The sequence below is a fragment of the Antedon mediterranea genome, chromosome 8, assembly GCF_964355755.1.
Source record: "Antedon mediterranea chromosome 8, ecAntMedi1.1, whole genome shotgun sequence".
In the NCBI taxonomy this organism is placed as follows: Eukaryota; Metazoa; Echinodermata; class Crinoidea; order Comatulida; family Antedonidae; genus Antedon; species Antedon mediterranea.
In genome coordinates, this window is record NC_092677.1 from 5,754,342 (window position 1) to 5,865,926 (window position 111,585).

The 111,585-nt window shown below is 32.6% G+C and overlaps 9 protein-coding genes across 10 annotated transcripts; 8 read left to right on the top strand and 1 right to left on the bottom strand.

The window, feature by feature from the left end:
- Positions 1-44,687: 44,687 nt before the first annotated feature.
- LOC140056808 (neural cell adhesion molecule 2-like) lies at positions 44,688-51,856 on the top strand. The gene is made up of 7 exons (XM_072102297.1): positions 44,688-44,757; positions 45,581-45,892; positions 46,436-46,771; positions 47,739-48,014; positions 48,700-48,936; positions 49,629-49,741; positions 50,298-51,856. Exons 1-7 carry the CDS (start codon positions 44,718-44,720, stop codon positions 50,502-50,504), a joined length of 1,521 nt encoding a protein of 506 aa, XP_071958398.1. The 5' UTR covers positions 44,688-44,717; the 3' UTR covers positions 50,505-51,856.
- A 114-nt stretch (positions 51,857-51,970) lies between these two features.
- On the top strand, positions 51,971-54,673 carry LOC140057561 (cell adhesion molecule CEACAM6-like). The gene is made up of 3 exons (XM_072103275.1): positions 51,971-52,001; positions 53,509-53,802; positions 54,405-54,673. Exons 1-3 carry the CDS (start codon positions 51,971-51,973, stop codon positions 54,671-54,673), a joined length of 594 nt encoding a protein of 197 aa, XP_071959376.1.
- On the top strand, positions 54,629-59,422 carry LOC140056562 (cell adhesion molecule CEACAM7-like). Of its 2 annotated transcripts, XM_072101974.1 has the most exons (8): positions 54,629-54,701; positions 54,831-54,937; positions 55,144-55,198; positions 56,003-56,290; positions 56,975-57,271; positions 57,380-57,496; positions 57,626-57,741; positions 58,720-59,422. In XM_072101974.1, exons 3-8 carry the CDS (start codon positions 55,147-55,149, stop codon positions 58,816-58,818), a joined length of 969 nt encoding a protein of 322 aa, XP_071958075.1. In that variant the 5' UTR covers positions 54,629-54,701; positions 54,831-54,937; positions 55,144-55,146; the 3' UTR covers positions 58,819-59,422. The 2 variants fall into 2 exon arrangements, with proteins under 2 accessions (XP_071958075.1, XP_071958076.1); XM_072101975.1 differs by lacking the exon at positions 54,629-54,701 and having other exon boundaries at positions 54,725-54,937.
- A 1,378-nt stretch (positions 59,423-60,800) lies between these two features.
- Positions 60,801-64,773, top strand: LOC140056938 (uncharacterized). The gene is made up of 4 exons (XM_072102466.1): positions 60,801-60,878; positions 62,031-62,085; positions 62,698-62,994; positions 63,882-64,773. Coding segments are annotated over exons 1-4 (366 nt in total). The 5' UTR covers positions 60,801-60,866; the 3' UTR covers positions 63,884-64,773.
- Positions 64,774-65,681: 908 nt separating this feature from the next.
- Positions 65,682-79,707, top strand: LOC140056747 (uncharacterized). Its single transcript, XM_072102221.1, has 6 exons — positions 65,682-65,743; positions 74,964-75,115; positions 75,538-75,843; positions 76,504-76,830; positions 76,946-77,080; positions 78,522-79,707. Exons 2-6 carry the CDS (start codon positions 75,070-75,072, stop codon positions 78,737-78,739), a joined length of 1,032 nt encoding a protein of 343 aa, XP_071958322.1. The 5' UTR covers positions 65,682-65,743; positions 74,964-75,069; the 3' UTR covers positions 78,740-79,707.
- Positions 65,806-69,848, top strand: LOC140057562 (uncharacterized). Its single transcript, XM_072103276.1, has 6 exons — positions 65,806-65,830; positions 67,317-67,616; positions 67,895-68,209; positions 68,637-68,948; positions 69,254-69,568; positions 69,679-69,848. Exons 1-6 carry the CDS (start codon positions 65,806-65,808, stop codon positions 69,846-69,848), a joined length of 1,437 nt encoding a protein of 478 aa, XP_071959377.1.
- A 10,122-nt stretch (positions 79,708-89,829) lies between the features above and the next one.
- On the top strand, positions 89,830-97,517 carry LOC140057563 (fasciclin-2-like). The gene is made up of 7 exons (XM_072103277.1): positions 89,830-89,914; positions 91,197-91,496; positions 91,724-92,041; positions 92,608-92,907; positions 93,426-93,662; positions 93,905-94,020; positions 97,431-97,517. The coding sequence occupies exons 1-7, from the start codon at positions 89,830-89,832 to the stop codon at positions 97,515-97,517; spliced, it is 1,443 nt and encodes a 480-aa protein (XP_071959378.1).
- Positions 97,518-98,781: 1,264 nt separating this feature from the next.
- LOC140057564 (uncharacterized) lies at positions 98,782-103,415 on the top strand. Its single transcript, XM_072103278.1, has 5 exons — positions 98,782-98,830; positions 99,260-99,553; positions 100,402-100,698; positions 101,376-101,501; positions 102,280-103,415. The coding sequence occupies exons 1-5, from the start codon at positions 98,782-98,784 to the stop codon at positions 102,477-102,479; spliced, it is 966 nt and encodes a 321-aa protein (XP_071959379.1). The 3' UTR covers positions 102,480-103,415.
- Positions 103,416-103,742: 327 nt separating this feature from the next.
- On the bottom strand, positions 103,743-110,726 carry LOC140057565 (lysosomal acid glucosylceramidase-like). Its single transcript, XM_072103279.1, has 10 exons — positions 110,639-110,726; positions 109,250-109,447; positions 108,627-108,776; positions 108,155-108,288; positions 107,649-107,821; positions 107,005-107,242; positions 106,063-106,284; positions 105,642-105,805; positions 105,275-105,412; positions 103,743-104,840 (listed from the first exon to the last, which is right to left on the bottom strand). Exons 1-10 carry the CDS (start codon positions 110,724-110,726, stop codon positions 104,633-104,635), a joined length of 1,713 nt encoding a protein of 570 aa, XP_071959380.1. The 3' UTR covers positions 103,743-104,632.
- Positions 110,727-111,585: the final 859 nt, after the last annotated feature.

A 111,585-nucleotide genomic window follows, 5' to 3' on the forward strand; every position in this document is an offset into this window, starting at 1 on the left:
GTCAAAGGTCAAAAGAGTAGTTTCCGGTCATTTTTTGTAAAAAGTTTTATTAGAGGGAATATAAATAAGGGTCTTCTGAATTGATTAACACAAAAATTACGAAGTTACGACTATTGGTCACCGAGATACAAAAAATTTAATTAGTGAAATAATATAAAATAATGAATATATGTCTAAGGTCAAAATGATGTCGTGTAGTCATAATACACAAAACGTTTCATTAGAGTGAATATAAACATAGACCTTCTGGGTATTTTGACACCAAAAACGCTTGTTTACGCCCAGTGGTTACCGAGATATGAATATGCCAAAATAATAGGTCAAAGGTCAAAAACATGGATTCCGGTCATTTTTGATAAAAAACTTTCATTAGAGTGAATAAAAATATGGGTCTTCTGAATTGTTTGACACCAAAATTACCAAGTTCGGCCAAGCGGTTACTGAGATATACAAATATATAATTTGACCCTCATGACCTCTTGACCCCTTAAAAAAGTATGTTTCACTTAACCGATTTTGGTAGATTTTGGACATTTTTCTTCCAGGAACATATAGAATCAAATAAAAAAGGTTCGGAAACTATTGCAATTTGTTTTGGGTCTATCGGTAGATTGACTGGACTATAACTGCAATTACTTTTTGATCTCTCCCGATGTTTATAATAACACGTTATGTTTATGTAAGTGGCCTTTATGTGTATGATATGACTTTCGTTGAAACTTAATAAGTTTGTAATAAATCATAGTATGGATTTTTACTGATAATTAACTGTTCTTACCGGTATTCTTTTAAGGAAAAACGAATGCAAAATATATTTTCCAAATTTAAAAGTCTTAAACAATATCAAACATTGCAATTTTCTTCAAATTCTGCTTACAAAGATTATGGAAGTTCACTCTGGAATGGCCTACCTTATGAATTAAGAAAACAAAACAATTAAAACCGTTTTAAATCACTTCTTAAGATTCATTTATTGTTGCCGGTGGTCTAGGATGGTTCCAGTAAAATATATTTAAATATGGTATAAAAGTTATAATAATAATGAGAACATGCATTGAAGTTTAGTTTTAGTTTAAGTTTTAGTTTAAGTTTAGTTTAAGTTGTTTTCAAATTTTGTTTAAATGTGCCGTAGGGCCCCTCGGAAGAGCAGTTTATTTTATTACTGAGAGGGCTACCCTACTGAAAGAATACGAAATAAAATAAAATAAAATAAACAAAGGTGCTACGGTGGTGGCTGGTGTTACCAAGACGTCAAATAAAGCAAGATCTATAATAACAATACAAGTAAGCAATTTGCAGCAACTTAACGTTCCAATGAGTATATTCAGTTTCGGCAACTAAACAAGGCACGGAATTTCTAATAAAATGGGATCAAAAGCAATGTGAATAAAAGTGCCCAGTTATGCCAATATTTTCCCTCAAAATCTGAAAACCGATTTAATTTGCAGCATGGAGTAATTTAACCTCAAATGGTAGCAGCATGATTGTGAAAAAAGAAGCTATCATCTGGTAATTTCAAAACTAAATAAACAATCGGACAACAAGTTTACTTACAAACACCTTCTATTGTTTAACAGAGAGAAGTAGGAGAAATCGAACGTCAACAGCATTACTACCAAGGACTGCAAGTTTCAGCAAGCTGTGATGTCGACATCTGATGACGAGGGATATGTCAAGCCTACGTCTAATAAAGTAGTATCCATTGCCAAAGTTTAAGTAAACATTAATACAAATCTTGCTGACGTCACTATTAAACTGTTATTTTGCATCACTAGGCCATCCAAGACATAAAACAACACCTATTCAACTAATATTATTTTTATTTATCTTGTTTAGGTTTAGGAAAAAATAGAAATAGAAATCGAATGCAAAATTCTTCAGTACCAAGGAATACAAGTATCTTCATTTGATGAAAAGGGCGACACCAGATGTGCTTCTAATGCCACAAATAATGAATGAGTACTTGTGTCTCAAAACCTAAGGTAACTAGTATGTACTGACGTACTGTAGGTAGCTAATAATAGCAACAATAACAATAATAAAATAATAATGGAAAATTGTGTTTTACGGTGGTGTAGGCCTATGCTTTTGATTGATTGCTTATTCGATAATTACAGTACTGTCACGCGGCTCCTTCTTCGGCGACATGCATGTCCCACCTATTGATTCAATTAAAATATACTTAATGATGATTATATCTAATATTGATATTTGTACAGGAAAGACCGATGTCAAAATCCAGTACCAAGGTCTGCAAGTTTTAGTATAGTAGTGATATCTATCACATACTACAAAATTAACAAATAAAAATAGAAGTACTGTAGACGGAAAGAAAGAATAATTTTACAGTAGGTCCACAGCTTACATAAAGTTCTATATTAATACTCCAATGGCCGACGAACTGTTAATATAAACATATAACAAGTAATTAATGTGAAACCGTAACACAAACACAGCAATCTGTTGGTTGAATGACCTGAAAAAAATGTTTTAAAAGAAATAATATTTTGGTAACCTCTATAATCCATGTATAAAATAAGTATTTCTTATTCTGATTCTGTAATCATTTAAAATAAGATAAATTTGACAAAAAGAAATGAATCTGAATGAATCATTTATGTGTAATTTAAATTTAACAACAATCTTAATTACTGTAAGATACAGTGTGTTCGTAAAATTACTCTAGAGAATAAGTTGTAGGATTTTTCAAATGTAGTTTAAAACATTCTCAGATAATTCTGGTTATTTTGATACTCCATTAGGCATTAGTCATAACCACTTTCTTGTGATTTACATAGTTTAATACTTTCATAGTACAATTCTGGTTAATTTGTTAATAAAATTCCCCTAGAATGATTTTGCATCAACGCAAACTTAAACTTAGAAGAAATCAAATGTCTATCCTATTTGCTAATAAATGCCTTTTTGTTAAACAGTCTTACTGTTTATAATAACACAACATATAATATAAACATTTATAAGTGTTTCAATATATAACATAACAATGTCATTGAACAACAATATAACGATCACAAGATATACTATAATATAGTCACTTCTTGACTATAATTATTAGGCCTAATTAGTATTAGTGCTTCATTAATGAGCTAGCTTAATAACGGGATTCATAAAACAAAATTCATACTAATAACACAGAGCTGTATATTAATAGATTAATAATTTCACTGTTAACCACACATATACCTTAATAGAGCAGCAGATTAAGAGATTTATCAAACGGTACTTTCATTATCGTGGTTATTTTTTTTAATTATTTGAAAAACAATGTTATGTATAGAATATTTAATATGTTATAGTTATCTATACATTTTAAAATTGTAAGCAATCTTTAAGTTTTGTATATACACGGTACGGTAGTCTTGTGATTTTTAATGGTTTGTATTTTATATTTTGAATTTCATTTCTGAGACGGAGTAACCGACTTGAGTCTTTTTTTTAAAACTGTGGTGATTTTTAGAAATCTCAGACTTTGTATTATTTTTACTTTTTGAATAAAATAAACGAAGTCTAACTAAAGTGATAGAATCGTGTTTCTAAGAATATTTTTTAAAATGGAAACGTAACTATCAACTGAAGATAATTTGCAATCAAACAGTTCGTTTAGAAAATATGGTCACCCATCTCTAGTTTTTGTTTCAACTGAATGTCTTTTTTTTCTTGCATAATCTCTTTGACAGAAATCAACTGCATTCCAATGCTATTCCCCTTTGTTTCTGAACAATATCCATAAACACACACTATTCCATTTGCTTCTTCTTTCCCTTCTTTTACACTGTAGTAAGCTAGGTCAGATTCTTCTGCATTCAGTTTTTCAAGAGTACATGACTCATACCAGGATTTACTACCATCTTCACTTAAGTGAAGTGTAAGATCCTTATCTGGTTCAGTTCTACGACTTGCTATTGCTATTTGATAGTGGAATCGATCTTTCATTGTTGGTAGGCGTGCAACACCACCCTAGATAATGATATAATTTAGGTAATAATAATAAACAATTAAAGTTTTATACACTTTAAAGGCAATTTAGCATCCAAAAAATGGTAAAAATAAAATAAATTGATTCCGTAAGATCACCGTAGGTTAAAAATGATATGCTGCTTGTTTTAATTAAATAATTATCAACCTTCACAATTGTTCTTATTCAAACAGTCTTAAAGGTTGAGAACCTGTATTGTTGCAACAGTTTATGGACATGAAATTAAAAAAAAACACGTTACATATGACATTTTCATGAAAAGTAATGGAAAATAACTATAATAATGATTGGAAAATAACTATAATAATGAGTAGAATATAAAATGATACAATTATTTAAATAAATTAAATATTAAATATGCATAATGTAAATGTAAATTTTTAATTTTTATGAGTTTATAACAACTAAATGTGGCAAAAATCAGTGGAACGGTTCTTTTTACACCGAATTGTCATACCATTATATTTTTTATTTACTTATAGAGTATTGAATTAAATAAGATAAAAAAAATGGTTATTTTCTTCATTAGCTTCTTTGACAATGGACTTTACGAAACACGACGGGAAGCCACAGGACGGTGCTCATAAATAAGTTTTGCATGAGCTTTTGAAGACGATAAAGTTGCCATTTTCCTGTTTACGGAGAACGACTAGAAATAATATACATATAACCTTAAATACAGTTCAAATTACACTTAAACGTGAACATTTCAGAACTCTAATTATATTTGAACTTATAATTTGATTGTTAAACGACATTTGTAATAAAATTCTGCGCGGCGTTTGAATGCGAGGCTCCTAGGCTTGGAAGGCTAGGCCTATGCTGTATCACCAGAGCCAAGCGATTCAGAAGGGCCCCACGTCGCGAGACAGGGGAGGGGAGAGAGAGATACTGTCGGTCATCGTCGTCCTTGCGCAAGGATTCGTAACTAATAAAACGGCTATGTTGACTGTAGCGAACACGGGTTATTCGTCGTCCTCCCCTTACCGTTGTGTTTTGTAAAGTTCCTATTACCTGGAGGTCGAATACATTACTAAAATAGAAAATGTTGGTACTAAGGCACCAGGTAGGCCTATCTATATAATAAATCCTATTCCTAACACAAAGTAGTTACAAGTAGGTCTATGGTTATTATTATGGTAAAAATGTATTTGTAACAAGATATTTTATGGCACCTGACATTCCATGTTTGCCTCTAACGATGCAAGCCGAATTGTCAAACTTTCACTATCAAATCCATCACCGTAAACTTTGAAAAAAAGTATACTGTTCTCCAATGAACAGATGATGCAAACTCGATTCGTTGCATATTCAACAACCTTATTAAACAAATAACACAGAAACTTTAAAACAATACATGGGATCGGAATGCGTGTAAACAAAAACGTGCTATTTATTCAATAATAATTTAATTTGAAATGAAACTGTTTAAATCTAACCTGTAAGTGCTTTCCTAAGGTAGCATTTGAAGGTTTAAAAAGAGGTATCATTTTCCAGGTGTGACCACCATCAGTACTTGTTATTACCAATATTTTATCTGTCAAAAAAAATATACCACTAAATACAGTAAAACATTTTCGATTTAATATTTTACTTTAATACTGTCACTGTCATAGTTGATTGAAATAGTAAAGTACATGTAACGATACACCACTAAGACGTTTATATTTTTTAAAATTATACGTTGAGAAGCAACTGTCAGTAATAAAGTTTATTCTAATATAGGTTTATATATCTAACAGTACCCACACTTACAGTAAGAAATTTGCGATTCAAATGTCGACCAGAATTGGTTAATACTGTACGTATTTACAGTATTGTCAAAGTATTGCAATACTATATCTAAAGGTTTTAAGTTTATCCCCCAAGGGCCCATAAATTGTTTTATACCAAATAATTATACTGGGAGTCCATTCATCGTAAATCAATACATTTGTATAAACGTATATTAAATCTACCAAAACAGTATTTTTTTAAAAAGAAAAATCGGCCCGTCTTTAACATTATGATGCTGTACTCGAGCTGTTCAACCGGTTTTCAGCTAATAAAAACAATTATCGTAGAAGGAGAAAGGTAAATTCGAAGCATCCTCGTATTATGTGCGGGTATTTTTAAAAAAGGACATCCATTAGTCAGTGTATACCACAATCGGAAAACACCCCTATTTGCGGAAAATCGTTGAACTTAAATTCGTTTTAATTGTCAATAACTAATTATCTAACTCATAATAAATAGGGTTACTTCAGCTGGTAAAAATCAGTACCGAAAGTACGAACCAACTTTATACCATCGAGTGACATTCTAGAAGTAACGCACGATTTACCGAATTTTGCCCATGCGTAAATTTATATTATATATTAGTAGCAGCAGATATATATTTTTTTTTGTGAAAGAAGTATTGGTTTTTGTTTGTTTTCATAAATAAAATATACTTTCAATTTGTGGCCTGATTAAAATAAAGTTTTTAAACGGACAGTCTAATTTATTTTTAATTATTATACACATTCTAAGACAAATGATAATCATTTTCACAAGTTGCATTGGAAAACATGTTATAGATTTTGCCTTTCAATTCATGTTCATCTTCCCTCTTTGTTTTCGAGATCTTAAATTATTTATCTTGAATTATTTATTCATTTTTAAATTAAAAATGTTGTATATTCATATAAAGTTAGAGGAAATTTAAATCCTCGATAAGAGTTTGCCTTTCAATAACATTTAGACGTAATCTAATCTTCGAGTCTACATGCTGTGACATTCAAACATAATTATTCTATTTAGCATTTTATTTTAAAGTGGCTAATATCTATACTACTGTTTTTTTTGTGTCTTGTGTGAGTTCATCTCACGTTTATTTAAATTCTCATTGGTGATATATTATATATACATATAAGTACATTTGTGACAATTAAAAGTAAGTGTTTAGAGTAGTTTAAAATCTATACTAATTGTTAAAGAAATCAACAACTAATAATATATGTATACTAGACCTACGCGGTCGTATGTGCCAAAGTGCCCGAATGATATGTAGGTAGGTATGTATAGGCCTAATGTTTGAGAACCTCTATTAATTTACGAGTTACTTTCTTACGGTCATCAGTTTTCAGTTTCACAATTCCCGCAATAACCACTTTTCCTGAATCTAAACATACACCATTACCAAGGCCTGAAACAAGTTCATTTAAAAAAGGTAATTTCATTAATAAACAATAGCAATAATAAAACAATAATTAGTTATCACCTTTTCATAATTACAAACCAAATTTACGTTTTAGAATTTCTACTTGAAAGCGTGCCAAATCAAGTTGTACTTCAAATGGTCCTTTCCAATTCACTCCATTATCATCGGTTTTCATCCTTATTATCTTCCACTCTTTGGTTTCAATATTTTGTCTAACACATATTAGAATCATCTTTCCCTTCGTCTTATCTGTCACAATTGGTACTAGGTTCTTAAAGCTGTAAATTAAATAAAGTCAAACAAATATGTTTCATTTAAATGTGAAGAACCATCAATAAAATTCCAAAATCTAAAGGTTGCGGTTTTCCTTCAATCAATACCAAATTTAAGGTATTGTGACACTTTTGACGGTTTTTTTCTTTCAATTGCAGAAATACTGTAGGCAAGTAAAATAAAACATGCGAAATACATTTCTATTACTTCAATAATTAACTCCCAATTAAATCTCTTAACAAAAGTAACTTATTTACTGCCTATAATTATATATCCCTAATAATTACTTTGTATCGTTTTCCTGTAAAATCACCCGTGTTTTTTCCCATACAATCAAACAATTTCCGTTCATCTTTCCTCTTCTCATTATTACATCTGAGTTGTTTTTCTCACAAAAGACGATAAAATGAGAATTTATGAAGACTACTGCCGAGTGTCTAAAAACAAGAGAAAAATTATTGGCCTATATTAATGATACAACAAAATAAGATAAAAAGAAAGTTGAAAAATAGTTTCAAAAGTGTATATAACCAGACAAACCTATAAACCACTAAACAAAAAAATACACCTATACACCCATACACCTATAAAAGTGACAACAAAATGCATGGATCAAATCTTAATACTTAATAAAAGAATCTATAATTTTGTTCAGTACTTGTGTCAAAAAAAATGTGAAATAGTAAATTTTTAAGCTACACGACAAATCCTAAAAGCTACGAAAAATTATAAAAGCTACAACAAATTATAAAAGCTACGACAAATGTTTATAGTTTTGCTGTGATGCTTGAACGTGTTATTGGCACTAATTACAGGCTACTATATTTAATCGATTGTGCAGTTTTGAAGGATTTATTATTTTATATTATATATTATTAAAACATATTTAGGCAGGATAACAAAATTCAGAAAAGAAAAGATCACAAAATTTCAACTACAACAACATTAAACAAATACATGAAATAAAAACAAAACAAAAACAATCTGGGACTATAGAACATTAGTGATAAAACGTGTGGAAATACAATTATTTTTTTAATAAATGCTTTTTATAATTAATTTTAGAACTATTCACAGACACACTATCTATTTTACAGGGATCTTATTCCTAGTAATTTGGCATAGGTGGTATAACATTCAGAGAAAGGGAATATCCCGTAGAGTATCCATGTTGGTCGTAGACCATTTCAATATCGTTGTACAGACGTGGAGGTGCAATACCATGTGTACATAATACAAGCTACAGCGTAGCACTACGTTCATCTACCTTTACCTTTACCTTTATAATATCAATCCCACGATAGTTCTTGAAGTCAAACTTATTTTTTACAACTCGAGCGGCACGTTTTTGTAACCTTAAAAGAATATTTCTATTTTTTTGAAACGTAGTTCCCCACACAGAGATAGCATAGTCCATACAGAGCTGGATTACACTGATATATAGCATATTTAAAAGAGATTCACTAAGCGTTACAGACAAATTATTTAGGATGTTGATTTTGTATCATATAGTTTTATTTAATTGCCGGATATGAGCATTCTAATTTAGATTCTCATCAATTTGAAGTCCAAAATAACGGATATTCTTCACGACATCAAAGGTTTCACTACCAACATGAATATGAATATTCAGAGAGAACTGAGGGTGAACATTACGATTCATAATTAACATAAATTTAGTTTTACCAGAATTTACTCGTAATTTATTATGATTATACCAATTTCCAACATCTATATATAAATTTACGTAAGGGCAAAATTCGGTAAATCGCGCGTTATTTCTAGAATGTTTACTCGATGGTATATAAAGTTGGTTCGTACTTTTGGTACTGATTTTAACCGCCTGATGTAACCCTGTTTACTAATTAAATTGAGTTCGATAATTAGTTATTGACGATTAAAACGAATTTAGGTTCAACGATTTGCCCCAAATAGGGGTGTTTTTCGATCGTGGTATACACTGTCTAATGGATGTCCGTCTTGAAAAATACCCGCAGACGATAATACGAGGATGCTTCGCATTTTCCTATCTCCTCCTACGATAATTGTTTTTAATGGCTGAAAACCGGTTGAACAGCTCGAGTACAGCATCATAATGTTGAAGACAGGCCGATTTTCTTTAAAAAATACTATTTTGATAGATTTAATATACGTGCAATGCCAACTCCATCTATTCCACCAGCAACTGACTACTCCTGGCAACTAGAAGATGGTCAGTTGAAGCCGGTATTTTGCAACAATCCACCAGCACCAAAGCTCTTCTAGAAATTCGTCGATGTACCTGCAATGGTTCATGTTCAACAAATCGCTGTAGTTGTAAGAAAAACAACTTGCTCTGTACTGATGCATGTGAGTGCGGTGATGGATGTGAGAATACAAAGGACTCGAATGTAGAGCTAGTAGACGATATCGATGAACTTTATTGACTGGAGAGGGTAATCTGACTATATTCAATTTTTATGGTATGTATTTATTTATTATAACAGTTCCATTGGTGATTTGAAATATTGATTTTGGAACAAGGAATATCATCAACACAACCACAAGTACCGGTACAAGTTATAAACAATACTAGACAAATCTATAGTCTCTCAGTTGTGGATATTACATGCATTAGGGCAAGAGGTCAGATATGGCATTTATGTTTGCTTTAAAACAAAACATTTAATTACAGTAAATATAAAAAGGCATACTGCAAACAATTTGAAACAAATTTCAAGTCTGTGTGACCATTAGTTACCGAGATATGATGATAGAAGGTCAAAGGTCAAATGGTCAGAAATGGCATTTTCAGTCATTTCTGGTCAAAATATTCCATTAGAGTAAATAGAAATATGTACCTTACAAACATTTTAAGATTAAAACCAAGTCTCTACGATTAGTGGTTGCCAAGATATAAGTACTTGATAGCATAAGCGGCCATTTTGAAAAAGCGCCCCCAGCGAATGAAAAACGCGTTTAGAATTTGGACAACAAGTTGGAAGTTGTTCGTTGTGATGTCCTTGATCACTTAAAAGTGAAAAATCAAACTTGGCTAAATATATGAAGTAAAATACAAATGCTGCCTGACTAGTACGTACATTTGAAATCGCCAGTTTTTTAACGCTGAAATTATTTATGTATTCGAGAACCATCTGTGGGCACGACCTAGATGGTACGCGAGCGAAGCGAGCGTACCATCTAGTTATTCATAATTGTTTGCAGTTTGACGTTGATATTTTCCACTGCATTTCCAGTAGTGTAGATGACAAAATTATCTGCAAAAATACTACATGATCCTGGGTATACATATTGAGGAAGGTCATTTATTAATAGTAGAAATAGAATTGGTCCAAAGACACTACCTTGTGGTATGCCAACTTTGACTTTTGCTTTTTTAGATAATTTATAATGACATTTAACTTTTTGTTTACGCTGGGAAAGATAACTTTTGAACCATTTAATTTCATTACCTTTTAGCCCATAATTCTCCAATTTAGTAAGTAGAATTGTGTGATCAATGGAGTCAAAGCATTGAGATATATCGAGAAAACAGGCTCCAATCAATTCACGGTCATTTACATTTTCCATCCATAACACGATGGAGGCAAGTAACAATGGAGTGGTTCTTTCTGAACACATATTGATCCACGCTTATGAAATCATTTTCATTTAAATAATTAACTAACTGGTTTTGTATTAATCTTTCAACAATTCTTGAAATATGGCATACCACAGATATCGGTCTATAGTTACTCGTAGTTTGCTTACATCCCTTTCCTTTATATATAGGTGTTGTTTTAGCCAGTTTCCAGTCATCTGGCACAGTACCTGAATCAATAGATAAGTCTATTAACGAGGAAAGGGATTTTGCACTAATTGAATTTTGTAAGGGAATTGGGAAATACATGAATTAAACTGGTAATTACAAAATTTACCTGTATGTGTTACTATCATCAATTAAAGGGAACACCTCATCTAAAAAAAAAACGGTTTGATAACAATGTAATGTACCATAACATAAATAAAGGATACTGTGAGTGAAAATAAATATATAAAAAATAGCTTTGTTTTAAAATTTACACTGTATACACGATTTAATAAAAATGATGATAATAATAATACGACGACGACAATAACAATAACAATAATAAACACTAATAATAATAATAATAATAATAATAATAATAATAATAATATTGTGGACGTATCGTGCAAACAAACAAAAGTTGAACGTAAACATTAAGTATACCTTAGATGCATTTTACCTAGTATTAATAACAACACAAAGTGTTACTAGAGAGGACACTATTACAAATTGAAAAAAAAACGCAAAAACGATACTATATTTTATAATATAATTTAAGTATAAAAAAAAAAAAAAAAAAAAAAAAAATAATTTAAGTATTATAAATTAGTATTTTTTATACAGAATACAGAAATGTATTGGTACAGGATTTTGCATAACATTTGTCAAGAATGTTGTTTTGTCTGGTAGGCTTGTCAACAAACTGATATTGAAACATGAGTTTAGGTCTCCGATAATAAAAACAGGTGCATCTGGGGATTCATTTTCGATTTCACGTACCCTCATCGAAATCCCCTTTGCAGAATCCTTGTTGTTTGCTTTGTCATGAACGTATGTCACTATAACATATATCTTATTAAATTATCGGGGAAGATAAAACGGTCTTAGACCGATTGTAATTAGCTCCATATCCTTATGGAGACAAAAGGAATTAAAAGAAATACTTACATCGAAAACGTAAGTGCCCTGATGGCTTATGTTTCATATCTAAAAGTAATGAATATATCCTTTTAAATTACAGATTAATTAATAGAAAAGAATAACTTTTAAAACAATAATGCATTTTTTCTTTTCATTTTAACATTCTTTTAAATGTAAAATTGCAAAATTTCACTAGCCTAGTATACTTACATGTTTCACAAACTTGTAGTTGGCATTTTGCGGAATGAATCACATTTTCCTCTCCTTCTATTACGCATTGGCAAAGGTAGTCACCGGCATCAGAAGTTGCAACTTCAGGAATTTTAAGGACACCACTTTGCTTATCTGTATTACATTCAACTTTGAATTTGTAAAATTTATTAACATCGATTTTTTCCCATTTTTTACATTCCAATTTATAAAAAATAAATTCTTTAATTTGTTGTTGTATTGGTGACATATCAAAATACATTTTAGCAGTTTTTCCAGCAACATATGAGTTCACGTTATTTCGAACAGGAGCTGTAAACAATTGTAAAATAAAGAACTGAAATAAGTTAAATATATACAACTAGATTATAATTCCAATTATAATATATTATATTCAGTGATTAAATGAGATGTTTAAATACAATAAATCAAGCACATGTGACGCTGTAGTATGTACATTTTCGAGTATAATTATAGGCCTAACTACTAGCCGTATTTCATATTAATAACGATTATGACTGAGAATAAATATAAAGTACCATCACATCACTACGACGTTTATATTTTTTTGTAACTATTAATTATATTAATTAATACAAACGTAGAGAAGGAACTGTGTAATCAAGTTTATTTGTATATTATTTATTTATAATCTAATAGTAGTGCCTACCCACACTCACAGTAATACAGTTTATTTTTGTATATGTTTATATATCTAACGGTACCCACACTCTCAGCAAGAAATTTGCGATTCAAATGGCGATCAAAAGTGGTTAATACGTATTTGCAGTATTGTCAAAGTATTGCAATACTATATCTAAATATTTTAAGTTTATCCCAAAAGGACTCTCATAAATTTACCTGTTTGAGTGTTGTGCGAAATAATTTTACTGGGAGACTGAGAGATTGGAATGTTCCATCTCAAATCAATACATTTGTATAAATCTATAAAAATAGTATTTTTTAAAGAAAACGTGTTCAACAATATGATTCTGTACTCGAGCTGTTCAAATAGGTTTCAGCTATTAAAACAATTATCTTAGAAGGTAAATGCGAAGCATCCTCGTATTATTGTGTGTGGGTATTTTTTTTAGATGGACATCCATTAGACAGTGACCATGATTGTAAAACACTCCTATTTGAGGAAAATTGTTGAACATAAATTCGTTTTAATTGTAACTAATCAATTATCTAACTATATTTAATTAGTAAAAAAGGTTACATCAGATGAAAGGGTAACATCTGATGTAACCTTGTTTACTAATTAAATTGAGTTACAGAACTCTTTTCATGGTTAGGGAAAAGTGATCATAATATAATTCTACAAGAAACGCATAGTGACGTAAACTGTGAAAATCACTGGGTGTCTAAAAGAGTGGGGGTCTAAAATCATTTTTAATCATGGTAAAACAAATAGTGCAGGGATTGCCGTATTGTTTAAACATAATTAAGATCTTGTTGTAGATACAATTGTGGGCGATGAACATGGTAGATTTGTTATTATAGATATACATATTGAAAGCAAGAATTATACGCTGGTTAATGTATATGCCCCAAATAAGGATGACCCTAATTTTTTTATTCATTTGGCAGATCAAATTAAAGAATTTAAAACCGAAACTATCATCATTGGAGGAGATTTTAATTGTGTTTCGAATATAATGTTGGATAAAGAGGGAGGCAGAAAAAGTACAAATAAAAAAGCTCGTCTTGAAATTTTAAATAATATGGATGAATTTAATTTAACTGATATATGGAGAAATCAAAATAAAAATACAAAGAAATTTACATGGCGATCTACCGGGCTCCCTCCTATTCAATGTAGATTAGATTTTTTTCCTTATCTCAAAACACCTGTTAAATGTCGTGGAGCATACTGATATAAAACCGGGTTATAAAACTGACCACTCTAAAATCACTTTATCTTTCAATCTTACAAAACAAGGTAGGGAACCTGGGTTCTGGAAATTTAATTTTTCACTACTGAATGACCAGCAATATGCTACCGAAGCGAAATTACTAATTTCCAAAAACTATCAAAGAAAATGAAAATATGAATCCTGGTCTGTTATGGGATTTTATAAAGTTCCAATTGAGAGAGTTAACAATACGCCACGCAAGTAGAATAAAAAGACAGAGAAATGAAAGGGAGAAACAATTAAATGAAGACATAGAGAAACTAGTTAGAAATGAAAAAGGAACAATTAGAAAAAATAAATGAGGTCAACACAAAAAGCGCAATGATTAGATCTCGTGCCAGATGGATAGAGGAGGGAGGAAAAAACTCAACATTTTTTATCAATCTAGAAAAGAATAATTTTAACAAAAAACATATCACAGAACTGATAGATAAAAACAATGGAAGAAAAGTAAAACCACATGACATTCTAGAAGAAGAAAAACAATTTTATGCTGATCTATATAAATCTAGATAAAACGAGGACATTTTGGACAATAACTTCTTCCCTGAAGAAAAAAAGGTTGTTCTCAGTGGAGAAAAAAGTCTAGTTTTTGAAGGAGAGCTAAGCTTAGAAGAATGTTGACAAGCACTGGACGCTATGCCAAATAATAAATCGTCTGGATCAGATGGTTTTCCTGCGGATTTCTATACATTTTTTTGGCAAGAAATCAAATCTGTTGTTGTTAACGCAATTAATTGGGCATTTATAAAAGGAAAAATTAGCTGTTCACAAAATAGAGGTATTATTACCCTGCTCCCAAAAAAAGATAAAAACTATCACTGCTAAAAAATTGGAGGCCTATTTCCCTTTTAAATACGGATTACAAAATTGCTACAAAAGCGATAGCTACAAGGCTTAAGAAAGTTCTCCCCTTAATAATAGATCCCGATCAGACCGGCTTTATGAAAGGGAGATACATCGGTAACATCCGATTAGTTTTGGCTACATTACACAGATTGTGAAAAAATAACATGTATGATTCTTGCTTTGGATTTTGAAAAAGCCTTCGATAAAATTGAATGGAAATATTTAGATAAGGTTTTATCGTATTATAATTTTGGGAAGGATTTTAGAAAATGGATAAATGTGTTTTATACCGGCGCCTGTAGCTGTGTGATTAATAATGGTTATTTGTCTATTTTTTTAAATCTATCAAGAGGTCTCCGACAAGGATGCCCTCTCTCTCCATACTTATTTATTTTGTGTGCCAAAATATTGTCTTCTTATATTCGCCACAATCCAACAATTAAAGGTGTTACAATTAATAATCAAGAAATTAAACTAATGCAATATGCCGACGATACTGTTGCCATTCTCGATGGTTCTAAAGAGTCTATTTTGGGTACTATGAAGTTCTTGAAAATTTTTGCTAATATTTCTGGATTAAAAATAAATCAAGATAAAACACAAGTGATGTGTATAGGATCGGATAAACATATACTAAATACTAAATAAATTTGAAGAGGATAACAAACTAAAAAAACTTACTTGGACAAAAGGTCCGATATGGTTACTCGGAGTAAAATTTACACGCGATCCTTCGGATCTGTTTACTCTGAACCTATTACCTCAGCTTGACAAAATTAAAACGCTTACTAACATTTGGTCAGCAAGAAATCTCACCCCAATTGGCAAGATAACGATAATTAAGACTCTAATAGTGCCCATGCTTACTTTCTTGTTTACTGTTATAACCAATCCACCTATATCATTTTTTAAAACATTAGATAAAATTCTGTACTCTTTATTTACCGAATGTTGCCCTTAGGTATATTTATATATAGATACTTTATTTATTTATTTATTTATTTATTCTGGTTTATTAAAAACAAAGACATGGCAGTACAAAACTGAATTGCGTCCAGGATACATACTTAATATATAATATGCCATTTACATTTTCAATTTCTGAATATGGTTTTGTTTACATTGAAGTACAATTTTTGCAAAATATTAGGGTTAGATTATGCTATACTAGGTTATATTCAGTTACATACGAATACGTATTGTGTTAAAAATTAATTTCTACATACCTTTAACTGTTAACTTTTTACAACAGCTGTATATGTTCTGTCTTCCTTCAATTTCCACTTCACATAAATATGTTCCTTCATCTTCAGGTACAACATTCATGATTTCAAGGTTTACCTTGTCCTTATCCACAAATTGATAGCGTGACGTTGGATCAGGTGATTGTGATGATGTCAGCAGCTTCTTTTCTTCCCCTTCAACATTTTTATACCAATTGATATTGGATATTTTTGCAGAATCATCAAACCATTCTATATTTAGTAACAATTTGACCCAATTCACATTCGCTTTAACAGTGAGATGTATTTGGATAGCATCTATAAAACAATTTTGGAGAAACAAAACATCAGATTAGCAATTTTATTTTTCGTACTACTAGGCAACATAAACGAGACCAACAGATATAAGTCGCGTGCTAAAACGCATAGTGATACCGGACCGACAGACCGACCGACCGACCGACATAGTGAACTATAGAGTCGCGTTCACGCGACTAAAAAGGAATAATTGCAATAGGCTTACATTATTACCAATATATTTTCATTAATTAATAAAACAATTGTAAAATTGTAAAACATAATAAAATAAAAAGGTTCATCCTCTTGACTGCATGCTCTATTAAGTGTAAATAAAATTTAAAGTAAAATCACCTTTCTTAACTGTCAGCGGTGTAGTATGCGTCAGTTCTTTTTCTCCATCAACTGGCTTCACTTCACATTGATACTTGCCACTATCACCAAGTACAACATTCTTTATCTTCAAAGACAGAGTGCTATTTTGGCAGCTTTTTACTTCAAATCTAGGATCTTTAGAACAATCCTCAATCTCTGTTGTGCCATCTTCCTTAATCTTCTTCCACTTGTAACCTGTTAATGGCATATCTGAAGGTCCATATCTGCACTTCATTTCAAAATTACTTACACCACGTTCTGTTGAGTACTGTGGATTTACCACTTTAATCCCTTAACAAAATGTGAATATTTTACAATTTCAGTCCCTTAAACATAAAATTACAGATACACATTTGCAATGGAATTTGCTGTTTACACATTTTTATTATAAGAATCTTGGTTACTAAACTATTTTAAAGCTAGCATGAATGAAAAAACTACCATATTGATTTTGTGTTATTTACAGATTGATTAAAATCAATAAAACTCACAATAAACAGATAAATTGGCGACACCTTGGCGATGATGCTTTCTACTGGGTTTTATTTTGCAGTTGTACTTCCCCGAATCGGATTTCAATTGATTTGAAAGTGTTAATTTGATGCTTCCTCTACCATTTGTAAACACTTCAAAGAAAATATCTCAATTTTAAAGCAGGACCTACAATCAATTAATTTGTTATCTTTGTTTGCTATTCAACAGAGAAAAATATTATTTTCTAGTGTATTACTATATTATAATTTTTCTTTATTTTTCGAGACAATTTTTCAGTATCAATGTAGAACTGCTGGTTTTAAAAATGGATTGCAGAAATACATGAAATAAAAGGAAACAAACAGTGAAATAATACGTTTTAATAGACCAGTGATTCACAGTAAGCAAAAACACATGGGTCAAATAAATTCACTTAATGAGTATACACAATTTGTACTAATATGTATACTTTGATATTCAAGAACATACATAACCAACCCAATACTTCAGAAACTAATTCACTTCACCTTTTCTGACATAAATATAAATTGGCTAAAATAACATTGGTGTTTGTAAATGTCATATTGGATGAAGATGGTTATTACTTACTTGAGTAAGAAGCTTCTGATCTGTAAACAAAAAAGTAAATCTTAAAACTTCACATGATCTTTAATTATTTATAATAAGTTTAAAACATACTGTATTTGCAAAGGGCTTTAATAAGAAAAAAAGCTTTGTTTACATGCTACACACAACTAATAAAGTATAAAGTATATAACTATAAAGTAGAAATGGTATAATAAAATATTAAAATGATATGTCTATGCAGTGACTGGATAGGCATACTATTATATAATTATTAATAATTAACTATTATAAGTTTTATTTCCTCTACATAGAACGTTGTTTAATGCAATTATAAACCAAAGAGTTATGATAATAAGCAGGCTAAAATCAATAGTTGTTGAGATAATAAGATAAACTGTTAATATGGTATGAATGGCATGGAATGATATATAATATAATTGTTCACAAAATAATATCTAACGAATATAGCATAGATTAATTGTGTTTTAAATAAATTAATGAAAGAATATAATAAAGCATTTACTAAATGGAAAACACAAAGCCGGTGTTATTGTCTGTAGAAAGTGTTATAGAATCTTTGAACAAAACTGATTTCATTGAGAGAAAAAACGATTTTAGGTACAATTACTTATGATAGAATCAGTGGTATGATGATGACTAAATTTCAATATTAATATTATCATTTACTTGTTATGATAATTAATATAGTGAAAATGATGTACATAGTATAGTAGTGTAATAATGAATAGTATAACGAATTTAGGACAACAGCAAAGATTATTAGCATTAACTTATGAATATCAGAATATAGAATACATACATAGTAAAGATGGTGATGGTAAAATGCAATAAAATCATTAGGCCTAAACCATAAAGATTTTGCTACAAGTTTGGTTTTGCTAGTTTGTTTTAATTATTATTTTTACACCACAGACAGATTCTTTAAGATTGTATAAAAGCAAAGTGAATCATACGAATCATTGTATGATTTTTGTGAGATCTAGTGGAATTGCAAAACCACTCAATTTTACAAGCTTTGAGTTATATATCTTTGTTGTACTGGTCTCACAAAGTTATAGTACAGAAAATAGAGATTTGATGTGAATATGTAAAGTTTCGTGTTTGTAAAGATGAAACGACATTTACCTAAAACTAGCTTTAGTGTATATGTAATTTTGCTTAAATTCTTTTAAAGCTCTATCAGAAAAATAAAAATTAAACAATCTAAACAAAATAAAATTTGCTGCACTATTAACAAAATAAAATAACATTACCTTTCATATGAGTCTGTTGCTAGAACAATAAATAAAAAAATCTTTATCTTTAAATATGTTATGGTTAGCTGTGGAGAGGACAGACTCTGTTTTTTGATTAACTGTAATTTTTGTATGGTGTAAGTTTGAAAATTCTTTTTCTAATTATTGACAATTAGCTTTATGATAAAAAATTATGCAATATTAGTGATAATAACATTTGAGAGTAACATTTATCCTTGATTTGCTATAATCATAGTATAAATACCAATTTTTTTTGCATATTTGAATCAATCAATCAACCAATCAATCGATCAGTAAATAAATTTGAATAGATAGTAGTTAAGTACTATTTCATACAACACAATAATCACAATAAAAATTCCATATATGTAATATAAATAATAAGAATTACAATCATTTATATTAAATTTTATATTTCCTGCTGTTTCTCTTTTTTGACTGTTATCCATTTCCCTTGTATGTCAGACCTGCCTTGCTTTTGTTTCATTTTCATCGTTTTGAGCTTTGCCCTTTATTTGACATTTTTATGTGGTTTTAATAAATATACTATTATGAATTAATGAATATTATATATTTTAAACTGAACAGACAAAAATAGCCATTGAGGTCATATTTCAAATTACTCACGATTACTCTTTGATTTTTCAAGATTTAGTTATGTATAGTACAGTTGCATAGTTTTTCGTAAATAGGCTACTAGAAAGTTTTTCTACTTTACAAATTACCTAGGATGACGAATAGTAAAATTATACATCTAAATAAATTACTTTATAATACTATGGATAACAGGAGGACCTGATTTTATATTTACTATTTCAAAAACATTTATTTTTGTTATTATCTAATACACCTGTATTACCTTTCTTTACAAGCCTTCCCGTGGATACTTCCATATATGGTGTTTGTTGTCCATTATGTATAATCTTTCCTGAAGTACAAGCTTGTAAATCAAGATCTGCATATTGAATCTCTTTATTCTATAAATCATCAAAACTAATCAATACATTAATACATATTCTTAAAAAACAGTTAATACAATTATTGAACCAGAAATAAAGCAATTAGATAAATAACTATGATTTAACGTATCAGTTTCTAAAGAGTTTGTAATTCATTTTTTTATATATGTATTTTCTACAGCATATTTAGCAAGATTGCCTAAACATTAGAAATACCTTGTATTTATCTTCTTCAAGTTTAACCTTTGATGTTCCTATTGTACCATAAAAACAATCAATTAAGAATAACAAACATTATGGATAGGAAATTGCAATTGAGATTTAAATCAAAGATGTTGGGTTGTGTGACAGAGTTTGTTATTAACTAATGCAAAATTCATTTAAAATAGCTTTGGATATGTTCTTCTGATAAATTGAAAGTAACCCAATAATTATCAACCTTGCAAAGAAAGAAAGAGTATTTTTAAATAATGATATAGGCCTAGATTATACCTTTCTTGATCAGCCTTCCCTTGGATAATTCCATATATGGTGTTTTTCTGTCATTGCTTATTATCTTTCCTGAGGAACTGGCTTGTAAATGAAGATCTGCATATTGAATCACTTTCTAATAATAATCATAATCTAATCAATACATGTTACCAACATATTTTAAAAGAAAATTAGCATTCATTCAATTCTAATAAAAAAATCCATACTTAGGGCCAACATAGGGAAGGACCTCTGAATAAAAAAAAAGTCACAATTGGTAGTACCCTGTTTGTTAAACTTGCTCAAAAATATTATTTTAGGTTAATCGATTTTTATTAACATTTGTTTTCCTTAAAATTTAAAAATACCTTTCTTTTATCTTCTTTATGTTTAATTTTTGACGTTTCTATAGTACAATAAACAAGCTAATACATTAAACGATTACAAATTATTATTATATATATTATTAATATGGTAAACTTTAGAAATACTTTTGAGATGTTTGAGAATATGACATGTTATTAAATAATGCAAAATGCATTTTAACGCAGATTTATATTCTCTATGTTTACATTCATTTTAAAAGAAACAAAATATGTTGCTTTTCAATTATGCACTTTAAAACAAAAAAGAGGGTTTCTTGTAAAATGAAACAATAAAATAAAACTTAAATAAAACATAAATAAAATATAATTTAGATTTATCTGTACTACAAACGTATATAAAGTACACAAATATATAAAACATAGATAATTAATTATAAATGTGTTATCTAAAACACATGTCAAATTAAACTAAAAAATATTAACTAAAAATATGTACTAAACAAAATTAATAAATCTACTAAAACGTACTATCGTTAACAAATAGAGCATGCATTTCTGAGAAATAAATGACAATTAATTCTTGGTTGAGTTCAACATTGTTTCAGGCATGCATTCTGAAATGTACTGTTATTCAGAATGATAGAAATAAAAAGGTTAGAAGAACTAATAACATAAAATTAATTTATTTGCAACACAAGCTTTACTTTAAAAATACGATGTAAAATCGTTTTTAGGAAAGGTATAGCATAAATGCTAAATTAAAACAGGTTTATTGCTGGTGTTCTTCCTATTTTATATAATTTGGCGTTTGGTAAAAGGAACTCAATTGAATTAAAAAAAAAATCCATATTTGAACTTTTATAATATCAAATAATCTTACACTACATTGTAGACACAGGACTTTTTAAATGCAATCTGAGTAAAATTCCATCAACTAATTTTACTAGGTTTCGTAGCCTGGTTCTATCGGTTTATACTAGGTCAAGTTTTTTTTCCACAACAAACTCGTATTACAAAAACATTTTAACAACGATGAGGTGTAAATTAATAATAAATAAATAACTAAATAATGAATAATCACAATTGAACATACTCTCCATAAGTACGTGGGGGGCGTAACGCATACTATTATTGTTAGTGAATGAAAGCTGTTATGAAAATTGTATAATTAAATGATATCACCAATGAATTTTCTTCCTCTTTTATTAACTTTTGCGTAAATAACAGGATCTTCCGTAACACATGACATAGGTGTACTACATTTTACACTTGCATAGACTATTTCCCGCTGTGAAAATATTGTTATCATTTAACTAAATATGTTATATAATTAGCCCACGGCGCTTTATTCAAGAAAAAGATTAATTACAAAATTTGATTGATTTATAATTTGATTTATTCGATTTTATATATTCAATTCTGGTGATATCTAATTGATTCAAAGATTTTAATTGTTATTTAATAATTGTTAAAAAAAATTGTAGTAGAAAAGTACTAGTTACAAAACAACAACAACAAATGTAATTTTATTTTTATAGCAATTCAAATAAAGATAAATTCTTACTGTGTGACTGATGCTGAAGTGTCCTCCTTAATTTAACCAAGAATAAGATAATTACTTCTAATAATAAAATACGGTTTCGATCCAAGTCGGCCCTAAACCGTCTCGGCCAAAGTCAAGTCGGCCCCAAGTCAACTCGGCCCCAAGTCAACTCGGCCTCAAGTCAACTCGGCCTCAAGTCAACTCGGCCTCACGTCAACTCGGCCAAAAAATAATCGGTCAACTCGGCCCCGTTAAAGTATGGAACGCAAAAAGTGCAAATGAAGGGGATTGATAAAATAATATTTCTTCACAATTTTTTAACTATGAATAATTCTGACTTTTAATGAATATTATTATTTAGACAATAATATATTTAGCAAAAAAAATAGGAAGGATTTCACCAACTTTCCTTTATTTACGTTTAATCAAATTTCGTAGCTGAGCCTCCCTGCGCGTTTGCCAGCTTTTTCGATATCTACAACTGCTACGTGTTTTCGCTGACCAGGGGATTCCTCTTTTTTAAAAACGCAAATCATGCACAAAAACGATGTACGATCATTTTTTCTATGGGGTGGAACGTACTAGGCCTCCGTCTTCGATTTCCTAAAATACGGTACCTGCACGTGTTTTTTGTAACACGCGGGTACTTCTATTCATCGGCAATGAGTTCATTTTTTTATATGATATTATATTTTTTATTCATTTTTTTTAAAACGTGGATAGTAAGAATCGTAATAATATTAAGCACTTTTTGCGTTCCATACTTTATTGTGGCCGAGTTGACCGATTAGTTTTTGGCCGAGTTGACGTGAGGCCGAGTTGACTTGAGGCCGAGTTGACTTGAGGCCGAGTTGACTTGGGGCCGACTTGACGTGGGGCCGACTTGACTTTGGCCGAGACGGTTTGGGGCCGACTTGACCTGCACCCTAAAATACATCTAATAATAGCATTATTTGCTCAATAGAAAAAGGTTCAAGGGAACCTAAGAATAAAACTGCACTTGCTTGTTTCATGTAATTAACATTAATACAAACACTAAATTAAATTTTGTGATAATATATTGTTTTTTTTTTTGTTTCATATATTATTTCCCAATACATAAACTGTTTATTGATTAATTGATCGATTGATTGATTGGTGATATGAGGTTTAAATGCAATAATTAATAAATTATTAAAAGAATGGAAACTTTACCTTTGTCTTTAGATGTTTTTTGTTCTGATAAAAGTTGCCTCTCTTCAACATAAGCAGAGCTTGTCTTTGAAAAAAAGCAAAGAATATTAAAGAATGATTCAAATAATGTATACTCTACATAAAAAAAAAACCTATTATATAATAAAATACCTATGGAAGGTTCATTATTAGATGCAGTTGATTGATTAGCATTTACCTTTCAATCTTTTAGTATAACTGTATTGTGAAAATATAATGTTGGGTTTCCTTACCAACACATTTAATATGGTCGAACTTAAAGGTGTATACAACCATTTAGAACTGTTTAGTTTTACATTTTAAAAGTTGTAGTGTAATCTGTTCATTGAAAGTGTATCTGATTTTAGTGAAGAATAATTCATGTCTCAAAACATAAATTGAAATAATGTTCTAAATCAATGAAATCTATGAAAAACCCAGCTGAAAGAAAATTGATTGGGGTCTTGTTTAAAATATTGAGGTTTTCTTCTTTTGTCTTTGTAATTTAAACCAGAAAAACTAATAGAAGAAACAAGAACTTGTTCATAACAAACCTGAACTTCTTGTGCAGTAGCTGCTGCTTCAGTTGCTTCAGCCTGGTTAGTAGGTGAACTTGATTTAGTTACAACAGGGCCCTCTGCACCATCAGGAACATCTCTTTCATTCGCCATCATTAATTGATACTCTTCTCCAGTTGTATTACCATTTCTGTTAAGACAATAAAAACTATTACACTATTCAAAGTATTGCTAAGATACTACCATTTGTAACACCACTACCTTAATAGCAATTTTTAACCATGCATGTTTAACAATATTTATCATGTATTACAAAATGAAAACGTTTGTATTAAACTCACCTGGAGCTTTCATGTTTCTTTTTATCTATATCATTGTAAACAACTGTTTAAATAAAACAAGAAACAAAATGTAATGAAGACAAATTGGTATTAAATTTAACATTTGAGGCATTGACTGACATACAATGATGTATTCTTCATGCAAAATTCACACTATGAAGTAAAATAGTTCAATCTGTATCTATAAAATACATAAAAGAAACGAAAAAAAAACAATGTATATATAAAGGACCCTTGGAAACAAGCTTTTGGGCTTTTATGTGTATGCTTTTGGTTTTATTTGTGTAAATGACCAACAAATGTTTCTTTACCACATTTGAATTATTGCATTTTATTGACTATTTAATAAAAATAAATATCATCAAATACAGAGTGCAGAATAATGATAGTTCTTAGACAATCAATATAACTTACCCGATTTGTATTCAATACAAAAGAATCCACAAAAGTAAAGACAGCAATAACAGACAAACTGACAGACTGATTTCCAACTACTGAATTGCTGTTGATTTGAACCAAGCACTTTGTCTTCTTTCTTTATTTCAAATGTCTTGAACCTTGCAATACTTGGACGGTATTTAAAACTCATCACAACTGGTTTACCACCTTCAACTGTCACTGTATTAATACCTTTATTGCTCCACTCAATATTCTTGTAATACATGAAATCTAAAAATTAAATAAACAAAACTAAACTGGTAAAACTAGTATTTTTTTATTTTATTAATTTAGTCCCCGAAATATTTATTTACATGAAATATTCAATAAAACCTACAGAAAAAGGAAATTCAGAAAAATAGAAATGTTTGAAACATAACTCAGAACATAATAGTATAACATTGAAGCGTTATTATGAATATGGCATGTAAAATATAAAGGCACTATTAGCTTAATAAAATAATTATCTTTACGCCATGGTTTCCTCGATATTTCCGTAATTCAATAAGAATTTTACTTACAAACAAGAAGCAGTAACCATAAGAACAAACCAACAATCAAAACAATCAGGATGATGTGCAATGAACCCGAACCTGTTTAAAAAAATACTATTTCCAATATTACAGTGTAAAAACAAATGGATACAGAATTACAAATATAATTTTACAGATATTTAAACCAGAGAAAAGTAAAATTACTGTAATTATTTCACTTTCTCTGATTTTAAACTAATATTATAATATTATTGTTTAAAAACGCTGGCTAAAATCGTTTCATCTTTTTTTTAAATAACACAAAGCAAATGTAATAATATAAATTAATGCTGCTATTATGCATTCTTATTAAACGCAAGCAAGTGTAAGAAGATTGGGCTGAAATCAAATTAATTTACATATTTCAACATTTATTGGCCCCTTTTGAAAATAAAGCAAGGCAGAAAACCCCTATTAATAATAATAATAAATGTCGTTACAGTTTTAAAAATTAATGGCGTTTGACGGACTATAAAGCATCATTTTCTAATTATGCAGTTACAATTTGTTATAAACACAAATCATAAAATACATGATGGTATTGCAGGTTCAGTAACATCAAAGTTCATTATTGAGCAACGTCATGCTACAGCTACTCTGTACGACTGAGAGCTGTCTGTGTTACGATGGTTTAGACGGTAATCTTGTTTACATAAATTCTGTTTTGTTCGATAAAGGAATTAGTACATGGTATGCACTGCAATGTAGTACAAGACGAGGTTTGTCCAAATATGTTTTCAGTTAAACTGAAGTTAATTAAATACCGCGTTAAAGATGTATTGTCCCCCAAAAGAATGAAAAATGAAGATTAATTAAATCAGACTTTGAATAGGTTTTTTTGCAGTTTCAATAAAGTTCATCACTTCCGTAGAAAAAAAATGAAAATAAATTATGTTTTCCGTTATAAAATGACAAAATAAATGGTAAAATTTAGCCAAAAATTCATTGGCTGGCAGCCAATTTGACTATTTTTTTGCAGGTAAGAAATTTTTTTTAAAATCTAATTTTTGGTCAAAGTGGATAACTATTATGTGAAATTATAATGGTATATTCAACAAAAACATTTTACATAATTATTTTTTTCAGGGGACAATACATTTTAAATAAAAAAACACCTCCTTAAAATAAACGCCTCTATTTAACATACATAGGCCTAAACATTTAAACTGCATAATGCAATTGGTATAATTACCTGGGACACAGTTACCTAGTGTTGTTGTACCATTTAGCTTTTCATTCTCTGCATAACATGTAAGACTTGTTTGACATGTCTCATCATTAATTACTATAGTTGCTGTATTTTCTCCTTTCTTAACCACTTCTCCATCTTGTAATATCAATACTGATGATAGCTTGGGATAGCCCTCTGCTGTACATGTTGCAATACCATCTTCAGATGTAAAAGTAACAACAATAACTGAAGCGACAAAATCAGTTAATTTAGCAAAATGTATATAGATTGTGTAGGTAAATGTCTGTAATAGTATTACATTTTTTCTTAAATGAATTATAGATAACATACATTACATCATGTTATAATACATTTACAAAATCAGCAGAAGTGCATATGATGGTCCTCTCTTTACTATGAATATACATTTTAACAACTAGGATATGGAAAACTTGACTTGCAAGAAATTTAGCTCACACTGGGAGTTGACCAGTTAGGTATGTACATTTTAATTTAAAAATTACAAAACCTGGTGATAATGTTGCAAAAAACTTCACGATTTGTCAATAAAAAATGCATGTACAAGCTATTAATTGTCATGTACTGTTAATTGTTAAGTAAAGTAATGTTTACCTACAATATACTATCAACTGTATTTCAACACTTGTTTTAGCATCCTCTCCTTTAAACTGATCACTTTCTGCTTTACATGTATATATCCCACCATCTTCTTCAGTAGCAGATTTAATCTTAAGAACTGACTCTGTACTGTTATTGGTAATCTTATATCTAGAAGAATTGTTGGTGTTGACTGTCTGTCCATCTTCATACCAAGTAATGTGAGGAATAGGATCACCATCAGGTTTACTACAAGTAAAGGTCACTGGTTGACCTTCGTAAACTGTTCTATGTGAGGCAGAAAGAAGTGGATGATCCAAATCTGAAAAACATAGTTTTTGAATTTAGTATCTGTTGTGTAATGTAGGGATTTCTGAAAAAAATCATTTATTTGTATTATAATCTACTTATAGAGGAACAGTAATAATATTATATGATTGAATAAAGTGTGAATATAATACATTAAATTGTCTTGTCAATGTTTATTAATTTTAAATAAATAAATACCATAATTGATTTAACGAGAGCATTTTACCTATTTACTAATTATTTTTTTATGTACATTACGTGACTACTGTAATTCTGAATAAATTGAAATTCAAAATAAATTAATAAACCACTTATACCAATTAAACAAACTGTATTTAAAATTAAATATAACTAGAGGGTGAGCGTGCTTCGCTCGCTTCCCGTCTAGGAAGTGTAGACGATGGTTCTCGGAATGATAATGACTCTGGTAAAAAGTTTTAGAAGGACATTCTGGCTTGGACGATTTCGATCGGTTACCATTATTTAAATGCGTTTGATATTGGTAAAACTAAACCTACTCACTCACAGTGTCTTAGATGATTAATAGCGTTTTACGTATAGTGTTTATTGTAGATATGAAAAGTGGTAAAAAAGAATAACAAATGCTTGGTAAATTGTAGATAACAGTCCGATGAAATCTACTAAAAAATAGTATAATTGTGTAATAAATATAATACAATATTGTGTGTATAAATGTGGATGGGCGTTAATTAGATGGCATTTGGATATGGGTGGGGGGGGGGGGGAGTGGCGATAATTATTTTAATTGATGTTTTAATGGGGAAGTGTTCCGGGCGTTTATTCAAATCAATACCATCCTAATCGGTATAATTAATACATTATTCCGCGACACAGTGAGCCGTTTTGGCCTAAGAAGGAAGACATTTTAGACGGCTTGCAATATGGGCAGAAGTATCTATGGTTCTGACGGGACACAGATAGCGCATAGTATACATGAGTCCTGGCAGCTTACTTGTTTTAAAACTCCCTGGTTGAAACCAACTATAGTTGAGGGCGCATCATGAGTTAGCAACCGTATAAACAGTGCTCCGTCTTCATTAAAAATAAAGTAAAGTTTTGCCAAAAATAGCCATAAGACAACTGTGCTACATAAGTGAGTATTACAATTTGGTTAATGCTGTCATCGTCTTTTGATCTAAAACTAAGAAAATGGTCAGAAAAAAGGACCAAACTGAACGTACCCCTCCGGACACCTCAACGACCCAGGCGACACCCACCGAAGAAACCAGCTAAATCCAGTTATTAAGGCGGGAGATTAAAACGCTAACAACTGAAATGCAAACAAAACTGGACTCCATACTTAAAAATCAAACCTCAATTATGAATAGAATTGACTCAATGGAGGCAAAACAATTAGATATGGAGAAATCCATTACTTTTACCTCCGATTCAATCAACGATCTTGAAAAGAAAGTAACAACGTATGATAGCGAAATGAAAGATATTTCAACAACACTTGAAACAGAAAAGAAAAAAATTACCAGTATACAAAATGATATTCTGAATCTTGAACGGTATTCAAGGAGTTTTAACCTGAGATTTGGTGGGATAACTGAGGAACCAAACGAAGATGCAACAAAAAAGATTAAGGAATTACTAAATAAAACACTCAACCTAAACGACATCGTCATTGAAACGGCTCATCGCACAGGAAAACCATCAACAATAAGTGGTAAGCCAAGACATATCATTGTTAAATTTATATATCGACCACAGAGATTTGAAGTACTCAGAAGAGCTAAGTCGATATTGAAAAATTCCGAGATGTTTGTACTAGAAGATAAGCCAGTAGCAGATATTATCAAAAGGCGAGGCCTGCGAGAAGTTATGAAGAAAGCGTATGAAGAAGGTAAAAAGACTGTCTTTAGAAATGGCAACCTTTACATTAACGGTAAAATGTATACATAACTTCTTTATTTTCGTTCGTTTGTTTTTAATTGAATTCAATTTGTGACTATATCCTGCCTAACTATAACAGCATTAAACCATATGCAGAAAATGGGTACCACTTATTGTATCCACTAGGAGAATTCAAACTGTACGGAATTGAAACATCAACACGATCGCGATTATGTGTTTACATAACCTAAACATTAGCAGGTGAAAGAATTGGCACACTGACTTAAATACCATGTTACGTAATCTGTTGCTGTGTTGTGTGTCACATACTTTGCCTATTGGTTTTGTAGACCGACAAACATAAATACATCTAAATATACAAACTATAGAAACGTACTTACCAATATTATTAGAAAACGAAAAAAGGATTACTATTTTAATAAATTTGAAAAAAATAAAAATAATATGAAAGAAACGTGGAATGCCATTAATCAACTTTTAGGTAGGAAGACAAAATCCCAACTGCCATCAAACCTAAAATATGGGACAGAGACATACACTAACCCAGAAACAAAATCCGATGCATTCAATTCTTACTTTATTAATATTGGGAAACAATTAGCTGACAAAATTAACCATGATAACAACCCTGCCATTGATCCAACGTCATATTTGACTGGTAACTACCTTAATTCTATGTATTTCAGACCCACAACAGAATACGAAATAATGACATACATTAATAAATTAGAAACAGATAAAACACCAGGTCACGATGATATCAGTGCTCACTATATCAAGTACAATCCCGTCTACCTTACAAAACCTAATTCACACTTAATAAACGTTTCACTCGCCACTGGCCGATTCCCTGATGAACTAAAATGTGCCAAAACTATACCTGTTTTTAAAAGTGGCGATAGGCAAAACCTTAATAATTATCGACCCATATCAATCTTACCATATATAATAATATATATATTTTTTTTATTATTCAACTGTCATTTATGATTATTGATTATTGTCTCTATTGTTTACATATATATTTACTAATTGTTATTGTTTTTATTGTAATTTATTTATTTATTAATTTTTTCCAATTTTTAATTGTTACATAGGACATCACATTTTAAAGCTTTGCTTATAATGTCATGCCCGATTCAATCAATCAATATATAACTTTTGCTTAAAACCATGTTCAACTGTAGGCCGTTGCCAATATACTGTAATCTCCCTAAACACTGCTACTTTTAATACTTACAATATTATATGTTTTCATCTTTTCCATTGATTGTAAACCTCTAATTAAACTTTCCAGTATTTTATTATTCAACTTCTGTTTCCAATAATATTCAATATAAACAATTAATTTTTATTTTTATCATTACTGTAAATAATCATTGTATATATTTTATAATTAATATTTATATTGGTCTTGTTTTTTTGTAAAAATGTACTGTAATATTATACCTTATTATGGTTACCATTTTAACAAATGTACGATTGATTGAATAAAGTTCACATATATAAAAACCATGCAGGGAACTTGCAAGGTGATTGACACACCTTACCGTGAACCCGGAAATTACTTACCGCGCGTAGAGTTAAAATTTACCAATTGAAATTAGAAAATTTCTTATAAAACCCTTTATAATATCTTCCTAAGATAGAAATATGGAACAATATCGTAATAGTGGAAACTAATGTTATAAAATCTACGTTTCGCGGTACATCTGAGATAGATAGGGTAGGTATCCAAGGCGGAGTTTAGTACCGAAGTTTTCCACCGCCTACGTCAGAATTAACCATAATTTATATATAGAAGCTTAAATATTAAATATACTGTATAAAGATAGAAGATGCTGCTACTGTGAAATACATTAAATGGTAACAAATAGGGTGATCCCTCCGCTTGAACACTGAACTCACTTAGTATAAATTGAACTGAACGTTTTGCAACATGTGTATACCCAGTACTACCAAGGAACTAAATCTGAAAATCCCAAAATAGATTTTCTTTGATCGTTTCTGCCTTGTATAATGTACTTTTTAAAATTATACTTTAAAATCGAATTTTGTTTTAGTAATATTCTGAATGTAATGTTAGTATTTGAATAAAATGTCAACAGGAATTTTATATTGTTTTATACTGTACGCCTTATTCTTTTAATCACTAGAAATGGCCTATATATATTAGTGAAGCCTATAAGGCTTATAAATTACCAGGTATAGGACATTCTGATCGTAATTGTATTAATCTTATTCCGAAATATAAACAGAAACTTAAACAGCAGAAACCTATTGTTATAGAAAGATTAGTGTGGTCTGAGGATAAGGTTAATGAGTTAAAAGGGTGTTATGAAGCCACTGATTGGAATATGTTTATGGACTCTTCGGAAACTTTAAATGAGGCTACAGTAGCAATTGTTGAATACATAAAATTCTGTCAAAATCTGATCTTACCCAAAAAGAAAATTAGAATATCTAATAATAATAAGCCTTGGCTCACAAAAGATGTAAGAAAGGAATTACTTAAGAAATATATTGCATCCAAAAACAAATGCAACGAGATGGAAAAGAAAAAGATTCAAAAATGTGTAAATAAGAAAATCAAATCATGTAAAAAAGAATAGGCCTATGGAGAAAAAAATGAGAACAAATTCAAGTGCCGGGACACCCGTCAGGCCTGGAATGGAGTTAGGAAAATTACAGGTATGGGGAAGAAAAATAATGAAATGGAACACAGTTTTAAACCAAATGATTTTAATATTTTTTATTCTAGATTTGATGAAATAAATTTTAAATGTGAAATGACTGCATCTGCTGAAGGGTTTAAAAATGAAATGAATGATAAAAGTGCAATAAAAATTGATGTAGATGATGTTAAGAAATATATGGAAAGGGTAAATGTTAGTAAAGCAAAGGGTCCGGACGGTGTATCAGAGCGTTTGATTAGATCATGTGCCTCTCAGCTTTCACCAATAATAAGCCAGCTTTTCCAGTGTTCACTGAAAACGGGGGTGTTACCTGATCTATGGAAGGTCTCTGAGATTATACCTGTTCCGAAAATGTGTAACCCTAAAATCATTAACGACTTCAGACCAGTGGCATTAACATCTATTCTAATGAAGATCCTTGAGAAAATTGTTAGAAGTCAACTAATGTCTGAATGTAGTGATTTTATGGATAATAACCAATTTGCATATCAATGTAATAGAGGGGTCGATAATGCTATTATAACCTTGTTAGACCTGGTGGTTTCACATTTAGATAAGAAGGGGACCTATGCTCGAGGGCTATTCATAGACTTTTCATCTGCATTCAATTTGATGCAGCCTCATATTTTAATGAATAAAATGTCTGAAAGCAGTACCTTCATCTAGTTCAGTGTCGTGTCGTCATTAATCATTCGTAAAAATATAGGTAAAAACCCCGATAATAATAATAACTGAGGAAGCATTGTGTCGACGGATCGTTAATCAGTACTCGAAAAAAGAGAAGGTGGTAGAATGGGTGCGTATACACACAAGGAATAGCCCACAATAAAGTGCCCTAACCTGTTCAACTGTACTTCCTGTTTGTGTCGGCGGGGTCGCGAGCACGTGATGCTTAAGATATCTCGCCATAACATGAGCCGTCGAACGCAATTTAATGAATTTAATCGAATTACCGCTCTCGTAAAATTTAACTAGATCAGTACTTATCTCGCCCTAAGTTCGATATGAACCCAACTTATGGGTTGGTGATTTTCTTACAAATCGGCTACAGTATGTTAACGTTGGTAAATCTATCTCAGAGATTAGAAGGATCAACAGTGGTGCACCCCAGGGGTGTTTTCTGTCACCAAGTTTATTTACAATATAATACTAGTGAATGTCGATCTTCATGTAGCATGTGTCATATAATCAAATACGCAGATGACATGGTACTGATTGGTCTATTGAAAAATGCTGACGATCATGTGTATAAGGCTGAATATGTTAAATTAATGTCATGGTGCAATGGCAATTACCTTAAGATTAATTTTAATAAAACTAAAGAAATTATATGGGATTTTAGGAAAAAGAAAAATGAAAAAAGTTATCTGATAGTTAATGATCAGACAATTGAACGTGTTCATGAAACCAAATATCTTGGTACACATATTGATGATCAACTTAGTTTTGAAAAAAATACGGCCAAGATAATTAAGAAAGGTCACCAAAGGTTATATTTCCTAAGAAAGCTAAATACATTTAATGTTAGCTGTGGTACTTTAAAATTATTCTATGAAACAGTTATTCAATCAGTACTAGTTATCTCTTTTATTGCTTGGTTCGGTAATTTAAATGAAACACACAAGAAAAGTCTCATTAGAATTACTAAGATAGCATCAAATATAATTGGTTGTACGGTTAATGATTTAAAATATCTTTATGAAAAACAGGTCTTAAGTAAATTAAGTAAAATTTTAGAAGATAAGAAACATCCATTACATATGAGATTTTTTAAGAACAAGTCTGGCCGGTTACGGGCTCCTAGAGCTGATACGTCAAGAAACCGACTGTCTTTTGTACCAAATTCAACTCATATTTTTAACTCAAAGATTGTTAGATCATAATAGCGCACATGCAATATATATTTTAAAGTTTTACTGTTGATGGATGTTTTAATTAATGTTTTTAAATTGTAAATTTGTTCTATGTATGATGTAATTATGAATGTTTTACCATATTTTTCTGTCGAGGAAAACAATTTTTCCATGTAAAATTTATTTTATATGGAACGAATAAAGATTTGATTTGATTTGATTTGATTATACATTTATACGTTTTATATTAGAATGTGACGCAATTCATATATTTTTGCGATGCCACTTCTTTTTAATAAAACATAATTGAATTGAATAGAACTCAGAGTATGTTCTATTGTAGTATAATAGTACTTATACTTCCAATATTTTATTTATTTTTATTTTGCTTTAATCCAGTGGCTATGAATTAAAGTTTGGCTCAAACATTCAGATTGCTACTCACAATATACAGTTAGAATAGATGGATTTGATCTTTCAATAGCTCCATTTGTTGTTATCAGACACTGAAATCTTCGTAGAGAATCATTTCTCATTGGCTGTGACATCACCAAGTCAGCTTTCCCAGGTTTTATGTTTAATTTAAAACGTACATTTGCTACAAGTTTTGTTGTAGATCCATCTTCATTTACTTCATCCCATTGTATTACATCAGGTGTAGTAGAAGTAAATTGTGAATAATCACAAGTTATCACCACATCAGCATCACCTTCCTTGGTTGTCTGGTCAGATGTTGTCAGCAACTGACAGTCTGCATCTAAACAAATTAAGTAGATAATCAGTATATATCAGTATATAGCTTGTATGAATACTACAAGTAACTCTAACAACTAAGCTATAGATATTGCTAAGAAAATATAAACAAAAATGCACCTGAAATGGCAATGCATTGATGGTGAAACATGGTATAAAAACATTCTCTAAAAACATATGTTTTAAATAATGATTTTAGAAACACATTTATATATTTTATGTATGAAAAGAAACTTACCCTTTTTAATAACCAGTAATATTACAATAAAATACACAGCTACAAATAACTGGAAAGAACAGAAAATAAATGTATGTCATTAAATAAGAGACAATATTAATCTACAAACAAATTATATAATTTCTCTGAAATACTTTATTCAAAAATGATAATCTAATAATGCAGTCAAAACTGTGAAATATGAAGAAACAGTGTGTCTATATAGTTATTCTGTTGTTCATGAGCATATTATCCACATTCATTTACAAATTTCGAATGTTTTTTCTCTTTGGTATAGACTATGTGATACTTGCTGATTGTGTCATGTGCTTAACGTTATTACGTTTCAAAATGTCATGGGTAAGTATGCTCTGGCCTTAATCTAACCATCCACTTTAAATATACGAGTTTCATGGTACTGAGTGTGAAATCTTAAAACGCAAGCAATAAGCCAAATCCAAGCGTTAAACAAACACAAGAAAAGAAAATTGTAACTACTGTTACTTCTATGAATTTTTTTTGAAACTGGAATATTTTCTTTCACCACAGCTAGATTAAAAACAAGTACCGGTATAGTGCATAGACATACATACTGGTATGTAAACACTCGTAACTGACTGTTATAGTAATCAAATATTTGTTAAAAGATTAACGGGAATTTTTAAACTGTCGAAAATATTGAGAACAGTGTCAATGAATTTTTTATAGCGCATTGTAATTCCCCCACCCTTTTTTTTCTTATTGTTACAGGGCACCTACATTATCACTATGAATGGTTATGAAACTACACATTTCTTCTTCATATTGAGTAGACCTACATAGTTAATCCTCACGAGCGCTTTACTATATCGGTCGCGTTTAAAATACATACGTGTTATGTTGATTGCGATAAAATAAATGCTGTTGACAAGACGGGTGAAAATCAATCGCGTTTTATTTTAGTTGCGAAAAAACGTCAACTATTGTATAGAGTGCGCCGCTAGGTACGGTTTTTACTCACCGTCGCTATCGTTTTTTCTCACCGTCGCTCTTTGGTGTACTCACCATATTCTTTACTTACTATTTGCCATTTGGAGGAATATGTTTATTTAATTTCGAAGACTAAGACAAGAAGTTGATTAATATCATCAAAAACCTAGAACTCGACCAATTCCAAGCGCAACCAATATTATCGTATATCAATAATAGTAAAAACCTCACCAACAGATACGAAAATTAATGTAAATGTTACAACATTCTACTTACTTTATGCCTACCACAAAGCATCATAAATTCTTAATGATACAGTTTTAAGAGATAATCCGCTGTGATTACATGTCCAAAAGTATCGACTGCTGCTACTACCATAAAAACCGTTTGACTAATAATCTAACGTTTCAAACATTATACAATGGACAAATATTTGTTTTCAGATTTTAGACATTGGACTTTGGCGGAACAATTTAATCACTGCTGTCAACCAAACAAACACGCACTTTAAACATAAATATCGTGAATCAGCATCGATCGAAACGTACCTATTGTAAACATGGTATGCTCGATTGCTCTAGTGTTTCTCTAAATGGTTTTCATTTCCTCAAAATCTGACCAAAGAAAGTTAGTTTTTCTACAGGCCTAGTTTATTTTGAAAATATTTAACTTAGGCCTATAAACTTATTTTAAGCTATATTAAAATAATGTGTTGCCATGCAAGTCTTTTTGATGTTCAGTGGTGTTTAATATTAGGCCTATATAATTTTGTTTCAATATAGGAAATTATATATTATGCCTGTGATACGATATTATTTATTGTCCACGTAGTGGAGCTGTAGCTTGGTGGTTTTTTCATTTCATTTCATAATAACATTTATTTCCTTCATAATATACAAAATAAATAATATAATACACAAAATTCATGACGAGAAGAAAGATAGTTAAAACAATACAATTTTTTTTTTTCTCATCTTTAACATGAATAAAACAATATTATGAAGGAGGCACAATTTCTAAAAAGCAAAAGCTTGTGTTGAAAGTGCCTGAACAAAACAAAAAGTAACTAAAATCAAATTAGTAAATAATAGTAAATGGTATATAGGAATAAAGTAATTACCATAACGGAATATGAAAACAATAAAAAACTGATTCCTAGAATATAACTAGTTAATTAATTTCCTTTTGTATTAGATATTGTTTAGTGTTAAAGACGAAGCTATGTTTGTTTGCAGAAGTTGTAATTTTGTTAGGAAGTGAGTTCCATATCTTGGGTCCAGTAAATCTAATATTATGTTGAAAAGAAGTCTTTTTATGTTTAGGAATATGAAGGTTATTGAGGATTCTTGTGGAATAGCCGTGAAATTCATAATTGGGAGAAAACATATCGCGTAAATGAGATGGAAGAAGAGCATTTTGGCTTTTGTAAATAAATAAACATTGTTGGAAAATATTAATATCTGTTAATTTTAATAATTTGAGAGAACGAAATAAAGGATCTGTACTAGTTCTAGGTGAAACATTCGAAATTATTCGAATGATTTTCTTTTGTAGTATTTGAAGTTTATTTAAATTAGATGGGAATGTGTTACACCAAACGATATTGCAATATAAAAGATATGGCAAAACAAGGGAGCAGTAGAGTGTTCGGAGAATATGATGTGGAAGAAAAGATGCCAGTCTACAAATTATACCAATATTTTTTGAGATTTTGTTTTCTGTCTCAATAACATGGGGTTTCCATGTCAGACGACTATCAATGGATACACCCAAAAATTTTGCATGATTGACCATGGGGAGAACAGAACCATTTAGTTTAATTTGCAATGGACCTAATTTAATCGGCATCGTACTACTTCTAAACAAAACATAGCTGCACTTTTTTAGATTTACAGAAAGGCTGTTTGCCAGAAACCATTCGGATACATTAATTAAACTTGTATTTACAGTGTTAAATAACGACTCTAAGTGTCGATTTTTACAGATTAGTGTTGTGTCATCTGCATATAAAAAGTAAGATAAAGATACTGACGAATTGTAAATATCATTCACATATAAAAGAAACAGAAGAGGACCTAGTAATGAACCTTGTGGTACTCCACAGGTAATAGGCAAATAGTCAGATTGGGAATCACAAAACTTGGTACATTGGTAGCGGTTAGATAAATAGCTCTTAAATAAATTGAGAGGAACACCGCGAATACCATAGTGATACAGTTTTGAAAGAAGAATGGGATGGTTAATGGTATCGAATGCTTTCGATAGATCGACAAAAACACCAATTGCAAACTCATCATTTTCAAATGCATCTATTATTTCATTGGACAAATCAATTAAGGCCATTGCGGTATCAAAATGTTTGCGAAATCCAAATTGCTTATTGAATACAATATTATTTTTTTCCATAAAGGCATAGGTTCTATTATAGATAATTCTTTCTAATATTTTAGAAAATAGCGAAAGGACTGAGATCGGTCGGTAATTAGATAAAGTGTCCTTTTTTCCTGCTTTAAAGATGGGAGTAACTCTTGCCAATTTCAATTTATTTGGAAAAACTCCTTTTGTTAAAGACAGATTAAATATGTGACATAGAGGTTTAACCAAAAGGGAAATTGATTGTTTAATAACTTTTGGACTGAATTCATCAAGTCCTTGCGCTTTATTAGTTTTAAAACACTTGACAATATCTATAATTTCTGTATCAGACACTGGACACATAAATAAAGAGTTTAAAGTAGGTAAGGGCAAATACGTTTTAAAATCAGATTGATCGGTTGGCAATTTTTTTGAAAGAGTTGGTCCAATTTCGACAAAAAACTTATTGAATTCATTTGCGATTTGAGACGGGTCTTCAATGGATTCACCATTATTGCCTGTTAGAACAACTTTCGTATTCAAATTCGGAGACCTTTTAATCAAGGAGTTAATTACGCGCCAAGTACCTTTAATATCATGTTGACATTGAGTGAATCTGTTTTGATAGTATTCGGTTTTAACACGTTTAATAAGTAAATTTAAGGTATTACGGAATTTAGTGTATTTTATTTTATTATGATTGGTAGGATTATTTAGGTATTTAGCATATAACTTGTGTTTATATTTAGTAGATTGCAACAGACCATTTGACATCCAAGGTTTTAATTTTGTGTTTTTTTTACTTTGCGTAGTCATTGGAAAATGTTTATTATATAAAAGTTTTAATTTAGTTTCAAAAGTATTATAAGCTTGATTAGGTTCTTGCAATAAGTTCACATCGTTCCATGTTATTACGCTAAGCTCTCGTTTAAATTGTTCGATGTTATTTTCATTAATTTTCCTAAAAGGTTTATTTGGAGGTCTACTGACTGCTTGATTATTTTTGTATGTTAAGGTAGATATAGAAAAAACAGGTAGGTGATCGGAAATATCGCAATAGAGCTGACCACTAGCGAGGTGTAAATCAGGCTGGTTGGTTAATATGTTATCAATAAGAGTAGCACTATTTGATGTTATCCTAGTAGGTCTAAGTATTAGCGGTAAATAAAAGTTGCTAAAAAGAGTGTTTACAAAATTGTTAGTTGTGGTTTCATAAGTATATTGCAAAATATCTATATTGAAATCACCCAACAGATATACCAGCTTATTTTCAGTTGAAAGAGTATGAAGTAGGTTATCTAGGATATCATTGAATGCATTGATATTCAAAGACGGAGCACGATAGATTGTTCCCACGATGATATTTTTCCCATGTATCTGTTCTATTTCAATAAATATCGATTCACATATTGATTCATCTGTTGTTAAATCATTACGGACAGTAACTGATACATTGTTTCGTACGTACAGGGCTACGCCACCACCCGCCTTAGATTTCCTATTTCTAGAAAAAATATTATAACCCGGCATATCTGTTAGGGGATTATTTAAAACGTTTTAAAGAATCCATCTTGCCCAAGAGACTACGTGTATTAAAATGGATAGTAGACAAAATATTTTTATCATTGTTATGCTTAGAGAAATTCTCTGAGAATGTTTCTGGATCAAAATAATTAGATTCATTTAAACTAGCATAAACTTGAGAATGTGGATCAACATTTTCGTTAATATTCATGTTCTCGTATGCCACAAAGGGGTTAAATTTCACATCAGTTGTAGGGTTGGATTGGCACATTAATTATAGGTATCATAGATAATTTAAACATTAGGTAAAAGTTAACAATAATATAATAAAATAAAAAACTAAATATAACAATAATTAAACATAAAACAATTCTGTTTAGTGCTGCCGTATTACTAATACATAGGTAGCGTAAGCGTTGCACTCCCCGTGTATAAAACGGAGAATAATTCATTAGGTATGCAACCGGGTATGCAAAGGTATAATTTGCATAATGGTACGTAGCGGACATGCTTGGAATTTAAACAAGCAAAGCCAGGTTAAGTATACTGACATTACAAAATGAAAGAAGGCAGAGAAAAAGAAAAAGAAACCATTCATATCCCAGTTCCTCAAAACACCGTAAACGTGCTTGCCTTCCAATCCCAAGGTCCCGGGTTCAATCCTGACCTAGTACAGGGTTGTAACTCATGACTCTTTCAACTCCACTCCCTAAGGCCCTGTTCAGACCCATGGCGTTAGACCGTTTTAGCGTACAACGTTACTATCAAGGTCACGTTACAAACCGCAGAGAAAAAAACGAGGTGTTCAGACCCATAGCGTACGATTATCGTTACAACGGAAGTACGTCATCCAGGTTGTTTCTAGTTGCATATTCATGTGCTCTTACCCACGTGTTTTCATCATTATTTCCACTGTATATAGGCCTAGATCTCAGCCCTACAATTATGACAAAATTTGCCGTAAATAAAACATACCTCAGCATTTATTTAAGAAAAATATAGTAAAGCCAATTAAATTTCTGTTTCTATTGTTTTTATTTTGTAGTAAAAAACATTTTCCCAGGCTCTTGTGTTACGAAAATAAAGCAGGCCTCGTAATGAAGAAAACAATGATTGTGATTAGTCTATCCAGTCCAGTCAAAGATATATATTCTTTGGTCCAGTCGGTTGAAAATAACCCTTAACTTGCTAATAAAAGGGACACAGCTCCCCCTTGTTTGTTTACTGATTTTTTTAGGAGTTAGGGGGTTTTCAGCATTAAACTTGTCCAGTCTAGTCTGCCTTGATGAATGAGTGACTTGATGTCCCACGCTAGTTTTTAGCTTGAATGAAATGCGTGAATGGCTCTAGGCCTAGCTAGGCCTAAAAGCGGATGGGATCGTAGTCCCTATGTTTAAATACAAGGTGCATGTATTTATGTCATTTGTTAGAAAATATAATGGTAATCAGTTGATAATAGTTTGTAGCCTTTGTAACAGTTGTATTTGTAGTGTAGTTAGGCCTTATTTATTCTGGCCTTTTTGTTATTGAAATCCATCTCACACATTGACGATACAAGATGTCAGCCTAGGTCAAACCTTGTTTCGCGTCATAACAGGAAACGTTCTGATTGGATACAACGTTGACTTACAGTAGCGTCGTACGCTAAAACGCTACTATCAACCGTTTTCCACTACAACGCTACAACCGTTGTACGACGCGTTGTACGCTAATCCCCAACTGTTCAGACACACATTCTTTTAGCGTCGTACGCTAAAACGGTCTAACGCCATGGGTCTGAACAGGGCCTAAGCCTCAAATGAGACTTAGTTTATAAGCACGATAAATTATTAAATAGTTTATCCATCCTGTAATTGGCGAGTTATTCGCTGTTGGATGAGTATGATAAAAAAAAAATAAAATAAAATAAAAAAAAACAATGTACAAATGAATTTTGGTTGGTTGGTTTACATTTTGATTTACACAATGAATACATTTTTTGTACTTTTTGGGTCCTTTTTTCCCCTGAAATTATGTTTCTTTCCATAACTTTTTAGGTCTTTTTTGCCAGGTTATCGATGGAAACTTGGATTGCTGTAGTCGAGCATTTTCATCATTTTTTATGATTGGCTAGTAGTAAAGTCATACGTCACAGTCAACCAATGTAAATCCTTCCAATTCATTTGTTCATGGTATACCATATTTGTTACTGACGTATGTGAGTAGAAACTAAGGCCTAATACAATTAATAAAGTAATACACCACCCCTCCCCTCGTAGCTATAGGAGCCTTTTCTGTACTCATGGACCTATGCCTTCAGTTTATTCGTTAATTGCCTACAATCACATTTTAATTCATAAAATAAATTCAACCTATACACATGATCTTTATTTAAAAAAAAGGTTAAGCCATCTTATCTTCTCGCTCTTTGATAACATGTACAAACACAGCAGCAAGTCGCAGATAATAAAGATAGTATACTATTTGTTATTTTGTCTGCTTCGGAACGCATATGAAACGTCTTAGGGAATACAATGTATATCATTTTGTAGGGCAAATACAGTAGGATTTTTATTATCTACTAACGCCAATATACTGTAATTTAATATTTAATAGAGAGAATATCATGTATATCATCAATAGAAAGAATATAATTTCTATTCGATATGAATAAATTATAATAATATTAGAAATAATACTTTAATATACGGATTCACCCATTTGCTTTCCGAAATGATGATGTTCCGCCAACTTCGGTTACCGAACCGAGTATTATCAGCATTGGTCAACAAAAAGTAGTACCGGTAAGCTAGTGTATTTATATCAAAATGTAGTTTTGTATATACATTAAAAACAATATAGAGAAACAAAACTATGATCACATGAATTAACCATATTAATAGAAACAAACACAATTTAGATTAAAGAAATTTTCGTAAAACACGTCGGCGGCATTAGTAATTAGTATGTTATAATCAACAGGAGATATCGGTAAGTAGGTTGGCGTAGATAGTTATTACATTATTATTTTAAAAATACATTGACGATTTAAAGATTTATAAAAATGTACCAAATGGATAGGATAAATAGGTAACAGCGACTGCAATAAATAACAAAGATGTAATATTTTGTAGTGACAATGAAACGACAAAAGTAAAGCGGAGAGAATAATGTAATTGATTGCTTTCGATGGTAATCATCGACGCAGGTTTATACAAACATTTGCTCTTGAACATTGTATTAAGACTTCCTTTATTGTCTATTGGTTTGCATAGAGAATAAACATTAGTAAAGTTAGGCTTGCGGTACACCACAATCAAAACTTTACTAACAATTTCTTTACAAACTCATGGTACATGCTCAAATATATGTGCCTTGCACGCTACTGCGCATGTGTTGTTTTACAAAAATGGGATAGTGTCACTGGCTGTACATCCCGCTTAAAATTAAGATGTTTATTCAATATTATCAGAGTATTCAACTCGAGAAACAATTATTGAATCTTATCGATTGATTGATTGATTAGTCACTATTCATATTCATGAACAAATAATATTTCTGGCGTTTGATTGAAGAGTGCGTCCTTGTTAAACTTACATTAAACATTTATTTTCATTTTGTGGCGGATTTTATTTACAAAAACATAATGTGTTTATGGCGATTAAGCTTAACATGACAACATAACTAATCAATGATAATGATTTAAAAAATGTAAAACAATGAATATAATAATATTATAGTCATTAATGAAATATAATGATAATATGTGATTAATGCACAGTATATTATTATTACTCTGTCGTATTACCTTTTTAGAAAACCTGTCAATTCTAATAATTATCTAACAATCTTTCCCTAGTCATGGTGTTATTTCAGGCAACACTCATTTTTGTTATACATTCTGTAGTCGGTAAGTTTAAAATAAATGATTATTGCAGTTTTAAATAAAATATTAATTGATAATGTATAGGCCTAATTAATAATATTTCTAACGTGTGAAGTGAAACAAAAGGAAGCATAGATACTGCAAAAAATGAGGTGCAGTATAATCACTTCATACATGTATATATAATTTGTTTTAAATATAATTTTCAAATCAAATAACTGAGATCTAATCTACAAGATTTAAAAGATGTTCTACATAAACAAAAACTTAAACAAATCTTTAGGAGATAAGTTTTTTTGGCATGAGGAAAAATCCTTACATCTGAAACGATTTGTACCAAAGTAGCTACGTATCTTATTCACTACTACCGCAAAACGAAATACATCATTATTGAACACCCATACTTAGCTATTGTTTAAATGATTTAATTATCGTAGTATAGGGCACTCATCCTCAAACTTAACAGACGAATTGTGCATCACTGGTACTATCCCTTGATTTGAAAATTCTATTTGTATTTTGATTTTTTAGCTGATACATCTACCAAAACATTTTCGATAATCGAAGGTGAAACTATCACAATGTCAGCACCAGAAGAGGTTCATCAGCTCAAGATCAACAACGAGATAATGAATATAAATTGGTTTGACGCTAAATCACCCAATTCAAAGCATCTTATACTTAACCTGAGCGATTCCAAAGATGGCCGATTTTCAATCGATGATACTACTGCAACATATGGAAATTTAATCATAAAAAATGTAAAGAGAGAAGATGAGGGACACTACACATGTCAGGTGGTAAAAAATGATGGAATGACTGACTGGAGAGAGACATACCACATGCTTGTATACTGTGAGTCAATTTTCTCAGAAGGATTTTTTTTTTATTTTGAACATAGGTTAATTTTAATAGATTTAATATCTGTTTACTAGGTCGATAACGAACGACGATACTATACATTTTCCAACAGAAAATAACTTTGGTGAAAATAATATATTATTTCAAGTCAAGAACAAAGGAAACCGACATACTTTGAATGCATCTTTAAATTATTTACATTCTCATTATAGAAAGGCTATGAACTATACCTACAACAAATAAACATAAATAACAAATAGTTGTGACCAATTTTGATTGAAAAGATATAAAAGAAAAAATATCTGCCTTTTGTTGAACGCGTATCCATATTTTGTGTGTGTTAACGTTGACTATTATTATATTGGTGTAACACACCTATATACCATATTTAATATAATTAAACATAATTATACCGTATTGCTTTAAAGTTATATTAAAAACATTTGATTGAATATGCCATTAATGTCACATAATAGTTATTCACTTTCACCAAAAATTTGATCAAAAGCCTGAATTTAACCAGTTATTTTGCTTATTTATTTTTTAAAGTGAAAACATGTCTTCATTATAATGTTTATGAAAACTGCAAAATAGCCTATCCAAAGTTTTTTAGTCGCGTGGACGCGACTCAATAGTTCACTATGTCGGTCGGTTGGTCTGTCGGTCTGTTGGTCTGTCTGTCGGTCCGGTATCACTATGCGTTTTAGCACGCGACTTATGGCTGTTGGCCTTGTTTTTTTATCAATCTTCATTTGTTATGTTTTTGGAGACAATACATCTTTAATGATATAAAAACAATCACATTTTCTTGATTTAGATATAGATCGTCCTACTATTTCTGGGCCATTTACATTGGTCTCTGACAACACTAATTCTGTTACCTTTTTCTGTACGTGGGGTAACATACATCCAAATGAGGAACCCAAAGTCTCGTGGTTGTTTGAAGAAAGTGTGCTTAACACAACAGGAGGAAGATACGCTTTAAAAGATGACAAAAACAGGCAATCAATTGTTGTAATGAATATTAGTTTAAGCGATTTTGGAAGGTATGCATGTCATATCAATGTTGAAACTAACATGGCTAATATGAGTAAGACAAGCAATTATGAAGACCTCACACAGATGCCTAGTAAGTATATTAACCAACGATCTTACTAACACATTATAAAACAAGCCTATCTTTAGGAAACCCTGCTATGTCCGTCTATAGGCCTACAAAAACGTACAAGGTGCACGTTCGTAACAATTGAGTAGGTTTACATTTCAAAGATTTTTTTGTATTTTGATGAAGTGTCCGTGCCCAACGAATTATATACAGCAAAATAGCATGAATTATTTATGTTTATTTTGTGACGTTTCATGAGGGGTCCCCAACTTATGTACGAAAAAAAAAATCGCTGCCCGGAACTCCCTACTGTACAAATACATCATCTATTTAAACCAACTCACAGGTGGAAAATATGCAAATATGTCATTGCGTACAAAAAGAGTAAATGACGTCACAACATTATCATAAGGAAGTGGTATGTGTTTTGGAGTAAGTTGTGCTTCATCACCACCTTAGTAAAAACAGTATACAATGGAAAATACCGCTTTCAATTACCCACTTGGCTAAAGCCAGACCCTTATTTCCATTAAAGTAATTTATTAGTTATTTTTCTATAATTAATAGATTGCGAGCCACTGCTTATTACAGGATATCCCTTTACAAATGTAGAAGAAGGGGAAGAAGAAGTAAAGATACAGTGTGATGTAAAATTTCGTAAACATATTAAAGTAATAATTTGGAACGAATTAGACGACGCAGGTGATGATGTAAACATAGCAGTAGTGAACTCGATGAGGCGAGTTAACGGCCGCTACAAACTAACTGAAGAATCAGGAAAATCAAACTTAGTCATAAAGTCTCCGAATGGAAGGGATTCTGGAAAGATGTTCACGTGTATTGTTGTGTTTGTTGATGGAACTACGGCCGCCATGGAATCTCCCTCTAGGTTAAATGTATGGTGTAAGTATAAAAACGAAAATATATATTAAACAAGTGTTGCTAGTTGTACAAAGTACCAATTCTATTACGTCCGACCACCCTATCAAATCCTATCCCTATACATTATACAAAATAATATATATTTAAAGTTGCAACTGCATTTTGATTGATTTTTTATCTAGTGACTTTATCTTGTACCTTTTTAGATAACTTTTGTTTTCAGTCTAAAGAATCAAAGAATATTATTGTACATGTTCAAATTTATTTGTAAAAACTAACATTTCTAATAATAATCCAGGGACTTTCTAAATGTTTTATTTTGGATGAAACCTGAAGGTACTTATCTGAAAACTATTGTATATATTATTGTAAACATAGCGATGAAGATTGTTATGTTTAACTACTTTCATTGTTACATTTAAAACATTATGAAACTGTAGTATACTCATTTATTAGTGTACTTAAACAGAAATGAAACGCACAAGAATAAACAATAACAATAGACATACTTCTTTTTCCTTTTATGGTTAAAGTTTTCTCCCTGCTTCTAACAAATTCAGATTGTTATATTTTAACAACTTTCATTTTTATTCTTAAAACAATAAGAAACCGTAATAAATTATTACGAAACTCATTTATTAGTGAAGTTTATTAATATCAAGAAAACCGAAACCCCTTAATGACAAACATCATACGATAGAACTACTTCTTTTGTTTAGATAATTGTCTTCCTGTTTAATGCGTGGATTTATATTGTAACTATACATACATTACAACATGATCGGATGTAATGTAGAAAATATATATTAATGGTTGTAAAGTGAAAACACTAACTCCGGAACCAATTCAATTCTAGGCCTTAAACCTTAGGTGCAATTGTTGAAATTTATGTATAATGCATATCAAGAGTGTGCAACGTTCCCAGCTATTAGACCTATGATGAAAAAAACCCTAGTTTATTTTCTTTTTTAAAATGTATATTTTTCAGATCTACATACGCCACAAATAATGATATCTAAATCTAATGTCTATATTGGAGAACCAATCTCCATGATCTGCAACGTTAGTAGCAATTGGTACGCACAAGTACATATCACGTGGTTCAAAGACAACGCCATCTTCACAAACGATAATAACAACTATTCGTATAGACTACAAATTCCAGCCGCATCTTTACTTGATAATGGAATTTACCAATGTCGAATCCGAAGTGACGACTTAGAAAAAATAAGTACTGGTATTTACGTATCAGTTACAGATGTTTGTGAGTATTATACCTCAATGATTGAAGACATTAGTTAGGTCACCTGACTTTGATACAGAAAGACCCGGATTTAATTTCCGAGGGATGACAAAGTGGCATGAAAAAGAACTTAGTACAGTGAGCTCATAAATAATAGCCCATCCCATACGTTCGGAATGGCACGAGACTCTCCTTTACCTTTTGTAATTGAAGGTAATAAGACAAATAATTATTAAAAAGATATTATTGATTGATTTATCAATATCAATATATTATTGATTTATTAATTCGTCATAAAACATTTACATAAGATAATGGAAAAAAGAAGGTCCAAAAAACATTTAAAAACATGAGAAAAGAAAACAATTATATAAAAGTAATATTACTTGGCCAAAAAGAATGATTAATAAATAAAAATTTAAAAATTTGCTTTATTAAAAAATTATTAAAATTATGGATACTACTTTACAGACTTTCCAACTTGAAACAATTTACCATTGGAAGGTTTTTTTTATGTATGTACAACTATGAGGGCGCAATCAAATTTTTAAAATTACATTAAGCCATAAAAGTCCGCGCTTCACAAATAGGAAAATATTTACATCTTTAATATTAAGTAGTCAGGCGTGTCTAAGGGGAAAATGCGTACCAACTCAACATTAATTCATTTATTAAATTAAAATTTATTACATTTCTTACGTTTCAGTTATCGATGCTAAACTGTTATACGAATCTGACACTGGTGTTGTAACATGCATTGCGGATGGACATCCCCCGCCCTCGCTAGTCAGAATATATTATAATGGAGAAAAAGTTGCAGAAGGTGACTCCTCGACCATTTACACAATGGACACATCGGTTTGTGGAGAAGCTATTATGTGTTATACAAAGAATGCTAGAATGAACAACACTACACAACTACAAACAGATGAGCACTGTAAAGGTATGGATAGTTATCACAAACATGATTACGTAACACCAAAGACTAAAATTTATAATAGAAAATCGTATCTATGGGCTCATACCCCATTTACCTAACCAAAATGTGTTTACAGGAGAAAGAGCACATGACAAGCCGAATGTCAAGTATGGCAACAAAAATCGCTGCCCATTCGGATAAGTTCAGATTAGCTGTGGTTTTAATTGGTCATGACGACGATGACAATAAAATACAAATTATATGTGAGAGTTCTTTTATTTAGCTGTAGGCGCGGGCCCAAATAAAATTAGAATATACTTCTATAGACTTTCTAAAGTACATCAATCACTAGATTACTAATTTATAGGATGAAATCACTGGCGTTGGTGTTTTTTTCTTTACGGTAGCGATATTTAAGACGACTGGTTTATCAGTCTAGTCTATCAACCATGCGCAGTAACCTGGTGTATTAATGTATGCTTACACGACGCTCTATCGACAGGGGGCGCAATAACAGTACTAGCAAAAATCATTCCTACTTCATTTTGCAGTATATAAGTTTCGCATGACTCGCCAACATATTAACCTTGCGCAGTTTAAAATGAAAGTAATGTTGAGGGCGATGTTACCGACACGATTTTCTGTTAAAATGATTTTCTAATGTAAACCAATTGTTTGATATTGTTATTTTGGAGTTTAAATTTTTATTTTTTCAGAGGATTTTTATTCACCTTCAACATTATCAAGCACAGTTCTAATTATAATAGCTGCAATGTCTGCTTTCATCTTTGGCGCCGTTCCGACATGTGTTATTACTCGTTTTATTTATGTAAGTTTTTTTAAACTTCCAAAGATTTTTAGTCAGTAAATAAAAAAAACAAACAAACAAAAACAAGATAAAAAAGAACAACCTAAGAAATTGAAACTATTATATTAAAATAAAATGTACACAATTTGTTCATCTATCAACTAAAAGTACCGTAGGCCTATATCTATATATTACGTTAATATACATTACTAATAAACAAAGTTAGTAACAATTAATAATTAACAGAATGTATTTCAGTTTGTTGAATTTAGGACATTATGATTTTATATTGAATTATATATATATTTTAAATTAATAAATACGGTAAACTAGTAATGTGATCCTAACAATGATGGTATACGTTTTTCAGAATTTAACGCCTAGGCCTACTTATTAAAATTATTCTTTTGAATTGATGAGCCTACCCAAACTATAGGTTAACATCAACGAACAACTTGTAATACTAGTATTGTTTCTTTAGTAAATTGTCTGTGATCTGATTGAAGACAGGTCTACACAACAGTATCTTAGATGTAAAACACCAACAAATAAATTGAAATCATTATTTTTTATTTAGATAAAACGAATAAGAACAATTCATTGTGAGTATCGAAATCCTCGCTACCAAGAACTAAAAGTGTCTGCGCTTCCTGCCATTTACAAAGAGCTCAACAAAGTTACTAAAGTAGATAACGGTGCTAGGCCCACGACGACGACAAGAAAGGAACAAGTCAACACGGATTCGAATGTGGCCAAAAGCATTTATGAAAATATTTCAGAATAAGAAAAAACACTAATCTTGTAACTAAGAGATTCTATTTTTATTTCCTGATGAAAGCAAAAAATGATGACACGTATACCAGCATACGTGTCCCTAGTTTTACAAAATCAAAATCTTTAATTATTGCACCTACTTGTGTTGAAATATTTTGTTAACAAATGTATTTAAATTAATAATGCAATCGATATGAGTGGATGGAGGCCACATTGACTTCAGTGAACATTATGTCGGAAAACAACTCCAATAATATTAACAAAATCAACTGCCCTTAAGATGTAACCTATAATTTATTACAAAATATTTCTTATTATAACTATAACTATTATTATTATAACTATAATAATAACTACAATAGTAATGACAATAATAACTATTGTAATAACAACAATTTTAAATGTAAATATGCATATGTTTGTTTGATGTTGTATGTTTAAGCGGATATTAGCCCTTGATGGCATTTGCAGCAATAAAGAAATTGAATTGAACAAGTAAATACAATTGAAAAAAAAAAATTCAAATTAAATTCCCCCTATGTGCTAGGCCTACTGGGTGAGTTATATGGATTTGTTTCCCCTTCCTGCAAACTTGTCTATTTTTGTAATATGTATTGTTTTTTGCATATTTGGCAATAAAAAATAATAATTTAAATTTGATTAGACCCGGCTGTATACATAATTTAATGTATGATAAATCAAACGTTCGTTTATTAAATACAGTTAATCAACAACCTATAATTAGATTCCTACTATTCAAAAGGAGGTAGCTTCACAACACAATGGAGAAAACGCTTTTTGTATAGAATTTTAACTGTGTGTTGATAATAGTTAATTTTCCATTTAAATAAGAACTTGTAAATAGAAAAAAAAATACATATTTTTTTACGATTTACCTTTCAATAATCTTAAGCAATTTTAATATTCAGTCGTCGTCAGTAGTCTTGACGTAATTTAAAATGTTCCACTTGCTATATATAGTATGTGTATCTTGATAATAATTCTTATATGTATATATTGTTTTTTTATCTATATATTTATATACTCTTTTATCATCTTCTGAGACGGAGTGACCGGCCTGAGGGTCAAAGTTTTATTTTAAACTGTGGTCATTCAATGCCATCTTGGACTATGTATTTTTGTATTTTTATGGCTAATAAAGAAATGAAAAATAAAAAAGTGCGCTCAATCTCTATTGTAATATAACTAACTTGAATTATTGTGTCATGTGTTAAATAAAATAACATTAGTAATCTGTGCATTTTATTTATATATTTTAAAGAAAAAAGTAATTAACCGAATAGTTGACAAACAACTCGGTCATACGGATTCGGATGGTGACGAACGTACTCGTGTGAAAAGGGGCTTAGTGGCATAACGACGTACACATGCGGTAAAGTGCAAATGACTCATTGAAAAAAAAACCATCAGAAAATAAACAATCATACATAATAATAAAAGAGGTAGCAACTAAATATGCCAGGTCGCAAAATACTGGGCGGCAAATGTAAGTGGCAATGTTTGTTGAGAAGAGGTAACGGAGTAGACCCGTGATAAGTAAATACATCACATTTGAATGTAAATGTCACGGAGCTATGATATTATGCGATTAACAGATAATGGTCAATAAAAAATAATACGCAGACTATATTTTTAGCGTACCTTGGATGGAAGCAACATTTTAAAAAAACAGTGATTTTCATTGGATGTCCAAATAATGACCTAAACGTGGTCAGTGTTGTAATGAACAGTTTTGCAATTTTAATATTCAAAACCAGAAGTGTAGCTTCGGTATATATATATTTTTATGACGGATGATGAAACTGAAATATAAACTGATAAACAGCAGAATAATCTGTATTTATTAAAAAAAGCTAAGGTTGTGAAGAAAGGGATTCAACGAGTAAATCGTAAGTGTGTATTTGCAATCAGGATTTTTTTTTATAAATGATAAAATTATATATTTATGTACTACTGTTTTCATGGTAAAGACTAAACTTAGAATAACTTATTTAAAAGCAATATTTATTAATAAAAGATTTATATAATATAATATGTACATCTTATATACATTTATATTGTACCATACTTATATTATTTGATTTAATATTATTGTAATGAAAGTTATTAGTTATAAGAATTCTTTTATTGTCACGAATATTTGGTCTTTGATCAATGAATCATTCCTATCATATTCCTCTCTCTTTCCAAAAAAATATATTGAACAAATAAATCTAAATGAAATATGAGAGTTAAACAAGTATTCTCAGTAGTTGGTCATAGCATTGGAAATGACAGTATTTAAAATGCTAACACAATGAAGGAAATTTTTTCTTTTCTACTACATAGATGTCAACATTTGTATTTCTGTACCTACTGTTTCTGATTGAACACGCCATCGGTAAGTTTTTTTCAGGTGTACAACAGAGAGAATCCTGCTCGGCATAGCCTCTTGCATATCTAATATATATTATTACATTATCTAATCTAAAACTAAACAACTAATGGTTGTTTGTTGAAGATGCGTTAATAAACAAACTCTTGCTCTAACATCACGTAATAGCTCAATAAATATACATTCTGATCAGAACGTCATAATTTCTTATTGTTATTTAAGATTTATAACATTAATTTAACCGTGTTATAATTGGGGTAATTGTATTTATAAAGAATACTAATGCATTATATACAAATTATAAGAAATTGTATTTCTGTTATTGGCTGACCAGTTTCGAAAATGATATTTTCTCGACATTGGTATATGACAAGAGTGTTTAACTCAGTAAATAAAGAGGAGGAGGGGAGGAGAATAGAGGGAAGGGAAGAGTGGGAGAGGGGAGAGAGAGAGAGAGAGAGGGTGGAGATGATAAGGACATGGAGAGCGTGCATGAATTCGTTGAAAACCTGAACTTGTGCAAAAACATGATATCTGTACTCATTAATTGTTTCCAAATTAGCATTCTAAATTGCTAATGTGGTGTTTTGTATCCAAGATTATTCTATTTATATTTTAGCATCAGATGTTATAATATCTGTAATTGAAGGTGAATCAATTACAATTCCTGCTGGAGGTGGTATTCGCAAGGACGAAATACATTCGATAAGTTGGTTTAAAGGTAAAAACATTCGTCATCAAGTTATCGTTAATTCTGTTAATCGTCAATCTGGCAGATTTTCGATTGTTAATGCCTATGGAGATTTGATGATACAAAATGTAAGCAGAGAGGATGCAGGATACTACACTGTTCAAGTTGTTAAAAGTGGCGAGGAAAATCAAGAGACCATGACATATCCCCTGGATGTATATTGTAAGTTTTAAAATATGTTTAATATTAGTATATCTTTAATTTAGATATTCTAAAATTAGATAAGTATACGTTTTTTGAATATTTACACTCAAATCAAATTTCAATTAAATGAAAACTTTCACAGGAGGATTAGAAAATATATAAGTTAAATTAATGTTTTAGTTATTTGCAGAATACTATTCACAAGGTTATTACAATGACATTTCTTCTTATTCTTATAAGAACATTCTTTGTTCAGTTTTTAAAATACCCATATTTTGTAACATACATTTATATTCAATTTGAGTTAGCAAAGATACCGTATGAATTCACAGTTAATGCATGCCAATGTCATCACAAAAGACATAAAGAGTGGCACCCCATAACGTAGGTCGGCTAAACTAGTTGTGCCCTAGACCGTACTAGCCGTTTGTTCCGTGTACAATAACGCAGTACACCCTTTGGAAAAGAGAAGGGGATCGTCTCTCGGTGTACTGCCCAATATACCAACAGCAGGACCTCTACAGACTTAGTGGGCTATACTTGGTGTATAACACTAAAAAAACAACACAAAAGATAAAACAAGTAGGCTTATTACTATATGTCCTTCTTTTCTATCGCAGATATGGATTTTCCAACTCTTACATCGAACACTAAAAATAATAACGATAGCAAGTATATTATATTTCACTGTCAATGGAGTGAAATATATCCCAAAATGAAACCGAACGTTACGTGGATACAAAATGGAAATTTACTTGACCCCAACACAATTAAATACAAAGGAAGTAATACTATAATAAATAGGGTTGTTTATCAAGTGTCTGAAAACGACTATGGAAACTATGCTTGTCGTGTCACTGTTGAAACAATGGCAGGAAATATGAACTAGAAGAGCAGTGTCGAAGAAATTACGCAAAGTAAGTACAGTATTTACAATCAGGCATTCTTACATAGAAACCGTGTTTTTTATTATTATTGTCAATAGGAATTTGAAAGGTTTTATCTACACTAACTCTTTTTAAATAGTAAACATTGATTTTTTTCAGTTGCTCTGGATTTAACCTCACCAACGGGCATATTGACTACAGTTTTAATATTAGCTGTTATCGCTTCGTTCGCCATTGGTTATTTTGTAGTAGCAGGTTTTCTTTATGTAAGTATAAAGATAAATTATGTGAATTGATTAGAACGGCCAGAATATATTTGCTCCCCACCCATAGAATTCGCCCCTGGATATGTGACGCGATTAATTATTGTAACAAGTATTCCCAGTCAATAGTTGATCATAGCATTGAGAATGACAAGCAGTATTTAAAATGTTATCAAAATAAAGGAAATGTTTTCTTTTCTACTACATAGATTATGTCAACATTTGTGTTTCTGTCCGTACTGTTTCTTATTGAAAATGCAATCGGTAAGTTTTGTTCAGGTGTAAAACAGAGAGAATCCTGCTCGGCATAGTCTCTTGTACATCTAATATTATTATTACAAAAATACGAATAATGGTTGCTTGGCGAAGATGCGTAAGAAACAAACTATTGCTCTAACTTCACGTAGTAGCTAGCTCAATAAAGAAATAATTATTCCCATCCTTACTTGAAATAATGCAAATTTAAAAATCTAAGATGTCTTAAATCAAACCGCGTAAAATAACCGCGTTATAATTATATATTAATAATATTATATTTATAAAGAATACTAATACATGTACAAATTATATGTTATAAAAATTATGTTATATTGGCTGACCAGTTCCGAAAAAGAGACCATTTTTACATAAATATTTTTCTGTTTACTTAAAACAAAAGATTTGGTTACTTCAGTGTGCATAGCTATGTAATTTCTATAGGAGGTGGAGAAGGGAAGAGTGGGCGGGGATGGGAGGGAGGAGGGGGAGAACGTGCGTGCGAGTGGCAACTGACTGCGAAAGGAAAATTGTATGCAACACAATACCTTATTGTTCATTTAATCATGGATCCTTAATCCATGATTTAATGCACATGAGTGCGGCGCGTACATATCGGTGACCATCAAAATACCGAAATTAGTATTTACTGTTCTATGATGATCTATTGTTCATCATCCGGGTTGTCGTGGCGGACTACATAACACAATGTCCTGGTCTGGTAGTTTGTATTAGTCATTAATTGTTTCTGAATTAGCACTCTAAATTGCTAATGTGGTGTTTTTATCTCAGATTATTCTATCTATATTTTAGCAATACTATCGATAATTGAAGGTGAAACAGTCACAATTGCTGTTAGAAGTGGTATTCGCAATGACAAAATACATACGATAAATTGGTTCAAAGGCGAAGAAATAAGTGTAAATCTATTTATCCTTAATTCTGAAGCAAGTAAATCTGGCAGGTTTTCAATAGTTAATGCCTATGGAGATTTGAGGATACAAAATGTAAGCAGAGAGGATGCAGGGTACTACACAGTTCAAGTTGTTGAAAGTGGCGAGGTATATGTTGAGACCATGACATATCACCTGAATGTATATTGTAAGCTTTAAAAAATGTTTAATAATTTTTAATTTAGATATTCGAAAATAAGATCATTATACGTGTTTTTCAACAATCAAATTTCAATTGAAATGAAAACTTTCACTTAAGGATTAAAACAATTAGAAGTTATATTAATATTTTGCTATTTGCAGCATACTATTCACAAGGTTATTAAAATGATATTTCGTCTTATTCTTATAAGAACATTCCTGTAAATACGATTTATGTGGGAAATATGTGGGAAATTCTTTGCATATCATTTCGTATATGGTCTAAATGTTTTGTAAAATTATTTTTTGCAATAACTTAGAAATATTTGTGTAAACATGTACTGTATTTATATTCAATTTTAGTTAGCAAAGATATAGATTCACCAATTCTCTGCAATGTGATCACAAAGGACATGAAGAGCGGCATTTTACGTAGTCGGCTAAACTGGTTATGCGCTAAACCGTTGGTCCCATGTGCAACATGGCCAATGTGCACATTAAAGAACGCAGTACACTCTTTGAACAAGATTAAGGGATCGTCTCCAGATGTGCTGCCAAATTTACCACCAGCAGGACCTCTACGGTCTTAGTGAGCTATCCTGGGTGTATAACACTAAAAAAGAAACCAACATCACAAAAGATAAAACAAGTACGCTTATTACTATAATTATGTCCTTCTTTTCTATCGCAGATACGGATTTTCCAACTCTTACATCGAACATTAAAGATAATACCGATAGCAAGTATATCATATTTTACTGTCAATGGAGTAACATATATCCCATAATGAAACCGAATGTTACGTTGATACATAATGGAAATACACTTGACACCAACACAATCAAATACAAAGGAAGTAATAATGGAGTAAATAGGGTTGTTTATCAAGTGTCTGAAAACGATTATGGAAACTATGCTTGTCGTGTCACTGTTGAAACATCAGTTGGAATTATGAGCAAGACGAGCAATGTCGAAGAAATTACGCAAAGTAAGTATTTAAACCATGTTTTTTTTTAAATTATTATTGTGAATAGGAATTTGAAAAGTTTTATTTACACTAAGTCTTCTTACATAGTAAACATTGTTCTTTTTTCAGGTGCTCTGGATTCAATTACCTCACCAACGGGCATATCGACTACAGTTTTAATATTAGCTGTTGAAACATCAGTTGGCATTATGAGCAAGACGAGCAATGTCGAAGAAATTACGCAAAGTAAGTGTTTACAATCAGGCATTTGTTACATAGAAACCATGTTTTTTTTTATTATAATTGTGAATAGGAATTTGAAAGGTTTTATTTTCATTAACTCTTTTTACATAGTAAACATTGTTTTTTTTGCAGGTGCTCTGGATTCAACCTCATCAACGGGCATATCGACTACAGTTTTAATATTAGCTGTCATCGCTTCATTCGCCATTGGTTCTTTCCTGACTTTTGTAGCAGCAGGGTTTCTTTATGCAAGTATAGAGATAAATTATGTGAATTGATTAAAACGGCCAGAATTTATTTAGTAACATCAAAATTTGAAAAATACCTCTATGGAAGTACTACATACATATCAAAACAAAAAAGATACAGAAACAACAAAATAAAAAGACACCGTGTTTGATAAACTGGCACTACTCATGCTTCTAGATATCGGTGGCGAATCCAGGATTTTGAAAATGGCGGCGGGGGGGGGGGGGGGGGGTTTTGCAGGGTCTAAAAGTAGTGAAATGAAGTTCTTAACTTAATTTGATGTACTATCCTATGCATTACACATTGTGAAAGCTAGAGGTGGCCCGGGCCGGGAGGCTGGGTAGGCAGCTCCACACCCCACCCCTTGAACCCCTCCTGGATAAGTGACGCGATGAATTATTGTAACACAATACATTTACTTTAAAGCACAATGCAGATTATTACAATAAGATCTAAAGAGGCAACATATAACATCAGTAGAACATTTCATATTGGGATTGAGCGAGTTGCTTCTAAAAAACACGTTTCCTCATCACTGCGATCACACGTGAGAATATGAGTACCAAGACTTCTCAAATAATTCATCGATTGCAAACTCTTTACAACAAACTGACGTACTAGTTGCTGGAGTATAGAAACTGTTAGAGTTATAAAAGCAAATCAAGATCCTTAGCGATAAATTAATATGATATAATATGCCAACTGTTTGTACTAAGAAACTTGATTTGGCCGATTTTTGTTGTGAACTTTACAATATTTAGTTAAAAGTAATAAGGTTGCAATGCAAATTGTTATTGAAATTACAACCTAAAAATACGATTTGATTAGTTAACAATCCAATGTTAAAATCAGTTGTTATCGCTTCAATCGATCTTAGACTAAGTTGCTAATTATGATTGTGAAACAATGGTATTAAATAAAATCGACAGCAATAAGAAACTTACTTTCACTCAAATGATACATTATTGTTTTTACAGAAAAGACGATTAGGTCTGAAAGAAAACAAGTCTAAAGATAATGACCTCCAATATCAAGACATGCAATATGCGTCACCCCTTCTCATTACCAGGAGCTAAAACCCAGTAAGTAAATACACGACAAGAAGGCGGAAAAATGTCAAAACGTATGCAATGACAAGAAGACAAGATGAAGATGTACCTGAACAAGTTTTAGATTAAGTTCTCATTTACCTATAGATCTTTAATAGTAGGGGCTGATATGAAAAGAGTTGTGAAAACAAAAACGATTCTATATACTAAAAAGATATATGAACGTTCCTCCTAAAATTAATAATTGTAATTTATATGAACCCCGCTACTAGCCTACCTACATTTTTAAAGTTGATATAGTGATTTTAATTATAAAAGATGCATTAATTATTTTATGTAAATAAGGTACAATAAAAATAATAATTTAAACAGCGCAAACTAAAACTAGGCCTAATATATGTTAACAATTGTTTCCACTAGTCAAATTTTCGAATCGAAAGCGTCATCTTATACGCATGGGTGTATTGCAAAGCGAAAATTGGTGCTAAACCAATCACGAGTTCAGGAAATTAGTTATGACGCTTCAGTGAGCACTTATGCGTATCTTAAATCTCAGTAGCAGACACGCAATGGAAATGAAAATCGGCAAAAAAAAAAGAAAAAAATAAATATTATAAAACTATTTATAGGCTATAAATACAAAAGCGAGTTTATAGTATCTTCTTCTTTTTTTTATGTATAGACAGTTTAGATTTAATGGGGCTAAGAGAACTTGTGAATTTCATTCTGATATTATACTAAGATACTAATAATATTTGACTGTTGTAATGAGGACTTGCTTTAGTATAAGTGACTTCTGTGATATTCCTTTAACGTTTTGCTTTAAAGATATATTTAAATAAAAATTAAAAAGATGAATAAAATAAAATTTTGAACACGAAATTTTGCAGTTCACATGTTCACCTTGCAACTTTCTGGTGTCAACTAAGTTGGCCGTTAGTGGCTATAGTCATTTTAGTTTGTTTGTTTATTTTAGGAACGGACCGCGCGTGTGAAGGTACAGTAGTTAAAAAATAAAAATTATACTGCAAATTAATAAAGATCAATACAAATTAAATATACGCCATAAAGAATCGGAAGATATTGTGAGGAATAGTATTAAAAAATTACATAGGGAGATCTGATGATGATAAGACATTTTATTTAAAATCGAGTGAAATCCCGATAGCCGAGTTTTATTGAATAAGCTGGCAGGAATAACTGTAGGCTATCTGTGTCCCGTTAGGACCGGGATGTCTGCCCAAGTTGCAAGCCGCCTAAAACGTCTTCCTTCTTGGGCCGAAACAGCCCACTCTGTCGCGGAAGTTAGTTTCAAAAGACGTTTAAATTAAATAATGTATTGATTATTAGGATGGCATTTATTTGAATAAACGCCTCCCCAAAAAAACATCACTTTGAATAATAATCGCCCCTTCCCCCAACCCAACTTTCTAATAAACGCCCATCCACAATTATACACACAATATTGTATTATATTTATAATAACACAATTATACTGTTTGTAGTAGAATTCATCGCACTGTTATCTACAATTTACCAAGCATGTCCTTCTTTTTCACCACTTTTCATATCTATTATAGGATTTTATTTAACTATAAATGTTACCATTATTATTTAAAAAAGAATTAAACATATCCCTCGAATGAGCACCTCCCTCAAATGAACTCTACCTCCCCACCTCCGCCCTATAAGGGTCCTACTAAACAATAAACACTATACTTTAAAATGCTATTAATCATCTAAGACACTGTGAAAAAGAGTAGGTTTAGTTTTACGAATGTCAAGCATTTTAAATAATGGTAACCGACAGAGAAAACGTACAAGGAGAACGTCCTTTTTAAACGAGTCATTATCATTCCAAGAACCATCGTCTACACTTCCTAGAGTACTTCCCTCTAGTATATAAAAATACATTAAATAAAAAGTTAAAAAGCCGGAAGCGCGGCTATATTATTATGTTTTATCAACGTGTTTATGTTTTCTAAAATAATTGAAACTGAAATATAACGTAACAATATGCAGAATACACGTTGTGATACTGTATCACAACGTGTATTCTGCATATTGTCGTTGTCATGAATAAACCGGTAAGTTTTTATTATCTTTTTTATTTTATTTATCAATATTACTATTAAATTAACAATTGTTAGAGGAATTCTAACGTAAGAGAAGAGTTGTTTTTCTCTGGTCGTTTTCTGTTTAGACCAAATTAACAAAGACAAAGTATTATAATTATACTGAAAGATAAAAGATAATAATCTCCCATCTGAAATATATATAATATTTTTCTACTATGTCTAGCTACTATGAGGACGATCAAAGCACATTGATCGAAACGTCTAGAAACTCAACAGTTCTTTTCAAAACTGATATACGTGGTGTATCGCAAACTTTATATCAACATTTGATTTCGCCATGCAAACCTTCAAACAATATTATAAAAATATTATTAATAAGCGTGAAGATAAAAGACTTTCACATAGTTAAGTGCAGTTGCCATTCGCCGTAGCGGATCTATTATTTTGAATTAGTAAACTTCGTAAACTTATTAGCAAAATCATTGTTAGCATTTGTAGCTTTCCCGTCTCCCTTAGATCTGCCTGTGATTTCTAATATAATGAGAATGATACAAATACAGTGCAATGCAAGTATGCGAGTACTATTTTCATTTTCTAAGATAGATTGAACCATATGCGACTTGTTTGTGATCAAACAATGTAACATGAACAAGATTGACTTATAAAAAGAGAGAAATATTCACAAGATCACTTCAATTCAATATCTAATTCATTTTAGTTGGTGACTTAAACATGACTTAAGTTGGCCTGGCTTCTATACCACAATATAAAACAACAAATACATGCTAACCTTCTATAAAATGGGTATTGTCAGTATAGCACAATAACAGATCAAAATACAATTGCAAATTGATTTAATTAATTAAAATAATTGAATAATTGAATACCATTAAAAAGTAGTGTAAAAATACTGATAGTAGTGATGATGTGATAATGACTCATTGAAAAAAAAAACCTCAGAAAATAAACATATCATAAATAATAATGAATCGGTAGCAACTAAATATGCCAGGTTGCAAAATACTGGGTGGCAAATGAAGGTGGCAATTTTTGTTGAGAAGAGGGCGGCTAAGAATTCCCAGTAGTTGGTCATAGCATTGGAAATGACAGTATTTAAAATGTTAAAAAAATGAATGAAATGTTTTTTTTTCTACTACATAGATTATGTCAACATTTGTGTTTCTGTCTCTACTGTTTCTTATTGAAAACACAATCGGTAAGTTTTTTTCAGGTGTACAACGGAAAGACCATTGTTCTATAACTATTTGTTGTGTTTACTTTAATAAAAAAAAAATTCAGTAAATAAAGATTTGGTTACTTCAGTGTACATATCTATATATCAGGGAAGGAAGAGGGGAGAGGGAAGGGAGAGGGGGAGAGGGGGAGAAGGAAGGGAGTGGGGCGGGAAGAGTGGGGAGAGGGGAGGAGAAGAATGAGAAAAAGGGGAAGAGAAGAATGAGAAAAGGAGGAGTAGGAGAGCGTTCGTGCGGGTGGCAACTGAATAAAACAAGGAAATTGTTATGCAGCACAATACATTCTTCAAACTAGGCATAATAATAATTGTGTTCGTCTTATTGAATGTACATAATAGGAATGCGGCTCTTATATATCGATGACCATAGAAATACCGAAAACTGTTCTATGATATATTGTTAATCATCCAGGTTCTAGATAAATATTCATAACACAATTATATTCATAACGTGAACTTATTTACAAATATTAACTTATTCTTAATCATAATTCGTTCAAACCAGAACTTGATATCTATAGCCATTAATTGTTTCCAATTTAGCATTCTATATTGCTAATTCTATTTATATTTTAGCCTCAGATGTTATACTATCTGTAGTAGAAGGTAATTCAATCACAATTCCTGGAGGTGGTATTCGCATTGACAAGATACATGCAGTAAGTTGGTTCAAAGGTGAAAAAGCATATCAATATCAACAAGGTATCGTTCATTCTAACAATCGTCAATCTGGCAGATTTTCGATCGTTAATTCCTATGGAGATTTGATGATACAGAATGTAAGTAGAGATGATGCAGGGTACTACACTGTTCAAGTTATTGAAAGTGGCGAGGAACTTAGCGAGACCAACACATATCACCTGGATGTATATTGTAAGAATAAAAAAATGTTTAATAATATTAGATCTTTAATTTAGATATTCTAAAATTAGATAAGTACGGTATATGTTTTTTCAACATTTACAATACCAATCATATTTCAATAAATGAAAACATTCACTTAAGGATTGAAACAAATTAATATTACATTGATAATTCTTATTATTTCTTCCTATTCTTATAAGAACATTCGTGTTCTGTTTTTAAAATACTTACATTTTGTGTAACACTATGTTTTGTAATAACTTACATACATTCATGTCAACATGTAAAACATTTATATATTAGATCTTAGTTAGCAGAGATATATATTTACCGATTCTCTGACAGTTAATGCATGCAATGTGATCACAAAAGACATATAGAGAGAGGAATAGCGCAGTCCGCTAATTGAGGCAACATTTAACATCAGTAGAATATTTCATATTGAGATTGAGCGAGTTGCTTCTAAAAACTATCACACATGAGAATACGAGTACCACGACCTCTCAAATAAATTCATTCTCGATTGCAAACTCGTTACAAACAAATACCGTACTAGTTGCTGGAGTATAGGAACTATGAGACTTATAAAAGCAAACATTTAATATGATATAATATGCCAACTGTTTGTACTAAGAAATTTGATTTGGCCGATTTTTGTTGTGAACTTTACAATATTTAGTTAAATGTAATAAGATTGCAATGCAAATTGTTATTGGAATTACAACCTAAAAATACGATTTGATTAGTTTAACAATCCAATGTCAAAATCAGTTGTTATCGCTTCAATCGATCTTAGACTAAATTGCTAATTATGATTGTGAAACAATGGTATTAAATAAAATCGACAGCAATAAGAAACTTACTTTCACTCAAATAATACATTATTGTTTTTGCAGAAAAGACGAGTAGGTCTGAAAGAAAACAAGTCTAAAGATAATGAACTTCAATATCAAGACATGCAATATGCGTCACCTCCTTCTCATTACCAGGAACTAAAACCCAGTAAGAAATAGATCACACGAAGGCGGAAAAATGTCAATACGTATGCAATTTCAAGATGACAAGATGACAATTTTCCTGAACACGTTTTATATTAAGTTCTCATTTACTTATAGATTTAATAGTAGGGGTATGAAAAGGTATGTAAAAACAAAAACGATTCTATACTAAAACTTAAATTAATAATTGTAATTTATAATGAACCACGCCTTCTACTAAACTACCTACATTTTTAAAGTTGATATAGTGCCATTAACAAAAATAATGATAAAACATGCATTAATTATTTCTGTAAATAATGTACAATAAAAATAATAATTCAAACAGCGCAAACTAGAAGTAGGCCTAATGTGCGTTATGTTTTTTCCACTAGTCAAATTTGCGAATCGAAAGCGTCAGCTTACACGCATGCGTGTATTGTAAAGCGAAACAAATATGCTAAACCAATCAGAGCTCAGGAAATTAGTTATGACGCTTCACTTATGCAAATCTTAAATCTCAGCAGCAGACACGCGATATAAATGAAAATCGCAGCTATCGGTCTTGTAGCGCGATTGTTTTCTCTGTAAAACATTTGGGAACTAAATTCCCTGAGTGTAAAACGGGCTTTTGGTAAACGTGTAAAGGTAATGTAAGGTAGAGGATAATTCTACAAAGTAGTAAAAACAATATAAGTTATAACTAAAGTGAGAAGACAAACTAAATGAAAAGATATGTTCTTTGATAGAAGAAGCCTACATATTTGAATAGTTCAAATACAATAATCAATATAATAGTTAAGGTTATCATATTACTAGTTATAACTCTATTATGTTTTAAGCATTTTGATTTTTTTATATTCTTTAGTTAACATTTTTCATTATAACGTCTTAAGTGTAGTCTTTTTGCAAAGGCAAGATATTCTATGAATTCAATCTTGGATTTCAACATGGCGGTTGGAATATAATATTTAAAACTTTGATAGCAATGTATATGGAATTCTATAATATAATAAACATGGGTATAGAAAACAATTCTAAACTGCAATTCAAATTACCAAAAACACATTTAACTTAATTATTTGCTTTTATTTGCTTTTAACATAAAATGCCTACAGCATCTGACGGATGGTGGTGCTAATGCTTTAGTGATTTATTGTAATAATTCCTATAAAATAAATGTCCTCAAAACATAAACAATAAAGATGAATAAATCAATCTTCATCATTTTGTAGTTACAGTAAAGTTATTCACTTCCAGAAGAAACAAGGCCATTTAGATGGCTGCAGTCGCGTGCTCAAGTTAGTGTTTACCGACCAACCGACCGACATACTGAGCTGTAGAGTCGCGTTGTACGCGACTAAAAAGAAAGCAACAAAACCATCATATCATAAACGACAAAATACAGTTAATAACAAAAAACCTTTTTTGATTATCCAATACATAACATGTCTGTTGGACTTAACTTGAGGATTTATTCTCGAGCATTTGCTGGTCAACAAAATTAAATAGTAATAGATGAGAACGTGTACCGTGACATCTCGCTGTTGCTGTAGCAAAAGCTTGAATGTAATCAGCAAAAATATATTATATAAAACGTAAAATTACTTGTAATAGTTCAACGTGATTGTGTTGTGTTTCCTACATTATTGAAAGTGCAATACAAACTGACTGCACGATCACAACGAGTATTCTACATATCATCGTCGCCTTGACCGCACTATCACAACGAGTATTCTACATATCGTCGTCGCCTTGGCATTATTCCGTGGAATGAGTCGGTAAGTGTTTATTTTTTAGTTTACTCCTACTTTTTATTTATCAACATATTCACATTGTTAGAATGGGATTTTCACGTAAACGAAGAGGTTTGTACACTTTTATCTGGTAATGTGGCATATTCACTTCCACAAGAAGTGAATGATGGAGTAAGAGCAGTTTTCTGTTTGGGCTCATGCCTATTACTTGCTCCTGGCAAGATGAATTGTAAAATGTACTTTATGAACTTTTGCCGAATAAATATTATTATTATTATTATTATATATTGTTTAATTGATCTAGACCGAAAATAATAATGATAAAGTACGTCAATAAGATATCAATCTACTATATACAAACAATGTGCCTTTCTCATAGGCCGACTTTTTTTTTCACACGTGCACAACTTTATTTAAAAATTGCTTTTCCACAACATGCATAAATAAAAGATCTATTTCTGATTTAAAAATCTGGTTTTTGTTTTTTATTTTGTAGTGGCACTACTACACTTATTGTGAAAAAAAGATTATATCTAGAGTCTTTTGACTATTTATAATTATGTATATTTGGGTAAATAATGTGAGGTTGAATAACGTTTCACAGTCGAAAAATAATATATACAGTAGGCTGTTTCCAATGAGAAAGAATACAATTACAATTGCAAACTCTTTCCATTTTCTAGTTGGACCCAATTGTGATTGTTAATGTAATTCAACAAACAAAACAAAACAATTTTAAATCGTTAAGAGATATGTTAAAACTGACATCCTTTTAAAACAAATGCAAACAACAAATACGTTGCTGGTGCACATATGCCCAACAATACAATGCCACACCAGTGATAACATTATTACTAGTAATGAAATCTCTCCATTTCATAAATACTAGTCATTCATGATGGTTTTTTGAAATATATTGGAGCATCAGTATTGTATTTTTAAATAATCTTATAGAAGAAAATAACAGTTATGTATACATTACTTTGGTACATGCTTGAATAATAATTTGATTTGAAATCAATTTCCTCTATTTCGAAAATTTGGAGTAAACTGTCATCGTTATTAAATCTAAAAACTGTATAAAGATAATACTTTCTTTCTCCTATAGATTATGGCGAGAATTGTATGCATATTTCTTTCATTACTGATTTTATTCGAAAGCGCTATAGGTAAGGGTTGTCAGCGATAAAAATCGCTTAACAAATGTGCACCTCCTCAAAACGTTGATTGATAAAATCAATACTTTTGCATTATGATTTTGATATAGTATACACTTGTGTGTACAAGACTATTTTTTTAAATAAAATAATAGGATAATATTTTGTATTTATAATGTAAATTTCTTTACTGGACACCAGATGATGTGCATTTATTATAAACTATAATGCAATGGTTTTTATGCATTTAGGTATGTTTAGTAATCCATATTTTAAAAAGGGTGCTTCCACAGACTACTTTGTGATTGTACGGTAGTATGTTTTTTTTTATGTAAACTATTTAATTATTATTTTATTATTATTTCATTTTTGCTGTGATTCATAAATACAGATTAGTTTATAATATTAATAATAATAATAATAAATAATTTATATCTAAGCCTCGGATCGTATAAAAGAACTGTCAATAATTGAAGATGAACAAATCACAATCTATGCTGGAGGTGGCATTCCCATTGATAAAATACACGCGGTAATTTGGTTCAGAGGTAAAGAAGTATATGGAGAAAGACAAATTGTTAACTCTGTTAGTCAACTTCAAAATGGAAAATTTTCAATCGGAAAAGTGTATGGGGATTTGATCATACAATATGTTGATATAACAGATGAAGGATATTACACAGTTCAGGTTAATGACGAGGAAACGGCTCGGACCACAACGTATCACCTGGATGTGTATTGTGAGTTATTTCCTAACCATTTCTATACATTAATGTAATAGCTTTTATAGAAGATGAACTTTTTAGTTTATTTATGCTAGTACAGTGATACTTTATAAAATAATTATATGAAATGAAAGTAATGCGATTTTCTATTCAGTACACTCTGATAACATAATGAACTAGGTAGTGTTATTCATATTTTTTACTTTGAATATCTTCTGGTCTAAGTAAGCATGTATTTTAAAACTAACTCTTCCCAGTATATTTAAATAATACTATCACTATCATCTTTACAGATATGGATTCTCCAAATTTCATAGCATCAATCGATAATAGCAATAGCCACTATGCATTCTACTGTATATGGGGTAACATATATCCCGAAATGGAACCGAAAGTAACATGGACACTTAATGGAAATTTATTAAATACATCAACGCCTAAATACAGTGTAACAGATGAAGGGAAACGTTGGAACAAACTGGTTATTTTTGAAAATATGTCTGAGAATGATTTTGGGAACTACTCTTGTCGTATTACTGTAAACCTGGATGAGGGTACTATGGAAAAGACAAGCAATTTAGAAGAAATATGGCAAGCATCTAGTTCTGGTAAGTAAAACATAACATTTGGTTCTAAAGCCTTGTCTACACTATCAAACTTTATGGGACACCAAAATATAATGTGCCCATATCTGGACATGATTATGTCACCTCACTACCATAGTAGTATTTTTTGTCAAATTAGTTTGTGTGCAGATTAGACAGAGCTGGAACCTAGTTCAGATCTATACCGTATATCATAGCAATAACAAAAGCGTAAGCGCAGTAGCGTCCTGTAAAGATATAGAGCCTAAGTGTATTATGTTGTTTTGAATTAATACTAGATACTTTCAACGGTTCATTTAGATTCATCGTAATTAGGAAAGTTTCGTGATGAGTCATATTATAAGTAAGGAAATGGTGATAGAAAGTAAGCACAGAATTGAACTGTCGCCACTAAAAAGTTATATTTATGTAAATATTTGTTTCATTTCAGCTGCTCCATCTATAGAGACGTTTTCGGTAATCGAAGGAGACCGAACCGTAATTCCAGCTAGAGTCGATGTGCCCATAAACACAATACAATCAATAACTTGGTACAAATTTAAATCACCACAAACAAACTATACAATTGTTAGTTTAACAAATCGAACCAATGGCCGCTTCTCAATTGATGGAACTGGCAAAAACTACGGTGATTTGATCATACAACATGCTGATAGAGAAGATGCGCGTTATTACACATGTCAGATTTTACAAAATAGAAATTCTAGAGAGAAGACCATTACGTATTATTTAGATTTATACTGTAAGTTTAGTATATCCTAGTGTATAGATATTTTGGCGATTAGACCTAACGTTATAATATTATTATAAAAACGTTTGAAGCATGGATAAAAAGATCTCATGTAGCTGACTCTATCACTTATGATATAATAATATTATACACATAATTATGAAATGAGGTAAATAATTCCATAAGAGGAAAAACTACTTACGTTTGATAAATAACTATATAAATAAAACCCAATACAATTTCCAACAATAATACAACACACAAGATCGCCTACTCTTAAATTCAGAATGAGTTGTGTTATTCCATTTTTATTTCAGATCTAGTTTCTCCAACTCTCACAACATTCACTGAAAACAGTCCTACTGGTAACAAATATGGTTTCTACTGCATATGGTTTAAAATGAACCCAGAGATGGAGCCGTACGTAGCATGGCTACATAATGGACATATATTAAAAACCTCAACGACTAAGTACAGTGTGATAAAGGACGAAGAAAGGAGCATACAAACACTCATTATTCTGGAAATGACTGAAAATGATGTTGGAGAATATGCGTGTCGTATTACGATTGAAACAAAATTAGGAATGCCTAATATGAGTAAAACAAGCACCATCGAATACGTTACGATAAGTAAGTAGGCCAACCCCTTTTTACTACCCTTGTCACACTTCTTTCTGTTACCTGCAATAACTTTAATATCTAAAACTAACTAATTTTCTTAGCATTTTGTTCTGTTTCAGGTGCGTTGGATTCACCTTCGTCAACAGGCCTATCAAGTACATTAATAGGAGGCTTAGCTACAGTGACAGTTGTTTGTATACTTGTCTCTATCCTTACTTGTGTAATAGCACGTGTTATGTATGTAAGTATTTCAAATTATACAGGAAATAAAAACACGGAGATGAATTAAATTCAACAAATGTACTGCATAGTAGAACTTTGACTTTGAATGATAATGTTAATGATGACGATGACTATGACACAATGATGACGATGACGGTGACTATGACACGATGGTGATGATGATGATTACGATGATAATAATGGTGCATAATGACCATCACGTGCAACTGGAACTTACATTTTTGTCTCATTTAGTATTACGTTTGCTTGGCCTAAGCATTACGTTTTAGATTGATTGGTATTATATTGCTCGTATCATTTTGTGACTTGAAAGAAAATACATTAGTCATTCAGTCGGTTCTGTTTATGATTTGAGAGTTATATAATAACTTAATGACACTGAATAAAAACAACAGAAAGTCTAAACTTTTACTTTCAATCAATATTAAAACACAGGAATTATTTAAAAAAATTTATATTCTTTTGATAGGAAAGACGAGTAAAGCAAATTAATTCTAAACGTAAAAGTCCTCAATACCAAGACCTGCAATTTATGCCACGCCCTGACCAGTACCAAGAGCTTACTATAGATTCTAGAATACACGACGGTGTCACCAACAAAAATAAAACAGATAGAAAAATCTCGGAAACGAGTTCGAAGGTTAACGTTGTTTATGAAGACATACCTAATTAAATTAGTTCTACAAAATAAAAAATGTTTGTCAATCACTTTTATGGAAAATGGAGATTATGTGAACACGCTTTAAGTATGAAGAAGCATAAGGTACATCTACTACATTATTGATGACTATAACTTAATAAAATCCTCTAAATAATTCCTCAACTACAGTAGTAACAAAAAAACACGTCGAAAAGTGACAAACCCATCTATAGTCTATACTGCACCATTGAGTCACACAATTGGCTTGCAGATTAATCGTTGACATTAAAATCTATTTGATCTATGCCTATGATTGTATAGCGCCCCCTACAATATAAAACTTTATGCTGTAATTAAGCTAATGAATTATTTATGATTGAATTGTATAGGTAACTTGTTGCTAAATAAACTTTTATATAATAATTAACACTCATCAATTTATAAAAAGAAATTACGTAAATTGTAATTAATAAATATGTATAAAAATAATATGTGTCCATGACCAAAGTAAAGTGTTTTCCTTTTAAAAAAAGAAAAAATATATTATGGAATAAAGCAGGTAGGCCTACAGCAGGCTTTTTGTACAAATCATAGGTTAGCATCAATATACTTTTTTTAACCATTAGACATACTTTTAGTTTGATTTACGTATTTGTTAACATGAAATTAAACATAACAATATTTCCACGTATTCGAAGGTAACTAAATCAGGTCATTCTTAGAAAAGTGATAACTAATGTAGTTGTTAGTTTACTGTAATCATGATTGTAAATAAGTTTATTATCTAGAATTAATGAAATCATTAAAACCAACATAGTGATTGCTATTAATATTATCATTATTATTATTATTACCATCGGTTTCTTTTATCATTATATTATTACATTTCTCTTTTCTATTTTATTTCGTTTTCTATACGGTTTAATAGAGCACTGTAGTTAGCATTTCTCTACTGAGGGGCAACCGTATATTGAAATCTATAATTCTAATGAATGTTCAAATGACAAAATTTTCCAATGTATAAAACATTTGTTAAACCGTAATCACCAAAAAGTGATGTTCCCATATGAACATGATGATCACTATTATAATATGGCATTATCACATTTGGACACATCGCACCTAAAGTCTGATAGTGCAGACAGAGCTTTAGAATAACACAGGTATGAAACTCATTGTCATTGTATCGTAAGCATGGTTGATTTCTAAAAATATAAATGTATTTTTTGTCTTTTATACTTTGTATGATTTGTTACTTTTTATAAACATTAATTTCACGAGGTTCATTAAAATATGTTACAAACGGGTCAACATTGTACATTCATACAAACGTAATTGTTCAAAACATTAATGTTAATACGTTCATGTACATTAATTCGGTTTATGGTTATATACTGTAATACAATTTACAATTTCAAAAATGATACCGGTTTTATAATATATAATAATTACACAATAAATGGAGTACGCGATACAATAACGTGTATTTTATTGCTAATTTTCTTTTTTCACTACCGGCGTATGGCCGTTTTCTTTGATCCGATACTGTATTTTTTAATTTAAAACCATTGCTTGTTCTTATCAATTTCATTCGTGTAAGGTCAAGCTTTGCTGGTGGTGGTGGACATTTGGTGACAACTTTTAACAATAACACATAAAGTCTAACCCAAATTGTTATTAGATAATGGCAACATATATGTTTTTGCTCTTTCTCATCCAACAGACGACAGGTAAGATATCATTGTAATAAAGTGAAGAAAATTGATGGGGTGGGGTTGTGAATTGTGTCAGTTTCGCCCCTCGGCCGAAAAAAGTGTTATTTGTCTAGTATAAAGATATGATACAAGGAATGAAAGTACCTGGAAGGATCTACTACCGTATTCGATATCGACACCGGTGGACCTTTTTGCAGAGTAAATTGAAGTGGTGAACTACGATATATCAGTGAATTTTTGACAATATTATGTGTACAGGTATTTAAATATTAATTTCCCACATTGCTTCTGTTACCTACAGAAAAGAAGAGCATCAGTAGAAATTCATTCTAAACAAGATCTACAATACCAAGATGTGCAACTTTCTTCATTCCCCTCCGTGTACATCGATTCTAACATAGACAACGGTGTTATCTATGCAAATACAGAGGCCGGCAATATGTCGGATAGGTGGCCGAAGGAAGACGGAGCCGGCAAAATGCTGGATGCGTGGCCCAAGGATGACGTAAGCAGGAACATGGCGGATGAATTGCCAAAGGGCGGCGTTACGGTGAAATTTTCGGATGCGTGGCCAAAGAGCGGCGTTACGGTGAACATGTCGGATGCGAGGCCGAATAAGGATGAACTCAATTATGAAGTTGTGAATTATTAGATCCAAAAATGTTGTTGAATAAGAGTGATAGATTTTAGTTTCAACAACTTCTATAGCTAGTTGTCTTGTTGTTGTTTTATTGAAAAGTCTAAATTATCAAGCTTTATTTCTCGATTTGTTCTCTTATATTTGTATTGTATAAAATCTGTATAAAGAAGCTATGTCTACACTCTATCAAACTAAGTGTGAAATGCCCAAATATGGTAGTGATATGAGATCATCAGGTCCATATATGGTCACATGACATTGTTTTTGTCACATCAAATTTGAGTGTAAACAGAACATGGCTAGCCCAGTCACGTGTCCAAATTTGAGTTAGTGCTTACCGACCGACCGACATAGTGAGCTATTAGAGTCGCGTTGCACGCGATTAAAAATAAAATATTACACTAAATATACATTATACGGTAAGTGAGATCATGGCGGTATTGTTAATTTTACTTCCATGTCGTGATAGTTTGTACGTTTATTTGTTCGTTATTCAAATGTTTGTTACTGTATGCATAGAGCTTGGATCCAAGGTTTGGGCCAAAATCGGGTCAAAATGCCCACTTTTTCGGATTGTACTGGAAAGGTTTTAAACTAAATTTGAAAGCCGCAATGCAATTTCTTAATATAGGCCTAAAATGAGCAAAATAGCAATTAGAAAAATTACAAATACTGTTACTATTGATATTGACATGGATTGTATGTTCAATTGTATTTCATTTTTATGGCAAAAATTGTATTTCTAATACAATATAATACTGAATAAAATAGCAATAGAGATTGTGTGTTGTTCGTGTGTGTATGGAACGTTTGAATATCCAATTCAATTACTGTAACTTTTGTCGCATTTTTTTTTATCTGTTTGTTCTATTCTTAGTTCGTATTGCTAAAGTATACAATGAAAATGAAACTACCGTTTCTAATGTAAAGAAAAACGTACTTTTGTACTGATAAACAAAATGATAAATAATTGGAGTAGTTCTTGACGTAAAACAAAGTATAAAAGGTAAAAGTTAAATTTAGATTATGCCCTTTCAATTCGAGGTTGTTTTAAAGAATTTTCTAAATACATTTACACTCTTAGTAACTTGACATGACATACTTTGAATGAATAAAACTAAAAAAAAACTAATTGTATCAATGAAGATAATGAAGATAATGTACAAGGCCATGAGGATATGGCCACTATATTAAATATTTCTAGAATGTTGTTAGGAATACTATATAATAATGACGAACACACAATTTCATTATTTTTTTCTGAAATGTTATAAAGAAGCTTCGAGAATTTTACATATCCGACACAACGGTTTAATTAAAAGTATATTGACATTATTGATTTCAAAGTTATAAAAACTGAAAACAAAATAATGGGAATGTTAAAGTAGTTGTATGACGCAATACAATAGAGAAGCTTTACTTCGTATTTAACAACATTTTAGTCGCGTGCAACTTTTGACAGTAACTTGAGCAAGCGACTGCCAGCCATGTAGGCCTATATGGCCTTGTTAAAGTATGATTTTCACTTTAATCTATAATTAAATCGTTTGTGAAAGTAATTTGGACTGTTGAGTAGACAAACAGCATATGGTTTATAGGAACGGTAATGCACAGAACGTGATGGTTATTTCGAGACACAAGCAACGGTAGTCATCTCCTCACCTGAACACGTCACGCGTGCTTTATGGTGTGTTCCTGCGTTAGACAAGCTAGATTTGCGAAGTCCAAAGGAAGAACTAATTTATTTTTATTTAATGGATTTAGAAAAATCAAAGTGAATTCACAGTCTGCCCATACTATAATAATATACATAAAATATGATGTTTTAGTTCCAACAAAAGTTGGGGAACTTTGGCCTACCGCGTGCAGCGCTTTCGCTTCGTACTGATCGATCATTTTTTATTTTTGAAAAGTTTCAAAATGACTTCATAAATGTTGGTATCGTATCGAACGGTAAATCGATTATAGTCTCGATAAGAACGGAACGGATTATACTGGACTTATATACGCATGCGCAGATTAATATGTTTTATAATAATTACAATATCCTTTCATATCTACCGTCACGATGTGAAAGCTCACGACTGTGACGCGACATTGTGCGGTTTATGGTTATTTTTTATTGTATATTAAAACTTGACACAATTGCATTGATGTACGTTACAGGCTATACTCTCGTACTTGACGTTGCATTTGGAAAGAGACCTGATTGGAAGCTATTTGAACTAAGTCTAACCAAACTAAAGCCTATTACGAATCGTATTTTAGAGATATGGCAACTTACCTGTTTCTGCTGTTCCTTATTCAACAAACGATAGGTAAGATAGTGCAAGGTTTGATATGGGAGTAGGGTGTGGTTGATGCTCTTCTCAAAGTCAAATGAAATATATCATGGGTTCGTCTACATAGTCTAAATAGTTCGTCACTGGGTAGACGAAACCATGATATATTTTTATTTCACTTTATTTTAATACAAAAATACATAGAGAACTGGACTATTGTGTGTAAAATGCCAGTTTTACCCGACAGCGGAGTAATCGCGTATCGCGTCGACGAACAGATAGCATTATCCTATTATAATTATTTTAACAAATTATTTTATTTTTAGTCTCTCATGTTCTACTATTGAACGACGATAAAACGTTCTTTTAATACAATAAGTTGTGTTTGTTATATTATCTGATCTTATCTTATCAAATATTACTATCATTAAGATGATCGAAATTAACTTTCTTTTTAGCTTCACAGACTAGACGTCTGCCGATAATCGAAGGTGAGCAACTATTAGTGATCCCAGCTTTATCTTGTCTGTCACCTGCTGAAGTAGATTCGACCAGTTGGTTCAATGGTACAGGAACACATCCAACTAAATTACTCGTTAATTCTGCTAATAATTCTAAATTTGGCAATTTCCTAATCAATGACATTTATGGCGATTTGATTATACAACGCGTAAAGAGGGAGGATGCTGGGCTTTACACTTCACATGTAGTTGCAATTGACGAAGTAAACGGTTACACAAATACGTATCATTTAGAAATATACTGTAAGTTATTACGGGTTTTATTGTTAGTAGCAACAGTAGTTACATAATGTAAAAGATTATCTAAGGTGATATAACTATTAAACAGGTATTGTCCCCAAAAAAAACATGAACAATTAATATTAAATTAAATCAGACTTTGAATAGGTTACTTTGTAGTTTTAATAAAGTTAATCCCTTCCGTAAAAAAAATAAACAAACAAAAATAATGTTGTTTGATATAAAATGACAAAATAAATGGTCAAATTCAACCAAAAATTCATTGGCTGGCAGCCAATTTGACTATTTTGTTTTAAAATTACAGTTTTTTCATGTAAATATATATATTTTTTTCGATTCAATTTTTGTTCAAAGTGGCTAACTATGTGACATAAAATGGCATATTCAACAAACAAATATTTAATTTAATTATTAGTTTTATTATAGTTTATTAAACTATTTACTATTAGACCATATCTAGGCAAACTGTAGTAATCTAGGAAGTGTGGCTTCGAGGCAACGTAAACAATTTCATGTTTAGTACATTCTAACTTCTGGAAATGACAATTACAAATCTAAAAAGTTTGTATGATGAAAATGTAAAATGCTTATAGGCCTATTCTTCTATTAGCCTATTTTTACTGGCGTCATTTATTCTAAACCCACTTTTTTCTCTATCCAAAGATATTGATTTTCCAACTCTCACATCCTACACTGAAAACAACAGTAGTGAGATCAACAATGTTATATTTCACTGCGAATGGGGTGAAATTTATCCCCAAAACGATCCGAACATAACGTGGATACACAATGGAAAAACTCTTGACATAGACACGAAAACGACCAAATACAATGTGATCACAAAAGAGAAAACAAGTACACTGGTTTTTCATCAATTTTCTGACACCGACTTTGGGAACTATGCTTGTCGTATCACCGTTGAAACAAAGAAAGGCAATATGACCAAGACGAGTAATTTAGAGGAGATTGGGCCGCAAAAAGCGGTTTCTAGTAAGTTACCGGTATAAATACAATTTCCTATGGGAAGCGACTGTAGGGCCTACAAATTATTATAAAATAATATGAATAATGTGTGAAGGCAATAATAATCATTTTTATGTTATAGATGTTGATGAAGACACTAGTAGCAATAAAAGCATCAGAAAAAGATCCCTAGGCCTGTGGTTCATTGTGTTTGTGTGTGCGACGGTATTTATTGTTTGCGTTATTGGCGTTTTATTGTCAATTACCAACAGAAAGAGTAAGAATGTAATTTATTTCTATTTCATATTTAAAAAAATGATATTGTGCACTTCCAAATTATTGAATTAACTCTTAAATCTACTTTAAAAAAAATTAAATAAAGCAAGAATCTATACTAAAGGGGGCGCTATGTCTTTAATAAATGTATCATTCTTTCAATATGTAACGAGATAGTTTTCAGTAGAGTTTCAATGTTAAAAGCAACTCTTTAGTTTCAAGTGCTGCATTAACATATTGGTACCACATTTCAACTAACGTGTGCAATACGCATTACATTGTCACTAGTCTATAGAGGGCGATCTATATTTAATACTACCAGAGCCGGCCATATAAAGAGTTACGACATTGAAAATTAGAAGCCATTTTTGTGTCAAAGAATTCGCACGCTGAGGGCGCGCGCGTCTCTTTTGTATAGCGTTTTCCTGTAGTTCCATGCATTATTTTTAGATTTTGTTGTCAATGAAATAACGCTTAGATTCCGTTTTTATTTTAGTAAATAATGTTATTAATGGTATTAATTTGGTAACATATATATATTGTGTCTATAATAACAAAAGAATAAATGCTAGGGCCTACATGCAAGTCAGGATACATCAAAGCATGAACCAATACAAAAAACACACAAATTCACCCCTCTTTTATACAGTATATGGCTCTCTGTGTGTTTTTGACACAAACTTTCAGAGACTCGTTCATCATTTCATTTGTAATAATTTGCCTTTATTATTTTAATATTGTTCATACCTATTCAATATATTAACAAATATATCCACGACACTTTATTATTTTATTTAGTCATCAAAGCATGCATTATGAATTGAAAATATTACATAATTGTTATTAATGGGACGTAGTTATGGGATGTTTTGTTCCAAAATCAATCAATCGAACGTTATAATGTACTAGCGTACGCGCGCGCAATATTCTTTGGCGCAAGTGGTTCTGTACGCTGTGCACGTCGATATTCCACCGTAAAATGTGCAATTACATTTTTTTAATATAAGAAAAAGTTTAAAGTAATTTCTTGCTCCTATACTTTACATGCATTAACGGAGACAAGTTTGACACAAATTGATCTGCATATCACGTGACTTAAATCCAATGTCGTAACTCTTTATATATATGGCTCTGAATACTACTGTACCTGATAGAGAGTGTGCTATATTTTAAAACCGAATAGTTCAGTTCAACTAATAATGCTGTACGTAATTTGTGAATACTGTTTCAATTATTACAAAAACAATTACGAATTGAATTTTTTTAATGATACATTAATTGTTAAATGGTTTGTTGGTGGCGATACTGAGGCGGTTACTTATATCACCCAGTAGGGCCTACTGCCAGAGGCAACTGATCATTTTCTAAATAATCCCTAAATCAGTGAAAAGGCAGATATATGTTGTATGTCACCCAATAACGTTTTATTATTGTGTCTATAGGGAAAAGAGATAGCAGAAATTTATATCAAACATCAGAATTTACTTCAAGCATTACAGGAGGCCCGGACAACGGAGATAATTTACCGGTACCTCCATCATACCTAGACGTTACCGAACATGTCAATATTCCGGATGTATGTGATGGCACTACTATGGCAACTATTGAAACAGAAACTATTTCAGTAAATTGTTTAGTGTATGATGAAATTCCAAACTGATTTATTTAAAACTAGTTATACGCATGCTCGGTCCTTTTCGATTCTATTAGCCTAAATACATTACATTTGCAAAAATACGTATAAATTCTACTCAGCGTACGCCAAAAGTAACAAGGCCAACAGCCATAAGTCGCGTGATAGTGATACCGGACCGACAGACAGACCGACAGACCGACCGACCGACATAATAAACTATAGAGTCGCCGCGCGTCCACGCGACTAAAAATGCTAGCGGGAACCATAACCATTATATAACCAGGACCTACTAAACAACGTCGATGTCGCCGTACGTTTGGCTATGTAGGCCTACAACTGTTCGAGATTAAGTTCTTTATGGGTACAGCATTCATAGATATAGAACCTCACTTTATAGTCTATCTCGTAAATATACCGTAAAATCTAATAATAAACTTTATTTATCATGATAGTCGAGATCCATGATTATGAAGTAAATCCTTCAGATAACGTTAGCATACAATATGAAATACTCAGTAGTTCTGAACAGCCGGTTCAAGCACTCATACGAGACAAGCCTAGCTAGGATATAATAAGAACAAGTCTTAAAGGGCTACTGAAAGACACAAGCGAACTATGCTGTTTTCTAACTAATAGTGATATATTATATTAAAAATAAAAGTAAACTTTTAATAATGCAAAAATTAACATTCTTAGACCGAATAATTTGTTTGTCTTATTTCGGAGAAAAGTTTTTTTTTATCTAAGTAGGAAGGTGTCGGCCAAAACATTAGTGTCGCAAACAGTACGGCAGTTAAAACAAAATCATTTGCATTGTAATTTAAATGATCACTAACTCAGAGTAGATTAGTAAACAATGGTGTACTTATTAACGGTAATGATACACTTTTACTTTCACTCCATATTGCATTATTGCTATTTTTCTTACAGAAAAGACGAATAAAAGAAATCCATATTCTTCTTTCTTATTCTGTCTTATTCTTTCTTATTTCTTCATTTCCATTCATCATACATATTCATAAACATACATAAAAAAGAAACAAAGAGAAAAAAAGAATGGAAAGGGGGAATCTCGAAAGCATAGATTTATAGAAGAAGAAGCTAACTTGCTTTTTACTTTAAATTAATACAGACTATAAAATATAAACAATTTAAAAAAAGCTTTTTTTCCTTAAGCAATATCGTTTAAATAATGATTATAATTATACTCCAGGAATAATTGATTGTTTTTTTTAAATCATGCAATTATGAAAAATGTAATAAAAAAGAAAACATATACATGTGACTAACTGTTACGTTGCTCCGGTTTCTACTGTAAAGCTCAGTCTACTTATTAAACTTTATGTGACAAGAAAATGTGATGTGCCCATATATGGACATTATGATGTCATTTCACTACAATATTTGGGCATATCACTACTATATTATTTAGGAACTACATTTTAATCAAACTAGTTTGATAGTGTAGACAGAGCTTAAAACAAGCTAACGTGTATTAGAATGTTCGTCCCAACACATGCGTTTTGTATGGTGTCCCAGTGTGTGTATTCTGCAGAGTTTTGCTATGCATGTAAAACGGGTATTTGTTCTCACTTTAATGTCATACAAAGTACAATTTATGTTACTGGAGGGCAGCGCAAAAAGCCAAGACTGGTATATAAGGTATATAAAAATTACCGGAACATCAAAATAATTTGATTACCCCTTCCGGACCAGCAGAGACAAGAAAGACCGGGAAATCTGAAACTTAATTTGATGCCTCTCGGTATCCCAACATGCAACGGTACGACCGACCACCGCCCTCCGCGACACAACATTATCTTTTATTGTGCCTATGAAAAATGTTGTTATCTTCATATAAAAAGTGTATCTATAATAACATTAGGCCATTATGTGCTTAGAGAACCGTTGCTTTTTCAAGTTTAGTCTAGATTTCAATTGGTTGTGTATAATAATATGTACATAATTATAAATATTATAAAGATTATAAAGATGTTGATAGTTACTAATTATTAATATCATTTATCTAATAAGTGTCAATCTTTAAAACATTGCAATATTTGTATTATTACTTATATTTGGTTGATTGATATGGGAGTTTTAAACATTTCCAGTTCCGGTTATTTTTGTTTAGGCCTACCAAATACGACATTAAAAAATTGTTCTTCTATTATAATCTATATTAAATTTACGTAAGGCGCAAAATTAGGTAAATCGCGCCTTATTTCTAGAATGTTTACTCGATGGTATATCAAGTTAGTTCATGTTTTTGGTACTGATTTTAACCACCTAATGTAACCCTGTTTACTAATTAAGTTGAGTTAGATAATTAGTTATTGGCAATTAAAACGAATTTAGCTTCAACGATTTGCCCCAAACATAGGGGTGTTTTCCGATCGTGGTATACACTGTCTAATGGATGTCGATGCTGAATACAATAAAACAAGGATGCTTCGCATTTATCTATCTCCTTCTACGATAATTGTTTTTAATAGCTGAAAACCGGTTAAACAGCTCGAGTCATCATAATGTTGACCCATTTTAAAAATACTATTTTAATAGATTTAATATACGTTTATATTATAAACTTATTGCTTGGCGATGAATGGAACATTCCAATCTCTCAGTCTCTACTTACTTACTCTTACTTACCAACACAAGTAGGTACATTTATGGGCCCTTGGGGGATAAACTTAAAACCTTTGGGTCGACATAGATATAAACAGTATTGCTTGTAATAGTAAGTTATAAGTAGTATCTATATATAAATTATGGTTAATTCTGACATAGGCGAGCACAATGCAAAAACTTCTCTACAAATCTCCGCCTTGGATACCTACCTTATCTATCCGAGATGTACCGCGAAACGTAGATTTGATAACATTAGTGTGCACGCCGACGCTATTGTTCCATATTTATATCTTAGGAAGATATTATAAAGAGTTTTTTAACAACATTTATGATTTCAACATTGGATTTTCCTCTCAATTTCAATTCTTCCCGGTCAAAGTAATTTCCGGGTTTAAGATAAGTTCACCTTAGTTTCAAATATTTTCTCTCTTTTATACACAAGGGAGCAGTTAAAATAATAGATTTGACCCTAAAGGTGACTGGAAACAGGCACTTTCCATCAATCAATACAGTGTCCCTTTGGAAGACGAAAAAAAAATTGGCCATTAATCATAGCCATTTCAGTTTTTTGTTTATTTTAAAACATACCACACGTGTGTGAAGGTGCAGTAGTTAAATAATAGGAATTATACTGCAAATTAATAAAGATCAAATTAAATATACGCCATAAAGAATCCGAATATATTGTGGGGAATAGTATTATAAAATTACATAGGGAGATTTGATAAGAAATTTTTCGAGTGAAATCCCGATAGCTGAGTTTTATTGAGTAAGCTTGCAGGAATAACTGTAGGCTATCTTCCTGTGTCCCGTTAGGACCGAGATGTCTGCCCATGTTGCAAGTCGTAATGTCTTCTTTCTTGGGCCCACTCTGTCACGGCAGTTAGTTTCAAAAGATGATTAAATTAAATAATGTATTAATAATTATTAGGATGGTATTCATTTGAATAAACGCCTCTCCAATAAAACATCACTTTGAATAATAACCCCCCCCACACAACCCAACTATCTAATAAACGTCCATTCACATATTTATAATAACACAATTATACTATTTGTAGTAGAATTCACCGCACTGTTATCTGCAATTTACCAAGCATTTGTTATTCTTTTTTACCACTTTTCATATCTATGAGAGGATTTCATTTGATTATAAATGTTACCATATTATTAGAACTACAAAATTTAACATATATCCCTCGAATAAGCACCTCCCTCAAATGACCTCCGCCTCCCCAAAGGGCCCTACCAAACAATAAAAACTATACTTTAAAATGTTATTAATCATCTAAAACACTGTGAAACAAAGTAGTTTAGTTTTACGAATGTCAAGCATTTTCAATAATGGTAATCGACAGAAAATGTATAAGGAGAACATTATCATTCCGAGAACCATCGTCTACACTTCCTAGAGGGGGAGCGAGCGAAGCGAGCTCACCCTCTAGTATAACAAATTTTGATAATAAATTCATAAACCATTTTTGCTCGCCATTTGAAACGCAACGTTCTTCTGTGAGTAGGGCTACTGTTGGATACATAAACACATACAAATAAACTGTATTACTTCTTGCTTCTCAACGTTTGTATCTAGGCCTATATATTAATTCTACTACTAATAATTCTACGCATAATACACTACGAAAAACTCCAAAATATATAGTTTGGTGTTTTATACATTTTATACAAGTCCGTAAGCGGCTGTAGTTTTATTATTACAATACTTCACATTTTATATTTCTATAAATTACAAATTCATATTTTAAACTTTTAATTGACGAAGTTCAACGTGCATTAACCCTCTCATCTACTTCTTTCCCTCCTATTTGTTATCACTTTCTGATGCGCACCCTAGATTAATATTCACAAAGCATACTTTTTCTTTAGCGTCTTGTATTGCTTTCATTTTTTAGCTTACAGATATTTAATTTTTATATATTTAAGTGAAGGAATATTTCGTGTATAACAAAATCAATGGCCGTAAATAGAATTTTATACTTGATACAATTTGTTTAAAAATAAAATTGTTGGAGTACTTTTCTCAGGGAAGAGTCCACTTTTAGTATACTTATTCCTCCCATGCGAAATAACCACATATTAAGGCAGAAACAGATCGTGCGGACCACGGGTTACTGCTGGTCAGTAATTACACAAAAGATAAACGTCGTAGTGGTGTATCGTTACATGCTACTTTACTATTTTAATCGTGTATGAAAGTGGAAGAAATTGGAGTTTCTAAACCAGGAATAACGGTATTTGTTCAATGTGTATAATTAATGGTTCAGTTATTTCGGAAATTGAAAATAAAAGCAATGTGTAATGGTAAAGTGATTCACAATCAAAAACTCAATTATACAACGAAGCAGTAGATATCGGTAAGTGGTGTATTTTATATATATTTAACAAAGGCACTGTGCCTTTTTACTTTTATCAAACATGTAGATCCTTATAAAGAACATACTGTAGCATAACCAATCTTGTTTGGATATTCGAAAATGCAATGGTTAAAAGAAAATGGACATTATCGATGTGACAATGACTATTACGACGGCGACTTTTATCGACGGTTCACCAAGTTGGTAACATCAGAAGTCGCAAAAATGTTAACATTAATAACAAGTGAACCATAACTCCTATTTATAGATATGGCAACATATTACCTGTTCTTGATATTTCTTTGTCAACCGACGATAGGTAAGATTAATTGAGAAAAGTTTATTATTATGTTTGAATCAGTTATTATTATTAGTCAAGGGAAAAATGGCAAATAGCTTCCTACTTTCCAGGAGTTTTATGTTAGTTAAGTTATCAGAGAGTCTATGTTGTTTTTGAAAACTCTGTAACATGACCACAGTCCTGATTTTGCTTAGAGTTATCGTTTTTAAGATCAAATTGATATGCTTTATTTGTAGTCTCAGGTGTAACACAATTGTCGATAATCGAAGGCGAAACTACACAAACCAACAGTGGTGTTGGTAGTCTATGAGTGCCGCTTACCTGGATAAACCAACATAAGCCTCTCTCTCCGACGAGAGGTAAACATTACGAAAAGAAGAACATTAATAACATTAATTTTTCCCCACCCCCGTCGGATAATGGATCAGTCCGCCACCAGTACGCCCTCAAGTGAGACACACCCACTTATCATCGTCATCATTTCTCAAGACCACCTGCCTGAGGGGACGGTAGGGAGGGCGTTTATCCAGGTAAGCGGCACTCATAGACTACCAACACCACTGTTGGTTTGTGTAGTCTATATCGTGCCTAGCTTACCTGGATAAACCAACATAAGCCAGTGTAGCACCGGACTAGAGTCTAGTCGGAGGCGGGAGGTAAGGTAAACATTGTCATACATACCTAGTGTCTGGGCTTCAAGATTGAAGCCGCCACCGTAGACTGGTTTGCGGAGGTATCCGACAGGTAGTGGGATGTGAAAGTGGACTGTGATCGCCACCATGCCGCTTGCAGGATGTCTGGAAGGGGCACCCCAGCAAACAGCGCCCATGAAGCGGCTATGCCACGCACTTGGTGCATATGTGCCGGAGGAGGCGTATTTGTGGAGTCGTAACCAGCCCGGATGGCTGCCACGACCCAGTTTGCCAGCGTCGACCGAGCAGCCGGTCGGAAGGGTGCAACTGTCGATACGAACAGATGTGACGCTGAGACCCGAATGGACTCTGTGCGTTTGATGTAAAACTTTAGTGCCCGCACCGGGCACCAAAGTCTGTCTTCCTCAACCCCTGAACATGCAGCAATGGTGGGAATAAACACAGTCGGCGGCGAGAAGTTCAATGTCTGAGATTTTGCAAGGAAATATTTTCTAAAAACCAACCGCGCGCCACCCCGTTCAAACCTGATGTGCCCTGGCTCCAGAGAAAGAGCATGCAGTTCACCTCTGCGCTTGCACGAGGCTAGTGCAATCAAAAAGGCAGTTTTGAGAGTCAGGTTGTAAAGTGATGCCCTACTCAGGGGCTCGAAGGGTGGACGCATAAGAGCGGCTAGGACGACATTGACGTCCCAACGTGGAATCAGGGCCTTAGTAGGAGGCCGTTCTCGAAACATCCCGCGAAGCAAACTGGAAATTGCAGGGGATGAAGAGATGGTCGAGCCGTCCTTAAAATTCGGAATTACTGCACCCAAGGCAGACCGATAGCCGGATACGGTGCGAACCTGCAGACCTGACTCAAACAGGTAATGTAGGAAAGCGCAGACCTGGCCCAAAGTCACTTTCATAGGGTCGGTCTTCTGGCGCTTGCACCATTTGAAAAAGTGTTTTAATCGGCTATTGTAGACAGCAAGAGTGGATTCCCGTCGGGATTTCGCCGCGAGGGCGGCCGGGCCATCTGGAATGCCTGAGTCTCTGAAGCGATTCCTGACAATGGCCATACAGTCAGGTCGAGGGATATGAGGTTCGGTAGAGCAAACCGAGCTCGGCCCTGCGTCAGCAAGTCGTTCCGAATCGGAAGACGTAACGGCTGATCGTACAGAAGGCCTAGTAGCAGTGGAAACCACGGCTGCCTGGGCCAATACGGCGCTATTAGTAGGACTCGGCATTGATGGCGCTGAATGTGCGTCAGGACCAGTGGCAGTATTGAAAACGGTGGAAAGGCATATGCCCAAAGGTTGTCCCATGGTATGGACAGGGCATCCACCGCCCACGCATGTGCATCCCGATATCGACTGCAGAACGTCGGGAGCTGCGTGTTGCCTGACGTCGCAAACAGATCTACATGGGGCCGCCCAAAGTGGTTGAAGATCTGGGTGGCGATTATTGGAAGAAGACGCCATTCCGTAGGACGTAGAAGTGGACGGGACAGTGCGACCGCCACTATGTTCAGACGACCCGCAATGTGGGCCGCTGACAGTTGGATGTTGTGTCTTATACACCACATTAGCAACGTCCACGTGTGGCAACATAGCGTGGGGGACCGTGTACCCCCTTGCCTGTTTATGTATGCCACGACGGTTGTGTTGTCGGAATTGACGAGAACATGGCGATTTGCCAGATGGGGAAGAAGAGCCTCCAATGAGCGCTCGACTGCCCAAAGTTCGAGCAGGTTGATGTGGGCGCGCGTCTCCTCGGGCGACCAGAGGCCGGAGACGCGAATGTCCGGAGACGGAATGTGACCGCCCCAGCCTACTTTGGATGCGTCCGTTTCCACACGGACATCCGGGATTGACCTTTGTATAGGTGTGCCCACAAGTAACCTGTCTTCCACGAGCCACCATTCGAGATGCGAGATAATGAACGCATTCGTTGGAACCACTTTGTGTAGAGAGTCTGATCTTGGGCGGTATGCTGCCAGAAGGTGCAGATGTAGAGGCCGCATCCTTAACCGGCAGAACGGAACGAGGGCGACGAAGCTGGCCAGTGACCCCAAGGTGCGTAGCCAGTCGTATGCCGTCGGAGCCTGAGCATTGATAAGATGTAGCACTGCAGTTCTTGCCTTGGCCACACGCTCGATGGATGGGCACGCACGGCCCGTAACCAAATTTATTTGGGCTCCGAGATACAGAGGGTTCTGAGAAGGGAGAAGACATGACTTCTCCTCGTTTATTATGAACCCTGCTTGTTCCGTCACGAGGCGGACAAAAGATAAGCTGCTCAGCAGCTGGTCCCTGGACTGGGCCACGATCAACCAATCGTCTAAGTACATGAACACTCTGATGCCGTGTTGATGAAAGAACGCCGCCAGGGTTCTCACTAGACGAGTAAACACTCGTGGGGCCGTTGAGAGGCCGAACGGCAGAGCTACGAATTGGTATACCTGATCGTGAATGCGGAAGCGCAGCCAACTCTGGTGTTCTTGCGCAATAGGCACGTGAAAGTACGCGTCTTTCAAGTCTATTGTCGCTGCCCAGTCCCCTCGTCTTAGCCCCAACAGGATAGATGAGACAGTCTCCATCCTGAACCTGCGGGGCCGAATGTACCGCTTGTTCAGACTTTTGAGGTTTAGGATGGGTCGCCAATCGCCCGATTTTTTCTGGGCGAGGAAAACGGTGGATTCGTGTCCCGGGATCGTAAGTTGTTCTTTTTGAACATGCACCACAGCTCCTTTCTGGAGCAGTGCTTCGAGGCCCGTCATGAGCGCATGACTCTTTTCCGGCTCTGACGGAATCCTCGTGTGCCGGGCACCTCCGCTCACCGGAGGGCTCGAGAATTCGATACAATACCCGTGTGTCACGGTGGAGAGAACCCATCTGTCTGTGGTCAGGGTCTCCCAAACCCGTGAAAACCGTTTCAAGCGACCCCCCACCTGCCCGCCCTCGCTTGGAGGGACGGGCGCCCCCAAGCCGTCACCGGCGCTTCACATTATAATACCGGCGACCACTCCTGTTGGTGGCGCCTCTGCCACCCCTATTTCGCATTCCGCGAGGGGGGTGTGAAGCCTGTCTTGATGTAGAAGCCTGACTTTGCATAGGCTGAGCCGGTGGCGGCGGGGGAGGCTGCATCTGCTGAGGAGCAGCAGGGACAGGCGGCGGTCGTGCGGCTGTCCTTGAGCGTGAATTGCTAGCTCGGCGCTTTTGCGGGAAGCGCGCTCTTGTCTCCCGACGAGCTTCCCTCTCACGAGCCCATTTATCCTCCTTTTGTGAGAAGGAGCCAAAGAACAAGTCCTGCGCCCCGAAGGAGTCAGACGTAGTAAACCTACGGAAATCGGTCGGTGCGATGTCAGTTGCACCCAAGACGTTAACGCGACGGGCCGCGGCCGCAGATAATGCGATCGTTGCCTGTTGATCAACAACCAGGCCCATGATCTGCTGTAGTAGAGCTATCACGTCCGAATCGCCCTGGGGCGGATGTTCTGGATCAGCCAGAAAAGATAGCAAGTACCCGGCCATAGAGGCGGCTCTAAGCGTCTCGCGTGCGGCCCTGTCGACGGACATAAGGACGTCCTCTGTCCGGGATTCCGAAGGCTTCAAAAAATTAGTCCTGGACGGGTCCAGGTTCTGGTCCTCACGGACCCGTTCCTTCGCTGCCTCCGGGACGCTCGGCGCCGCGATGTACAGTTCGAATTGTTTCTGCGGCACCGGAAAAGCCGATGACAGGCTATAAGGCATAGGCCTACGAACCTTGGACTCCTTAGCGATCAGCTCCACACGTTCCACAAGTTCTGGATCGAGAGGCGTAACCGGGCACGAAGATACCTTCTTAAAGGGCGTGCGTACGCCAAAAGTGGAATACCGCTTAGACGAAGGAGTATGCTTAGGCTCTCGATACGTGAAATCGACGCCGAGAAAGGACAGCACCGCGGGGACCGTCCGCATAACTAGCGCCTGCAGACCTTCCTCCCCTGGCCCGGCCTGCTCTCGTAAGCTATCTCTATCATCGTCAGAGAGCGAGGCCATCGTCCTGTCACTATCGTAGACCCTTTGCCGGACGGACGAACCATCGAAAAACGAGGTCTGCTGTGGGCCAACATCAATGTATGGAATCTGGGGAGGAGGTCTACTCTGAGAGGGTACCTCAGGCTCATCCCTCGGCAGAGCTCTCACAGCTGCAACAATGGCTTGCAGTAACCCCGGAGAAATCTCATTCACCCCCGGAACCGCAGAGGCCGCAGCCGGTGCAGGCATATCTGGAAGGCTAACTTCCGGCGCGACGACAGGAGGGCCTGCCGTATCAACGGTACCCACCTCCGGAGGTGGTACCGCTTCCGTGCGCTCTTTAGGCTTAGGGAGCGATTTGAACTTGGACGGTGTCCAGCGGACACAAACATCGCACGGCGACAACTCGGTACACGTGCGGCAATTTATACACTCCAAGTGGCGGTCCCACTTCACGGTAGAGCGGGGACCCCTACATTTAATACAGTCCTGCTTAGGCATGGTGATCTAACAGACCTACTTTTCCCCACTAGCCTAACGAACAACAAAAGATCTTCCAGTATTTCTATCCAGGTGAAACACACTGGATAACGGCTTACAACGCTAAATTTTAACTCCTGGCAACTAGCCAAGGGTAACGATTCTAAACGTATCCACCACAAGATAACGATCTACTACACTTAGCTTCGTTTTCTTGCTCTATTCTTCTCTTCCTGTCTACAGTATAAAGGTCTTTATCGCAAATTCCTCAGGAATTCCAGGAATGTGTTCAGAAAAAGACGTACGTACACAACGACGTTACGAAAAGAAATGATGACGATGATAAGTGGGTGTGTCTCACTTGAGGGCGTACTGGTGGCGGACTGATCCATTATCCGACGGGGGTGGGGAAAAATTAATGTTATAATGTTCTTCTTTTCGTAATGTTTACCTCTCGTCGGAGAGAGAGGCTTATGTTGGTTTATCCAGGTAAGCTAGGCACGATATAGACAATCTCAGTTAACGTTTGCATGTCCGTTGAGAGAGAAGATGCGGTAAATTGGTTTGAAGATAGAGGAATAAATCCAAGCAAACTGATCGTTAATTCTGCCAATCGTCAATCGGGAATTTTCTCAATGAATGGAACTTCAGGCAATTTGGTCATAAAACAAGTAAACAGAATGGACGCTGGTCTCTACACATGTCAGGTTGTTGAAAACGGAGGCGAAAGGGATTGTACTGAAACGTATAATTTAAATGTATATTGTGAGTTGTTACTTTGTATAATGTAATATTGATGATACCTAATTGTAATCCTAATTGATATCCAATTGTAGTATGTATAATATAGCTATTTTTTATTTGTGTTTTAGAGTGACTTACTAAACCAAAATCTTTAGCAAAAGTAAACACATTTTGTAAACCTAAATTTATTTACATATTTAAAAACAAGGCCATATTCATGGATGCAGTCGCGTGCTCAAGTTAGTGTTTACCGACCAACCGACCAACCGAGCAACCGACATAGTGAGCTATAGAGTCGCGTTGCACGCAAGAAAACAAATAAAGTCGTATGTCCTTCTTTTAAAAAAAACATACCAAGACGATACTTAAAGCTTACATTTTTTTTATAGATAATTTTCATATAAGCCCATTTACACTAGGGTGATAACGATCGACGATAAAAATAGATAAATATGCATTTTTAATATATAAATCAAAAGAAATTTTTAAAAGTTGTTATCCTAGAACTATAGGATAACCACATGCTGCCTTTGATGATAATGATATTTTCACACGTTCAATCAAATGGCGTCATGATTAGTTAGAGCAATAATATCGTGACAATACAACGATTTTATTGTTTTTATTGATCATGACATCATTTGATTGGATTTAAAAAAATAGTATCTTTATCGAAGACAGAATAAATTATTACCCTATAGTTCTATTACTTCTATTTATTGTCATTTGCATATAAGATATACATAGAAATTGTGTTTGCTCTGAGATATACCAAAAAAAACAGATAAATAAAAACCAAGTGTTATAAAAAGTGTTACATCACTCTCGTAGCATGCGTTCAGTGCCCGAATGGCAGCTGGATAAAAGCTACTTTACGAAACATATTAGTATTTCTAAAATTAACAATTATATTTTGGGCAAATTTAGCAATTGTGAAACTGAAAATTAGTATTTAAAAAACCTAATTATTATTACTAATCGTCTATTGCATAGAGTAAGATATGCAAAGTAATTATACCGAAACAATTGTTGCTTCAAAGAGCTATTCATTTGAAAATGTTTCATACCAATGTTTCATTTGTTAATTCTTAAATATGTTTTTAGGTTGATGCTGTGTTTGCATATTAATTACTGAGTACCGTATTTCTTGCATAACAACATTACAACATTGTGTATTTTCCATATTAAATTATTAATAATTATTACTAAATAACAAATTAAGCTAAGTAATAACAATGTGTATGCCAAGATGTTTTTAAAAACAGTAATGATTACAATATAAATTATGGATATTTTATTACAGATATGGAGTCTCCAAATATCAAAGAATATACTACGAATATTGGAAACAATGTTGTTGGTTATACACTGTGTTGTCAATGGTCAAAGATGTTTCCTAAAATGGAACCAAATGTCACGTGGTTTCAAAATGGCAATACATTAGAAGCTAGTACGACGTACGTTTTAGAAACACAAGGAAATGTGCATACAATGTGTATTAGTTACATATCAGAGGTTGGAGACTATTCTTGTCGCATTGATGTTGAAACAAGTATGGGTAATATGAGCAAGACAAGCAATTGCAAAGAACTGCAGTCACCTTGTAAGTAACAGAAAATTATTTTATATCATGTACCTTCCAAGGTTATATTATAAATTACATTTATACTTAATGACATCAACAATAAAAAACTTTATGAAAAATATCGTACTTTAGAATGATCAAAATGAGGTGTTATAAACATACAGACAATACGTGTACTGTAATAAATGTTATAATCATAAACCATTGAAGCATCATTCACATTCTTCTTAAATGTGTTTTCAAAGATGTTGATTCACCAATTGTCATCGTATCTATCGATAACACAAAACGCTACTATGCATTTTACTGTGTATGGGGTTTATTGTATCCAGAATTTGAACCAGACATAACCTGGATTTTTAATGGAAATATACTGAACACATCAATAACTAAATACAGTGTAACAGACGAAGGGAAACGTTGGAATAAACTTATTATTCTTGATACAATAAGTAAGGACGACTTAGGAAACTATTCTTGTTGTATTACTGTACAAATGGATGACGGCACTAATATAACAAAGAAAAGCAATGTAGAAGAACTTTGGCAAGCATCTATTAGTGGTAAGTTAGAAATATATAGAATTTTATTTACACGCTGTTAAGCCTGTTTCGAATTGACAGGATTCAGCGATTTTATTGGAGAAGGGGGTAAACATGCTGTCAATTCAATGCAACTCAGCGTAACTCAACGATCGACAGGAAAACAGGCTTAACGCTAAATGTATAGATTACATATAAGGATACAATAATATCACAACAAAAACTTACATATTTTGCATAAATGGAAAATACAGACATTGATTGATAAATATACAACTTACAGTAAATTTTTGGGTTTGGATTGTTACCATTGCGACAGATATTACATAATACTACTGTACTAGGTGTAGTTCAAAACATTTCTAACGTGACAAAATTACGCCTGCAATTCTTGAACATTTCTATACTATTCAAGGTAGGCCAAAGAGACGAATGTCCGCTGATTTTAACAGCAGCTTAAATTCTCCGTGATATAACATTTATTTAATAAGGGTTAGCAAAATAGTAATAATCTAATAAAAATAATATTTATAATTCAAAAAGAAGTATTATTATTATTAATTTGAATAATTATTGTTTCATTTAAGTTACACGGTTATCAGTAGTTGAAGAGGAGCGAATAGCAATACCAGCTGGAGTTGGTGTGCCCATAAACGAAATTGTGACGATAAAGTGGTACAAGTATAAATCGCCAAACACAAGCTATATAATTGTTAGTTTAACAAATCGAACCAATGGCCGCTTCTCAATTGATGGAACTGGTGAAAACTACGGTGATTTGATCATACAACATGCTGATAGAGAAGATGCGGGTTATTACACAATTCAGATTTTTGAAAAAGAGGATTCTAGACAGCAGACCATTACGTATTATTTGGATGTACATTGTTAGTTTTTTTTTCTTTAATAAATATTATAATCATAGTATACAGTAGCGTATAACCAAATTTAGGCACTAATTATATTTCCAACTTATATTTAAATATTATGATAGGTTATAATATATGTAGTCTTTAACCTCCACTCATTTTAAACTAGTATCACATTATTTTTGCTAAATTGTAGACTTGACCATGAATGCCTTTTATCATTTTGTATTATATTATTTCAGTCGGGAAAATGTATTATTATGTTCTTAATGCTATGTTCTTATTCACCTGGTGTGGCTTACTGCAGAACTGGATTCTCAAATTCACGAAGTGTTGTTACATACAGTCTTTCATAATTGAAGACAAAATAGATAATTTCCTACAATTAAACTTTGAAAAATATTGATCAGCGGTGGTATAATTGTATACACAAATTATTTGACTAAATTTGAATAAATACAATCACGGAAGTTATAGAAATGTTATGCTAATTTATAGTCTGCTCACTATTTTTTATAACTTTATTTCTTCCAAAGATCTACCTCAACCAACTCTCACATCATTCACTGAAAAGGCTGGCCACAGAAACACGTTGTACTGCAGGTGGTGTCAAATTTACCCCGAGATGGAACCGTACGTAGCATGGTTACATAATGGACATATATTAAACACCTCAACGACTAAGTACAGTGTGATAAAGAACGAACAGAAGAACAGACAAACACTCATTATTCTGGAAATGACTGAACAAGATGTTGGAGAATATGCTTGTCGTATTACTAAAAACAAAATTAGAAATGCCTAATATGAGCAAGACAAGCAATATTGAAATCCTAGGTACGAACTGCACAATACATTGTTTATTTTATCGTCGTCAATTGTTTCACTACAAAATATTTCTAAATTTAGGTATCAATTATAGTTGATTGAAACATATTTAATTCGGGATTAAGTTAGTTTTTTTTAAATATAAATTATAAAAATATTGTTATAACAAACATGCTTTCTTTTTAAGGTGCTTTGGATTCAACAGTAGCAGCATGCTTATCAAGTACAATTCTAATTGTCGCTGTTGTAATCACATTTATCTTTGGATCTGTCCCCACTTGCGTAATAGCAATTTGTCTTCATGTAAGTATTTTTTTAATTACACGGGGCTAAAAGACACAAGCGAAATAGGTTGTATAGTATTAAAAGAAAAATAAACTCTTATTGTACAAAGAGAATGATTTTCGGACCGAATAATTGGTTTGTTTTGGATTTTGTTTTTATCTATGCTGGAAGGTTTCGTCAACATTATCATTAGTACCATTATAAATAACCAATTACATAGAAATTTAAATTATCATTTATAATCTGAGAGTAAATTAGTAGGTCTAAATAAAAACAAGGCCAACAGCCATTAAGTCGCGTGCTACAATGCATAGTGATACCGGACCGACAGACAAACAGACCGACAGACAGACAGACCGACAGACAGACGGACCGACCGACATAGTGAACTATACTGACCGAAATTACTGAACATGTTTAAAAATGTTGAAATGTTTAAAAACATTTATATTTTTTTAATTTACACGTGCGTAGCCTGTCACTTTTGACGTGCTCGTATAACGTAATTTCGAGTTGAAAAGTAAGTCAAGAAAACAGAAATTGGGCAAAAAGAGTGCGCAATAACATTTAACGCGCAGTGCAAAAAATCTGCGCACTCATGGCAATTTTGTAAACGCTTAAAATTGCCTGAAACGTACTCTTATTTCATCGAAAATAAATTTGGAAAATTTTAAGCGCGCGTACGCATGCGTTACATGCGCTACGCACGTAATTGTATTGCCATATGATGATTTATGCCCTGAAATTTATGAGTACCAAATTTTATTTAATTGTGATTCATGGTTGTTAAGATATGATTACAAACGTGATTTCGTTAAATCGTGCGTAGACCGCGTAATTTTTTATTGCGCACCGTGAAAACATAACCACATCGATTCCTGCCCATAAGGAATATTCTGTGAAAAATTGACTTAGCTAGATTAAACTGATATCAAGATAAGGTCATAAAGCGATAAAACGCATAGTGATACCGGACCGACAGACAGACAGACAGACCAACCGATCGACATAGTGAACTATAGAGTCGCTTCCACGCGACTAATAATGGTGTACTTATCAACGGTAAAATGATACACTTTTACTTTCACTCTATAATGAATCATTTATATTTTTCTTACAGAAAAGACGAGTAAAAGAAATCCATACTAATCATAAAAGTCACCAATATCAAGACCTGCAATTTGTTTCCAGTCCCGCTATTTACAATACAACGATATATCCTATAACAGACGACAACGTTGCTACCAATCAATACGCTGACAAAATGTCGTATACGCCGTGTCCTAAGCCTAACGTTGATTATCAGAATGTGACGAACTAGTCTAACTTGCTTATTACTTTTTATTAGAGAATCGGGGGTGGGGGAGGGGTGTTTTTTATATAATGTATAATTGTATATATAACTAGAAAATCAAATTCTTTAAATTAATACAGGCTATAATATACACACATTTAACAAAAGCTTTTTTTCCTTAAGAAATATCGTTTAAGCATAATACATGCTCAAGGAATAATTGATTGTTTGTTTGAAATAATATAATTATGAAACATGTAATCAAGAAAACAAATATATAAATTTGATTAACTTTAGCCTTGCTCCAGTTGATACTGTAAAGCTTCATTATCAAACTTTATGTGACAGAAAATGTGATGTGCATGCATGGATATTATAATGTCTTATCACTACGATATTTGGGCATGTCACTACCATATTTGGGCTCATCGCATACTTTTTTGACAAACTAGTTTGATAGTGTAGACAGGGCATAAAACAAACTAACGTGTATTAGAATGTTCGTCAAAACACATGCGTTTTGTATGGTGCCGGATGGCGTAATTTTTTTTTCCAGGACGAACGTGGGCAGAAATCATGAATAATTCATGATTAATTATGACATAATAGGGAACATTATAGAGGGCGCTGTATAAGAATGCCGAGAGATTAAAAAATTAGTGTAAACAACGTTTGCCAACCGAAATGTTTGGTCTAGTGGTAAAGGCTTTAACATATTACGCTGAAGCACTCGGTTCGAGGTCTTTCATGAACTTGTTTTTTTTTAATAGTTGAGAGAGATTATTTAGAGGGTTAGGTTTAGTATATTTAGGAAGTAGATCAGCTATCTTTCAATTCTTTATAATAGAAAATAATTATTAAGGTAATGAATTATTCATGACTTCTGCCCACGTTCGACCTGGAAAAAAAAAACACGCTGCCGGCCCCAATGTGTTCTCACTTTAATTGCATACGAAGTAGTATATCAATATTAAATCTTACATTCCTATTTTAAACTATAAACAGCATGACGACCATATTTTGTATGGCAACATTATGCCATTATGTGCTTAGAAAAGCGTTGGCTATACATTTTCAAGTTTAGTCTAGCTTTCATTTGTCTGTGTGTTAATAATGTATACATAATCATAAATATAAAGATGTCGGTGTTACTAATTAATATCATTTACCTAATAAAAGCAAATATCACATTGAAAATTTGCAATATTTATAACCTTTTACCATTACGGTGCATTTTTATCATTACTTTTGATATGGGAGTTTTAAGAATTTCCAGTTACCAAGACTTACCAAGAGGGCGACATTAAAAACTGGTCTTTATAATATTTTATTTATTTTTTTTTTTATTTTATTCAGTTGTCAACCAACAGCGATGGAACCGCCACTAACAGGTTGAATCTAAACATAATAAATACAAAATGTATTCAAATAAACAACACAAACGTAAACAAAGATAACAACATTAAAGAGATTAAACAATTTTACCCTTAAATACATTTAAACTATCATATAAATCAATATCCAAACAAGTAACCTATTAAATGTGTTAGGTAACCGCTGAAAGATACCTCGTTTTGTGCATTCAACACGACCACAAGGAACGTGAAGCAAACACTTGCTGCGAGTACGAGTTGGTATATTCAACTTAAACAAAGCAACAAGAGGACAATCATAAACGGAATTGAATGAGTTGTATAAAAAAAAAACTCAAAAACAACTCTACGATTTTCAAGAGAAATAAGAGAAACATAAAAATTAGGACAAGTGCGAGCAAGGAATCTAATGAATTTGTTCTGAACATTATAAATACGCTGAGATTGAGTACAAGAAATTGAATTTAAAATGACTGAACAGTATTCCAGGTGGGGGCACACGACTGAACGGTACAATGATGTTAATGCTCCACCATTGCCCATGAATCTACAGTTCCTCCATAACAAACCCAGCATTCTATTTGCCTTACATACAACATAATTAACATGTAAACAAAAATTTAACTTACTATCAATTAAAACTCCTAAATCCCTTTGAGAATTAACACAATCTAATTCCTGATCATTCAACTTATATTTGGTTATAATAGGCTTTGTTTTCAGAGTGATACACAAAGATTTACATTTGCTTATTTTTAAAGAAAGTTTCCATGTCTCAGCCCATCCCACAAGAGAATCCAGATCCTCTTGCAGCAGATGAGCGTCGTCAGGTGAAGAGATTACTTTAAACAACTTTTAAGGTCATCAGCAAACAGAAGTGATTGTGAAAACTTAAAAACAGAAGGAAGGTCATTAATATACAAATTAAAAAGCAAGGGGCCAATAATTGACCCCTGCGGAACCCCATAAAGTACAGGAAGCCACTCAGAACAGTTTCCACTGATGACTACCCTCTGCTTCCTGTCAGTCAAATAATCCGAAAACCATTTAAGAAGATTGCCTTTTAAACCAAACTTTGAAATCTTAAAAACTACACAAACCAACAGTGGTGTTGGTAGTCTATGAGTGCCGCTTACCTGGATAAACCAACATAAGCCTCTCTCTCCGACGAGAGGTAAACATTACGAAAAGAAGAACATTAATAACATTAATTTTTCCCCACCCCCGTCGGATAATGGATCAGTCCGCCACCAGTACGCCCTCAAGTGAGACAAGTAAATCATGAGGGACCGAGTCAAATGCTCTAGAAAAATCAGTGTAGACCACATCACATTGCTTCTTACTATTCAAAGCATTGTATGCTGTAGAAAGAAGCAAATCAATATTAATAATATCAATGACGGCTATGTACCGAAGATGAGAAGATTGAAAAATACACAACACAAAATGGAACCGATTTGTCTAATAGCACTAATGACGACAATGGCGATGAGCAGAACTGTTTTTATGTTTCCCGAAAGAGGAAATATTAAGTTATTTTTAAACCATGAAGAACTGTTTTGTTCAATGTATATATATATATATATATATATATATATATATATATATATATATATATATATATATATATATATATATATATATATATATATATATATATATGATTGTTTCGGTTATTTCTTACGGTACATAATTATGGAAACTGAAAATAAAAGTAATGCGTTATTTAATGTAAAAGTGATGTTCACAATCACAAACTCAATCATACGCTGAAACAGTAGATAGCGGTAAGTGGTGTATTTTTTTATATATTTAACAAAGGCACTGTGCCCTTTTACTTTTATCAAACATGTAAATCCTTATAAAGAACATTCTGTGTTACTGTTACTTAATAGCAAAACAATCGTTTATGGATATTATTGGACTCTTTAGTGGAGGACATTGCCGATAAGCTATGTTACATTCAGAAATTATCGTGAGTTTCTTTATCATGATGTTCTATATCAACCTGCAGTCGTTAACGTAATGACTTGATATTATCGTTAACCAAGTTGATAACATCAGCAGTCGCAACCCTTACTAACAAGTGAATCCTAACTCCTATTTATAGATATGGCAACATATTACCTGTTTCTGCTATTTCTTTGTCAGCAGACAATAGGTAAGTTTAATTTAAACAAGTTTGTTATTATGGTTTATTTTTGCCGAAGGTTGGAAACCCTACTCAATCCAAAAGACCAATACTTGTTTATATTCTCGACAAGACAAAACATACTATGGGTATGGATTTTTGCCACATAGCGCTAGGTAGAGCTGCAGTTAGGCCAATGTGCACACTACACTATTATTGCTATTTCAATAATACAATCACCAATATGTAAGAGAATATTACTCTACATGTTTTTATTTAAGAAAATTATTTTCCAAAATGCCCATAGGAAAATGGCAAAAGGCTTCCTACTTTCTAGGAGTTTTATGTGGTAAAGTTATCAGAGAGTATATGCTGTTTTTGACAACTCTGTAACATGACCACAGTCCTGATTTTTGCTTAGTAGTTATCGTTTTTCAAACTGATATGCTTTATTTGTAGTCTCAGGTGTAACACAATTGTCGATAATTGAAGGCGAACCAATCTCAGTTAACGTTTGCATGTCCATTGAGAGAGAAGATGCGGTAAATTGGTTTAAAGATAGAGAAATAAATACAAACAAACTGATCGTTAATTCTGCTAATCGTCAATCGGGAAATTTCTCAATGGATGGAACTTCAGGCAATTTGGTCATAAAACAAGTAAACAGAAAGGACGCTGGCCTCTACACATGTCAGGTTGTTGAAAAGGCCAAAGAAAGTCATTGTATTGAAACGTATGACTTAAATGTATATTGTGAGTTGTTACTTATGTATAATGTGATAATATCAAAGGTATCAAATTGTATGATTATAGCTATTTTTTCACCCGATTCCCAGTGCTGTATCTCTCCATATACTTTCCGAGGTATCATAGGAATATTTGGCAATACAGCATCTTATTCAGATCACATGCTGTGCCTGTATCAATGTAAAGATTACGGGTTAGGTTGCTACTAGATACACGTGAAATACATCTGATGTTGTATTACCAATATTCCTATGATAATTCGGGAATAGATACAGTACTAAGAATCGGCCAATTATGTTTATTGTGTTTTAGGATGGCTTTCTATTAGAGTAGTTGATTATTACTCGTGAGCTAAATGAAGGCGCTTAACTACAATTATTAAACCCACATTTATTTACATACTAACACAAATAAAGTACTATGGGTCTACCTTCTTTTTAAAAGCAAAATGCCAAAATTAACAGATGTATAGTGTTGTTTTGGTATTACCAAGACAACACTATAAATCTGTTAACTTTTTTATTTCTTTATGGTTTTCAAAACTATCGTCACCATGTGATGCTATGTAACTTCCATAAATTACTGCTAAGTAACTTCCATGAATTATTATTGTTGCGCTCTACTATTGAACGCCTAACGGTATTATAATGCTAAGACAAGGAACTACCACAGGCAATATATCTGTATAATGTACTTGTACTGAGGTTGGGTAAAATTTTACTTATAAATTTATAAAATACTTCTGACGCAAACATTTGTATTTAAAAAAAATATGTATGGCAAAAAGAAGCCACACCAAATCCACCCGGTTGAAGCTCAGGTGATAATAATTGTGTTTTCTTTTCCTATACTAGATATGGATTCTCCAATTCTAACATCTTACACTGAAAACTATATATTTTACTGCGAATGGGCTGAAATATATCCAGACATTAAACCAGATGTGCAGTGGATATATAATGGAGAAATACGGGACACTAAAACAACTAAATACAATGTGATCACAACAAATAAAACAAGTATGCTGATGGTGCACCAAGTATCTGAAAACGACTTTGGAAACTATGCTTGTCGTATCACTGTTGAAACAAGGGCAGGAAATATGAGCAAGACGAGCAAGGTTGGAGAAATTAAGCACACGGCTGCATGCAGTAAGTTATAAATACTCAATATGCCAAAAGTTTGTTTTTATATATTTATGCACATTTCCAAAGATATCTTTAATTTTAGTTTAAAAGTTTAGTTTAATTTAAAGGGGTAATTTTAGGCGGTGTGTGCCTTTTTAACCCCATTTTCTACAACGAATCCAAACGTTTCAAGAATTCATTCACTATCCTTCTTAAAAGTAGCAATCTTGTTCACAAGAAAAAATAATATAATATATGCTCTACATAAACGAAGTCTTATTACAAGTCTTAGGGAGTGGAGTTATAAATTGTCATTGTCATTAGAAAAAATCCTGACACCTAGGACCCTTGGATTGGTAGCCAAGCATCATAACCTCCAAGCCACCACAACTCCGGTTGTGAACAGCCACACTCATGTACTTCTGTTATGAAATATATATATATTTAAAGCATCTATAATAACAATATTATAACAAATTTATTTATAGCATACTGTTGAATGCTTGTCATTTTATATTAACTTTCTACTGAACTATTTTTCTTGGCTCGAACGTCTTTCAAAAGTAAAACTATTATTTTAAAGACCGCAGTTATTCACGGTATCTTCAAATAAAATATTCAATACCATTTGCCATAACACAAACAATTAGTATATGTGTGAACATAATTCTAATCATGTTTATGTTGCAATACGACAATAGGTTTCGATGAAAGCAGCAGAAGCGTCAGAAGAAGATCTCTAGACCTATGGTTAATTGTGATTGTGTGTGCAGCGATCTCTTTTGTTTGTATTATTGGCGTTTTATGGTCAGCTGTCAACAGAAGGAGTAAGTTTTTTTTCAAAATATTTATGTAAAAACGTAGCATTGTATTTTCTCTTATTTCCATTATACCCACAAAATTTAATTGAATTTGATATTAATGATAATTGGATTAATTTAACAAGAGAGTGGTCATTTATAGTATTCAAGGTATTATTATTGCATGCGCATGTGCACTATCTATTTTACAATATTTGATGGCTAGTTTTTAGTATAGTTGCACAATTAAGGGCACTCTAATGTTCAATTCTGTATTGTTATTAATATGGCCACAGCAATAAATATAGTAATTAAGAAATATGCATTACAATGTCATGTCTATAGGGGGCGACCTACATCCGGTTTTATACAATGCTAGTCAATAGACGATTGGCAACTAGCTATATTTAATTAATTCCTAAACTCGCGGCTCAATCGAAATTGACCCGCGACAATTTTTACCCGGAGTTTGATCTACGATACATTCATTCTTATAGTATGGACAAATTGAGAGGGTTATGGGTAGGGTATTTATGTATGAGTACCGGCAGAGACATCATCGGGAGTAACATAGGCATACTCGACTGAAAATACTGTAATACCAACTTCTTTTTCTTTTCTTGCATTATACTATTTATGTTCATTATCAGTTGTATATTTACAGTATTATGCTACTCTGTATTTTGCTTTATTATTTGTGGAAATAAATATTATTATTATTATTAATCTTTAATACATCACTGATAGAGAATTAATATTATTTCACCTAATTACGTTTTATTATTTATATTGTATTCTACATCAGATCAAACATCAGAATTTTCATCAAGTATTACAGGCCCGGAAAATGAAGACGATTTACCGGTACCTCTACACCCATACATTTCCCAACCTGTCATTATTCCGGATGTATGCGATGGTATGACCAGGTCTACTACTATGGCAACTATTGAAACAGACAATATGTCATTAAATTGGTCAGGGTATGATGAAGTTCAAAGCTGATTTATCTCAAACTAGTAACTAGTTATACGCTCTCGGTTATTTAGTTATATTATTAGATACATTATATGCATGACGTATAATTCTTACACAGCGTACGTCATTAGTGAAAATAGACGGAAATATACCATATAATGAGGGCTACTAAACCACGTCGATGTCGCCATCACGTAATAATAAATATGAGAGATTAAGTTCTTTATGTGTACACCTTTTATAAGTATAGAAATTCACTCTTGCATTTACTTCATTAATTCGTAAATTTACCATATATCATGTATCATGTATATCATGATAGTCGAGATCCATACGCTATAAATACATCACTCATATAACGTTGCGTACAATAGGAAAATACCTCACTGTGGAACAGCCGGTTAAATCATGCATATTATACAAAACTAGGCATAGAAGGCATTACCAATTGTAAATAAAAACCGTACTTACTTGAATGTCTCACGGGCATTTTTAACGTCAATCCCAGTTGAATTAAAATCAAATCCAAGTTATAAATCCAAAGTATAAATCCAAAACCGCAATAGTATAAATATATCCTTTGTCAAATGTCTTTCAATTCTTCAATACTACCGTTTCTATTTTGTATAATGGCGGGTAATCGGTTATTGAAATTTTCCCGAAATGCATGATGGAAACATAGGGATTTCGTGAAAAAGTATACAGTCTGGTGCAAAAGCCTAAGACACATGAATTATGCATGGCGCGATGACGTAATAGGGACATTACTACACATTTGTATACAGTATTTAAAAAAATGTATTATAGGCCTAAATGTATATTATTTTTAAAATTGATTTTATCTTGCCAATAAAAACAACTTTGTAAATGTTTACAAGTTAGTAATATGTCTAAAACAGCGTTTTCTTGCAAGTCATTTTTTAAACGTATATCTGCGAAAACTAAATTGTCTTTATGTTGTGGTATACCGCACAGTTTTATAATATTTTTTAATTTTAGTTAAGTATTTTCTGTCGGTGTGTAAGTAATAATGAAACAAAGTTTGAATAAAATAAATAAATATCAATTTCGACATTACTTATTCCAGTTGATATACTCAGAGATATTATAATCTACCGAGGCCTATACTTATTATGGTAATGAGAAGTAATTAGATTGCTAGCTCACTATTAGCTGTTGTTTCAGTTTCTATTACTATTCACTAAAAATAAAACCAATCTATTTACTTTGCTTTATCAAGATATTTTATTAGATATACAATGATAATATTAGTATTGAAAGGAAGAAATGTTTAACGAATGGTGATAACATTTGAATAATATTACTATTAAGCCTAAAGCGTGATTCCCACTAAAAGTGCTACGCAAAGACGTAAACGCAACGTATAGTGATTTGACCAATCACAGGCGATGGATTATTCGAACAGTCGCTTGTCCTTGGTCAAATCACTTGCGTTGCGTCTACGTCATTGCGTTGCGTCTCTAGTAGTGGGAACCAAGCTTAATACACATTTTCTATTTTTTTTAAATATTTAACTCTACTCAAATATTTTTCAAAATTAGGCATATTAAATTACTTTTATTTTATGGTTGTGTACACGAAGATTAAAAGTACTGAAGGAGCTAAATGGCACCAGATTCACACATGCAATTCAACATTCTTTCAATATGTATCGTTGCAAGAAAATCTGCGCATATCTTTCTGTCCGAACTAGCATGTTTTGAAAGCATTGTCAATTTTGTTTTGTTTTTTTGTTACATTTTGTTGTTACATGTTTTGTATGTGTGAATCGAACATTTTGATGCCAGATCATTATTTTTGCCACATGCTATTAAATGTTTACATACTCTTTTGCGTTTAAAATATGTAATTCGTTTCATAATTATAATTACAATTTTATTTTATACGTCCGCTTATGGCGCGTCATATATGTTGCGGATTCTGTCATGTGACAGATGACGTTTAACGTAGTCATCATTTTCAATTTGTCAAGGCGGTCCCCATGATTATTCTGTTTCCACTGCACTGTTGATATTTCTAATACATGTATTATGTAGGCTAAAATTCATTTCATTTTACAATAAGCATTATCGTTATTACAAACTAAATTGAGCAAATATGGCATATGGCGCATTCAACAAACAAATAAAATAAGGACAATTTTTTCTTAAATTTGAATGTTAAACAAAGAACAATAGTGAAAGTAACAAGTCAAAGAATGTAGTTAAATAAGAAGAAGATGCAATCGAAGTTGAGTTTACTGGCGTCGTAACTTCTTCCGATTGTTTGTTTGTGTATACAAATGTTTGAATCGATCTGGCCTCGATGTTTGCGTTTATGCAGCCAACTCCACTTTCACACACACTTATGTCCGACGCTTTGTCATTTCTAAAACACAAACAAGTCATGTTACTACATGTGAACATGAATATCTATTTCTGTTATTTATGTTATTATATATTTATCCTCTTTATTGCAATTCGTTAGGAAAGAAATTCTAGTGATGATCGTTTTTAGTAAAGATTGAAGAAGATTTAGATCTAGGAAACACAAAACTAGATGGCTACGGTGACGGTAAAGCGTGGTTGCCACTAGCGACGCAACACAAGGACGTAACGCAACGCAAGTGAATTGACCAATCACAAGCGATGGCTTATTCGCTTGTGATTTCTAACTGTCTATAACTTCGCTTGTCATTGGTTAGAACGCTTGCGTTCCGTTTACCTCCTTGCGTTACGTTCTAGTGGGAAACAAGCTTTAGTTTGTGATCACAAGCTTATCAGAAAGTCATTGAATCAGTCATCAAGTTATTCTCACTGTACCTGTTCAAAACAACAGTGGCCACTCTTCCAGATTCATCAGGCAGTTCAAAAGCAATTGAATCAAACTTGTTGCAGCCGGTGGTAGCAACGCATTCCGTCGTTACGCCGATACGCACGGAGTCTGGTTGTACAAATTTACTAAACAGAACAACATCAACATTTAAATGACAAAATGTGAGATTTTAAAGCCACGCAAAGAGCTATGAACAATGCACCGAATCTATTAATTAGTGTTCGATTTTATTTTTCAAATTCACCACACAAATATTAAACTGTTACATTTCTATAAATACGCAGTTAGATAGTGTAAATTGTAATGTGGCCAATAAACTTAATTCATACATACCAATTAGAAGGATAAACTTACCTAAAATGACCCAGGTGGTAAAACATAGGCTGTTTATAAATGGTGTCATTATCGAAGTCAGCAATGATTGGTGCGTCTACAAAATTTCTCACCCAATTTGGACCACCTTGCATATCTAAAACCAGATTCCAATCAACCCATCCAGCTACAAAGTTGTTCATATCCTGAGCAGAGAGCATTATACAACATTTAGGTATTGCCAGATCAATCCAATTGACTTAGGCCTATCTATTACATTAGATCTATCTATCACTACTACCAAGGCAATCTAACAGGGGCACCGGAGATCAAAAGCGATGCTATTGTTGAAAGTTTCGATATATTATGTTACCACGGTAAACAAGCTCTAGTCTCCTAGTGTGGCTTGGATTTTCTTTCCTCATAATCTTTAAAAAAATGATAATTCACTTTCTTAATGTACCTCCATGATATCTTTAGAGTAAGCTTCTCCACGTTCCCAGCTGCCTAAAATGACTGCAGCATCGAGGGGGAGGTATCCCTCGCAGGCCTCTGTCGCCAACATGAAGTAATCTGGGAAAAGATCATGTGTCTGCGATAATAACGTAGCTGGTACGAGGTCGTCGTAATACCAATGTACACCGATTCCAGACACGTATTTGGCCGCTTCTTTATCATTGAGGACCTGATTTAAACAAAAGATGTGTTAACTTTTTTTAATGGAGAATTCATTTATCAGAAGACGTCAAAGTATTTTGACAGAATCATCTAGATTTCGTTAGATCTTTCTGAGCTCTTAGGCCTAAATAATCATAAGATTGTTTATATATTATGCGACGAAGAAAGATTAACGACACCGGGTAGCGATTTTTTTTTCGTACATAAGTTGGGGACCCCATGTGAAAGATAGCCGAACTACTTCCTAAATATAACTAAACCTAACCCTCCAAATAATCTCTCTCTCACTATAAAGTAAAAGAAGTAGCTCATGGGAGTCGAACCCCATACATCGACATGTAAAGTCCATAGTCTTATCCACTCGACTACACAGACGGCTCGACAGAATTCGTTTGCATTAGCGAATTGTAGTTAGCTGAATTCTTACGTCACACCTTATGGATATGATTAATGAATATTCATGTTTATTTTGTGACGTTTCACGAGGGGTCCCCAACTTATGTACGAAAAGAAATATCGCCACCGGGTAGCCCCATGCCCTGCTCTTTAAATGTACACGAGCCAGATGTGTACAGTATAATCCTCTAGTTTTAAGTTCTTAGAAGAAATTTTCGGTTCAACAAATATAGGTCAAACTGGTGGGACCAAAAACTAATTTAAACTAACCATCAACATTGATAAAACAGTGTGAATAAAGTTAATCAAATTAATGACTGAAACAAATTACCGTTTCGACCCATCCTGGCAAAAGGAACCGTTGATCGTCAAGTATCATTAACTTTACGTCACCAAATCCCCGTTCCTCAAGTATAGGTCCTAGGTCCATCTTGATGAAATCCCTTTGCAGAGACGCATTAAAAAAGAGGCATTGCCATGGGTAGCGTTCAACCTCTCCCGCCGTCGGCTCATTCTGACCAGTCAAGCCCCATATGTCAATGTCTTGTTTAGCATATTCCTCGATAAATCTGGTGGTAGGTGATAAAAGCAAGAATAATGAAAGAAACGTTTTAAAATTGCAACATCACTCTGTCCATATTTTATGTGATGTTTTTTGTTTCTTTGAAGTTTCACTTTTTTCTGGTGGAATTGTCTCTCCAGAAACAACGGTTACACATAAACTTTATGTTAAAAATTGAATTTGCTTATGTTTTTAGTCAAGTATTTTAACTCATTGTAGGTTTAGCTTGTAGATTAACTTTTGTTAATTATGTAAGTAATGCTTCCTATGGATATGAAGTCCAAAATAAAGATACATGAATGAATGTCATTTATATAATAATTGCTTTGTGTGATTCGCCAATTAAACTTGATTATAGAGTTGTTCGTGAACTTATATTTAAAGATGTTTCCATAAAAAAAATCCTCTATTACCTAGCAAAGTATAAAGCCCATGTTTCATAGTACTTCCCGCCAGGTTCTCCATATAAAGCCGCTCCGCCGACCATATCTTGGTTTGTCTTCATCCAATAAGGTGGTCCCCACGGGCTACCAAACAGCTTTATGTCGCGACTTGCGACCGCCATTGCTCTCTTAATTACAGGTATCTAAAATAGGATTATAGATGGCATTGGTTGGTTATTAATTACCACACATTAAGACGAGATAAACGAGCTTGGTTCCTACTACACTAGAACGCAGCGTAAGGAAGTAGACGCAACGCAAGCGAGTTGACCAATCACACGCGACTGTTCATCGCTTGAGATTGGTCAAATCACTTTGCGTTGCGTTACGTCCTTGCGTTACGTCCTAGTGGGAACCAAGCTTTAGCATGACATGCCCATGATTGCACATGTAATTATACGGACGGTGGACAGCAGTTAAAGCATCAGGACATTTGTATATATGGAGGAAAATCAACAATATACTTAGTTCCTTACTTTATATGTTAAGTCTTCCATTTCAAGAGCGAAGTTTTTGAGTTCAAAATCACCAGGAACGTCATCATAGGAATAGTTTCTTGTGGAGAAGTCACAGCTGGCCATGGGTATACGTCCAAGGTTGTATTCGATGCCTGGATAATTAGATTATTACGGTGTTACAAATCAATAATTTATAAGATGTAGACATTTAGTAGGCCTAGCATAATTTGAGACTTTTGTACGGTATGATAGAAAAGCACGAAGGCGCTCAGCCAAATTCTAAGTGCCCCATAGGCCTAGCTTTCGTCATTTGGAAACGGAGGATTAAGGACTACTTAAGGACTGTGTTACATGTCTATTAAGTTATAAACAAAATAAATGAATGTGTTATATTTGTGGAATGGGGAGAGTATATTGTCATTTAAACAGAACATTGTTAAATAGTCAATCATTCAAGTCGTGAACATATTTTCACTATTTGTATACTAACCACTTTTGGAGAAATAAGAATTGAGGATGTGTTCTTGTACGGGTTCCGATAGATTCATTATGTTGATAGTGGCAGAATCAGTAAAGGCTCCGCCAAAGCCAAGAACAGTCTGATGACGAACAGACCTGTCAATTGTTAACCGAAGATCACCTATTTAACAACAAAAAACAATTGTTGGCCAATATGTGTATTAAGTGGAAAGCACTACTTATGACTCTAAATGTTCAGTGGTTTAATAATAATAATAACTTTATTGTTTCTCTTTTATAACAGAGGCACAATTCTCAAGAGATGTGCAACAAAATAAAATAAATATGGACTTATCTTAATACACAATCAAATACAAACATTTATAAAATATTATTACATTAAAAAGTATATAAACATTAGGGTATAAAAATACTTTCAATACATTTGAGCGAAAAGTAAAAGATTGTGTTATGGACGGATATTATAAATTTTGTTGCATTCTTTTCATGCAGTTACAATATTTGTAGTTTTCAAACTTCGCATACTGTCTAGTTTGTCTCTGCGAAGTTGTGTCGACAAATCTCTAGCAGTAGGCCTATATTGACCGTGGAAACTACATAAACCTCAACACAATGTATTTAATATTCACTAACCAAATTTTCCTTCAGTGTCCGGAACTAACGTTGATGTGTTCTTGAATAGTCTAAGACTATCTTTAGTTGACGTGTACACGACGTATTGGCCAGGCAAAGTGTCAAAATCTTGGTCTACGTCATCGCAGTATGTTGATGAACACTCGCAGACGAATGACGACTTTCCAAAACTTTTCTTTTTACAGTCATTTCCAAAAGCTAAAGTTTACAAAGGACAATGTAGAATGTTAAAATTAAAAATATCAACAATAATATTAGGCCTAAGTAAAACAGAATAAGGTAACCTTGCTTTTTAGCTTCTCTACTGATTTTTGCCTAATTTGTAGGCCCAATACTAATTTGTAATGAATAAAATGTTCCTAATTTGGCGACAAAAAATATTGGTAAGTTCAATGCGGTACTTTACAATTTTTACTATTAAATAACATAAACTTATATTAAAAATTTACTTATATTACTCACGTACAATAAAAAACCAAAAACTCATTTGTCGTATTCGATTGGGAACTTTCGTTTTCAACGTAAAGATTCGTTGAGTACTTTTTGAATTCGAATTGTAAATTTGTGCTCAACAGAAAGTTATTCGAATAGAAAACGTTGACAACGAAAGCTTTTTCGTTAAGAACAATCTCAACGCTCAAAATACTCCGTTAAAGAAGTACTCAACGGAAAAACTGTACTCAACGGTGTAAGTCTAAATCGAATACGACAAATGGCTGGCTATTTTCTTCTATAAATTACAGTTTTGTCAGGTAAATAATTTTTTTCCGTCAAAGTGAATAACCATTATGTGATATAAAAATGGCATATTCAACAAAAAATTGTTTAAGCAAAGCATTATTTATTTAGTGGGACAATATATCTTTAAGCCATTTGAAAGTCCAATATAATCAAATGATTGCATATTAAAATAGCCATGTTATACGGTACCTAATAACAAAAATAAAAATACTGTACCTTGATTTGTGTAGAATACCAAAACAAAGAATAGCAGTGGATAAACGTACAATAGATGCATTCTTCTTCTTATTTTTGGTATCCGAAATATCGTCAAATCCAAAATGCACAAATGGGCCGATTTCTAACTTTGATCTTTGAACGGTGACAATCGTTAATAAACATAAGTTATCAACAACTATCTACCCTGATACGGTATGATAATTGTTAAGTATCGAGATCTTGGTAAACTTCAAACGCAACCGATTTAATTATCATTTCTTTACACTTTTTTTTAATGATGTAAATGTCAATTTATCACTTCTAACACTAATTAGTAATGTTGCAATCTAAAACGCCCTATTACTGAAAAGTTATTTATATGATGTAGTATTCGTTATTACGAGTCTATAGACAATGAAAAAGGAACGAGTAGTTCTCTGGATTTGTCACCTGGATCAATTGGAAGATCGACGAGCGTGGACACATACGGCATTACAGCATTGAAACACCGGTTAATCAATGTTGGGCCTGGCTGCATTCTGGATGGGAGACCGCGTGGAATCGCGGCAGGGTGCTGTATATACCAGCGGAGAGTGATGGTGTAATATCGGACTAGCATGTGATAGGCTTGGGTTCGAGCCTTTCTGTATCATTATTAAGATACTTTTACTCTCATTGCCTCGTCCTTTGGATGGGATGTAAAGCCGTTGGTCTCGTGTACTTAGCAGTGCACGTTAAAGAACTTGGTACACTATTCGCATGCCGGTGTGCTGATCTGGTAGGCGCTCCACTGCTGGCTGCCGTGGGTCCGTGGAGGTCCTAATCCGAATTTCCTCAGTTTGAAGACAAACACAAAATATCAAATACATGTGGATTTGCTTCGAAAATATAGATATGTATGCACGATAGGAAGGAATGCAGGTCCACCATTGGAGTTTGTCAGATACATATATCCATTCCATCATTATTATTATTTAATTATGCGATATTGTTGCAATATACAATCCATTCACAAAAAAAGAATATAAACAATATTGTTTATATTTTAAGAGATACCAAATGATGAAAAATAACATTTCAGATCGTTGGCAAAAAAAAACAAAGATTTTCACATATGCTGATACTTTAAAATACAAATTAGAGGAAAGTAAAACACGAAGGAAAAAGAATTGACGCATTTCTGTGTTGACGTCATTAGAACAAGTGAAACGTTATAGGCCATAAGCAGTAGCTCAAAAGATGCCTAGAACATGGATTTCGTTCCCACCTCTTGGATCTACATTTTGAAAGTTGATATTGTGAAATGAATATGTTACACATACTATATCAAAAGTTCTCCATGAAATACTTGTACACTTTTGAGCAATGGCCTCTCAAAGGTACCCCACTACTGCAAA

Bases quoted from the DNA above. Each gene is read 5' to 3' on its own strand.
- LOC140056808 (XM_072102297.1), top strand. From the start codon at position 44,718: ATGACTGACTGGAGAGAGACATACCACATGCTTGTATACT. The intron at 45,893-46,435 runs GTAAGTATATTA...TATAATTAATAG, and splicing joins AGACCTCACACAGATGCCTA to ATTGCGAGCCACTGCTTATT. The intron at 49,742-50,297 runs GTAAGTTTTTTT...TTTTTTATTTAG, and splicing joins TTATTACTCGTTTTATTTAT to ATAAAACGAATAAGAACAAT.
- LOC140057561 (XM_072103275.1), top strand. From the start codon at position 51,971: ATGCCAGGTCGCAAAATACTGGGCGGCAAAT. The intron at 52,002-53,508 runs GTAAGTGGCAAT...TTTATATTTTAG, and splicing joins CAAAATACTGGGCGGCAAAT to CATCAGATGTTATAATATCT. The intron at 53,803-54,404 runs GTAAGTTTTAAA...TTTCTATCGCAG, and splicing joins ATATCCCCTGGATGTATATT to ATATGGATTTTCCAACTCTT.
- LOC140056562 (XM_072101974.1), top strand. From the start codon at position 55,147: ATGTCAACATTTGTGTTTCTGTCCGTACTGTTTCTTATTGAAAATGCA. The intron at 55,199-56,002 runs GTAAGTTTTGTT...TCTATATTTTAG, and splicing joins TCTTATTGAAAATGCAATCG to CAATACTATCGATAATTGAA. The intron at 57,497-57,625 runs GTAAGTGTTTAC...TTTTTTTTGCAG, and splicing joins TGTCGAAGAAATTACGCAAA to GTGCTCTGGATTCAACCTCA.
- LOC140056938 (XM_072102466.1), top strand. The intron at 62,086-62,697 runs GTAAGTTTTTTT...TTTATATTTTAG, and splicing joins TCTTATTGAAAACACAATCG to CCTCAGATGTTATACTATCT.
- LOC140057562 (XM_072103276.1), top strand. From the start codon at position 65,806: ATGGGATTTTCACGTAAACGAAGAG. The intron at 65,831-67,316 runs GTTTGTACACTT...TTTATATCTAAG, and splicing joins ATTTTCACGTAAACGAAGAG to CCTCGGATCGTATAAAAGAA. The intron at 68,210-68,636 runs GTAAGTAAAACA...GTTTCATTTCAG, and splicing joins ATGGCAAGCATCTAGTTCTG to CTGCTCCATCTATAGAGACG.
- LOC140056747 (XM_072102221.1), top strand. From the start codon at position 75,070: ATGGCAACTTACCTGTTTCTGCTGTTCCTTATTCAACAAACGATAG. The intron at 75,844-76,503 runs GTAAGTTATTAC...CTCTATCCAAAG, and splicing joins GTATCATTTAGAAATATACT to ATATTGATTTTCCAACTCTC. The intron at 76,831-76,945 runs GTAAGTTACCGG...TTTATGTTATAG, and splicing joins GCCGCAAAAAGCGGTTTCTA to ATGTTGATGAAGACACTAGT.
- LOC140057563 (XM_072103277.1), top strand. From the start codon at position 89,830: ATGGACGCTGGTCTCTACACATGTCAGGTTGTTGAAAACGGAGGCGAA. The intron at 92,042-92,607 runs GTAAGTTAGAAA...GTTTCATTTAAG, and splicing joins TTGGCAAGCATCTATTAGTG to TTACACGGTTATCAGTAGTT. The intron at 92,908-93,425 runs GTTAGTTTTTTT...TTTCTTCCAAAG, and splicing joins GTATTATTTGGATGTACATT to ATCTACCTCAACCAACTCTC.
- LOC140057564 (XM_072103278.1), top strand. From the start codon at position 98,782: ATGGCAACATATTACCTGTTTCTGCTATTTCTTTGTCAGCAGACAATA. The intron at 98,831-99,259 runs GTAAGTTTAATT...CTTTATTTGTAG, and splicing joins TCTTTGTCAGCAGACAATAG to TCTCAGGTGTAACACAATTG. The intron at 99,554-100,401 runs GTGAGTTGTTAC...TTCCTATACTAG, and splicing joins GTATGACTTAAATGTATATT to ATATGGATTCTCCAATTCTA.
- LOC140057565 (XM_072103279.1), bottom strand. From the start codon at position 110,726: ATGCAGCCAGGCCCAACATTGATTAACCGGTGTTTCAATGCTGTAATG. The intron at 109,448-110,638 runs GTGACAAATCCA...TGTAAACTTTAG, and splicing joins CGATCTTCCAATTGATCCAG to CTTTTGGAAATGACTGTAAA. The intron at 105,413-105,641 runs GTAAGTTTATCC...TGTTCTGTTTAG, and splicing joins TACCACCTGGGTCATTTTAG to TAAATTTGTACAACCAGACT.